At 43.3% G+C, this 117,964-nt stretch overlaps 2 protein-coding genes across 2 annotated transcripts; one reads left to right on the top strand and one right to left on the bottom strand.

Annotated features, from left to right (window-relative positions):
* Nucleotides 1-2,436: 2,436 nt before the first annotated feature.
* On the top strand, nucleotides 2,437-53,503 carry LOC138756853 (PDZ domain-containing protein GIPC3-like). The gene is made up of 7 exons (XM_069923244.1): nucleotides 2,437-2,730; nucleotides 10,278-10,463; nucleotides 22,692-22,872; nucleotides 36,605-36,717; nucleotides 39,460-39,541; nucleotides 48,253-48,437; nucleotides 48,668-53,503. The coding sequence occupies exons 1-6, from the start codon at nucleotides 2,437-2,439 to the stop codon at nucleotides 48,402-48,404; spliced, it is 1,008 nt and encodes a 335-aa protein (XP_069779345.1). The 3' UTR covers nucleotides 48,405-48,437; nucleotides 48,668-53,503.
* A 17,886-nt stretch (nucleotides 53,504-71,389) lies between these two features.
* tbxa2r (thromboxane A2 receptor) lies at nucleotides 71,390-107,461 on the bottom strand. Its single transcript, XM_069922991.1, has 3 exons — nucleotides 107,057-107,461; nucleotides 79,613-80,470; nucleotides 71,390-72,279 (listed from the first exon to the last, which is right to left on the bottom strand). The coding sequence occupies exons 2-3, from the start codon at nucleotides 80,441-80,443 to the stop codon at nucleotides 72,028-72,030; spliced, it is 1,083 nt and encodes a 360-aa protein (XP_069779092.1). The 5' UTR covers nucleotides 80,444-80,470; nucleotides 107,057-107,461; the 3' UTR covers nucleotides 71,390-72,027.
* Nucleotides 107,462-117,964: the final 10,503 nt, after the last annotated feature.

Genomic DNA, 117,964 nt, shown 5'->3' with positions numbered 1-117,964 from the left:
ATGAACAGTCGTTGAGATTCTGAGAGCGTTCTGCTGCCATCATTTGTAGAATGAGATGTGCCTTTTCCGGTAAATTTCACATTTCATAGAAATATTTCTTCAGAGCTGCCCAGATGTACATTTCAAAAGTTCTCCAATGGTGTTTTACTTCAATACCAACTTGACTTTGGATTTCAATATTCTACTTGCACCTGTAAAAAGTTATATCAAATGATATTAAAACCACAAAAGACTGAAATGTATGTATTGCAGGGGTACCATCCGTTTCCAAAGCCTGATACATTCTGTACAATTCACATTCAAACCCCATTAATAAATAAACAAAATGTCTTGTTTAAGGTATGATAGGCATTGTTTCTCTCTAAATACATGCCAGAAGGGTTGCGCCTTGTGCATAGATATTAAAACAAGACTCAAATCGGGGTGTAGTGGTGACTATGACATACAGTCAAGGCATAAATTCAGATTTATTGTCAGAGTACATCCATGACATCTCTCACAACAACCCTGAGATTCTTTTTCCCATGGGCACGGCAGAATTACTATTTATCAGTAGTGCAAAAAAAAAACTATACTCAAGAAAAGATATGTATGCAAAAGAGAAAAATCCACTTAAAGAAAAGAAATGTAAACAAACTGACTGTGCAATGCAGAAAATAAATATTCAATAATGAGTAATGTGCAAAATAAGTCTTTGAATGAATCTCTGATCGAGTTTATTGTTGAGTCCGAGGTGCAACTTTTCCTGAACCTGGTGGTACAAGTCTTTTGGTACCTGTACCTCTTTGCTGATGGCATTTAGTGAAACAGATGGTGTGGATCCTTAACATGCATTAACATACGTTAACAACAAAGCAACGGCAGGATTGAAGAATACCATCCTGGCGGTCAAATGATTTAGTGATTAGGGAATCATCGATTAATCAGTGGAATCAATATGTTAGCCATAAACTTTACATTTATTGTTGAAATTACTCTTTTAAGGGGAGCACAGTCCTCAAGACAGCAATCAAAATAACAAAGCAGGAAAAATAACAAGCCAAAGCAGAATTATCATGATGGGTCTGTGACCTTAAGCATTACCCTCTTTTTGTACGTTATACCCATGAAAATGGCAATAAACTTCATTCATTCTGAGTGCCACACTCACATGGAATATAGAAACCCACAGCACAATATAGGCCCTCTGGCCTACAGTGTTAAGCTGACCCAATATCTACTCTTACAACAGCCTAGAATTTCCCTACTGCATAACCATCATTTTTCTCATTTTCACGTACTTATCTAATAGCGTCTTATCCTATTCTACCTGCCTTCACCACCATTGCTGGCAGCGTATTCCATGCACCCACCACTCTCTGTGTGTAAAACTTGCCTCATACATTCCTCCTTGTACTTACCCCTGAGCATCTTAAAACTATGCCCCGTCACGTTAGCTATTTCAGCCCTAGGGAAAAGCCACATGAACCATGCCTCTCATCGACTTGTACACCTCTATCAGGTCACCCTCATTCTCCGTCGATCCAAAGAGAAAAGACCAAGTTCACTCAACCAGACGAGTTCACACAATCAGACCATGTAAAATTATATGCCCTTTAATCTGTTCTAACTGATCTCTCACTGTAACTCTGCCCTCTGTACTGTGTTGCTATTACTGTACTATGCATGGGTTGATGAGCTGGATTGCTCACAAAACAAATTTTCTTAGACGGACAATAAACCTGTCACCGTGTCTCTTTCCAAGGAAGCTGCTTGAGCTCCCACTTTTCAGCACACATGGTGCTTTTGTTTGATTACCATGGGGATCAGCTACCTCCCAACACTGGCACATCAGGGAATTATTCTGTTGCCTAATTTTGCCCGTCATAATTCACAGGACAAACCTGGATGTTTAAAAAAAATTTAGACAAGACACGAGCCCACGAGCCTGTGCCACCCCATTTCTCCCGATTAACCTACAAAATATGTTTTGCAAGGTGGGAGGAAACTGGGGAGAACGTACAAACTCCTTACAGACAACGCGGGATTCGAACCCAGGTCCCACTCACTGGCGCTGTAACAGAGTTGTGCTAACTATACTAACGAGCTGCCCTGTTGTGGTCAACAAAGTTATTTTTAAAGCAAGGCAGTGAAAATGGAGAAAAATCTGGTGGCCATCGCCCATTACTTGGATGAAGATGATATTTTAGACTCCATAAGTATTTGCGCTTCTTGGCAAAACTCAGTCCAGTGCTCAGAAATTGTCTCTTCATTGTCAGCCTCCAAGAGAAGAGATAAAACAGCTTCTCCTTTTACCTTAATGAGATTACCTGGTAAGTTATTTATAAGGTTTTGTGCTCAGTGCTCGAAACTGGTCTCATATTATTCATGTGAACTTCCAATGTGTGGCCAAGTCATCTTTTATTCAGAAGCAGGTATCTCTGCATCCCACACAAGATGCTGCGTGGGTCCAGGAGGAAATGTAAAAACTCGGGAAAATTGGAAGGGAGCAGGTTGATGGAGAACGGAGTTGATAGTGAGAATCAAGCGGGTGCCACAGTGGAAACGAAAGGGCAGGCCGCCGGGGCCGAGCCAAGCTCGCCTGCCCCTCCTGCTCCACGCATTCGCCCCAGGCTGATATTTCACACGCAGCTGGCTCACGGCAGCCCTACCGGCAGGATCGAGGGCTTCACCAATGTCAAGGAGCTGTATGCCAAAATCGCCGAGGTTTTCGGGATCTCGCCAAGAGAGGTGGGTGCAGTTGAGGCAGATGTCCCAGTATCTCAGATTGCCCACAAATGGGACTGTCTGTTTCATGCTCCAATCCAAAATCCCCCTCCAAACCTGGCCCCTTTTAATATACAGAACATAGTCGGCTCAAATCCAAAAGCTGCTCATGAAGGGAATTTATTCCTGAGTAACAGTCTAATTGTGTGCTTTTAGATTTCAGAACTTGAAGCAGGAGGAGTAGTTATTCTAGTGGATGTTTAATCAATATAAACGTACATTTCAAATCCTGTTGCAGGTTTAACATTTGACAACAGACAGCCTGAATCTTTTTGCTGGAAATTTTCATTTCCATCAAGTGTATGCTGTTTAGACAGCAAGGAGATAGGCTCTTCAGACCGTCGTCTGTGTGCACCACCAGTTCACACTGATCCTATGTTAATTTTGGTGGAGAAGCCTACATTTTTAGCCTGAATTGACCAAAGACTGTTAGCAGAAATAGGTTATGAATGAATTAGTTCTGAAATGTGGGTGCTGACATTTTGAGGGAGGAGGAGTTCACATATTTTGAACCCGAATCATGAAATTTACATCGTCCTGAAAAGTAGGTGGTGCTGAAGTCTAATTTTTCCAAAACATATTAATTGCCTTTGAACTTTTGCAAAGTAGGTTTTGAAAATCATGTCACTGTTGCAAAGGGCTCTTAGTGTGAGGAATGGGGATTTGGGGTGGGGGGGGGGGAGAAATTCCCCATACGTGTGAGGGATTCAGTGGCAGGAATGGATGTGACCATGGCTGAAACAACTGCAGATTTACAATATAAACGGGAAGCTCAGCATTTCGGGCAGAATCTATGGAACGAGAAGGAGTTAATGTTTCATCGAAACTCATCCACTGTGAACATCAACACACAAAAGTTCTGGAGCAACTCAGCAGATGACACAGCATCCATAGAAAGTAAAAGGTGTCCAATGTTTTGGGGTCGAACACCCTTCTTCAGAACTCTAATCAGCTGTGATCAGGCAGCTGTGGATGTATTTAAGGCAGACATTGACAGGTATTTGATTAGTCAGGGCATCAAGGGTCATGGGGAGGAAGCCACGGAGTTGGGCTGAATGGGAGGATGGATCAGCTCATGATTAGAATGGTAGAGCAGACTTGGTGGGCTGATTGGCCTACTTCTACTCCTATATCTTGTGAACACTATTTTCCCCATCCTTTTACTTTCATCTGTACCCTTGCTTCTCCCACAGTAACGTACTTCACAACTTTTCATTTCATTTGAGACCTGGCTTTGTTCAGGGCAACAACTTCTAGTTGCATCAGGGCTAATAGTCTTGATGGGAAGACCTCAAACAAACATTAACCCTGTAGTGAGTTCCGCAAACCAGTTTTGCTGTCAGCACTGTATCCCTGTTCTTCACCCGTTGATAGACAATAAACTGTTGGCTCATGATATGGCATATTTAAGTGATATTCCACGGCGTATGTATGGTCATGCATTTTGTTTGATGGTTCAGTGGTTTAAATTAACCAAAGGACTTTCTGTGCTGGCTGTTACACTCGTCCACAATTGCCCACTAGACAGAACCTGAACTTCCCTGACGTCTTTACACCGTAGAGCAATGGAAGCCAAGGTGAGACCTTATAGAGATCCATAAAATCCGAAGGAGAATGGATAAAGAGAGGACACACAGGCTTTTTCACAGGGTAGATTATTCTAGAACTACGCGATATAGGTTTAAGGTGAGAGGGAAGGAGATGTAAGAGGGGCATAGAACCTATAGCATAGTACAAGCCCTTTGGCCCACAATGTTGTGCTGACCTAGAAAAAAAAACAAAAAATCCCCCAAAATGAAGCCCTCCTTACCTCTGTTCTTCTTTCATTCATGTGCCTGTCTAAGAGTCTCTTAAATGCCCCTATTGTTCCTGCCTTCACCACCACCCCTGGCAAGGCATCCGAGGCTCTCTCTGTGTTAAAAAAAACTTACCCCTGATGTCTCCCTGAAACTTTCCTCCCTTCACTTTGGACAGATGTCCTCTGGTGTTTGCTGCTCCTGCCCTGGGAAAATAGTGTTAGCTGTTGAGTGCTAGCTTGTAGACCTCCATCAAGTCACTTCTCATCCTTCTTTGTGCCAAAGAAAAAAATCCCTAGCTCTGCTAACCTTGCTTCATAAGACTGATTTTCCAAACCAGGCCACATCCTGGTAAATCTCTGGTAAATGGACATGAGAGGAAACTTTTTCACTCAAAGGATGGTCTGTATCTGAAATGTGGAAGCAGAGGAAACTGTAGAAATGGGTACAATCTTGATGTCCAGAAGACATTTAGACCAGTATGTGGATAGGAAGGGTTGAGAACAATAGGACCACAATTCAGGCTAGTGGGTCGAGCCCAGAATGCCAACCTGGTCAGCATGGACATGTTGGGCTGAAAGGCCTATTACTTGCTGTATGACTGTGAATCTAAGATGGCTTTTGGACAACTTGCTCTCTGAAAGACTGTTTTAACTCAACGTATCTATGATAATCTGAGATGTTTAATAACATTTGAAGTATTTTTAACAGAAAAAGTAAAAAAAACATTAAATATGAAAATCTAACAAAATTGCTTAAATATTTTTGTAATGAAAATTAATCAAAATGCATTAAAATAATAAAAGATATTTTTAAAGTTATAGGTTAAATTAAAATCATTAAGGTTGAGTAAAAATGTGGGTAGAAACCAAACCATTTATCTGAACTTAGGTTTGCATTCCCGGCTGGTGATCCCATTCATTTGTGGGGTTGTGTTATGTCAATCAGATATGGTTGGTGGAAAGAGCCGAGGGGCCAGGTGCGAAATGCCATCATAGTTCAGCAAGACTAAGCTCCACCCCTGGACTCAGCACCAATCCTAGCAGATCCTTTCCATGATGCTCCCCAATGGTTTTCCATGGATTCTCTCGCTAGCAGTCAGCACAATCCAGGCCATTCAATGGGACTTGATAACCCGTCATTGAGATTTGTTTAATATTCATGGGATCAGACAGCACAGAATGGGCCCTATGAGTTTACCTTGTCCATGCCGATCCTATGCCTGTCTATGCTAATCCCATTTGCCTGCATGGTGCCATATTCCATCATGTCAATCTTATCCAAATAGCTATGCAAATGGCACTTCCACATTATGATTGTATCTGCCTCTCCGTTCTAGCCAACACCCCGGTGAAATACTTCTCCACTTTCTCACACTACCACATCCTTCCTGTAGTGTGGCTACCAAAATTGCAGACAGTCCTTCAAGTGTGGTCTAATTCAGCCATTCTCAACATGATGCCAATGTTTAGGCGGGGGCTATACTGCACCCCCATCCCCAAGGGCCTCTGCATATTTGGGGGGGGAGGCCACAGACTGAAATCATAAAATGTTTAAATATTTTTAATGTATTTGTTAGGAGAGAAGTATAGAAGAAACCAATTAAACTTGACTGCTTCATGGGGAAGGGGATCCATAAACTTTGAGCAAAGTCCTAAGGGGACTGTAGCACAAAAAAAGGCTTGAGAATGACTGATCTAATCAATGTTGAAAACAGCTACAACATAATATTGACTCCTCTACTCAAAACCTTGGCCTATGAAGGCACCATAGGCTTTCTGAGATAATCAGACAGTGGTGGGGGATAATTGCCTCTCAGAATGGAGGCCTGTGATGTGCCTCAGGGATCAGTGCGAGGTCCATTGTGGTTTGTCATCCATATCAATGATCTGAATCATAATGTGGTTAATTGGATCAGCAAGTTTGCAGATGGCACAAAGATTGGAGGGGTTGTGGACAGCGAGGAAGGTTTTCAAAGCTTGCAGAGGGATCTGGACCAGCTGGAAAAAAGGGGTGAAAAATGGCAGATGGAATTTAAGTGTGAGGTGTTGCATTTTGGAAGGATAAACCAATGCACAGGACATGCACAGTAAATGTTAGGGGACTGAAGAGTGCGGAGGAACAAAGGGATCTGGGAATATAGATACATAATTCCCAGAAAGTGGCATCACAGGTAGACAAGGTTGTAAAGAAAGCTTTTGGCATCTTGGCCTTCATAAATCAAAGAATTGAGTATAAGAGTTGGGATGTTATGGTGAGGTTGTTTAAAATATTGGTGAGGACAAATCTGGAGTATTGCGTGCATTTCTAGTCACCTAACTCCAGGAAGGAGATCAGTAAGATTGCAGAGAAGATTTACTCGGATGTGGCTGGGACTTGAGGAACTGAGTTATAGGGAAAGGATAAGCAGGTTAGGATTTCATTTCCTGTAGCGTAGAAGAATGAGAGGAGATTTGATAGAGGTATACAAAATATTGAGGGGTATAGATGGAATAAATGCAAGAAGGGTTTTTCCTCTGAGGTTGGATGAGATGCAAACCAGAGGAGATGGGTAAAGGATGAAAGGGGAAAAGTTGAAGGGAAACATTAGCGGGAACTTCTTCACACAGAGAGTGGTGGGAGTGTGGAGCAAGTTGCCAGCTGAAGTAATGAATGGAGACTCAATTTTAACATTTAAGGAAAATTTAGACAGGTACATGAATGGGAGAGGTATAAAGGGCTATGGAGTGAGTGCAGTTAAGTGGGACTAAGCAGGATAATAGCTCCACAATGATGTGATATTACACAAAATTGCCTGGTGCCCCCCTTACAGTAGGAGAGAGAGAGAAAGGTTAAAGAGAGTCCTTTCAGAGTCAGTGTGTGGATTCGCCTCCACTCCTCCCGCAGCCACACAGACTCCTGTTCAATCCATCAGCAGCCTGACATCCAGATTTAAACACAACACGACTGGGAACCCTTCATGCCCTCAGCATTCTCTCAAATCCTGGTTCTGTTCCCAGGAGCCAGTCTCATGAAACCCACAGCCTGTGTGGATCTCCTGACCACAAGTCGCCCTCAGCCTATGTGGGACTCTCAACCACTGAAAGCCAAATCAAAGACATTTAAGCCCAGAGATCCGGATCAGTACAGCAGGAGCAGGTACGATCAGCGGAAAGCCATCTCCCGGGCGAAGTGGAGATTCCAGATGAAAATGGAAACAGCAAGGGACACCCGACAGCTGTGGCTGGGCCTAAATGGCATAAACTGCTACAAAACCAAATCTGGTAAAGTAGTAGATGGCAATGATTCTCTCCCAGAGGAACTCAATGCCTTCTACACCCTATTTGATGACAGTAACATCGAAGAACCATTCCTTTGCACTCCCACTTACCCTAATGATCCCATCCTGACCATATCTGAGGATGACGTATGTGCTGCCTTCAGGAGAGTGAATCCGAGGAAATTATCTGGCCTGGATGGAGTACCCGGCCAAATATTAAAGATCCATGCTGATTAATTTACCAAGGTATTCACAGATATCTTCAATATCTCATTCCAGTAGGGATGGTACCCACCTGTTTCAAACAGGCGTCAATCAAGAAGAGTGTAGTAACCTACCTTAATGCTATCGACCAGTAGCACTTACATCAACAGTGATGAAGTGTTTTGAAAGGATGGTGATGAAGCAGATCAGCTCCTTTCTGAGCTGTGACACGGACACATTCGCCTATCGTAATAACAGGTCACAAAGCCCTGGAACACCTGGACAGCAAAGATGCATACATCAGGATGTTCTTTCTCAACTATAAGTATGCTCTCCTCTCTTCTGGGTCCACACCACCCATTACAGCAGCTCTGGCCACGCTGCTATATCTTTCATGATCCTATCTCTTTATGGTGTAATTTTCAGATTGCTATGGGCTTGCACCCCAAGATCTCTCAGCACTCCTAAGGCCCCTGCCATTTACTCATTATTCCATTCCAGACTATGACTTCTTGAAATGCATTACCTTACACTTGTCAGGAATAGCTTCCATCTGCCACCATTCCACCCACCTTCCCAGCTTATCTATGTCCTGCTATATCCTTACGCAACCTTCTTCGCTATCTATGACTCCACTACTTTTGCTGTCATCTGTAAACTTACTTATTGAATCACCTACATCCTGATTCAAGTTATCTGTACATACATTACGATCAACAAGGGTCACAGTACCGATACCAAACCTGCTTGGCCACCTGATACAGATGCCCAGTCAGAGAAACACCCACCACCACTACCCTCTGCCTCCCATCATTAGACCAATTTTGGATCCTTTGTGCCTCAACCTTCTGGACCCAGCTACCGCCCTGGACTTCATCTAATCCCTTGTATCCCACATCTGCTCTGCCGCCTTTCTTAGCGCCTGAAAAACAGATTTGTCTGGCATGATCTTCCCCACACCAAACCATCTGACTCCTAATATATTAAAGATATAATAATAATTTTAAATGACTTAGAAAAAGTTACTAATACTAAAATATGAATTCAGTTTGGAAGCCTTAAATGCTAATGCCATCAAACCATGAAAATAAAGCAACGTATGTCAAATGCTTACCTTAGTTTACATTTTTCCAGCAGGTCAACAAACCAGTGAAATGGCTCTTCTATTAATTGTTGGGTGTTAATAAAAGCAACGTTTGATTGCAAACCCTTGTGTCTAGACTAATCTCTCACGGAACTGACACTTTCTCAGCTCAACAATGACCAGTACGGAGATCGCCAGCATTACTGTCGACGTTACTCACCATTATCACCCTAATTTCAACCTCGCATTTAAGACCAGGGGAATATTTTTGAGCCATTTTTTGGGGAAAAATGTAGGGTCTAATATGCCATCAAATAGAGTATGTAATAGGTGACACTAAACGCCAACACCGACCGTTGAGTTACATGTCTCTTTTACTTGTGGACTACCTGCTTGCTGGGTAAAATGACACACTCACCCGGCATTAGGCTGGCTTTGCTCGGTTCAGTGTCAATGACCAAAGCTAGCCTAATGCCGAGTCTTCCTTATGGAAATATAGCAGAAATTCTGTGTAAAGAACATGAAGGGGGGGGGGATAGAAAGAGAGTGAGTGAGTGAGAGAGTGTGTGTGTGTGGGGGGGGGGAGGAGAGGGGGAGAGAGAGTGGGAAAGAAAGAGAGAGGGAGAAGGGTGAGAGAAAGAAGGCGAGAGAGAGAGAGAGATGGGATTGAGGAGGAAATTCACCCACAGCAGATCTTTATTTCTGGTTGGTTTAAAACTCAGGATATCTGATTAAAGGAATGTTTATTGATTTATGGTACGATTCAAAAAGTAATTAAAAACTGTAGAACTTTGTGACAATAAATATTTGAACCTAAAATTACTCTATGAGCAAAGTTTTGATCTTCAAACCATGATCTGCCTCCTATATTCTCTCCATTGCAACAACAAGCACAGTTCAAAAACTGTTGGTGGTATTTAATACAATTGTGAAGGTTCCAAAAGGGATCATGCACTTAAGGTTTTCTTTCTGCTGATACTTTTATAGCTCCAGCTTAATTTCAAATGATTATTATGACAGAAGGCAGCTTAGTGGTGAATATTGATGGCTTGTGTTAATTTATTTTAGAGACATCAGCCCAATGACAAACCCATTTCTTTCCATAAACACTGACCTGACTCAGATATCCACAACTGTATTTTATGTCTTTTTCTTTTTGGTTCAGCAGATTCTGTTCTGCACTTTAAATACTCACAAGGTAGACATGCAGAAATTATTGGGAGGCCAGATTGGATTGGAGGACTTCATCTTTGCCCATGTTAAAGGACAAATGAAGGAAGTGGAGGTGACAAAGTCAGAGGATGCACTTGGCCTGACCATCACTGACAATGGAACGGGCTACGCCTTCATTAAGGTAAGCTGGCGCACATGTAGATACTGCTTCCAGTTATGAGGTCACAGAAATGCTGGAGGAACTCAACAGGCCTCACGGCGTCCATAGGAGGTGTAGAAATATCACCGACGTTTCGGGCCTCAGCCCCTCTTCACGGCATAATGCCCTGAGGATTGGCTCAGGCCCAAAACATTGGTTATCGTGACCTCTTGCGGACGCTGTGAGACTTGATGAGTTCCTCCAGCATTTCTGTGTTTTTACTGCAATCACGGGGCCTGCAGACTGTTGTGTTTTGCGGAATTGTAATGTCGGACAGCCAAGAGGCCCTTCTGCCTACTATGGCCGTGCCAATCAAAAACAGTACAGTAAAACACCTGCTATCTGGAATTCAAGCAACTAGCAACCTCAAGCAACTGGCAAAAAAAAATTGAGCAGAATAAGTAAATAGAAATTTTTAAAAAAGTTGTAAAAGAAAATGTTCACTGAAGTAGCACATAATCCATTGGTGAAGATGGGAGCAAATCTTCAGCCAGTGGAGTGCCTTGGTCACATTTTGCTCATAGCAGCCATTTGAATAAAGTTTGAATAAAGTTGTGTTTGAATAAAATGGGGTGGCCCAGGATAAAGAGCAGGCTGATGCTGCTCGCCCATTGTGGTGACCTTCTTAAAGTGCATTCCTGTTTCATTCTCCCCATGCGTCTCTCAACTACTCCCAGATTCTATACATTAGGAGGAATTTGCACTGGCTAATTAACTTACCGCCCCGGACACCTTGGGGGCATGGGAGGAAATCAGATGAAACTTGTGCAGTTACAGGGAGAAGATAAGAATTTCACGTGGGCAGTACGGGATATCAGAGCTAATCCCAGGCCAATGGGTTTGTGGCGGAAACACGAAAGTTTGCAGACGCTGCGCATGTGCTAATGGTGGAGGAACTTAGCCTGAGCCCGTCTTCAAGGAAAAAAACAGAGTAAACCAGAAGCAGGAAATCTCAGAAAGTCTCAGAATTCAGATATTACCAGCTATTCAATTTCAACAGCTCTCTGACATCTTGTTGGCCACAAGGTTCCTAAACAGGGGCTCAGGTGTGGCATGCCCCTGCTTCCCTGTCTATAGCTAAACAATGTTGATTTGGAAAAAAAAAACAGAAGGAGTTTAGTTTTAAGGAGTCTGTTGGCCATTTAAGCTCCTAAAATGGATGGCTACTTTAATAAAGATAAACATCAGCACTTAAAATATGATTTAAAAAAAAATTAAATTCAGAGAGGAGAAGCAGTTGGGTCAAAAACTTCAGTGGGTTAGTAACTTGTTGGCGTGAATTTTCTCTAAGTAAATATTGGATTGATTGGGGATAAAGCACTGGCCATTCATCACACCTTAAATGGTTTCATTGAGCAGTTGGCACTTAATTATTGTTGGAACACTGGTGATAATATCTGTCCACGTAGGAACAAAATGAAATTGGATGAGCCTTGCTTATTTATTGCAACTGCTTGTGGATTTTATTACTGCCTTGCTTTGATGTTATATCAGTATTTTCCATACTCCTTGACTGTGGGGTGGAGGCTTTCAGGCGCTGCTGTGCATTGCTGTACCACGAGTTATTGATTTATGAGAGGCCACATTGGCCAGATGATGCTTGGCAAGAGTCTTCTGAGAAATGTGTTAGGATGAAAACATATGGCAATCGGATTAAAGTAATAAGTTTTCTTTAAATTTATTGGTGAACTGACTTCATGGGACAATGTCATGGTCTTATATATTTACATCAATGAGAGATGATCAGAGTGTCACGTCAAAGTTGGAAAGTTTGGATTTCAGATTTATTTTCAGAGTTTATGCATGACATTACATACAACCCTGTGACCCATTCTCCTGTTAACTAGGCAGAATTTCTACTTGTCGATAGTGCAAGCAAAGATATGCTTACAAAAGTCAAGTTTATTGTCATCTGATTGTACAAGTACAACCCAATGGAACATTGTTCTCCAGTCCTCGGAGCAATAAAAAAAACAGATATTGAGTCAGACATTAACACATATACAGACAAATGATACATTTGCAGGACAAGTATTTCATCTATGCAAATAAATATTGTTTCATGAATATGAGAGTCTCGCATTGTAGGTGAGAGCAGTTTTTTGGCTGCTCAACATTCTCACTGCCCATGGGAAGAAGCTATTCCTCAGCCTGGTGGTGCTGGCTCTGATCCTCCCGTATCTCTTCTCTGATAGGTGCAGCTGAAAGATGCAGTGTGTAGGGTGGAAGAGGTCCTCATTGATTTTTCACTCCCTTTTTAGACAATGATCCTGGCAGATCACTTCAATGGTGGTTAGGGGAGGGGGGGGGGAGAAGAAGGGAGACTCCAGTGATCCCCTCTGCCACTGTTATGGTCCTGTGGATCAATTTCTCTACAGTAGTTGTATCGCACTGTTATACAGCCGGCCAGGATGCTCTCAATACCGCTCCTATAGAAGGTCGACATAATGGTGGCCGGTAGCCTTGCCCTCTTCAGTCTTCTCAGGAAGTGGTCACTGTAAGTGAAGCAAGAGTCCTGATTGACAAGTGAGGAGATGTTGAGTGTCCATGATAGGTGAACACTAAGAACTTGGTGCTTGCCACACTCTCTACTACAGAGTTGCTGATGTGTAGTGGAGGGTGGTCACTCCTGGTCCTAGTGAAGACCACGCTCATCTCTTTCATCTTATCCACATTGAGATTCTCATTCCATTTCATGACATTTTCCATCTCTTCTACTAATGTCATGTCATCTGCAAACTTGATGACACTATTGGAGCTGGATCTGGTGATGTGAACATGGGTCAGTCATGTTCTTTACAGTAGTAGAAAGGGTTTCCACCTCTTCTACTACTGTCATGTCATCTGCAAACTTGATGACAATATTGGAGCTGGATCTGGTGATGTGAACGTGGGTCAGTCACGTTCTTTACAGTAGTAGAAAGGGTTTCCACCTCTTCTACTACTGTCATGTCATCTGCAAACTTGATGACACTGTTGGAGCTGGATCTGGTGATGTGAACGTGGGTCAGTCACGTTCTTTACAGTAGAAGAAAGGGTTTCCACCTTTTCTACTACTGTCATGTCATCTGCAAACTTGATGACACTTTTGGAGCTGGATCTGGTGATGTGAACGTGGGTCAGTCACGTTCATTACAGTAGTAGAAAGGGTTTCCACCTGTTCTACTTCTGTCATGTCATCTGCAAACTTGATGACACTTTTGGAGCTGGATCTGGTGATGTGAACATGGGTCAGTCACGTTCTTTACAGTAGTAGAAAGGGTTTCCACCTCTTCTACTACTGTCATGTCATCTGCAAACTTGATGACACTGTTGGAGCTGGATCTGGTGATGTGAACATGGGTCAGTCACGTTCTTTAGAGTAGTAGAAAGGGTTTCCACCTCTTCTACTACTGTCATGTCATCTGCAAACTTGATGACACTGTTGGAGCTGGATATGGTGATGTGAACGTGGGTCAGTCACGTTCTTTACAGTAGTAGAAAGGGTTTCCACCTCTTCTACTACTGTCATGTCATCTGCAAACTTGATGACACTGTTGGAGCTGGATCTGGTGATGTGAACGTGGGTCAGTCACGTTCTTTAGAGTAGTAGAAAGGGTTTCCACCTCTTCTACTACTGTCATGTCATCTGCAAACTTTATGACACTGTTGGAGCTGGATCTGGTGATGTGAACATGGGTCAGTCACGTTCTTTAGAGTAGTAGAAAGGGTTTCCACCTCTTCTACTACTGTCATGTCATCTGCAAACTTGATGACACTGTTGGAGCTGGATCTGGTGATGTGACCGTGGGTCAGTCACGTTCTTTAGAGTAGTAGAAAGGGTTTCCACCTCTTCTACTACTGTCATGTCATCTGCAAACTTGATGACACTGTTGGAGCTGGATCTGGTGATGTGAACGTGGGTCAGTCACGTTCTTTACAGTAGTAGAAAGGGTTTCCACCTCTTCTACTACTGTCATGTCATCTGCAAACTTGATGACACTGTTGGAGCTGGATCTGGTGATGTGGACATGGGTCAGTCACGTTCTTTAGAGTAGTAGAAAGGATTTCCACCTGTTCTACTACTGTCATGTCATCTGCAAACTTGATGACACTGTTGGAGCTGGATCTGGTGATGTGAACGGGGGTCAGTCACGTTCATTACAGTAGTAGAAAGGGTTTCCACCTCTTCTACTACTGTCATGTCATCTGCAAACTTGATGACACTGTTGGAGCTGGATCTGCTGATGTGAACGTGGGTCAGTCACGTTCTTTACAGTAGTAGAAAGGGTTTCCACCTCTTCTACTACTGTCATGTCATCTGCAAACTTGATGACACTGTTGGAGCTGGATCTGGTGATGTGAACGTGGGTCAGTCACGTTCTTTACAGTAGTAGAAAGGGTTTCCACCTCTTCTACTACTGTCATGTCATCTGCAAACTTGATGACACTGTTGGAGCTGGATCTGGTGATGTGGACGTGGGTCAGTCACGTTCTTTAGAGTAGTAGAAAGGGTTTCCACCTCTTCTACTACTGTCATGTCATCTGCAAACTTGATGACACTGTTGGAGCTGGATCTGGTGATGTGGACGTGGGTCAGTCACGTTCTTTACAGTAGTAGAAAGGGTTTCCACCTCTTCTACTACTGTCATGTCATCTGAAAACTTGATGACACTGTTGGAGCTGGATCTGGTGATGTGGACGTGGGTCAGTCACGTTCTTTACGGTAGTAGAATGGGTTTCCACCTGTTCTACTACTGTCATGTCATCTGCAAACTTGATGACACTGTTGGAGCTGGATCTGGTGATGTGAACGTGGGTCAGTCACGTTCTTTACAGTAGTAGAAAGGGTTTCCACCTGTTCTACTACTGTCATGTCATCTGCAAACTTGATGACACTGTTGGAGCTGGATCTGTTGATGTGAACATGGGTCAGTCACGTTCTTTAGAGTAGTAGAAAGGGTTTCCACCTGTTCTACTACTGTCATGTCATCTGCAAACTTGATGACACTGTTGGAGCTGGATCTGGTGATGTGAACATTCGTCAGTCACGTCTTTAGAGTAGTAGATAGGGTTTCCACCTCTTCTACTACTGTCATGTCATCTGCAAACTTGATGACACTGTTGGAGCTGGATCTGGTGATGTGAACGTGGGTCAGTCACGTTCTTTACAGTAGTAGAAAGGGTTTCCACCTCTTCTACTACTGTCATGTCATCTGCAAACTTGATGACACTTTTGTAGCTGGATCTGGTGATGTGAACATGGGTCAGTCACGTTCTTTACAGTAGTAGAAAGCGTTTCCACCTCTTCTACTACTGTCATGTCATCTGCAAACTTGATGACACTGTTGGAGCTGGATCTGGTGATGTGGACATGGGTCAGTCACGTTCTTTACAGTAGTAGAAAGGGTTTCCACCTCTTCTACTACTGTCATGACATCCGCAAACTTGATGACACTTTTGGAGCTGGATCTGGTGATGTGAACATGGGTCAGTCACGTTCTTTACAGTAGTAGAAAGGGTTTCCACCTGTTCTACTATTGTCATGTCATCTGCAAACTTGATGACACTGTTGGAGCTGGATCTGGTGATGTGAACGTGGGTCAGTCACGTTCTTTACAGTAGTAGAAAGGGTTTCCACCTGTTCTACTACTGTCATGTCATCTGCAAACTTGATGACACTGTTGGAGCTGGATCTGGTGATGTGAACGTGGGTCAGTCACTTTCTTTACAGTAGTAGAAAGGGTTTCCACCTGTTCTACTACTGTCATGTCATCTGCAAACTTGATGACACTGTTTGAGCTGGATCTGGTGATGTGAACGTGGGTCAGTCACGTTCTTTACAGTAGTAGAAAGGGTTTCCACCTCTTCTACTACTGTCATGTCATCTGCAAACTTGATGACACTGTTGGAGCTGGATCTAGTGATGTGAACATGGGTCAGTCACGTTCTTTAGAGTAGTAGAAAGGGTTTCCACCTCTTCTACTACTGTCATGTCATCTGCAAACTTGATGACACTTTTGTAGCTGGATCTGGTGATGTGAACATGGGTCAGTCACTTTCTTTACAGTAGTAGAAAGGGTTTCCACCTGTTCTACTACTGTCATGTCATCTGTAAACTTGATGACACTGTTGGAGCTGGATCTGGTGATGTGAACGTGGGTCAGTCACGTTCTTTACAGTGGTAGAAAGGGTTTCCACCTCTTCTACTACTGTCATGTCATCTGCAAACCTGATGACACTGTTGGAGCTGGATCTGGTGATGTGAACGTGGGTCAGTCATGTGAACAGAAGTAAGCTGAGCACACAGTCCTGAGGTGTGCAACCAAAGGAAAAAAGAGCAAACAAACTGACTGTGCAATACTGAAAAAATATATTCTGCAATAAATAATGTGCAGCGTAAGAGTCCTGATTGAGGGGTCTGATGGTGGAGGGGGAGCAGCTGTTCCTGGTCCTGGTGGTATCCGTCTTGTGGCACCTGCACCTCGAGGATTCAATGTTTTTACAATAACTGCCAGAAAGGCTTATTTCTGATGATTTTATTTTTTTAAATGAGAATTAGTTTATTGTCATGCACATAAGTAGAATGCACTTTGTCATGATAATGAATATGTATGAGATGTGCCGGAAGTCACATGGTATGAGAGAGAGATAAGAGCACAAGCAGGAGAACAAAGGAAACTGGAAAATAAAGACACTGAGAAGTTTACCTGATAAAACTTGTGTTTGATGTTTTATTAACTTCACATTTCGGGCCACAAATGTGACATTGGCGACGAGGATGAAAGAAGCTTGAAGAAAATTAAAGACTAAAGAAGATTACAGAGGATTACAGACAACTTCAAGGTGATAAGAATTTTCTCTTTGACTCGGTACTTTTGGGGCTGGAATATTTCCTCATGGCTGGGGCAGACGGTGATTTTCTAACACATAGTGGAATTGCTCATTTTGACCCAACGGGTGATGCAAGCACTGTAAGTGTGAAGTGGAAGGCATGGCTGGAAGAATTTGAATCCTACGCCGACAGTCGTGGCCTATTTCTAGATACCGGTACAGTTGAACAAAAAGCGCAGAGGAGGGCGTTACTTCTTTTCACTGCGGGACCTGCAGTTCGGGAAACATTTAAGACACTTTTGAATACTGGAAGAAAGGATGAGTACCGGAATGCGGTAGATGCATTAAATCCACACTATGTAGTGACATCGAATTTGTTTCAGAGAACGAGACAAGAAGATGGCCAGACAATTGCTCAGTACGTGATGAGACTACGCCAGCTAGCTGTTGGATGCAATTACATGCCAGCTGATTTGGACAACCAATTACTGGATCAAGTTGTACAGCACTGCAGATCAGATAAACTCAGAAGACGTCTACTGGAAAGAGGGATTGAGTTGGAACTCACCGATGCTTTAACCATTGCTGCTGCATTAGAGGCTGTTGAAGGGCAATTTCATACCATGACCCTGAAAGACAACTCAAGCCAGCAAATTAAGAGGCTCTCACATCGCCATAACCAGCCAAGATATACGTCGACATAGAACGTGGAGTGTTATAGATGTGGAAACCGAGGTTACTTTGGAAAAGACCCATATTGCCCGGCCAAAGGCAAAGTTTGCAGAAAGTGTGGAGGTAAGGACCACTTTGCAAAGAAGTGCAAAAGCAAGTCCAATGCAGACCAGAAGAGGAAGAGTACAACTTCCAAAGGCAAGCCTGGGGGAAAGGAAAGGAAAGTATTCAAGGTTGGTTGGTTTAGGAGTCGTGTTGGTCCAGATGCATGATGGAGGACCAAGAATCATTGCCTATGCCAGCAGATCGTTATCAGATGTGGAGAGAAGATACTCTCAGACAGAGAAAGAAGCACTCGGACTTGTATGGGCCTGTGAGAGGTTCCATGCATATTTATACGGCATTGAATTTGAACTCATCACAGATCTTAAGCCATTAGAGGTGATCTATGCACCTAGATCCAAACCATGTGCCAGAATAGAGAGATGGGTACTCAGACTATAACCCTATAAATATAAAGTAATCCACATTTCAGGGAAAACAAACATTGCAGATCCGCTGTCCAGGTTGGTGAAGGATGGTGGTCCACAATCCAAGTCAGAATTTGGAACAGAAACAGAGAGCTTTGTACGCTTCGTAGCTATTCAGTCGACACCGAAAACTGTGACTACGAAGGAAGTCGAGAGAGAATCCGAACGTGATCCAGAACTCATGGAAGTAAGAGAATGCATACAGAGTGAACAATGGGACAAGTGTACTCACAAGGCTTACATTCCCATTAGAGACGAACTTTGTTGCATTGGACAGTGTGTATTAAGAGGTTGCAGATTGGTGATACCGCAAAGATTGAGACCAAAGATCGTATCCTTAGCGCATGAAGGACACCTAGGTATTGTTGGTACCAAGCAAATCCTCAGGACCAAGGTATGGTGGCCAGGTTGTGATAAAGACGCAGAGAAATTTGTAAAAACTTGTCACGGATGTCAAATCACAAGTAGGAGTAATCCGCCAGAACTGATCTGGAGTACGCAACTCCCGACAGGACCATGGATCGACGTAGCTGTTGATTTTCTTGGACCTTTACCGACGGGTGAATCAATTATGGTAGTGATAGATTACTACAGCAGATACTATGAGTACGTGGTGTTGAAGTCCACAACCACTGAAAAAACAATACAAGCGTTAGCAGAGATATTCGCAAGATATGGATTACCTGTTACATTATACTCTGACAATGGTCCACAATTCATTTCAGAGACATTTGCGGAATACTTGAGGACCACAGGTATCCACCATCATAAAGTAACTCTGAAATGGCCGCAAGCCAACGGAGAAGTAGAGAGACAAAATCAATCCATTGAAAAACGATTGACGATTGCACACGCTGAAGGACAAAATTGGCGAGAAGCATTGCTATCTTATGTGGCTGTCTATTGAGCAACGCCTCATGCAACCACTGGAAAAAGTCCTGCAGAAGCACAAAAATGCCAGAAATAAAGGAAATCCGAGACGACCAGGAGATGAGGGACCACGATGCTGAAAAGAAAGGTGCAGCAAAGCTGTACACAGATTCGAAATGTGGAGCCAAGTACTCAGACATCATGCTAGGAGATAATGTTCTAGTGAGGCATGAAACTGGTGGTAAGCTAGACACACCTTATTACCATCAACCCTATACTGTCGTATCCAGAAGTGGCAGTATGGTGACAGTCAAGTCTCCGACTGGAGTCCTGTATAAGAGAAATGTATCAGGTGTAAAAAGGTACCAGTCCAGAGATACATCGAGCGAAGAGGTTGAAAGGCCAATCCGAGATGCTGAAACTGAGAGACCTGATGATGTTCCAGAGGCAGTTACCAGCACTCCTGACGAAGTGACTAGAGCGCCAGAAACACCCGAAGCTGTGACGAGCAGTATTGCCGACGCTGAGAGTGAACAACCGAGAAGCGACGACAATATCGCAGGCAGGCTGAAACGAAACCGGGAAGTGCCCAAATGATACGAAGACTTTGTGCCATAGTTTTAATAAGAACTTTGGGACAGTATTTTAATCTTATATCATAAAGTGCATGTATGAGTGCTGTAGGAAGTAAGTTTTATGTAGTTGAGTTATAGTATTACCATTAGTTACGATGTTTGTATGTTTCCGAGGGATATTGGTAAGTGAAGGTAAAGTTTATTTCTGATTAAAGGAGGGATGTCATGATAATGAATATGTATGAGATGTACCGGAAGTCACGTGGTATGAGAGAGAGATAAGAGCACAAGCAGGAGAACAAAGGAAACTGGAAAATAAAGACACTGAGAAGTTTACCTGATAAAACTTGTGTTTGATGTTTTATTAACTTCACATTTCGGGCCACAAATGTGACACACTTATGTACTTAAATTCTTACTTGCTGCAACCAAACAGGTACATAAGATTCGTCAACTACCAGAGAATACAGTAAATGATCTCAGTCCAGAAAGAGATGATAAATACAAAGGATATAAATATTTACAGTTAAAGTGAATGTAAGAAAAAACAGTGGGGTCTTAAAAATGCAGACAAGACTTTTTGGTGGTCCCAAAGTACTCTCTGACGAGGGTAATGAGGAGTGGTTCAAGAGCCTGATAACTGTTGGATGGAAAAAAACTGTTCTTGAACCCGAGATGTGCTGATCTTGAGGTTCTGTACCTTTTGCCTGAAGAGAGCAGTGAGAAATGGCTGCGACCAAGGTGATGGGGGTCCTTTGTGATGTTGGCTGCCTTCTTGAGGCAAGGCCTCACATAGATGTCTTCAATGGAGCCCGTGATGGACCTGGCTATGTTTGCTACCTTGTGCAGCCATCTGCATCCCTGGTCATTTGAATGACCGGTCCAGACCATGATGCAACTGGTCAGAATTCTTTCCACAGTAGGTCTGTAGAAGTTTGTTGGAATATTCAGTGACTTGCCGAATCTCCTCAGACTTCTCATATTTCTGTAAATCATTGTTCCATATAATAGATTATTTTGGGGACCAACTAAAGGCAACCTCTTTGGAAGGTCTGAAGTCACATATGGACCTCAGTCCTTCTTGAGCGGTCAGCAGAGGAAAGGGTTAAAACTCCAAATCCCTGGGTGTCAACATCTCTGAAGATCTTCCCTGGGGCCTCCATTTCGATGCAATCATGAATCAAGACTCACCAGCGGCTGTATTTCACGAGGAGTTTGAAGAGATTTGGTATGTCACCAAAGACACTTGCAAATTTCTACAGGTGTACTGTGGAGAGCATTCTGACTGGTTGCATCACTGTCCGGTACGGAGGTGCCAAAGCACAGGGCAAGAAAAAGAGACAGAGTGTGAACTCAGCCAGCACCATCATGGATATCAGTCTCTACTCCATCAAGGATATCTACAAGAGGCAGTGTTTTAAGAAAGCTGCCTCTATCCTCAAAGCCCATGACCACCCAGGCCATACCCTCTTCACAATGCTACCCTCGGGAAGGAGGTACCGGAGGCTGAAGATGAACATCTATCATCACAAAATCAGCTTCTTCCCCTTTGCCATCAGACGAACTACAGACAGACACTATACCACTTTATCTTATTTTTTGCACTAATTCATTTATTTTTAAATGTAAGTTTATAGCAATACAACAAAAAAAATAGTGACTTGTTCATGACAATAAATTCTAATTCTGGTTCTGACCAGGTTGAATAAAGAGGATTAATAACAAACTGGATGTATCTTTGTGGCAATCGAATGGTCTCATATCCAACATTATTAATGTCAACTTGCTACTCCATTTTGTTTTATTTGTTTGGTTTGAAATCTTTCAACAACCGGGTCAAATTCACAGTGCAAACTTAGGTGACCAAAGGACACCTGTTTCCATATTTTTATGAATCAATGTATGAGATTCTAATTGATAAGAACATCAGAAAACAAGAGCCGAAGTTGTTCCCTCAAGCCGGCCTTCCTATTCAATATAATCATGATTATTCTGGCCCAGACTGTGACATTTCTCTTATTGTACTAAAGAAACTTGGGTTCTTTTATAACAACTATACTTCATCAGAATTTATTGTCATGGACGAGCCATGAAATTCAATGTTCTGTGGCAGCACCATACTGCAAACATTCATATTATAACCATTTTACAACATTACTATAAAACAAATAAAGATAGTAGAGCATGAAAAGTAAGGCAGGGTCTTTTGTTCATTGATTATTCAGGAATCTGATGGCAGAGGGGAAGAAGCTGTCCTTGTGCCGTTGAGTGCTCATCTTTAGGCTCCTGTACTTTTCCCCGATGGGAGCAGAGTGAAGAGCTATTATTAGCTACAGTATACACACGACCTCGTCGAGCCATCTGTTTTGAATCTACTCCTAGCTGCAACAACTTGTCTCTGACTCCCCCTAGTCGTCAGGATTATTACTGGCACTCTATCATTACACAGTCCTCTTCTCCTCTTCTGCACCAAGGTCCCCCATCCTGGTCTTTTGAATATTGATCCACTTTCTCTTTCTGGGGCAGAGAATTCTTCAGATTTACCACACTCTGTGAGAAGATACTTCCAGGACAACAACCAGATTCCCTGACACCACTCCAGTAACAAAAGTGATATTTCTATAGCTTTGTCATCCAAACTGAACTTTTCATGATGAACTTTGCAAACTAATTATGATGAAAATAAAAAGATTTTATTCGTAGTGCTGAATCTGATTGTTTTTACTGAACAATAATCTGTGACTTCACAGAGGATAAAGGAAGGGAGCACGATCGACCGGATCAAGACCGTGTGCGTGGGAGACCACATAGAAGGGATAAACAATCAAACTATAGTCGGCTGTCGACACTATGAAGTTGCCAAGATGTTGAAAGATTTGCCTAAAGGTCAACCATTTGTACTTGCACTAGTGGAACCAAGGAAGGCATTTGGTGAGTTAATTAATAAACTAGGTCAACAGTCTAAACATTCATCATTCACATTGCAAAACATCTTGCTGGTGAAAGTGACGTTATTGACAAATCCTTTAGAACTATTAATCTTGTACCCTCCTATGTTTTCTGCTTTCGTACTTGGTTTCAGATGTGGCCAGTACACATTGGATGAATTCCAGATTCTGTTCCCTCCAATCCATTGTTTTTCTCCAATCAGTTTTGGATTTCAGTGGAGGCGAGATTTGTGCTTGCTGCCCTTGTTAAGCTTTACCAACTGCACCCTCCATTGGAATCAGCCCCGTTCCCTCAGGACCTTCGCCTCTTTTCTCATCGTCAGCTTTTTTCAGATGCACCGTAGAAAGTATCCTGTCCAGTTGCATCACTGTCTCGTACGCAGACTACTCCGCCCTGAACTGAATGAAACTGCAGAGAGTTGCGAATGTAGCTCAGGCCATCATGCCCCCTCCCTTCTGTCGACTGCACCTATACCAACTGTAGAGCGCGTCGAAAGAACCAAAGACTTGTTGATCCAAACCAAGGCTTTTATTAGAAAAAGACAGGAGCTCTTCACAGGTGGCCGACCAGTCCGGAATGATCCAACCTGGCTAGGGACACAACCCTTTAAGGTCCAGACAGTAGGCGTGGCTAAGATCTCAGTCAATCGCTGTAAGCACAGTCATTACATTCTAGATACATTGGTGATAGGTCTGTACTATCAAACCAACCCTCCCTCTCCCCCCATTTCGGGAAAGCTGCTAGCGCATTAAACGACCTTCTCATCCCCGTCACACCCCCTTCTTCCATCAGGCAGAAGATACATGTGCTTGAAAATGCAAACCTCCAGGTTCAAGTTTCTTTCCTGCTAATTATCAGACTCTTGAATGAACCTCTCACTGGCAAAAAAAAAATCCCCTTGTATTTCTCTGCACTATTTGACTTACATTAACGCTATCCCTATGCTGTCGATCTATTTATTTATTTATTTGTTACTTGGAGTTATTTATTGCTGGATGCAAATACAATTGGTGCATTAAAAAGCTTCTAGATAGACACATGAATATGCATCGAATGGATGGATATTAATTAGATGCAAGCATCTGAGTTATACATTAACTTGGGAATCATGTTCAGCTCAGGGGGCCGAAAGGCCTTTTCCTTTGTTGTACTGTTACTCGTTCTGCGCACTAGGCTATGATTACAATACCTGCTCCATAAGTTGACTGCCTGGATAGCACACAAAACGGAACGATCTCCTGTATCTCAGTACAAGTGACAATAGCAATGATAGCTAATCTCTTTCTGTTGGATGCGGTGGACGCAGTTGCCTCCCCCTGGGTGTGTTTTACTGCATTGCTCTACTCAGACACTCCCATCTACACTATTCCTGGTTACTAAAAAGATGCAGTACTTGCCTGTTTTAAAACTATTACATTTTTTTCAGTGGGAACTGAAATTCCAGTTTGGAGATCTCTAATTCACCCCCCCCCCCACCTTCCTCTCATCCTCGAGTGTTAAAAACGGTATGGGGAGGCCTTCACCTGAGGAGGGGGGGTGTCCTTGTTAAAGTGCGGGGTTGCATGCCAGTGAGTGTTCAAACTCCAGGCCTCTGGGGGCAGCATTTGGGTACCAATGTATATCATTATTGAGTTGCAGTGGTCACTGTGCAACTTGATGAATTAAGTCCATGCATTTTATTTTGTCAGCAAGATAAAACAAGACAGTGAGTGCAATCATTGATTGGAGTCCAGCAGAGTGCCACAAACTAGGAGATGAAAGGAAAAGAAAGAATGGGAGAATTGTATTGATTTAAAGTGCTTCTAGAACTGGCTGTAATGTTTCTCTGCAGTTTTCTAACCCATTAGAAATCCTAGAACATTGTCCTTGCTGAAAGAATGGGGTAATCCCTGTAGTGTTGGGTCAGTTAGAAGTATCTTTGAATTTAAATCAGATTTTTTAAAAAAACTATCTGTTCTCGTGTTTTTGTGGATTCAGATTTGTTTCCTGAGGGTTCCCCCCCCCCACCCTTTGGCTGAAAATATGTCGAAGAATTAATCCTGTAGTAATGTATCCATCTACATCTGTTATACATTATTTGCATAAATGAGTTTCTCAGTCATGTCTGCGTTGGTTCCTGTGGCCGAATGCAGCCATCCTCAATCTTTGTTTTTCACTACAGCCCCCTTAGGTCACTGCTCGAAGCTTATGGGCCCCCTTCCCTGTGAAGCAGTCAAGCTCATTGGTTTCTTCTATACTTCTCTCCTACTGACGACATGAAGAACTTAAAATATGTTATGATTTTAGACTGTGACATTCCCCCCCCCCCCACCACCCCCACCACCACCACCACCTGCCCCCCGTGGAGAATGGCTGCTCTAATGCAAGACGTTGGTTAAAAACAAATATTTCCCCCCCCCCCAATTCTTCAAGAACCATGTCAACCTAAACATTAGTATTACCATTTGCAGAGTTTTAAAAGAAAATGCAGTTTCGTGCAAAAATGCTGATTGATGTCATGGTTTGTCATTGACGAAGGGCTCAAGTCTGGAACATTGGTTAAGTATCTTTCTCTTTGCTATATCAAGCACACTGCCTGACCTGCTGAGTTTCCCCAGCTTTGAGTTTCAACTTCATTCACAGCATCTGCAGACTTCTGTGTTTTACTTAATGATTTATGATTGAACCTTGGAGTTAATCGTCAAGCTGATGAATAAAATATTCTTTCATTGCCTCAAGTTTGCATGTAATTGCTTTACTCCTCAGAATTACATCACCAAATACAATCTCTTGTCATCTTATAGTGGGTGGTTAGCATTCTAATTGTGACCTCATTCGTTCTATTTAAACTGTGGCCATGATATCTTCAAAGGCAGTTGCTAAGGCAACTATATTTTTAATTCAGGGTGGTAAAATAGAGCAAAAGAAGATTTTGCAGCTGATTGATAAAAGCTAAATACTGAAGTTAGATTATTTCATACGTCTCACAGATGTACTTTTGATTGGATGATGGTTCAAATATATTCAGACTTAAAAGTACATTTGGCAACAAAAAAGGATGCAAACTTTATCTGTTATTCATTACGTATCAATGGCCTTTTATTTATTCAGGAAATGCTGAAATTGATGTGGAAGCTTCTCTGTCTCAATAACCTTCTCAAAGCTGCTGCTGGTGTTGTGAGCGTAGAACAATTCCGCTCCACTCACTCTCAATTATTTCCTTCATCTACTTACATTTTTACGATGTTAATCGGGAAGTAGCAAAAAAAAACAGTTGAAATGAATCTGTCAAACATAATCACAACACCATTTTGTCTCTGACAATGAAGAGCATTTTATCAAATGTTATGGGTTTTTCCTCTTCTGTTAAATGTAAGCATTGGAGTGTAGTTCCAACTTAAAAAGAGGGTAATGTGTTCAATGTACCAAAGGACATGCTCGTAAAGGGAGCGTGGGAAAGTTTAAAGATGCGTGTGAGAGTGGTAAGGGCCTAGATGGTGGAAGCAAATGCAAAAAAGTGTACACATGAATATTTTAAATGTTTTAAAATATTTTGTTTACAGCACGGTAGGAGCCGATTCCAGCTGTTTAAACCCATGCTTCCCAATTAATCTACAATCCCCATACATTTTGGAGGGTGGGAGAGAACTGGAGCACCCAGGGAAAATCCACGCTGGTCACGGGGAGAACATGCAAACTCCTTACAGATTTGAAGCCGGGTGGCTGGCGCAGTAATAGCGTTGTGCCAACTGCTACACTAACTGTGCCGTGGAGATAATAGATGGATATCTATCATGTGCAAGCAGCAAAGCTTTCATTTTAATTTAAGCATCATGTCTGGCACATAATTCATGGGCCAAATGGCCTGTTCCTGTGCTATACTGTTTTATTTTCTCTGATCTGTCGTCTATGCTCTATGTTCGATGAGGCTTCTGGAGAGAAATGATGAAGTAGAGGATGGAGGGTGTGGATGATATACAGGGAAAAGAAGTTTAGTCTAATTTGGTATCATGTTCAGCACAGATATCATGGGCTGAAGGGCCTGTTCCTGTACTGTTCTGTGTTTTATGTTCTATACTGTTTATCCCTGTAATGTGAAGCAAGATGCTGTTTGGATGGTGGGCCATCATTTGGTGTTGAGTTCTGTTCGGTCAGGTGTCACCTTCTCAGGGAGCAAATTACCATATTTGATGGCATGTAAGACTCATTTCCCTCCCCCTCCCCCCAAAATGGCTAAAAATAATCCACCAGATCTTATATGTGAAACTAAAATTAGGATGATAATGGTGAGTGGCTTACTAGCATCACCGCCATCTATTGTTGGGGGCTGGTGGTGGGCTGTCGGGAGGGGGGAGCGGGGCAGTGAGATCAGAATAGGGGTTGGTGGCGGGCTATAGGGAGACTCTCACAGTGGCCCACTATCGGTCCCTGCACTGCTCCCACCGTCCCACCCCCGGGAGAGAGTGGGGCAGTGGGACCAGTGCAGGGACCAACAGCAGCTATCTGTTTTTATAAAATGTTTTCTGCTTATAGTTCAGCTGCTTTTGTTTTGTCTTGTAAATTTTGGCAGTATTGTTATTAAAAAGATTTTTCCTATTGTCCTTGTTGCATTTTGTCCAATTTTTCTCTGCTATACTGTAGCTACATATTTCAATAACATTAAATGTTTATCTGTAAAAACACTAAAAAATTCTTAATATTCCCTGCTGAAATGGGGCGGGAAGGGGGGAGGGAGTCTTGTATGCCCATGGGTCTTATATGCCATCAAATACGATAACCAGTGTGGAAATAAATCTTTCCATATTACCAAATGAAAATAAGATCAACTACATAAGTTCTATACATAATCTAACCCTTCAGGCCTCTAACAATCTGATGAAAAATGTACTGTACTTCTTCTAATGCCAATATATCCTTTCTAAATGACAGACCCCTCCTCCTGAGGTAGTGTGAACAAGGTCTTTTAAACGCATGAAAGGGAGAATCTCAGCAGGTCAAACAGGGTACTTCATATTGGCAAGGTAAAGAACCTCGGGTGCCTGTCTACATTTTGGTCGTACCTTGATGAAGGGCTCAAGCCAGAAACATTGGTTATGGCGCCTGCCTACAGTTTGCTCCTTCCATCCTGCGCACAGCATCTTTTAGCTACTCTTGTCGGGAAAGAGATACAGGAGTATCAGAACCAACAGGCTGAGGAACAGCTTCTTCCCGCGGGCAGTGAGAATGCTGAATGACCAAAGGAACCATCTGAGACTCCCATATTTATAAAACAATATTTATTTACTTATTTGTATGTCTGTATGAACACTTGTCCTGCATATGTATTGTTTGGCTGCATGTGTGTTATGTCTGGTTGTGTGTTTCTTCGTGCTTTGTACTGAGGACCGGAGAACGCTATTTTGTTGGGTTGTATTTGTGCAATCAGATGACAATCAACTTGACGACTTGCTAGCTCTCTGCCCTATACCCCATCTATTCTATGCTCCCATCTATATCCACCTATGACCTCTTACCCGTTAACCTATGGTTCTCCCCCTTCCTTTTCCTCCCTCTCTTCCTTCCTCCTCCATCCCTACCCTTACCTTTTAACCATGCATCCACCTATTTCACCTTATTCCTGATGGAGGGCTCAGCCCTGAAACATTGGTTACGTGTGGATCAGTGGTTTTCCCCCTAAACTCGCATTCCACCTGAAGCAGTCCCTATGCCAGAGGTTCTCTGTGATTAGTAAGGGATTGCTTCAGGTGGTATGTGAGTAGGAAGAGAAGGTTGAGACCCAATTGTAACTGAAATATTTTGCTTCAGAAAAATTATTATTGGCCCATTTCCTTTGAAGTCAGGAAATGGTGCACATAACAAGTCAATTAGGTACTATTAAAACAGTGGTTTTCAAATTTCTTTCTTTCTACTCACATTTCTTTTTCTTTGGCTTGGCTTCGCGGACGAAGATTTATGGAGGGGGTAAAAGTCCACGTCAGCTGCAGGCTCGTTTGTGGCTGACAAGTCCGATGCAGGACAGGCAGACACGGTTGCAGCGGATGCAGGGGAAAAATGGTTGGTTGGGGTTGGGTGTTGGGTTTTTCCTCCTTTGCCTTTTGTCAGCGAGGTGGGCTCTGCGGTCTTCTTCAAAGGAGGTTGCTGCCCGCCGAACTGTGAGGCGCCAAGATGCACGGTTTGAGGCGATATCAGCCCACTGACGGTGGTCAATGTGGCAGGCACCAAGAGATTTCTTTAGGCAGTCCTTGTACCTTTTCTTTGGTGCACCTCTGTCACGGTGGCCAGTGGAGAGCTCGCCATATATATACACTTTAAGCAATCCCTTACTAATCACAGAGCACAGGGAATACTTAAGGTGGAATGTGAGTTTAGCGGGGCAGTTTGAAAAGCACTGGTATAGATGCTGTGTAATCTGCTGAATTTCTCCAGCACTTTTGTGTATTGAATCATGGCTGAACTATTTTTCTTCCCAGCCCCCACATTCTCCTACCTCCTCCCCATGCAATTGACACTCATACAAATCAAGAACCACTCCACCTCTGCTTTAAATCTACCCATTCACTTGGCCTCCACAGCCGTCTGTGACAACGAATCCCACCGATCCATCCCCCCTGGCTGAAGAAACTTCTCCACATCTTTGTTCTAAAGGAATGTCCTTCTATGCCCTCAAGATGCTGCAGCTTTTAAGGAGGTCAACTGAGAGTTCGAACTGAATTGGTGTTTTGTGCGGCTGCAGGATCTACGGACACTCAGTGACTCTGAGGAGACTCTCTTTTGCTCCTCTTTCTCTGACTGTAAGGGGTGCTGGGCAATGTTAATGCTAGTGGCAAATCTTTGTCTGCCTTAAAGGAAACTAAAGGCAATTTTGTATAATATTATCTAATCAGCCATTGTTAACATACGTTCCCTCTGGGGCTACAGCACAGTTAAGAGGGGGCTATAGACTGAAATATATTTTTTTATGTAGTCGGTAGAAAAGAAGTATGGAAGGAACCAAATAATCTTCACTGCTGTAGAAGGAAAGGGGCCCATAAACTTCGAGCAGGGTTCTAAGGGGGCCATAGCTGTAAAAAAGTTTGGAAATAACGGTTTGTCCTCTCGTCTCAAAGGTAAACTAATTCTGAGGTTGTTTTCTTTCCTATTCCTGACTATAATTTTCTGTTTGTAGCCCTGGAAGGGTTTCTCAGTTATCAACTGCAGACCACTGTGCTTACTCTTCAATGCAAGGGATTTTTACAGTGACCACAGGGAACACCTGATGCAAAGTGGTCTAACATTATAGTAAACAATGACCAAAAATAAGAGCATCAGAGGCTGTGAATGAATTGATAATGTTTCCAATTTCCTTGAGATATCCAAACAATTCTTGGGCACTCTGCCCGAGCTTTCCATGAGATTATAAGTCAATGTGGAGCGGAAGTTAAAAACTCCATCGCCATTCGGTGTGTCTGCAGTCTCTCTTGTTTGGGGTTAGACTTTTGTACTAAATTCAAGATCAAATAGTGCAGGGATGAAAACAGTACAGTACAATAAGAGGGTTATGGGTGTGAGGGAGGGAACAAATAGATAGTTGTGGAGTCGGTTTCCATAGGTCAGATGTTCCATAACATTGTGGGCTGAATGGCCTGTACTGCGCTGAAATATTCTATGCTCACTGCCAGAGAAAAAAAATAGAGTAAGCGACAAAAGGGTAATGGTCTCAAGGCAAAGGTGCAGCCAAAGTTCAACATGCCTCCAGCCCAGCCAAAGCTGCTGGTCTTTGTGCGGCTGCCTCTCATTAAGGGATGGACAGAAGTGGAGCAAATTCACTCAAAGGATGTCACTGTTGGCACGTAATGCCCATCCCTGACTGTACTTTAGGGGGCAGTAGCAAAATTACAGCAGGTGAGGAGGAGTTTCTGAGTTTTGATGGGAACATTGAAGGATCGGCAACATAGCTCCAAGTGTGCGACTCGGAAAGCAAATTGGAGGTGGCCGAGTTCTCTTTGCTCCAATTGCCATTGGTCATTGAGGTGGTGGTGATTGTGGGTCTGATGCTTTTGAAGCGACTTTGATGAGCCATAGTTATAAAGTCATACTTTCGGCCCAGCATAACTATGCTGACCCATTTGTGTTAATCCCTCAGCAAAGCAGGGGCAAACCCCAATACTCCTTTTTCTCTGCCATTCTGAATGAACAGAGTTTACTTAGAGAAAGTTAGGTTTCAGTGATTTCAATTTTTGTTCTGCCAAGTCCTATTATGAAGCAAAATGACCACATATGATTCTTCAGATTCTTTCCAACATGAAAAAGTCCAAAAATCAGGATGACAGAAATCCAGACAACATGAGAATCCAGCCTTTTTAAAAACTCTCAAATGTTTAAATTTAGCAGGCTTTTGTGTGTGTGCATGCTTACGCACCGCAGATGCAGAGCGGAAACCATAGATTCTATAGCATACAGATTTACAAACCCATAATAATGGATCCTAACTTTGCGATGGGAAGAGAAAGAAGACACATTGAAATTGAGTGACAAACTTAAAATAATTAAGATACTAGAATGTGCTGTGAGCAATACTGCTCTAATGGAAAAATACGACATCGGAAAGTCTACAATTTATGATATATTTTTTTAAAAAGGCTACTGCAGAAAAGTCCATGAAAACAATGATTACATTTGTGGAACAGAACCAAGACACAAGCACGTGCAATGGTGCAAGGATAAGAAGAAGCCGTCCTTGTATCATTGGGTGTTTGACTTCAGTCTGCTGTATCTCCTTCTGATGATAACAGTGAGAAAAAAAGGGCATGGCCTGGGTGGTGAGGGTCATTGAGGATAGAGGCTGATCTCTTAAGACACCTCCTCTTGTAGACGTCCTCGATGGAGTGAAGTCTGGTGGCCGTGATGTCACTGGCCGAGCTCACAACTCTCTGTAGTTCACTCTAAATGCTATTGTAGGCGGAAAAAAAGAAATCAATTTTGGTTTCAGTCGTAAATGCAAAGGGACACAAGTTGTGGTCCTGAACCAGACCCAGAGACCAGGCCCTTGAAAACATGGTTATAAAAGGAGAACTTCCTGTGAAATACTCAGCAGGTGAGCTAAAGATCGCAAACAATATAATGGTAGAAAGTCACATTATTATCAGTAACCACAACGTTCTTTGCTCATTAGGCAGATTATTAAGCAATTTGACATGAATTTTATGTTCTTTGTGTTTCTGGAGATTGAAATCAGCTGAACTCAAATGAAATATGGATCTTGAAGTTTCAGACAATGTGGCAACTCTGCAATTGCCAGAATCAATTTGATTTGATTAAGATCTGTCTTGGAGTAAAGCAAACTTAGATAAATAACCCAGAGTTTGTCTGCGTATAAAGACATGTTACCATATTCTTCAAGCTTTTGACACTTCTTTCTTCAAGCTTTTGAATACTGTGTGCAAGCTTTCTATAGCAACTTTAAAAATGCTTTGCCATTAATACTGATGATTAAGTTTACAGTGTGGTAATTAAAGAAATATTCTGTATCAATTAATATTGTGAGTTTTGGAGAAACTGGGATTTTTGGAGTTTAATGGAGTGGTTTTCTGATTAGTATTGGACAGTAGTTATAGAAAAGTCAAGTCACAAGTTTATTATCGCCTGATTGCACCCGCCAAAACAGCGTTCTCCGGTCCTCAGTGCAAAACATGCAGAAATACAATCAGACATAAGATGCATACAGGCAACAATACACATGCAGAACAAGTATTCATATAGACAAATAAATAAATTAATATCGTCTCATGAATATGAACATCTTTATTGGTTAACGTGAAAGGTTCTTCTGGTTGTTCCACCTTCTCACAACATGTGGGAGGAAGCTGCTCCTCAGCTTGGTGGTGCTGCCTCGGATACTCCTGTATCATTTTCCCAATGAGAGCAGTTGAAAGATGCTGTGTGCAGAGTGGAAAGGGTCCCCAACAGCTTTGTGCGCCTTTTTCAGTCAACGGTCCGTGGATAATGTGATGGGGTGGGGGGTGGGTAGAAGGGAGGCTCCAGTGATCCTCTCTACCACTCTTGTGGTCCTGTGGCTTGACCTCCAGTTCATTGCTCGGCAGCAACCATACCACACCGTGATGCAGCTGGCCAGGACGCTCTCAGTGGAGCTCCTGTAGAAGGTCTACATGATGGTAGCCATTATAATACGTTCACCGAGGAACAATTAGCATAGTTTTATTTCACTGATAAAGATGATGTATGTTTAGGACATTCCAGTTTCAGTCCCAGACTATCACGCACTGAGCAGCTTAAAAATAAAGTCACCACTTAGACCATTTTCAGAATGAAGTATTCTGAGGGCCTGGAGCAGAAAAAAGATTGTAGCCCTCCTGGGCAGCCTTAAACCTAATGGCATGAACATCGATTTTAGGTAATCCATCGCACCCACCCTCCCCCAACAATTGATTTTTCCCATTTTAGGTAACTGGTACAAAAAGTAATGAGGTTTGTCATTTAAATTTGATATGACAGCGGCCATCTAAATTACTTCTATCATCTATAGAAGAAACATTCCAAAAATAGCAAAAGACTAAATTGTGACTTAGTTTAGATGAAAAGTAGTTCACATTTCCAAAGTACAGAATTAGTCACCACGTGCTGGAGGGCTGAAACCAACATGTTACTATTTAACATATGCTGGCCAACAACACCTGGTTCTCTTTTAACTGGAATTGAATTGACACCCCTGCTGCCTCTTAGATTGATTATCAGATGTAAGTGAGCAGAAGTTTACTCCAGTTGAGGATTGGGAAGATTAAAACCATTCTCCCACTATCCATTTGTAACTATGAGAACACACACACACACACACACACACACACACACACACACACACACACACACACACACACACACACACACACACACACACGCTCAAACACACACACACACATGCACACACACACGCGCGCTCAAACACACACACACGCACACACACACACGCGCGCACGCACACACACGCACACACACGTACGCACACACACGCGCACGCGCGCACACACACGCACACACACGCACGCACACACACGCGCACACACACACACGCGCGCACACACACGCGCACGCGCGCACACACACACACGCTCAAACGCACACACACGCACACACACACGCACACACACACACACGCACACACACACATGCACACACGCGCGCACGCGCACACACACATGCACACACACGCACGCACACACACACGCACGCGCACACACACACACACGCACACACACCACACACACACACACACACACACACACACACACACACACACACACACACACACACACACACACACACACACAAACTCCTCCTTTGTCCAACTCATCCACTCCAGCCAAGGAGCTGGCCTCCCTATTTCCCTGGATCCCTCGAAATCTTTCCTATCCACTTACCTGTCCTAATGTCTGTTAAATGTCGCCATCGTACTTGCCTCTACCACTTCCTGTGACATTCTCTGTGTGGGGAAACTTGCTCCTCAGATCCTCTTCAAATTCCTCCCCTCTCATAAATTTCACACCAATGCCTGGAAACACAGTGAAGATGAAGTTGCAACCTTTTGCCTCTTGTTTAATCTGGTAAAAAGCTTGGGACCATCAACCACTCCATGAGTAAAACTACCTATTCCTACTCAGTGCTCGTCCCACCAATGAGGCATCTGCAAATGAAACTCTGGTGGAGATTTTGGCTATTTCCATTGCACTTCTGATCAGAATTTGTGCAAAACTGTGTTCATCCACAATAGAACCCATGGAGCCATAGAACATTACAGCACCGAAAAAGGCTCCTTTGTTCTTTATTTATACATGTGGTTTATTCCTCAGGCTGATAGGAACAGTTTATAAAGAGGTATCTCTTACAGAATACAAGGTTGTGCTTCAATGATTGGACCCTAAGCCCATTCATAATTATACGTTAATGATCTCGATCAGGGAACTCAGTGTAATATCTCCAAGTTTCTAGATTTCAAAAAGTAGTGTGTGGGTGTGAGCTCCAGAGTGACTTGGACAGGTTGACTGAGTGCGGCAAATAGATGGTAGATGCAGTACAATGTGGATAAAGGCGGGATTTGAACTCTTTGTTTCTTGCTCCCATAGATGCTGAGTAAATTTTGAGTGTTTCAGTATTTTCAGGGTTTTGTTTAGCTGAGAAACTCATTGGTAAAGCCCTTAGAGTTTAGTAAAAAGTGCAATCTACACAAACAGAGACTTGTGAAAACATGAGTTCTGTTCCCAGATCAGGCCATCGCTCTAGGGAAAGGACATGGAGAGGGGGCACAGTGGGATGGTTCCAGAACTCAGGCATTTTGCCCAGTAGGTTCGACTGGATGAGATGGCATGGTTGGAGAGGTTATTCCTTAGAGCAGGGGTGAGCAACTGGAGGTCAAATTTATCTGACCCCCTCAGTGTGACCCTCCCCGCCTTCGGTGCATGGTTTCCTCCCCTCGATGCGAGCTCCACCTCAGTGCATGGCTGCCCTGCTCTCCGCGTCTGGCTACATTGGAGACCCCCCACCCTCTTTGTAGGAGTTGTCCCCATCAACTGCGGGAACCTCCCCCCGCCCTCTGCGTGAGACCCCCCTTTGTCCTCTAGATGTAACCCCCATCCATGATGCTCTCCCCCTCCCACGGTGATGTTCTCTCCCCCCCTCACACGGTTTCATTCACAACTCTCTGGAGCTTTTTCCTGTCCTGTGCATTGGCACGTCCATACCAGATAGTGATGCAACCAGGCAGAAAGCTCTCCATGCTACAGTGAAACCCTGTTATAACACGATCGTTGGGGTCCATAAAATCTCATTGCGAAAAAAGCTGGGTCACGTTAAATCAGGGTTTACTCCCAGCTCCTGCCGGGAGCCTAACATTCCTGGTCCTGTTGGGAGTCCGACGTCCCCACTCCTGCCAGCAGCCTGAGGTCCCTGCACCTGCTGGGAGCCCAATGTCCATGTTCCTGCTGGGAGCCCGGCGTCCCCACTGCTGCCGGGAGGCCAATGCCCAAGCCCAATGACTCATCTTGTTATATCTGAATTTGCTTTAAATAGGGGATTCACTATACAGCTGTAGAACTTTTGAAGAATCTTTGGTGACATACCAGATCAAAAGTTGATGATTTCTTCAGAGTTTTTTATATAATAACTGAGACTTCCTATTTTTACTGAACATTAATGAAAACAAGAGTGCCAAGTGGAACCAAAACTAAAACAGTCAAGCCCTCATGATAATGTGCAAGCTCTTCATCACTCCCTTGTTTTTGGATTCAGTGCACCCATGATCACCTATCATCTGCCAGCCTTGCCTCAAATCTCCCTCTCACCTTCCAACATTGGCTATCTCCCCTCTACACTCTCAGCCTGATGCTGGGCCTCTGCCTTCACAGATGCTGCCTGACTGGCTGAGTAGTCCAGTAGTTCGCTTTTTACAATTTCTTGTGTTCTAATAATCCTGTTGTTCTTTATCATTCCTTATACTGTAACCCTCCTTTTAAGTGTCTTGAATATAAGTTTGGCTTTATTTGACAGTGTAAAGTGTATGCTTTATCCACTCATGTTGCTTTCAGTTGACTCCGCAGAGATATCGTAGGATGGGTAGCTTCCTCTATGCCGTGCCTTCTACCATTTTGGCTGAAAAGGAACCCTAAAGCATTGTCAGATCTTGGTACTGAATCAGTGCCACTAATTCTCAGTTTATTTTTGCAATAACATTTTCACCTGAATTTTTCAGATATGATTGCTCAAAGGACAAAGTGTGTGAAGTCTACAGCTGAGGGCAAAGTTGGAAGTGGACGGGAAACTTTGCGATTGAGGTCAAAAGGTTCTGCGACTGTGGAAGGGGCTGTAAGTAATATGATGGTTGCTTTGAACTCTTTTAAGAGCAAAGATACCTGTTCATGTGAGATCTCCGAAAGAACAATACAGAGAAATGGGTGTGTCTGTATGAAACAGGACTTCTAGCTGAATTAAATTCATTCTCTGAGGATTTTTTCCGTTCCTAAATCTAGTCAAACCATCCAACAATGGGAATTTCCCATCCATTTTTACCCTCTCTAGATCAAAAAATAATCTTCAAGTGAAATATGAAACTATGCAGAGCTGTGATTGTAATCAAAAATGCAGAAAAGCAGGAGAAACTCAGTCAATCTTGCAGTGTCCATAAGAGGTATTGCTGACATTTTGGGCCAGACTGGCTGAGTTCTGAAATGTTTTGACCAAAAATAATCTTGAGCACTTTGAGTAACCCTCTAAAGGAACAACACCAGCTCATCCAGTCGAACCTGATGGGAAAATTCCTCAGTTCTGTCGACCTTCTCCAGGACCTCCTCATCCTTTCTCAATAACTAAATTGCATTTCATCTGTATAGCCTGGGAATATACTCATTGGCATTTAGAAGAATGATTTAAGGATATGACAGAGGCATGTAAAATTATGAATGGAATTGTTAGGATAGAAGCAGGGAGGATGTTTCGGGGCAAGATTAAAACTAGGAGAAATGGATTCAGGGAGCAGATTTGAGACAGAGCTGAGGAGGAACTGCTCCACCCAGAGGGTTGTGAATACATGGAAATTTCTGCCCAAGGAAGCAGTATTTTGGAGACAGATAGACTTTTGAAGAATGGGGCTGTGGGGAATGGCTGGGTAAGTGGAGCTGAATCCACCCATGACTGATGATGTCTTAAAGAAGAGTTCCAACGCAAAACAGTGACCACTCTGTTTCTCCATCTGCTGAGTTCCTCCAACAATTTGTTTAAAGTCTTCCAACGTTACCGTATTAACTCTATGGCCACCCCAAAAAATTGCAACAAATATTTGGAGGTCCCTTCATAACCTTTCCTGGTGTTTTCTTCCCTGAAAATTAAAAAAAATTGAAAGTTACAGCACGGTAACAGGCCCTCTGACCCACGAGCCATACTGCCCAAATACCCCAATTAACCTAGAACCCCCATACATTTTGAAAGGTAGGAGGAAACCATAGCGCCCAGAGGAAACCCATGTGGTCAGTGGGAGGTTGTATACATTCCTTACGGAGAGGGCTGGATTGCTGATGCCACTTGGCTAATCGTGCCACCCTTAGCTTTCGTAACTTGATTCTAATCCATTAAGTTAGGCTGTTCCTCAGAACCACACTAATCTCCACCTTGTCACAGTGCTACAAGACCCAGGAGTATTTAGCTCCCAGCTTTGGGAACCCAACAGTTATATTTCAATAATGCATTAGATCATTCCCATTTATGTGTTGGTGCCATTAATTCATTCACCATATGAGGCCTGAGATATAGTGGACTTGTCAGCCACAAACGAGCCTGCAGCTGACGTGGACCCATCCATAAATCTTCATCTGCAAAGCCAGGCCAAAGAATATGGAACAGTAAAGCAAAGGAACTTCAGCCCAAACACAACACCCAAATTAAACCAAAGCTCTGCTCTTGCACCGATATTCCTTCGATATTCATGTGTCTTATCCAGAAACCTCTTATGCACTACCTCTTTACCACTACTCCTGGCAGCTCGTGCCAGGCACCCACCACCCTCTGTAGAAATTTTGCCCCACACATCTCTTTTAAATGTTACCCCCTCACTTTAAATTGTGTGTGACATTTATTACATTTTTACTCTGGGAATAAGATTCTGACAGTGTTCCCCATCAAGGTTTCCCCTTTGCCTTTGACAATCCAGAGAAAATATCCCAGGGTTGATCCAGCCTCTGCTTGTAGCTCATGCCCTCTAATCCAGGCAACATCCTGCAAAGTCACTTCTATCCCCTTCCCAAAGACTGCACATCCTTCCTGTGATGGGGCGTCCAGAATTGCACACAATATTCCAAGTACTGCAACGTGACTTCCTCACTTTTCTACTCAATGCCTGGCCCGATGAACGCAAGCATGCCTTATACCTTCTTTACCACCCTATTGACTTGTGTGGCCCCTTTCACAGAGCTGTACACTTGAATGCCGGACCTTCCTGCTCATCCATATCTTGAGAATTCTTCCATTAATTGCATATGATCCCTTTGCTGCTTGGCATTGCCTTCACTGTCTATTTAATTGTTTTCCTTTTTTTTAACCCTTCCATGAGCTTTATCTTTGTCTTTGAGGTTGCAATTCTGCCTGCTGCAATAATTTAAGCACTTTCCAATAACACTGCAAGCTTCCCACCCCTCAACCCCTGCAAGCATACCGGCTCTGTTGACCCATTCAATTTATACAGGAACAGTTCCAATGCCTCAGAAATCTAAAGCCCTCATTCCATTATTAAACCTCCGGTTACACATTCATCTGTTCGCTTCCATGTTAGAACATGTTACCACTTGGCACTGGGCATAATCTTGAAATGGTACCCTTTGAGGTACCACTTTTTACCTCTCTTTTTCACTCCATTATCTGTGCCTGCTGGAACCTCATCTTTTTCCCGATCGATGGTCTATGTTTTCATGGAACATTGTGATTCTGCTCATGTTTACTCATGTTCCCAACTGCAAACAGAATGGAAAGGTTAACTCTTGGTGTGCCTAGTGATTTCAAAGAGGATACGCTTAGTTCTTTCATGTTCAGAGAATCAGCATTTCCATTATTTTTTAACAGCCAACAGAGTTTGAGGAACGAGCAACCAAGAAAGTGGATGATCTTTTGGAAAGTTACATGGGCATCAGAGACGTGGAGTTAGGTAAGCCTGGAATCTGACCTGTTTTGATGTTGTTCACTGCAATAAAAAAACTTACAAAAAATTTATAATGATGTTGAATCAAATGGTGTTCTTGATCCATTCTGCATTACGTTATTTCTTCTCCATTTCCCCATCTAAATTGTTGGCATGCATAATTAGCTTCATTCATCAAATCTAACCCAAACAAATGTAGTTATATTGATGTAATTAGCTGCTCTCGATTAATTTGTTGGTCAAGCACTTCCATTTTGTGTGATCTGATGGTTCCATGATAGAAAAGTGCCCTGATAAATCTGATGTACAGAGCCATTGGTCAGTTTACTGGAAGGAATGCAAATTGACTATTTTTTCATCTTGTTAAAATTAATCATCTCATATTTTTACAAATGTCTGATTAATCGTTTAGAAGGTTTACACTTGCCTGCTTTCCAATTCTTAAAAAAAACTAGGTATATTCTTTTAGTGTAATGTCTGAAATTGTAGAATGGTACTTCGCAAGGTGTTCCCTTGTAAGTCAGCTCTATAAAAATATGTACAGAGCATGAGAATTAATTTTTTAATTAAAAATATTAGATATACATCATGGTAACAGGCCCTTCTGAGTTACAAGCCCATGTTGCCCAATTACACTTAATTGACCTACAACCTTCATACATTTTGAACGAGTCGAAATAAGAAGAACATCTGTATATGTACTTGCCATTTTTGTCTTCAAAATGGGGGAGCGGAGAGACTCAAATGTTCAGTCAAGTCAGAGAAAACAGGTCTCTCCCTTGCAAAGATTCTACACTGAAAGCAGTTGGGAATACACCTTTAATACACAATCCGAGCGTAATTTAACAAATCATGGAAAGAGATTTTATAATCCCTCATGCAATATAATAGGTGGTCCATTAACTCCTGATCACCCTGATTCTGCAATATCGATAGAATTCTCAATTTAACCCAGACCCTCCTTGCTTAGTTATTCTGAATCACAGGTCTTCTTAAAACTTATGCATTTTATACTCCAGCTCTGTTTAATTCAATTCATTGATCATGGGAAAATAAAGGAAACATGAAAATAAAGACAAAAAACTTCATTGCTACAGATTGAAATAGCAAATTAATCTTGATGAACAAGTAGACCAATATTTTTCACCACAGGGACTATGCAGAGTATAGAGTGTACATAGTTGTAAGGTAGTACAGGTACTTGAATGATAGAGAGATGCTGCAAAGACTGGGACTTTTCTCTCCGGAGTGTACGAGGCTAAAGGGCAACCTTACAGAGGTTTATAAAGTCCTCTTGCTTTGTTCTCCTCTGATATGGAGAAAAGATCCTAATAAACAGAGCACGGCTTCTCAGCTGGGGAAAGATCCACCTGTGCTAAGCAGGAGTATAAACATGGGCCAATGGAGCCTTGCCCTTCGCTCCAAGGACGGGTTTGGTAGTTAGCCATGACAGAAGCTAGAATCAAATAATTAAATAAAGTCCATAAGGCCATAAGATATCAGAGCAGGAGTAGGCCATTTGGGCCATCGAGTCCACTCTGCCATTCCATCATGAGCTGATCCATTCTCCTACTCAGCCCCACTCCCCTGAATTCTCCCCATAACCTTTAATACCATGCCTTAATAACACTCAGCAGTCTGGCCTCCACAGCCACCCATGGCAGCAAATTGCAAAGGTTGACCACTCTCTGGCTAAAGAAATTCCTCCAATCTCTGTTTTAAATGGGCGCCCTTCACTCCTGAAGTTGTCCCCCCTTTGTCCTTGACTCCTCTATAGTGCGAAACAACTTTGCCACATTTGCTCTGTTCAGGCCTTTCAAAATCAGAATAAAAATACTGGTATCAATAATGACAATGAAGGAAGAATGACATTCTCTAAAAAATCAACCAGATTTAATGACTTCCTTCAGCGAATGAAATTGGTTCTTCCTTACCTTGTTATTGAACCTACTGTAGCCGACCCCTACAAAGAAACACACACACACAGAGTGTGGCAGGTTAAGCTCACTCACTTTATTAGGGCTGGAAAGGCTACTTTTATACTGTTCAAGTTCCCGCCGTTTTTGCTGAGTGACTAAGTCAACCGTATGAATAACAATAGCGGGCGGGAACGCTCATGCATATGAATGGCCTTCTTCCCCAGCCTATCTCTGCTGAGTTAGCTGGGCAGCTTGACCAACGCCACTCTAGGACTGTTGGTCTGATGCTGCCCACCCCCCACCGGTTCGTTGTCCTGGGTGTCGCTTCAGCGATCTCTGTTCGCGTCTGCTGCCGCGCGATGTGCCGGCCTAATCTCCATGATTGCGGGCTGCCACACAACCATAATTTTACAAAACGACTTTTAATAAAGGCTGCCGCACATCTAATGGGATTCTTGGCTTCTTTCTATTGTGTTATTTTATTCTTAACTATACTGTTAGAAAAATATCACAGAAGCAATACCAAGAGTGCTTGCTGACGTTCCTTGCCATGTTCATTCCCAGCTGAATCATGGAGAACCATACAGTTAGATTCCCTACAACCTTTAACATCTGATCCACACTTTTACCATGTTAGGTATCATCATGTTTCAAACCCCTTCAGTTCCTGCCTTATTTGCTGCCACTTAACGTGTCTGAAAGCTAATTTTATTACTGGAAACTGCTTTATACAGTGGAATGATTGCAATTAATGATTAATGGTGAGGGGATGCAGTGTGGTAAACAAATTATTTCCTGAAATATTATCATCAAACGATTGTTTAAAATTAGCTAGTCCAGCAATGCATATTTCCATGCACTTATTCTGCTTATCTCTGGTTCGAGCTCCTCAGCTAGGGAAAGACACTTTTGAGATATTCCGGAATATAAGCACTGGCCTACAAAGGCTTGCACTCTAGAGCAAGGGACTGGTCCAATACCTGCTCCACAGATTGTTAAAACCAAGTAAGCCAATAAATGTAGAAAAGCATGCCCAGTATCGGTAATGATGACGATGAAACTTTTGCAGTGAAACACGAAAGTCTGCAGATGCTGTGATTGTAGTAAAAACACAGAAATGCTGGAGTAACTCGGCTGGTCTCACAGCGTCCATAGGAGGTAAAGATACGGATGCTGCGAGACGCTGAGCTCCTCCAGCTTTTTTTGTGAAAAAAATGATTGCTCAGGCAGAACAGACCAGTGGACTTGTCTATTGAGGCTGTATGGGTGGAGGTGAGGAAGAGGAAAGGTATGACCACACTCATGGGGTTGTATTATAGACCACCCAATAGTCAACAAGAATTGGAGGAGCAAATCTGTAGAGAGACAACAGACAACTACGGGAAACACAAGGGGATTTCAATTTTCCACATATTAACTGGGACTGTAATACTGTTAAAAGGCTGGATAGTTTGGAGTTTGTCAAATTTGTTCAAGAAAGTTTTCTAGATCAATATATAGAGGTACCAACTGGATCTCCTTTTTTTGGAATGAGACAGGACAGGTGGCAGAAGTATGTGTTGGGAAACATTTTGGGTCCAGTGATCATAATGCCATTAGTTTCAGGTTAATTATTGGAGAAGGACAGGTCTGGGCCTAGAGTTGAGATTCTGAACTGAAGGAAGGCTAATTTTGAGGAAATGAGAAAGGATCTGGAATGCGTGGATCGGGATAAGTTGTTTTCAGGCAAGGTAAGTGGAGGACCTTCAGAGGTGACATTTTGAGAGCACAGAACTTGTATGTTCCTGTCAGGAGTAAAGGCAAGGTGAGCAGGCACAGGGAATCTTGGTTTTCAAGCGATATTGGGGATCTGGTTCGGAAGAAGAGAGAGGTGTACAGCAGGAATGAGGTAATTTATGACTATAAAAAAGCAAGAAAAATCTCAAGAAAGAAATCAGGAAGGCAAAAAAACAAGACATTAGGTTGCTTTGGCAGACAATGTGAAGGAAAATCCTAACTGTATCTACAGATATATTAAAGGATAGTAAAGGACAAAATTGGTCCCCTTGAAGATCAGGGTGGTTGGCTTTGCATGGGTGCAGGCAAAAAAAATGGTTCAGCACAGACAGCTTCTCTGCCATCAGATTCCTTGAATGGACCTTGAGCCACAGACGCCACCTCCCTTTCTCTTCTTTGGACTAATTTAATTATTTTTTTAAAAGTAATTCACAGTAATATTGCACTTGTGATGCAGCCACAAAAGAGGTCTGAAGAGGCCTGCTTCTGTGCTGTAGTGTTCATGGTTCCAGACCCAATAAAATGGTTAATGGCTGTCGAGGAATTGGCAACAAATGCTGTCAGCATCCCTGGATAAAAGTTTATAAAGTTGCAGTCCTGGAACCACCTCACACTTCCTCTCCAGTCTGGTTATATTTTCAATCACTGGAAAAATTACCCTCTTTACAAATCCTCTCATGAAGGCGAATGGGTCAAAGGTGAGGTCATGCTGTTTCTTCTGAATTCTCACTGATTACATCCAGCCGACTTGAAATTGGCCTTGTCAATTCAGCTCAGGCGTCTTCTGCACATAGACCAAAGGGCGGCTAATGGGTACTTCACTGCCTCCCAGGGTCCAGAGTTCAATCCCCTTCTGTGTGGAGGGTGCATTTTCTCTCCGTAATCCCGTTAATCTCCTCTAGGTCGTCTGGCTTCTTTCCACACCCCTAACGAGATGCTGGGCGTTGTGCGTGTTGATGCGGAAAGAAATGAAAGAGAGCTGATGAGCATAGTGTGGGCCATAGAGATCACGCACCTCCAGATTTAAGGACAGTTTCTTTCCTGCCATTATCAGACTCTTGAATGAACCGTAAAATAGGAAGATGATGCTGCCTTTGTTCCGCACCAGCTGATCTCTCTTTGTAACCCTACTTTTGTGCTGTGTCTGACTCGTACTATATACGAGATGTCTATTGGTTCGCTCACAAAATGAGTACTATCACTGCATCTTGGTGGATTTGAGAATAAACTTAATCTAGATTCATGCAACACAAAGAATAGATTGCATGGAAACAAGGAGAGGGGAAAGGAGAGCTGATGTGACCATAATGGGTTGAGTGGTCTCATTCTGTCATTTATAAGATTAAAATACTGAGTCCACTCAGTTCCAAAATAATGTTCGTGGGTCCCACTAATTTTCTCCTATATGTTTTTGCATGGCACTTTACCAGGATCAGAATTTATTGTTGTTAAAATGTCATGCAATTCATTGTTTTGTGGTTGCATCACAAGTGCAATATTACTGCGAATTACTTTTTTAAAAATAATTAAATTAGTCCAAAGAAGAGAAAGGGAGGTGGCGTCTGTGGTTCAAGGTCCATTCAAGGAATCTGATGGCAGAGAAGCTGTCCTTGAGCAGCTGGGTGATCGTCTTCAGGCTCCTGTACCTCGCTACTGATGGTAGCAAGGCCCGGCCGGTGGGGGTCCTTGAGGGCAGAGGCTGCTTTCTTGAGACACCGCCTCTTGTAGATGTCCTCAGTGAAGTGGATTAATGCCCATGAAACAGGTATTCTGAACAATCCTAACTTTGACCATTTTATTTTTTTTTAAATTCAGATATCCAAGTTTAAACTAAGCTCTTACATCATAGTGATTTCTGTAGAATGAGACATCCTTACTTAATTCCAATCTGAAAATCTCAGCGCCCAAACAAAATTCTTCTGAAATTTCAAGTTTGCCTGTGTTAGTAATAATGATTTAAAATGGAAATGGTAGCCAAAGGAGAATGATTTATAGACTTGAGGTCCCGAACAACCTCTCTTTGTATTTCCTTCTGCAATCTTAGTATGCTAAAGCTTTTTTTTTGGTGATTTAGTAGCCAAGGATTTCTGTCTGTGATGTATTTGTACCTGTGCCTTTTGGCTCCCTGGGAGTAATCAGTTGGTCTGAGCGATGAACTAATAACAAATTAATGAATTTGACTTCCTGTATGAATGATTTACTTTTCATTGAATCGTCAGCTGGCAGTCATTTTACGATCATCTGCTGGGTCGAGATGATATCTGGAGCAAAACGCCATACTTGAGAGCGTTCCAAAAAATGTATGATTACAAAACTCTAAATTACCAAACCAGATGTCTCAAATAAGGAAAGAAATTCAAGTGAAAGTCATAACCATTTCAGGGAAACACTTGTATTTGGCGGAATCACAATTAAGCATTGAGCTAGGGAAATCTATATAAGGATTTTACAACATGCTCTGTGTGTCTGAAGGTGCTTATTTTTCCATCGCCGATACTGTACAATTCCTATTAACCGAATTCAAGCAACCGGCAACCAAAAAAAAATCAAGGATATAACTAAATAAATAGAATTTAAAATGAATTAAAATTTAAATGTTTAAAATTTTAAATGTTCTCTGAAGTTGGTGAAGATGGCAGCAAATATTCAGCTACCAGTTGTGTGAATAAAGTCGTGTGAAACAGCAATGCATTGCCCGGGATGAAGAGCTGGTTGTTTACTGCTCAACTTTGGGGTGACTTACTTAACATGTCTCTTTATCCTTGCTGAGTAAGATTCTTTATCATTATTAGTTTATGAAAGGGAGTTCTGTGGGATTCTCTCTCACTGCTCCCCATCTGTAAACTCTGCTGCTCTCAAGCTCTATTTCGTGTTTTCACTTCAACCACGGTGCCAACAGAAATTTTGTGTTTTACTACTTGGTATATTATTAAGTATATTAGGGAGACTTTATCTGTAAATGTTGGGGGCAGGGGTTAATTATGATGGCAGCATGGCTAGCATAATGGTTGGCCTAACACTAATACGTTGCCAGCGACTGAGGTTCGAATTTAAATTTAAATTTTGTATGTTATGGGAATTACCTGATTAAAGTGAACTACAACAGCACTTTTCCGATTATCTGAAAACCACTTTACCGAAATTCTCACTATCCGAAAAAAATGTCAGCAATGACATGACGTCACGAGTTTAAATTTGTTTTACTCGCCGTGCTCAAGTGGGACTTTGGCGTGCTGTTGGCACCATTTTGAATCCAATGGAGCACTCGTGTGCTCAAGGGGGGGCTCTGATGCGCTGTTAGCACCATTTTGAATCTAACAGAGCTCTCGTGTACTCAAATGAGCGTGAGCAGTTGGAGGTGGATTGACAGCGAGAGAGAGAAGGGGAGAGTGAGAGAGAGAACATGCACAATAACAGCAAAGTGAGCGTAGCAGTTACCTGGGTTCTAATCCGGCACTGTAACCTGCCAGTATCCGGCCAGTAACCTGGGTTCTAATCCGGCATTGTCTGTGAGGAGTTTGTACATTCTTCCCATGTCTGTGTGGGTTTCCTCTGGGTGCTTCAGTTTCCTCCCACCCTTCAAAATGTACGGGGGTTGTAGATTAATTTGGGGTGGGACAGGCTCGTGGGCTGGAAGGACCTGTTACCATGCTGTATGTCTGAATTACTGATAAATTAAAAGATATGAAAAGTTGATCCGTAGAAAATGCCCAGTTGACCAGGCTATTGTTATTAACATTCTCACCAGTAAATCCAGTTCAGAATTCAGAAGAAAACGTCTTTATCCAAAATGTGATGACAGTAGTGGAATTTGTCAAAAATAAGCATACTTTTCAGGAAAGGATGGACGTAGGGAGAAGCAAAAGAAGGATGCACTGCTAGATGTAAATGAGGATAAAGGAAGAAATTAACATTGGTTCAGGCTGGCGGGGCGGGGCAGGTCCATTCTTTCTCGGCCACTTATCCTAGGTTATCCTGTGTATCCTATCTCTTCAAGACAGCACATCCAATGGTACAGTATTCCCTCAACATATGTTGCAATATCACCCAACATGTTGCACCCATGGCTTTGAATCAACCATCAGCCCTCAGCCCCTTGTGCATGTATGATGGTGTATGACTCACCAAGAGAAAAAAATTTCACGAGTCTACTGTTCACTTACTTCCATGTAACATAAGGAAAATAATTTTTAACTGGGAAAAAAAAACTCTTGACCATGTTCAGAAAAGGCAGAATCATCCTCGGTTTAGCTTCCTGGTATCTTGTCTTAATTCTCAAGATTTAAGAATCAATATTAATTTATTATCGTAATGAAACAAGTTTAATATTACATGAAATTTGCTTTAGTCTGCCATAAACCAGAGAGATTTGCCATCATCAGAAATTGCCAGGCGCCCCTTACAGTCAGAGAAAGAGAAGTAAAAGAGAGATCCCCTCCCCACCACCCCTCGCCCCGAGCCTCCTCCACAGCCACACAGACTCCAGTACATTTCTAATTTCCATATTCAGTTCTAACTTTTCATATGTCTCTATGGTATAACCAGTTTAAGACTGAATAATTTAATTTTTCATATTTAGAGACCTAACACGGTAACAGGCCTTTCCAGTCCACGAGTCCATGCCATCCAAATACACCCTGGTGACAATCTAACCTAGTAACCCCGTACGTCTTTGGAACATGAAAGGAAGCTGGAGCATCCGGTACAAGCCCCTTCCAGACAACACTGGATTTGAACACTGTAACATTTGAGCACTGGTGATAGCGTTTGCTAACCGCTACGCCCACCGTGCCACCCAATTAATTAGTATGAAAATGAGATCATATTTATAATTTCCATAACTGCTCCACTCTTCTAAATATAATTTAATAAAATAAGGCTTAAATTGTATTGTTGGACTGTGCAGTCTTCGTAATGGTTGCCTCTCCAACATGTCTGAGCCTTGAGTTATCCAGAGAAGGCCCATCAAAGCCTTGGTATGTGCATTCAGTAATTATCAGTCTCACCTTTCCTTCACTGCAGCTGCAACAATGGTGGAAACTGGAAAGGACAAAAAGAACCCTGACGAATTTGCAGAAGCATTGGACTTGGTTCTTGGCGATTTCGCTTTTCCGGATGAATTTGTTTTTGATGTTTGGGGAGCAATAGGAGATGCCAAAAATGGTCGAATTTAGCATGAATAATCTGTGCTATTCTTCTAACCGTGGGTATGTTCTAACTCCCTGACTATTCTTTTTTTTTTCGTAATAAGGCACTTTAAATTAATATTGGATGTTCTAAACCATTATTACAATATTTAATTAGATTTTATTTTAAGTCAGTATACATTAAGAAAAGTTAACGTAAGCGTAACAGGTTATTTTTGAATCACTATGAATTATATATACAGTACTTCTTAAGAATAAATTTCTTATAACTTTATATTTTTGGATCATAGGGTCTTTCAGAAACCAGGTGGAAAATTAATTTTTGAATATGAAATGTAGGGTTAAACCAGGTCCTTCACTTTTCAATGAATTTAATTATTAAATGGATGCAAATCAGCGAAACATTTTTCGTATAAATTTACTGAACGAGGAACTCTTCGTGGACTGAATCACAAAAAAAACCAGATAGTATTCCAAGGACCTCTTGCGCACTCTTTCCGATATTCAGCTGCACTGAAATCAATATTATTGATCACCTGATGGTGTATGTAACAAGAGGCTGATGTGATTTTGCTGGTCTGGTTGGTATCCTAATGATCAATATGAACTTCTACTCCACTGAGTCGATTTTATAGGATAACGTGGCAATATTTGAAACTAACTTCATTTCCTTCTTCTCTGATTTTGAAAGAAACGTTTAAAAGATTTTGTACAATAGTGTCCTACAACTGCGTCTTCATAGAATCCTTCAAAGAAAGAAAGACTTTTTCATTTGTGTGTGAATTAAGAAAAAGAATTCTAAAATCGTGAGAGCCTTGGATAAAGTGTACTCTTTTCCCCAGAGTACACGATCCCAGAACTACATGGTCTGGGTTTTAGGTGAGAGAAGAAGTGATTTACGAGGAACCTGAATCATAACTTTATCACTCAGAGGGTAGTCCGTATCTGGAACTAGCAAACAGAGGAAGCTTTACAAAGAGATGCAATTATGAGGATCAAACAAATTTGGACAGGTATAGAGGGAGGAAAGGTTTAGGAGGATTATGGATTACATGCAGGGAGTTCAAAGTTCAAGGTTTTGTTTATTGTCACGTCGTAATACATTAAAAATGTAACATACACCATATGATATACTTTAACTGTTGTCTGTCGGAAGGCAAACAAAGAGTCGCCACGAGGCTGACACCCCTAACAATAGGAGAAAGAGAAGCAAAAGAGGGTCCCTTGAGTGTCTGTGGTTTTGCCTCCAGTGGTCCCGCAGCCTGGACAGACTCCTGTCCTATCCATCGGCCGCCCGCAGTCCAGATCCAAACCTCTGACATGACCAGGAAACCTTCAGCACCCAAGGACCTTTGGGAGCTCTCCTTGCCCTCATCACCCTCTCAAATCCTGGTTCTGTTACCTGGTCTTTGTGAACCAGTCTCCAGCAGCCTGTCCCTCGACCACAGATCACCCGCAGCCTCTGTAGGTTCCTCAGCCACTGAGCCCCTCACTGGTCTGCTGAGTTGGACCAGAGGGCCAGTTCTCTGCTGTATGATTCCAGGCACTGACCCTTTCAAAACAACTAAACAATTAGACTCAGACCTCTGCTCTTTCCTCAGTTCTCTGCAAATCGTTGCTCTTCATTTTTCAAATATTCATTATTTAGGATCTGGATGACTTTGGCACAAGCAGAATTTATTGACTATCTCAAATTCCACACGAGCTTCTAACTTGGGTGAAGTTTCAGGCCTTTTCAGAAGAATTGAAGATCAACCATTGGTGGCCCAGTGGTGCAGTCGGTAGAGCATCTACCTCACTGCTCCAGTGACCTGGGTTTGAACCTCACCTCCGGCCCTGTCTAAGCAAAGTTCGCCTGTTCACCCTGTGACTGAGTGGGTTTGTTGTGGGTCCTCTGGTTTCCTCCTACATCCCAAAAGGTGGCTGGCTAATTGACCACTGTAATTTGTTCCAATGTGAAGCCAAGTGGTAGATTGTGGAGGTAGTTGTGGGGAATGTGGAGAGAATAAAATGGATCAGGGGTAAAAAATAGGGGCTGGATGGTCAGTGTGGAGTCTATGGGCCAAAGGGCAGGACCCATGCTGTTACTGTCCATGGCGCACAGATAGGCCCCACAGCCCTCCTGGAGGCCGCGTCACATTTAAGTAAAAGCCCTGCTTTCTTTTCACCTCACTTAACATAAATAGCGTTTTTATGTAGTCGGAAGAACTATGGAAAAAACCAATTGAACTTGACTGCTTCACAGGGAAGGGGGCCCATAAACTTTAAGCATGGTCCTCAGGGGTGGGCATGGGAGGGAGGGAGAGGGGCCACAGCTGAGAAAAGGTTGAGAATGGCTGATTTTCAAAGCCCACAATTTGAATTCGTCTAAGTAAATAAATCTTATGTGTAAAAAAAAGCTATTATCTTCAATCATGATAAATGAAACAAGAATCTTTTTCATTTTTAAAAATAATTTAGACATGCAGAACGGTAACAGGCCCTTTTGGCCCATGAACTCATGCCACCCAATTACACCCAAATGACCTACAATCCTGGTGTGTTTTGAAACCGGAGCACCCGGAGGAAACCCATGCTGAAACGGGGAGAACAGACAGTGCCAGATTCGTACCCTGGTACCTGGCACTCTTACAGCAATGCACTAACTGCTACACTAACCATGCCGCCCTTCAGCCTGGCAAATACGTGGCTCAGCCCCAATCATTGGCTGAACAGGCTCTGAGAAAGCCTCTCTGTTCAGAGGAAGTCCTTGGAAAATGCTGTCGGTATTCAGACAAAAGCTCAAAAAGGTTGCAGTCTCTTGAATCTTCTCACCCAGTCTCTCCCATCTTATTACTTATAAAATGATACCTCCAGCTCTCAAGCTGAGGAGAGAATGTGGATGGTAAATCCCAGAGTTCCAAGCGTTGACCGCGATAGCATCCCACTAATTATAACCGACTCACCTAGACTTGGCCTTTTTGTTTCCAATGGGTGGCATGGGGAAATATTAATGAAAAGATGCCACACCTGATCTTGGGAAGAGCACAGATGTTGGAGTCGAGGGTTAAGTTCAGTGGGAATGTTCATTCAAGGTTAAATAGCTCTCCAAAACTCACCATGAAGCATCGCAAATTAATGACAGTCAGTGCCTATAGATTCACATACAAAATGTGTTCACAAGGAGAAAAAAAAGACCATAAAATGTATATGTTTTTCCAACAGTGAATTGAAACAACTTTTGTTGTTGCATTAAACTTTGATTTTCTTTCGTTGTTAATCCTGCAGACAATTTTTTTTGTTTGGATTTAAGAGCTCCTTGCATTTTACAATGACTTCCAAGCAAACATTTTCTTAATTTACAACATGGAAGAGAGTCAGTGAAGAAGTTGGCCTCAAAAGCATGATGGGTTCAAAGTTTTCTGCTTAGATTGTATACAGAATCATGGCTCCAAAAGAGGGAATTTCATCGCCTGAGGGAGATTTTGTTCCAACGTTTTTTACATTAGTAACATTATCACCATTGTGTGAAAATATAATGAAAGAGAAGTTAAAATAATGTGGGAAATGCCCTTATTACAAAACCATGAATCAGAAGGGTGAAGACATCCGATTTACTTTTGCACTTTGAAAATGAAAATGAGCTGATAGTTACAACATAGAAAGCAATGTAGGTCAGTTTAAGTTTATTGTAACGTGTACTGAAGAGCAGCGAAAAAATTTGCACGTTATCCAGAAAGTACACATGACTAATTTTGTTTGAACCCAATTGTACATTAGGCTGACATTAACTCTTTGATTGCAAGCGCTAAATTAAATGATCGGTCAACTATGTTCACTTTTACATTATGCATGTCGCCTGACTAATGGCCTGGTCCTTATTATAGAGTTTGTAACATTAATAATATCAAATGAGATTAACCATGTGCAGAACTTATCAAATAATTTCCATTATTTTTAAGAGAAGTTATATTCCAGGAGCGTTTCAAGTAGCCATTTTCAATCTTTTTTTTGGCTATGACCCCCTTAGGACTCTGCTCAAAGTTCATGACTCCCCTTCCCTGTGAAGCAGCCAAATTTAGTTGTTTCTTCCATACTTCTCTCCTACCAACTATGTGCCCCCCCCAATGTGTGGCGGCCCCCAGAGGGAGGCCATATGCACCCCCTCCCACCCCACCCCCCCTCTTTGAGAATAGCTGGTTTAAAGTAAGCATCATTCAGTTGGTGTAGCAATAAACAAAAGTATTTAGAGAGGATGTACAGATTTCAGTCAAAGTCAGACATCAGTCAGGCAACGACATAATGCAGGTGAAGAGCAAGCTACAGCTGATTTGATTTGAAGCATGATATTATTTACCTGGGAGCCTAGGTCTTGTATTAATTTTTAAAATGTAAGCTTTTACTAGACTTGGGGAAATTTTCTTTCATCCAGAGAGTGAATGGACTGCCAGGTGGAGGCAGGCACTCTTACCATGTTTGAAAAACATCTGGATGAGCATTTGGATTGCCAGAGCCTAGTAGGAGAGGGATGGAGGAATGGTAAATGGGATGAGGAACCTGATGTCCAGCAGTGAGGGGAGTGGGTGGAAGGGCCTGGTTCTGTGCTGAATCAATGACAATCAGATGGTGAACTCTCAAAGCTTGAGTTAGCTATTGCTCTGTCATAATGATTAATGTTGCTGGTGATGTCCTGCAGAAGAAATAAAAGCATACGAGGTTCTGCAGGATCAGTAGCATTTATTTATTATTCATTAAACTCAGTGATGTCTTCCCCCTCCCTACCTCCTATTCTACCCACCCCCCAGTATATTTCTCCTTTCTGATGGGAAGGATGTCTGCTCAAAGCCATTATACTCTTACTGTGGAATTTCAAGTGCCACTAAAAGTAATTTTCTGGACTGAAGTGAAATCCCAATTGTGTTGTTAGTAATTTTTGATAATCCTTGAATTTAGATGGAGTTTTTTTTTTGACAAACCCTTTGTTAATGCTGAATTCAATTATGGGACCTGATTTTGAACCGTCTTTCCCTGAGATCAGCGGGTATAAATTGCAGTCTTGCTGTCTTTCTTGGATTACATTTTTCATAAATATTTGCTACATAAAAGACAAGTTTTTTTGCACAGTGCAAACATCATTTCTTCTGTATTTGGGTTGTATTTATGTTGTAATGCTTGTTTAATTCTTTGTGTATCTTAGTTTAAGTGTAAACTGTAACAAGGTTACATTAAAATCATGTTTGATTCTTTATTGAAAAAATATTGAAATGAAGATCTTGTCCTTCAAAGCATTAATATTGACAAAAGCAAAAGATCGGTGTCACAAAATGGAGCAAATTGGTGAATAACACCAGCTGATATGCATGAAGTCATTTTTTTTTAATGAATCATTTTGCTTTTTAGTCATCCAGCGCACTGTACTTGCTTAGAGGTGCTGTTACTATTTAGTCTGAGGCTCTCAACAAAGTGTCCGTTGATGCAAACGAACATTTTCTGTTCTCACACTGGTCAGCCTGAGATTGATAGCTTCCCCAAAATAGAAGCTGCTCTGTGCCTCTGGCTATTTCCCTGCTAGGAATTTCCCACATTACTCATGCCACAATGCCAGTTCCTACCAGATGGAGTTCGTCCATAACCCACTCGTTGCCAAGGCTGAATCCTTCTTTGAACCTCTAACGATCACTTAACTGGCTCACAAGCAAGATCCCACACCTCCCTCAAAGTGGATAGAAGTGTCCAACAACCAGTCGTGTGGCCACCCATCTAAATCAACCCTTTAAAATGTTTGTCCTATTCCAGGCGTTCCATTTGGTGAAATTAGCGAGGAATGTCCAGTATGTCTACATTACTGTCTCAACTAGAAATCATTAATTTTAAATCAATTCTTAATTTTAAAATGTACGTATCTTGTAGGTTAATTGGGTGTAATTAGATGGCATGGCCTCATGGGCTGGAAGGACCTGTTTCCATGCTGTATGTCTAAATTAAAAAAAAATAGATTATGAACTTCATTAAGAATGAAGACAAATGGAGATGCTTCACACTTTTGTGCTGTAATTGACGATAAATGCACTAATTCTCATGAACCCATTTCTGATCTCCAGCTCCTATGCTCCACCCCGTGGGCCCCCCATCCATCCCCACCATTTTATTCAGGCGCCTGCCCACATTTTGCTCATATCTCAGGCCCGAAACGTTGGTTATGTATCTTTATCTTTGCCTCATAAATAACTCTGTTTGATCTACTGATTCTCTCCAGCATTGTGCTTTTAGTTCAATCATGGCATCTGCAGACTTTTGCATTTTACTCTGATCTCTCGGCACGGTTTTCCTTCTGGGGTAGGGGAATATAATAGAGTCCCCTATACATAGACTTGGGGCATTTGCTACACTGCAAAATTTCTTTGTAACTAAAGAAGAATTGAGAATTGATTCCATTTTAATGTGTGTTCATGATCACTGCCTCCCTTTTGCATTCTCAGTTGCAAAGCAGGGACTTGACCCAAAACGTCAGTGCCCATATTGCCTCCACAGATGGTGCCTGACTCCCCCCCCCCCCCCACCATTTTAACTTCTGATTCGAGCACCTGCAATCTCTTCTGTCTCCATGTTTTAGGTGTGTTTTAAATTAAGTTTGGACCAAGGGGAACAGAACCTTGGAAAAGCCACTGAGCAAATGAGTGTTTTAAAGCATATAGAGTTGGAGGGACTTCCTGCATTGGAGGTGCGGCAGGTAGTGCTGCTACCCCACAGCTCCATCAACCCAGATTCAACTTCCGCCTCAGGTCCATAATTTACAGCATGGGAACAGTCCCTTTTGGCCCACGAGCCCGTGCTGCCCAGTTACACCCAATTAACCTACAACACCTGTACATTTTAAACGGTGGGAGGGAACCGGAGCACCTGGAGGAATGCCGAGCGGACGCAGGGAGAACGTACAAACTCCTTACAGACAGCGCTGGATTCGAACCTGCCTCACTGACACTGTAAAAACTAACTGTGGTGCTGCCTGCATGGAGTTCATATCTTCTCCCTGCGAGGTGTTGATTTCCTCAGGGTACTCCAGTTTTCTCCCATTTCCCAAAGACGTGCACGTTGGTTGGCTAACAGTCCTCTGTAAGTTGTGCCTTGTGTGGAGAGGGAGTGGTAGAAAATGGGGAGAATGAAACGGGATTTGGCTGGTACTTGCGGCTCAGGCTGGACCCAGTGGTCTCTATGTGTGGGATAAACCAGCTCACATGGGCGCTGGTTTTGTGCATGAAATTAGGTTGATTTCTAGAGTGGTGCAGGCATACTGAGCTCTATCCCATTCCTGTCTAGAGTAGGGGGTGGGAGCAAGTGGAGTTGGAAAATAGATGTCAAATTCAACAGCTGAGTCTTTACAGAGTTCACAATGAGGGAGGTTTAGTGAAAAATTGAGCTTGTCTCGTGCAGATTTATAGTTATATTTCTATAGAAAGAAAATGCAAGAGGAAATAGGAAACAGGAATCGAGGTTCAGATTAGCTATGATCTCTAGTCCTGTTGTTACATTTCTATCTCTGTAATTAGGCCCAGCTCTTCAAATAAAACACAGTTAATATGAGCAGAATGTGTTTTGTATTTGTGGGCGGAACCCTTTGATCCATTGCAACCATACATCCATCTTATAGAAGTATGTTGCCAGGACAATGGAGAACGATCACTGGTTTTATTATGCATATATGGCATAAAGGATTCTGATGCCAGACCGTTTAAATAATTGCCCTCAGACACGCACAGAAATCCACGTGCAATCCAGAAATAAGCACCAGATCACCGGCTAGAGAGGGAATCATTCGTGCCACTTTGTCTTCTCAACCTCCAGGCTCTGAGATTGAACTGGAGGCCTGTCACAAATACTGCAACACAACTGCCACCATCATGTTTTCTGAATGCCCACCAAATGAAAACTAAATCTGAATGTTCTTTGGAAGTGGTGAATAATCGACACCACACTTGTTGGCAGAATCACAAATGGCAATGAGGAAGCGTATAGGAGGGAGAGAGATCAGCTGTGGTGATACAACTGCTACACTGGCCGCACTCCTACCAGCCTACTGCAGGGGGCGACCACTGGGAGGCTGGCCCCACCTGCCTGCTGTCAATCACCAGCCCGTATAAAGACTTGAGCCAGCCCCTTCAGGGACAGTCAGACAGTGACTGAGTCCTGGGGCGTCCAAGTTTAAGCTAATCAAAGCCTGTGGACTTGGCGCCAGAATTATTTGCATCAGCTCGTTGAGCAGTGTCACGCCAACAACCTTGTGCACAATTGAACAAAACCAAGGAGATGATTGTAGACTTCAGGAGGAGGTCAGGGGAGCACGACCCAGTCCTCATCGAGGGCTCAGTAGTGGAGAGGGTCAAAAACTTCAAATTCCTGGGTGTCAACATCTTCGAGGATCTGTCCTGGAGCCTCCATGTCAATGCAATCATGAAGAAGGCTCGCCAGCGGCTATACCTTGTGAGGAGTTTGAGTAAATTTGGTATATCACTCTCAAAAACTTGTACTGTGGGAGCATTCAGGCTGGTTGCATCATTGACTGTTATGAAGATGCCAACTCTCAGGACAAGAAAAAGCTCCAGAGGGTTGTTAACTCGGCCTGCAACATCACAGGTACCAGACTTCCCTCCATTGAGGACATCTACATGAGGTGATGTCGTAAAGAAGCAGCCTCTTTCCTTGAAGAACATCATAACTCAAGCCATGCCCTCTTCACTCTGCTACCATCGGGAATAAAGTACAGGAGCCTAAAGACAAGCATTCAGTGGTACAAGGACAGCTTCTTCCCCTCTGCCATCAGATTCCTGAATAATCGATGAACCAAAGACACTGCCTTACTTTTTGTGCACTTTTTTTTTCCAATTTATTGTGGTGTAGCTGCAAGCTATGGCTCTGTGGAGCCTATAGCACAGGAGAAGTTATAGCTGCCTGCAGGTTAGCTTAGAAAAAACGGTACTGTTCGCAGAAAGAACGACACGAACCCCAGTTTGAGTGTAGTTAACACTGAGCTTTATTGGGCTCACAGCCCTGCTTTTATTCTCAAGCTGAGGGGCGTGGTCAAAGCCCCCCTCAGCGCTGATTGGTGCATTTGCGATTCGCTTTCCTTGATAGGCCAGTTTGGTTGTGGCCAATTGGAGGGCAGAACTGCAGGCCTCGTGCAGCCTGCTGGATCGTCGCGTTCGACCTTCATTTTGTGAGGCACCCTGAGAGGGCTGCGGGGTGGGCGCCACTGTGGCAAGGTGGCTTATATGAATATTTGCACTATGACTTGTTCATGACCATAAATTCTGATTCGGAATATGGCAAACAATCCAGAGGGTCATGGGTGCAGGCTCAAGGTCCTTCTTATCTCCTTTAGATGCAGAGTGCTCAAACCTTAGCTCAGGAGCACAGGAGCACAAGATGGGCCGTTGCTTCTACAAAACAGCTCGGGAGTTGGGGTTTTCTGCGTGATCACTAGGAACGGTGTTAGGACTGAGCACATCAGAGCCTAAACCATAAGTAAATGCACCCAATGTGAATGAGCAGAAGCCAGGGAAGTGTACACTTTCCTTTATTCAATGTAGAGTATGTGCAATCATGAATACAATTCTCTGGGAATAAATCATACAGAACATTGGCAGAAAATTACCAAGACACACTCAACAATTTTTAAAATTAATCACCTGGCTTCACAAATGTCAAATATATGGTTTTCCAAAGCTCTTCATCCTGTTATTCAAACACAACATTATCAAAACAGCTGCTACAAGTAATACATGAGTAAGGCACTCCGCTGACTGAGCATTTGCTCCCATTTTCACCAAAGGTGATGTGTTACTTCAGTTTTTTATGATTTTAAAGTTATATCCATTTCTTATTGATTCTTATTTATTTCAATTTTTATTTATTTTCCTCAAAATTTTCCCATTTGCCAGCTGCTTGAATTCTGGGTTTTACTGCCAATGCAGTCTTTCCAGAGAAAAGTGCATAAGACTTAATTTCATTGATTATAGTAGAACCGTCCCAGATAATCATTTTTATTCACTTCAGAAAACATTGAACAACAGACCCGACCTTCAGATAAAGTTTTCCTCATTTCTTTAACAGCAGCTGTTTAATGATGGCTGTGGGATACTGATACCACTGTGCGTTGATCCACCACCATTCACCAAGCTCCATTTCATTCTATCGGGGAACAAGGAAGCAGCAGGTTAAGGTTTCTAATAGATTTAGGATTAAATGCCCTCTCTTCAGCCTCTCTATTTTTCGACATTTAGTTTGCAAACTGCTGCCGTGCCTCTGACCTTCTGAATATTCCTCCAGGGGGTCATCCCACTGTAAATCTCCTTGAACTGGCAGCCTTCTGCACGCTGAGATCTAACTCTGAGGTGAGCATTTAACCCACTCACAAGGATGATGTGGCCGCTGATGTGAAAACTGACTTATGGACTTAGCTCCACATTATCCACAGCTAAAGTCAGCCAATAAAACAAACAGCCAAACACAGCAGAACCATTTAAGCGTATAACAGTTTCTTTATTCAACCTTGATAATGCTAGTGGGAGTGAGGGGTTGCAAGAAAGAGTTCAGTTACTCATTCTCTACACTGAACCCCACTCAAAGCATACAGAGTGTTCACGCACTTTTATACACCTCTCTCTGCGGGAGACCCTACAAGTTTCACATGAGTTTCAGACAGCTGGTGTTTTCTTGTTTTTTGACACACACATTCCTTTGTGGTGTCTATAGATGACTGGGAAATGTCAGGGTGTACTTTATTCAAGGTGTATTGACATTCTTGTGGCGTTTGTTACTATCTCACTACAGCACAGAGAAGGTCGCGCTAAAAGGCAATTATATTCCCACCATCTTACTGACTGTAATTTCTCACCTAATTCATTAACCCTTTGTTAAGCATATTCATTAAACTTATTCTTTCACACCACCTTTGCACCAGCTCACATCACCGAATATTCAACTGTTGTATCTGTATTAATATCTGGGGAGAATTTATAAGATTTAGAGTAGGTCACATACATACACACATTTTAAAACAGATCTTATTTGAAAGACTGAAGAATTCACATTGCAAGATCTCTGGAGAATGTAAACACCTTTCACAAGTAGGTGTTCATTGAACTGCCGGCATAAAATGCTTGACCATTCTCTTGCTGGAGTCATGCTATCAGTACCCTTTCTGCAAAGTGCTCATAGAAAGGTCACTCCTGGATTTTGTTTATCTAACAACAGGTGGGAGCAGAAGAAAGAACTCCTGTTGTTTTGCTCAGGAAGGTGGGGAGTTTTGCAAGACATGAGTCACATGCTCTTTTTGGAGTTTCAGTTGGAAAAGAGAGAGAGTTGAGTTAACAGCTCAGTCAGTCAGTCAGTGTGTGGGACACTGACAAGTAACTGAAAAGTGCAATCCAGGGAAAACTGTTTGAAACTGATGAAAGCAAGTTCCAGAGCAGTAGATGGCTGGAAGTGCTATCAGTCTGATGTTTCTCTTGAAATAGAGGAAGGAATGGAACTCTGTGGTACCTTGAACAAAGAGGTTACCATCTAGAAGACCCTGATGGGGAAAGCTTCATCAGCGAGACTCTGAGGTGACCAGTGGTGGTACCTCAGTTGTGGAAATCCTGGAGCAACAAATATCTCTCTGCAAACCCTACAAGAACCTTCCTGAGCGGCAAATATTTACCTTTCAAGCACCATGCCTGGTGAACTTCATACATGTTAAATTCTATGCACAGTATGGTGATTGCCTGCAACCAGAGAACTTGGAAGAAGGAGAAATGAGATTGAACTGTGAACCAAAGAACTTTTCTTGAATTTACACACACATTACATACACGTGCGAAGTAGAAGGGGTTAATTTGAGTTAGTATAGAGTATAGTATAAGTATAGAGTTAAGTTAATGTTTGATTCTATTTTCATGTTTGAAGTTCATTAAAAATAACTTTTGTTTAGAAAGCCACTTGTCTTGGTGAATGTCTATTGCTGCTGGGTTTTGGGGTCCTTTGGGCTCATAACACTGTTATCTCACATGTTTTACTAACATAATCACTTGAGATAGTTTTTTTCTGTGGTCTCCAACTACATGGTCTCTTAGTACCAGGCAGCTTGCTTCTTACCCTGCTGTAAGGTTGACAAGCAAGTGGCCCCATTGTTTCCACCTCCTCTTTTCCTGCTCAACATTATAACCATATAGCAATTATAGCACGGAAACAGGCCAATTTGGCCCTCCTAGTCCGCACTGATCCAAGTACCCTCCTCTAATATCACTTACCAGCACTCTGCCCATATCCCTCCATCCCCCTCCCATCCATATACTTATCCAACTCTTTCTTAAATGACAAAATTGACCCTGCCTCCACCACCTTTCCTGGAAGCCCATTCCACACAGTAACCACTCTCTGAGTAAAGAAGTTCCCCCTCATCTTACTCCTAAATCTTTGCCCGTCAACTCTCAACCCATGACCTCTTGTATCCACCTCTCCTACTCTCAATGGGAAAAGCCTTTCCACATCAACTCTATCTATTCCCTCTCATTATCTTAAACACCTCTATCAAATCCCCTCTCAGCCTTCTATGTTCCAAGGAATAAAGACCTAATTTGCTCAATCTTTCCTTGTATTCTAGATGTTGAAACCCAGGCAACATTTTTGTAAATCTTCTCTGCACTCTCTCTCTATCTTGTTAATATCTTTCCTATAAATCGGTGACCAGAACTGCACACAGTACTCTAAATTATGACCCTGCTCTGCTTCTTCTCCAATGTCATCTGTAAATTAAGTTTCCACTTTCTTTGCCATCACCTTCTAATTTCTTCACATTTGTCTAACCCATCTATATCTCCATCCCCATCCAGGATAGGCCGAAGGGTGAACTTCTTTTCCTTGTGTGTCAGCCAAACCAGTCTCTGCTTTCTACAGTTAGGCTATTGATGCACTGATTCCATTAATCTCCTCGAAGTGAAAAGGTGTCGACAAGGGAGAGGAGGCATGATTTGTGTGGATCCTTCTCAATTCCAGCCCCATTGTTCTCCCTTCCCTCATCAAGGGCTGAACAGGCCCTTCAGCCCAAATCATCCATGCTAGTCAAGTCCCATTTGGCCCATAACCTTCTTAATCCTTTCTGTCCATCTATCTGTCTAATGTTGTAATTGTACCCACTTCCTTAGTTTCCTCCAGAAGCTTCTTTCAGGAACGAGTAACCCTCTGAATTAAAGTTTCTACTCATGGACTAGATGGGCCGAAGAGCCTGTTACTGTGCGGTAATTATGGGTCCAGCTGATTCCTTCTCAGCATGACCCTTTGGTTCTACAATGGTCTACCCGAGGGGAAAAAAGCTATATTTTTTCTGATATATTCATGAATTCCTGAATTTCTCCCTTCACCCTGAGCAGCAAAATGACAGCAACTTTGCTTCTGATTTACATCTTTCCCTCTCCTATACACGACCCTTCTCCAAATCTTCTCTTCCCATTCCTCGACTTTGCTGTCGCTATTTCTGAAGATATGATATGGGCAAAATCTGCTAGTAGTGCGGTGATTCTCATAGTGGCTTCTATCTTGCTTAATGTTAGATCAAGTTCCATGTTCCCAGATTCTCCATCTCTGGGGCATCTGGTTAGATGCAACTGCCCTCTCTATCAGGGCCATGGAGTCCAATGTCCATCCGGTACTGGGTCTGTGCCCACTATCAAGCAGCTAACCCTACACCAGTGATCCTCAACCTTTTTCTTTCCACTCACATACTGTACGAACAACAGAATGCCTATGGCACTGCAGTTGACACGTGGCCCTGTCCTTTCAACTTCCAGCACTTCTGTTATCTTTTACCCACCCTTGCTGAGTCTCCCAGGAGCTCACCACCCACCCTTCCATGCTCAAAACATCACCTGGGTGCCATGTCTAATTTCTTTCTCATGAAGCCACCACCATCATTGCAAAGTAACCTTCCACACACCTTGGCCCAATCGCCTCTAAACCCCTATCACTCTCTTCCAGTCCGCCACATCTTATTAAGTTAGTAGCAGGCAATGCCATTACATCCTTCTGCCGTCCCACTCTCCAGGGTCTTTTGAGATAATAAGGTTTTACTTTTATCTTGTACAGTTCAGTGCATTTTTCTCATCACTCACAGACCATCTCCTCTAGCAAAGACTCCTAGAGGTGGTCAGCACAGAAATACGCTCTTCAACCCAACTCTTCTTTGATTATATTAGTCCCATTTGCCTGAATCTTGCCCTTATCTGTCCAAATCAATTTTACATATCACTTTAAGTAATTCATTACTAACCACAGAGCATTTATGGCATAAGATTAGCACAGGATGCCATAGGTGCTCTGTGCACAGTTAGTAAAGGATAACTTAAGGTGATATGTGGGTGGAATAAAAAAGGTTGAGAACCACAAGTCTAAATCCTTCTTATTGATATACCCGTCAAATGCTTTCTAAATTTCATTATCTTACTGTGATGTGGACGGTCCAAGAAGTGACGAGGATGAACGCAGTTTAACAACAAACATCTTTATTTACTTGCGGGGAGGCGGGGAGGCAGGAAGGTGCAATAGGGATAGCACTCACCCAAACAAACAAGGAGATCACACACAGTTCAGAAGCATTGGATGCAGCTAAGCAATCAATACTCGCCACAACCAACAAATCACTATTTCTCACAGTTCCCGTGGTTAAACGCGCAGATCCCTGCTAATAGCGATTCCCACAGTTAAACATGCAAATGAAACAAACAGTACCTGCCACCCCTCTCTAACTAGCAGACACAGTATCCCACTTAACTACAGAATCTAATCACACTGGTGCTTTCTAAGTATGCGCCACTATTGCCCCCCCCATCCTGTACTGACTCTCCAGTGTTGGCTAACCTGGAGTGGAGCTAGGGTTCATTCCAGGGGAAAAAGGACCAGAGCTACTCCTTGTGGTGATTTTTAAACTGCAACTGGCTGGAGGGGCCGGCTCAGGTGTGCCCAAATGAGACAAGGTGTCAGAATGAGAATCAGAATTTATTGTCATGAACGAGTCATGAAATTTGGTGTTTTTGCAGCATCGTCACAGTGAAAACATTCATATTATAAACCATCTTACAACAATAATATAAAAAAAATTAAAAGGTAGTGCACGAAAGGTAAGGCAGTGTCTGTGGTTCATTGATTATTCAGGAATCTGATGGGAGAGGGGAAGAAACTGTCCTTGTGCTGTTGAGTGCTCGTCTTTAGGCTCCGATGGTAGCAGAGTGAAGAGGGCATGGCTTGAATGATGATGTTCTTCAAGGAAAGAGGCTGCTTCTTTACGACACCACCTCATGTAGATGTCCTCAATGGAGGGAAGTCCGGTACCTGTGATGTTGCAGGCCGAGTTAACAACCCTCTGGAGTTTATTCTCATTCTGAGATTTGACACCCCCATATCAGACGGTGATGCAACCAGCCAGAATGCTCTTCACAGTGCACCTGTGGAAGTTTACGAGAGTCTTTGATGGTATAGCTGATTTCATTTGTTCAAGAGAGACAATCGTAAGGTGGCTAACCGTGATTGACATGGGGAAATGACTTTTGACCTACCTCAGGAAGCAAGCACATGGATTAGTCGGAGCAGTTTCCTGTTTGATAATCTTCTAGATGGCACATACCCACCTCCACCACCTCAAGCTTATGACAGCTTGCTCCTTGAATCCATCAGCAACTGTGAGGAAACGTTGCCCCTCAGGCAGTTAAAGATGCAGATTGGATGCTTGTAACACAGACCACTTCAGTTCACAAGCAAAGCCTGCAATGACTCCGACTCATTCTTTGATATTCCGTTGAGTTTAACACCAGATCTTCACTGTTTTAATGAAGCCCAAGAACAACATTCCATTCAACTATTTCATGTAACAATTCTGCTGTTTTCTTGCACAACTTCCTTGGACCAAATCTTTTGTTTGTCTACTTCTTCAGTCTTCTTAAATGCCATATAAATTATTTCCTCCTGGCAATCAGGGCTAGTGCCAGACTATTTTGAGCTCCGAGGCTGAGCGCGGGGGCTGCTGACAAGGCTGAACTGGGTGGGTGGAGGGGTGGTGCTGGGGCATAGCCAGGTTTTAACATTGGGGGAGAGAGAGCCCATTAAAAAGGTGCCACAATCACAGCTGTGCGCATGTACACACACACTCTCAAATTAGCAGCCACAACCCTGATGCACTGGATTCAAACACTGAACATTTTTTTTTACAAAACTGGCTTGACTCTAATGTAGTTGATTTCACTTCAAACACATCCTGTACATTCTGTATAAAACGAGCTTGCCTCTGACATGGTGGATTTCACTTTAAAGGCTGCCTGCAGATTTTTCCAAAACTGGATCATCTCCAGTGTGCAGCATTTCAGTTCCAACACTGCCCGCTTCATTTACTGAAACCGGCTTACCTCTGATGTGCTGGAGTTCACTTCAAACACTACCTGCACATCTTTACAAAACTCACATGCCTCTGAGGAACTGGATTTCACTTGAAACACTACCCGCTATGTATTTTTACAAAAATGGTTAGCCTCAGAATGGCTGGATTTTGTTTCAAACGCTTCCTGCATGGTTTACAAAGCTGGATTGCATCTGATCTTCCAGATTTCACTCATGACTGCCCAGTGGCTTGCCCCTGATGCACCGGATTTTACTTCAAACCCAGCCCGAACTAGCTTGCCTCTAGCATGATGGATTTCACTTTGTGGTGTGCTGAGGTAGAAGCAAGCAAGCAAGCACAAAACTCGAAAGATTGTCCAACAGGCTTGATTCCAGTAAAAGTCTGAACACCATTTCATGCCTTGGTGGATCCCCATGTGACTGGCTCAGGAGGGGCCGGCTCAGGTCTATATTCAGGTCGGCTGATTGACAGCTGGCCAGCTGGAGTCAGTCCCTTAGGTGATCTTCCTGCAGGTACAGAGATGCCCCCCCCCCCCCTCCAGTAGGCTGGTGGTCGTAACACCAGACACTTCAAACCCAGCGGCTGCTGCGTGCCTCCACTCGCTGGCTGCCTCCTATCCAAGCCTGAGCGGTTTTGCCAAAGAGCTTCCGATTGGTGAGAGGGTGCATCCGCAACCCGAGGGGGGTGGAATCGCCACATCGTACATCTAGCCTACAGCAACTTTTACAATGTTTTTTTTTCCCAATTGGAATCTCTCTTCAATACCCTTCTGAAGTCTGCGCCCGAGGTGGCTGTCTAGTTGGACTAGTGGTTCTGCTGGCCCTGCCTGCAATGCAAGTACAAATTAATTTTTAAAATGTTTAAAATTCAGTCATTCAGTACAGTAACAGACCCTTCTGGCCCATGAGTCCATGCTACCCAATTACACCCAATTGAGCTACAACTCCCGTATGTTTTTTGAATGGTGGGAGGTAACTGGAGCACCCAGAGGAAACCAATGCAGACATAGGGAGAACTCCTTACAGACAGCTCCAGATCTGAACCCAGGTTATGTTAGCCATGCTGAAATTCACATTTCAGAAGGGCATTGAGAACCTTTGGATTAATATTTTCCAATGGATCCATCAGGGATTTGGCACCCGCTGGAACAGAGGGTTTGTTGCTTTAAGTGACCTGCGAGCCACGGAGTCATTCTCCACCCCTAGTCAGGGCCTCCTTCACCGTTGAGCTGGAGCCCGCCTCGCCTCCCTCACAAGGGGCCAGTTGGTTCGAGCGAGGAGTCGGCCTAGGAGGTCAGAGTTCGGCGGCGTTCAGAGGAGGAGGGGCGAGGAGCAAGGTAAAGACTTAAATACAGGGACTTACTGGGGCTCGGGCTGAGTGGTTCAAGTGAGGAGTCGGCATAGGAGAGTCAGAGTTTGTCAGCATTCAGTGGAGGAGGTGTGAGGAGAGAGTGACAGGATTAGTTGGTTGAGGATAAGGTAAAAGAGCAGCCAGCAAGGAGCGTCCCAGCAAGAAGTGTCCCAGCGAGTGAGTGGCACAGCAAAAGAGTGGGGGTTTGATGCCTTGGCTCGAGAGGCTTCGGCGAGCTGAGGAGAGCAACTGCTGCAACCAAGGTAAAGGGAGAAGGTAAATCTAGTCAAGGGTATTATTCTACAAGCTAATGGAGTCATCTATGGCTGTGGATTATTCCAGCTGTGGGATGTGGGAAATCTGGGATGGTATACTTGTCCCAGACAACCACACCTGCTGGTATGGGTCAGATCGACGATCGCGCCAAAACTGCCCAGCTAGGAACCAGTAATGTTCCCGATGCAGCAAGAAAGGCCACTTTGCAAAAGTGTGCCTCTCTAAACCTGCCGGCAGCTCAGCGGGCCTCTATGACCTCCCTACCTTCCCTGTGGACCCCCATGTGCGTGTGCCGGGGAGCGCCATTGTCCCCGCGACGACTTTCCCCTTCCCCAACTTTAACCATGCAACATCCGGCCCTGCCAGTGACTGTCACAGCATGTCCCACGAGCATCTGCACCAGCCCCACTGAGAACTACAGTGACGTCACATCTGGCTCACAGCTGTGATGACGTCACTTCCCCCAGCACAGCAGACATGGCTAGGAAAGGTGGCCAGCCATGCGGTGGCTCCCCACGTGCCGCAGCCATCTTAGGACAGGCAGCGCCCAATACAGAGGGCCCCCAGTGATGTTGAGAACAACGTGGTCAACATGGGCCACCCCACCGACGCTCCCCATGCCTCTGGAGGCCATCAGCTACCGCACGCTGCACCTCACGACTGATGTCGATATGGTCAACACTGGCGATGACCAGGCCGCCCTATCGACGCTCCCCATCCCTCTGGATAGCGACAACTCCAACTCCAAGACGGTTGTGGCCACCACCACACTGACCAGGGACATCCACCACAATCTCGAGTGCTTGATGATGGACGTGCGAGTCTACGGGCAGGTAACAAAGTGCCGGTTGGACAGTGGCAGCACCGAGAGCTTCATTCACCCAAGCGTGGCCCACTCCCTAAGGTTAAAGGTCCACCCCATCATCTGCTCGATCGCCCTCGCCACCAAGGATAAGACTGTTGATACCCTCGGGCACTGCTCGTTCGATATAACAGTGGGAGGGGAGACTTACACAGGATTCAGGCTCTTGGTCATACCCAAACTCTGCACACCACTCCCCCTGGGCCTGGATTTCCAGTGCCACCTGCAGAGTGTCACCCTTGCCTTCGGGGGGCCCCTACCTCCATTCGCATTGCACAGCACACCAACCTACCAGCCCCGGCCAACCTGCGGCCTCTCCACACTGCGCATCCCCCACCAGCACTCTTTCCACATCTTGCGCTAGGCAGCAATCCGATTTACGCCAGAAGTAGGCGCTATTGCACTGCAGACAAGGATTTCATCAAGGTGGAGGTGCGGCCACTCCTGGCGGAAGGCATTATAGAGCCCGGTAACAGCCCTTGGAGAGCCCAAGTCCTGGTAGTCAAAGGGGGAAGTAAGCCAAGGATGGTCATGGATTACAGCCAGACCATTAATCAGTACACCCAGCTGGATGCCGACCCCCTGCCAAGGATCACTGACATGGTCAATGAGATAGCCCGCTACCGGGTTTTCTCCATGAGTGACCTGAAGTTGGTGTATCACCAAATCCCTATCCACCTGAAGGACAAGCCCTACACCGACTTTGAGACGGACAGCCGCCTGTACAAGTTCCGCCGGGTTCCCTTTGGGGTCACGAACGGGGTCTCCGTCTTCCAGGAGATAGATCGCATGGTAGACCGGCACAAGCTGAAGGCAACATTCCCATATCTGGATAATGTCACTATCTGCACTCGTGACCAACAGGGCCACGATGCTAACCTGGAAAAATTCCTCCAGACATCCACGGAGCTGAACCTCATTTACAACAAGGAGAAGTGTGTGTTCAGCACCACTCACCTTGCCATCCTGGGGTACATTGTGGCCCATGGAATCGTCGGCCCAGATCCAGAAAGGATGTGCCCATTAATGGCGTTACCCCTCCCCCCCATGCTAAAGGCCCTCCGCAGGTGCCTGGGCCCGTTCTCTTATTACTCGCAGTGGGTCCCTCGCTTCTCGGACAAGGTCTGCCCACTGGCCCAAGCCACAACATTTTTCCCTCCCACCTGAGGCGCAGGCAGCCTTCACCCGCATCAGGCAAGACATCGTGGATGCCACAATGCAGGCTGTGGATGGGGACTCCCCCTTCCAGGTGGAGAGCGATGTCTCCGAGGTGGCCCTCACAGCTACCCTCAAACAAGGGGGGGTACCCCATCGCCTTCTTCTCCAGGAACCTCCATGGCTCCGAGCTAGGGCACTCCGCCATTGAAAAGGAGGCCCAGGCGATCGTGGAAGCAGTGCACTGGCGCCACTACCTGGCCGGCAGGAGATTCATGATCCTCAAGGACGAGTGGGCCATGGCGTTCATGTTTAACACTTCCCACAAGAGCAAAATCAAGAATGACAAGATCCTGCGCTGGAGAGTCGAGCTGGCAACCTACACCTACGACATTCAGTACCGCCCCAGGAAGTTTAATGACTCCCCTGTTGCCATCTCTCGCACCTGCGCATCTATGCATGATGACAGGTTGCAGGTATTGCATGAGTCCCTTTGCCATCCGGGCGTCACCCGGTTGTACCATTTCGTTAAGTCCCAAAATCTGCCGTAAACCATCAGGGACGTCAGGGTCATGACCGAGGCCTGTCGGGTCTGTGCGGAGTGTAAATCCTGCTTCTTCTGTCCCCCCTAGGCCCACCTTGTAAAGGCTACTCAGCATTTCGAGCATCTCGGCGTGGACTTCAAAGGGCCCCTGCCTTCCACGAACCGAAATGTTTACTTCCTCACGGTAGTGGATGAGTACTCACGCTTTCCTTTTGCCATCCCTTGTCTGGACACCTCCATGGACACCATCATCAGGGCCTTGGGGCAGATTTTCACCATGTTTGGCTACCCCGCCTTCATCCACAGCGACCGGGGGTCTAGTTTCATGAGCGATGAGCTGCGCCAGTACCTGATGACGAGGGGCATCGCGACCAGTCGCATGACAAGATATTACCCAAGAGGCAACAGGCAAGTGGAACGCAAGAATGGGGTGGTCTGGAAGGCAGTCCTCCTGGCTCTCAGGTCAAAAGGGTGGGCTGTTGAGTACTGTCAGGACGCCCTGCCCGAGGTGCTTCATGCCATTTAGTCACTGCTGTGCACGGCTACCAACGAGACCCCTCACGAACATCTGTTCTCATACCCCAGGAGGTCGGTGACTGGAATGTCACTCCCAGCATGGCTCACATCCTCAGAACCAGTGCTTCTGCGTAAGCATGTATGGACACACAAGGCCGAAGCCCTGGTAGAGCAGGTTTTCCTCCTTCATCCAAACCATAACTATGCCTACGTTAGGTTCGGCAGTGGCAGGGAGGACACCATCTCAACCAGGGACCTGGCACCAGCAAGAGCACCCACCACACCACACCACCCTCCACCCCTGGACGACGCTGACCAGGCATACACCCCCATCCCCATGCAGCTATGGGGCACGCAGGGCCTCCTTGACCACCAGGGTCCCGCTTCAGCCTTAGGAGATTAACCCACCCCCCCCAACCATCCAATACGAACTGCATACGTCGACCCCGGCCTCGCTGGCCACCCCTCCACTTGACACCGCTACCGCCAGTCCCCCCACTTCCCCTCTGACCAGTGACCAGGAGCCAGTCCTACAAAGGTCACAGAGACCCCGCTGAATGTACATAATGGATGCGATTCCTTGTAACTGCCCCGCCCCCCCCACCTCCGAGACAATTTTAAAGAAGGGGGTGAATATGGTGGTACACCACCGGCCTACTTCAGGGGGCACCTCTGTACCTGGAGGAGTGTAAGGGGGCAGAACAACACCTGGCCGGCTGCCAATCAGTCGGCCTGAAGGGATCAAGCCCCACCCGGTCGGGTGTCAATCATCCTCCGGGATATAAGCCTGCGCCGGCCTCCCGAGGCCTCACTCAGAGTTGCTGCAGCCACAGCCAGCCTGGCTCTGTGGAAGTCTTTGTGGATTAAAGCCTGTTGCACAGTCTTTACCTTGTGTGTGTCTGATTCTGTCTAACAACGCACCTCTGTCTAACATGACCCTCTTAGGCCTCTTCTCAAAATTTATGAGCCCCCTTCCCTGTGAAGCAGTCAAGTTTAGTTAATTTCTTGCATACTTCTCTCCTACTGAACTAGCAACATAAAAAATTATAACAAATATTTTATGATTTCAGTCTGTAACCCCTGGGGTAGGGGGTAGGTGGGAGTGTGGCCCCATTGAGAATGGCTGCCGATGAGGTTCTGGAGAGATCCGATTGCCCACCTGTACCATTCAGGTCCACTTCAAGATAGTATCTTGGTAAAATAGGACTGATGAACGGTTCACGGTGATAGAGGCTGCCAAGTTCAAACCAAGTTGGGAGGAGAGAGGCTGGTGAGTGTATGGCAAGAGGAGCTTTGGGGGAGAGGGATACCTACATGCTGGGATTGTCTACAGGGCACTGAGTTATTCTGGATCCTGTGAGAATAACTAAAATGATTCTGGTCCCATTCCAAATTGGCATAAGATTTAGGAGCACATTTTTTGAAGCCACAAAGGCACTGTTAGCACTCCATTAATCCTTATCTATCAAATTAAAATCAACTCCAGAGGCCCAAGGAATGCATTTTTATACATCGGGGGAAACAAAAGGTATTTGGGAATATTATCATGAATAGATGTGATTCAAGAAATATCCAAATTCCCATCTAATGTTATCAAAATCCAAAATCTTTAGCAAGAGCCAAAAGAATATCATGAACATCCAACTTTTGAAATGACCATGTTTTGGTGTTGTTCCAACTAAATATTGAGCTTTTGTATTCTGAGTTTCTTGGAGAGGCAAATATTTTTGACAAAACTTTGCTTTGCTTTCTGCACAAACTGACAGATGGGTAACAAGCTCAAAACCATATTTTGCTTTTGGAAGACCAGCATTTTAAATAATTTTCACTTGCCACATGGCCTAAAGTGTGAATTGTTTGTGACGGTTCAATTTCTTCCTATGTGTAATGGAGACCCAAGGTAAATCAAATTTAAATAAAACATTTTAATATATAAATAAAACCAATTTTCAACCTATGAATTTGCATGCAAGCCACCTGCTCTTTGCTTTACCAATATTTTAAAAATATATACAGCTAGTGTGTTTTTAACTGCTAACCAGTTTTACTACAGTAAGACAAAAGGTGTTCAAATAAGCTATGTATTTTTCAAGAGCCCATCATGAAACTGACTCAAATGTTTTCCATGCATACTGTTGCAATCCACAGAGCAAATTTTTTTTTAACAATATGGTAGAAGCCAATTCTGGCCATATAAACTCGTGCTGCCCAATTACAGGTATGCCCAATTGACCTGCAACCTGGAATGTTTTGAAGGGTAGAGGGAGAGCGAAGCACCCAGAGGAATCCCACGCAGACATGGGGAGAACATTACAAACTCCTTACACACAGCGCCAGGTTCGAACCCTGGTCACTGGAGCTGTAATAGCGTTGTGCTAACCATTGCCACAACAGTCATAACCTTAAAGTAACAATTATTGTTTAAAACCAACATTACTTATACTACTAAGAAGGAAGGTTTAATTGAATATAAACACATTATTTACAAGTATGTACATCTTAGTCTAGTTAGGTGGAAGTCCTTTCAGAGTTCAGCTCAATCTATGTATTAGGAAGTCATTACTGAAGCTTGTGTCAATCTTCTGCTGTATGCTGCATTCATATTGGGATATAATGACGATATTGAAGGTCTCGATCGTAGACTTGGGTTGAACTTTCTCAAAACTGATCTTCTAAATAGTATATAAACCCAGGGATCCAGGATTTGGTTCCATGTGGCAATTCGAACACAAGTAATTAGAGTTTTACTCAGTTCCACGTTGTCTGGTAATTCCATCAAGGTCTTCTTGAAGATAAATATCTGTGGGAATCAACAAGCAACTGGTGTTATTTCATTGTCATAGAATCAACATGAAAGAGTGAGAGGCCATTCAGTCCATCATGGGCCAGAAAGGGAAGAGCTACCTAACCCAAACCCATAATTCTCTCCCAAGTCAGTTGATCTTCAGGTTACCCTTCTTCACGTATACATCCACGGACTGTTTAAATTCAGGGTGGGTTTCTGTCTCTCCTGCACTTTCAGGAAATTCATGACTTCAGGAGGGTGAAATCAAGAGAGCACGAACCAGTCCTCACTGAGGGGTCAGCAGCGGAAAGGGTTAAGAACATCAAATTCCTGATGTCCATGTTGATGCAATCATGAAGAAGACTTGCCAGTGGCTACACTTTATGAGCAGTTTTTTTGAAGAGATGTGGCATGTCACCAAAGACTTCCAAATTTCTACAGGTGTATCACAGAGAGCACTCTGATCAGTTGCATCTCTGTCTGGTATGGAGGTGCACAGGACAGGAGAAGACTTCAGAGAATTGTGAACTCGGCCAGGGCCATCATGGCCATCAGTTTTCACTCTATCGAGGACATTGACAAGAAATCAACCTCTATTCTCAAGGACCCCCACCACCCAGGCCATGCCCTTCACTGCTTCTATCAGGAAGGGGGTAAGGAGCCTGAAGACGAGCACTCAGTGGGACAGACCCAGCTTCTTCCTTTTGCCCATCAGATTTCTAAATGGACAATGAACAACAAACCCCACCCCACCTCACCTCTTCTTTTGGAGTAATTTATCTATTTATTTATTTACTTACTTACTTACTTATTTGCACCCGTAATGCTGCCACAACAACAACAAATTTCGTGACCTGTTCAAGGCAGTAAATGCTAATTCTGATATTGATGACCCCCCGCCATTACCTCATCCTCCACCTAATCCTTCTGCTCATTAAATTAAACTGATGCACGTTTTGGCCCCACTGCACAACCCTTGCACAACACAAGTGCTGGAGAAACTCAGCAGGTCATCCAGCATCCAAAGGATGTCAAGCGAGTCAACATTTTGGGCCTGTGGAATATGGAAAAGCAAGTGGATGTCTGAATAAAAAGGTGTAGAGAGTGGGAGGAGAGAAGAGCTGGTGGGGGGGTGGGGGAGCGAATAGTGAAAGGGGAAGGGGGAGGAGCACAGCCTAACAGGTAATAGGATACAGTTGGGAAAGGAGAATAGAAAGAGAGAATGATGGAAGAGGTGTAACGTCAATAAAAGCTCTCACGGCCGGAAGGAGAACATACACTTTTATTAGCTTATAACTGAGGGTACGGACTTCAGAAGGGCTCAGGGTTTAGGTGGGTAGTTTGGGGGGGGGGGGCACGAAGCCAGCCACCAGCCATCAGTATAACACACCTCAGTTCACTGCAAGAGGACAGAAGGCTAACAAGGGTAGCTCCCTCATATGAGAAGGAAGGGAAGGGAGAGCTGGAGGAAAGTAAACAGGGGAATAGGCAGAAACTGGCAGAAGGGGTTAATGGACATAGGAGAAGTCTATATTGATGCTGAGACAGAATAGAAGGTCTTCCAATTTGGAAATATTTTCACATAACATAAATATTGCTTATGGTTTTTCCATAGTCAGTTGGAGAGAAGTATAGAAAAAATAAAACTTGACTGCTGCTTCACAGGGAAGGGCGTCCATAAACTCTGAGCAGAGTCCTAAGTTAGGGGGGGGGGGGCACAGCCAAAAAAGAAAAGATAAAGATGCCTCATTAGGTCTCCTCATTAGATTGTAGGAGAGATACGTCACACAGGGTTCAAAAAGATTCAAGAGTATTTTACTGGTAAACTGGAAAATTATTGTCATTGGGGTGTGGATAGGTTGGGGTTAATTTCTTTGGAGGGGGAGAGTTCATTAAGATATATTCAGGGCTGGAACATCGGCTCTATATCTTTTCCTCCTATGGACACTATGAGTCTGGCTGAGTCCCTCCAGCATTTCCACTACAATCACAGTGCCTGCAGGCTTTCATGTTTCATTCAGTTGGTATCAATGAGCTATCGACCTTCATAGATATAACATTTTCAATTACAATATTTTCAAGTAGCTGGAGTGTGCTGAATTGCAAGGTTTATGGTGCCCTGATCATCCAGATCTGCTTTCTAATAACAGAAAATTGGGCTTCCTGCTGATGAAGGTGTGAAAGAACAGAGCTTGCTGCCTGTTATCAAGGTCCAAGGCATTTCCGAGCACTGATGTGTTGTGGAGGAGTTGGATGCACTTCATATCTGACCCCTCATCTGAAGACGGGAGGGTCAACACACAAAAAAACCCCACACCTCTCCCCCAATGATTTCCATGATCACCTTCACTAGTGGTCACATTCCAGCTCTTGTGTTTCCATTAATTAGGTTTCACCAGCTGTCTCCAACATTACCCACCCCCCCCCCAACCACTTCCTGACTACACCTTCCCCCTTTTTCTCTTCTCCACCTGCTTTCACCGATCACTCACTTGCTCATGTCTCCCAATTCCACCCTTCCCCCCCTCCCCTTCCTGGCTCCGTCTGTCCATCACCCATCACTCCACCTATCATCTCCTGATCCCTGTATCACTATATACCCCTCTCCTCAGTATGCCTTCCCTCTCCACTCTCGGTTCCAATGCAGAATATTGATCCAAAACATTGACAATTTCTCCCCCTCCCCACCCCACAGACACCATTCAGCTGGCTGAGTTTCTCCAGCAGGATGCCACTGTGATCCAGCGATTATTGCTACTCTCTCCCAGCTCCTGGGCCCTGATTTAGGGTAGTGTCAGGGTTAAACCGACACCTTCTCTCCATAGGCTAGATGCTCTGGTTTCATTCCAAAGAACTCTAGGGAGCTTCATTCATAAATATTCCCTATAAGGAGGTCAAATATAGGTAATAATCAACCATATCAAAAGGATATCAATGGGTATGTTGTTGAAGCTAAAGGAAATAAGGAGAAGAGGAACAGGTTTCTTAGCTTATATGATCTTTCTATGATGTTGTAACTAAATCTATTCAGGTGTGGAAAATTTTCCAGCCCTTAGATTTATACAGTGCATTTTATGTCTTGGAGAAGAATGTTTGTCAGAGAGTGAATTATTTTGCAGCTATGAAAACACAAATCCAGAGAAACTCAGCAGGTTAAACAGCACATTTTGTATGGCAAAGATAAAGACACAGGACCAAAGTTTCGGGCTTGAGCCCTTCATCAAGCTATGAGCAAAATGTAGGCAGGTGCCCGAACAAAATGGTGGGGAAGGAGCACAGTCCCACTGTGGAGGGAAGGGGGTGGAGGGCTGGAGGAAAGAAGGCAGAGGGATGGGGGAGACAGGGAGAATGGGGAGTGGGCTAGCAGGTTTTTTAACATAATGCTGGAGAAACTCAGCAGGTCAAAGTGCATTTTTCAGCTGTGTCCATTTTCACATTGGCTTGGTGGCAGGATTGTCTTGTGATTCGGAACATAGCACAAGCAGACAGCATCCATTGTGGAATTTCCTGGTCAGATTGCTCAGGATTCTCAGCAGGATTAATTCTCTAATGCTTTGTGGTGAAACACAAAAGCCTGCGGATGCTGTGGTTGTAGTAAAAACACACACTTGCTGGAGGAACCCAGCCGGTCTCGCAGCATCCATGTGATCAATAGAAGCATAGAAGATAGGAGCAGGAGTAGGTTATTCGGCCCTTCGAGCCTGCTCCGCCATTCAATGAGATCATGGCTGATCTTAAAGTTCAGTACCCCGTCCCCGCCTTCTCTCCGTAACCCCTAATTCCCTTATACTGAAGAAACATATCTAATTCCCTCTTAAATATATTCAATGAACCTGCCTCTACTGCTCTCTGTGGCAATGAATTCCACAGATTCATCACTCTCTGGGTAAAGAAATTCCTCCTCATCTCGGTTCTAAATGGTTTGCCTATTATCCTCGAACCATGGCCCCGGGTTCTGGACTCCCCCACCATTGGAAACATCCCTTCCACATCCATTCTGTCCAGTCCTGCCAGAATTTTATGTGTCTCTATGAGATCCCCTCTCAATCTTCTAAACTCCAGCGAGTACAATCCCAAATTGCGCAATCTTTCCTCATAAGTTATTCTTGCCATTCCAGGTATCAGCTTGTTTTGGGTCTGAGCCCTTCTTCAAGGTATAAATAAAAGGTCACAGACAACACTAAAAAGTGGAATGGAAGCAATCAGGAGGACAAGGGGAAAGAAACAAGTATCCTTTGTTCGGACCAAAAACATTTGAGAGAACTCTACAGAGAGGTGGAAGGATTGGAAGTCCAGGGGGAAGGTTGCTCACACAGTTCAAACCATCTTGCCACAGTAACAATTACTTCAAAGAAACTGGCAGAAGATGCAGGTGAGAGTTTGTTTAGCGTGCTGCAATTACAGTGCCAGTGACCCAGGTTCCAGTCCAGTGCTGTCTGTACTCCCCATGTCTACATGGATTTCCTCCAGTTGCTGTGGTTTTCTCCTACCCTTCTAAAATGGACAGGGGCTAGTAAGTTAATTCGGGTGTAATTGAGCGGCATGAGTTTAAATGGCCGGAATCGGATCCTAAAGAAAATTTTAAAAATAATTTAAAATGAAACAAATTGAAACAGAAACCCAAAACCAAGTGGAGATGGAATGGAAAGGAGGTTGCTCAAAATGGTTAAATTCAGTATTGGGTCCAGTAGCTGTGCCTTGAGTCTACTTTGGGCACCATTGGAGCTAAGCAGGAGTCTGCAGATAGTCTGAGGTCAGAAGAGGAAGTGGGACAGAGGGTTAAAGTAGCAGCTTGTGCTCACCCTTGAGAATGGAATGGAGGTGTTCGGGAAGCTCCTGTGTTTGGATTCTCCATTGGAGATGGCCACAATCAGTAAGAAGCAAAAGCGGCACATTAAGTGGAAGAAATGCTGCTGCTTTACCTGGGCTGGCTGCCTGGGAATCTGGATGGTGGGAAGCAAACACATTGCAGGCAGTAAAGGAGATAGCCCCGGGAAGGGGGCTGCAGGTACACTGGAGGATGAAGGTCAAAGTTGACAAGGACAGAGTTTCTGAAGTGATAGGGTGAATAGGATCTTTCTGCACCCTCCACTTTATCACCTTTTGCTCCCAGTGGCCAACCATTTCAATTCTGCGGCCCATTCCCATGTTGACATGTCTGTCCTCATGTACTGTCAAACCAAGACCACCATAAATTGGAAGAGGGTCACCTAACATTCTGTCTGGGCACTTTTAAACCAGATGGCATTAACATTTACTTCTCCGATATCTGCTAACCCCCTCCCTCCTCTCCCTCTATTCCCATTCGCTCTGCATTTTTTCCTCCAGCGCTCTACACCCCCCCACCCCTTCCATTTCCATTCAGTGTAATCTCCCCCCTTCCCCTATTTGCTGGTGTGTACTCCCTCCCTTATCCACCTATTATCTCCTGCCTGTGGGCCTGTGCCCCACTAACCCCCACCATTTTATTCAGGCACCTGCCTACATTTTGCTCAAACTTTAATTAAGGGCTCAAGCCAAATATGTTGGCTATGTTTCTTTGCTATATAAAGGACACCTGCTTAGCCTGCTGCGTTTCTCCAGCGTTGTGTTTGTACTTCAATCACGGTATCTGCAGACTTCCGTGTTTTCCACACTTTTCTGTCTCTGACAAAGAGTTCTTGACTTGGCTTCACTCTGCAAGGATGCAGCCTGAGGTATTTTCTATCTTGTTTTAGATGATCAGAACCTGCCATTTTTGAAATTGTGTAATCCAGCTTCAATTTTCCTTGCAGTATGTTGGTCACTCCGATCAGCCCCTGAGTTTGTGGAAAGCCAAATATGAGTCAGGTTCTCACTTTCACCAGGCGAATTTATTGCCCCACCAAAGATTTCTCATCAAAATTAATGGAATGTGTCACCTAAGTGAACAGGTCAAGTACTGATCAGTAAGTAATCAGGAGTAATTGTAACAATGCAATAAACGTCCCTCTATGTGGTCAGGGTTTTAATTGAAGAGATTCTAGACGCGATTCTTCATTACCAATGGAAATTATCGAGAGGTCCTTGAACCTTTGGAGTGTGCAGCTGAGTTTTTGGAAAACTCCTCACAGTGGTTTGGAAGTAAATCATGAAATTCTGTAGACTCTGTGATTGAAGTAAAAACACAAAATGCAGGAGAAGCTCAGCAGATTAAACAATGTCTTTTATGTAGCAAAGAACTGACATTTCAGGCTTGAGCCCTTCATCAAGGTATGAGAGAATGCTAGCAGGCATCTGAATAAAAGATGGGGAAGGTGGGTGGGGGGGTGGGTGGGAGGCAAGGCAGTTGATGATAGATGGAGAAAGGAAGGATGGGACAGCAGCAATGAGGGGAGGGGGGAATGGTAGGGCTGTGTGGGTGAAAGAACTGAAAGGACAGGAAAAGGGAGGAGGGGAAGCAAAGGCGAACGTTTAATGGAAAGCAGTCAAGTCAATGTTCATGCCATGTGGCTGGAGGGTGCCCATCCAGAAAATAAGGTGTTGTTCCTCCAATCTCCGGTGGTCAGGGTGGGACAGTACACAAGGCCATGGTCAGACATGTGAGCACGGGTGACCAAGAATTGAAATGGTTTGGTAGTTGCCAAGTTACAGAATTGCTTTGAGCAAAGTTTATTGTTATCTGATTGAACAAGTACAACCTGACAAATCTGCGTTCTCCGCTCCTCGGTGTAAAACATGCAGACACACAACCAGACGAGTTCCATCCTGAAGCCAAATCAAATCAGCAACTCTTAAGAAACTCAAAATTGTCATAAAATCTGAGGACACTCAGGATGGCATTCGTTCCAAAGCCACACAGTGATGTTTCTGCTAAGTTGTGCGGCAGATGAGTGACTCCAAAATTCACATGACACAATTAGTGCAAACCACATCACAGAGGCAAGCCAGTGCAATCTGAGAAATGCCGTAACTGCAGGACGCTGAAATTCCAAACAAACCGCGAGCTGCGGGAGAGACTCAATAGGTCAGGCAGCATTCGTGGATAAAAATGGTCAGGGAACTTTTCGGGTCGGAACCCTTTATTGGGACGATTGATCCAAAACGTTGACTAACCATTTCTATCCCTGGATGCTGAGTTCTTCCAACAGCTCAAGATTGGGCCAGTGAAGACTGCTCTGAAATTCACTCTGAACTTTGAAGATGGTTTAAAATCACTGATGCAATAGTATCGGACATGTCACACTCATGATTAGGTTTTTTTTTAGCATTTACCCTGCATCTCAGTATATAAGTGAATGCGATTATTGGTTAGTATTGGAAAGGTCAATTAGCCACCTATCCAGTATTTAACAGTATTATCACAGTGACCTCATGAGTTGCTACCTACCAGTAATGGAGACCAGCAGACTGTAGCAATGATCATTATACCCAAGAGTTGGACCATCATTTCCACCTCATGATCTCGACGCCTTTCATGACTCAGTCTCCGACAGCAAACTTTGAACAGTGTTACCACGCTGATTGTATTCAGGAAAACAGACATTGAGAGAGATAACAATCCCACACTGGAAAATAATATTGAAAATGCAACATCATTTGTGCCGTTTGTCATGTTAAAGAAGCACCAGGAATTGGGCCACTGGTGTGTATAATGTCCAAGTCTGCAAATAGGCAGGAGACCAATGCAGAATGCAAACAGCCAAACAAGGAAGACCGTGCACCAAGCGCGCCGTTTGGAGGCATTGGTCGAACGTAGGAATGGCTTGTTGATGCCCAGAAACCGTTCCACTGCCATGGTGGCTCCAAGCAACAGGGGCGTGAGTCCAAAGAACACCATCGAAAATCCCAAAAACTTGCAAAGGTGGCCTTGTGGATCCACTTGGTCCCAGCTGAACTTGGTGTGGTGATACGTCAGAACAATGGATGCAGTTGTAGCAAGGCCTAAAAAATCTGTCAAAACCAGGCCACAAAGGAAAATCAAGAAGGAAGACCGTGACCTGCTCTGGGCTTTCCTGTAGGCACTCACTAATACCGCCAGGGCAATCAGATTCGACAAGAGTCCAACAGCTGAAAAGACGGTGGAAAACCAAGGCGAGGCGTGTGTACTGGAATTGGAACTGGTGCTTTGATTCAGCATCGTGAAGTTACATGTGCATCTGTTCGTTGAGGCCTCACTCGCCATTTTGGAAACTGGTTTCAGTTTGTCTGAGCTATCCATAGATCCAACAATTTACACTCAGGACTCCTGCAACAACAAACAAAAAATAGTCAACTTAGCAAACATCAGTAAGGGTGTTTTAAGTGTAGTAAATTTTAAATTTGGATCTACAGTATGGGAACAGGTCCTTCCAGCTCAGGAGTTCATGTCACCCTCCAACCCCTGTACCTTTTGAAGGATGGGAGGAAATGAAGCACCTGGAGGAAACCCCACGCAGACATGGGGAGAACATACAGACTCCTTACAGCTTTTCACTAGCCACTGTGCTAACTGAGCCACGCTATAGCTAAAGAAAAAAAAAGACCCAAGGACCTTCTTGGACAACTTAAACAAAATACACCAGAAAAATACAATGTCAGCAAACGATTTCTGTTTTAATTCATTTTATCAAAAAGTCCACCAATCAATCCCATCTACTTGAAGGTTCTGCCAGCATGAACAAGACTCAAAGCACAGGTAGGAGTGAAAATCTAAATGTCTTCACGTTTACATGAAAGAAGGTGTAAATTTTGTTGAAAGCAGGATTATGTTTCACTCAAATATCTCCATTTTTGGGACCTGATCGGTGCTTGTCCACACAAAATCCAGAGAGAAATTTCCCCCCCAATCATCTTCCTCTGAACAGGAGAACCATTATGTATAGACACCCGTGTAGATATTAGAGAACTGTCTGCAACCTTAAGTTTCCAGATGTGGGAAATGCTGTCAGCTGAAATCGCATGGTAGGTTAGTTAGCTAAAATTTCATTTTAATGAGACCAAAATGAAAATGATCTATTTTTTAAACGACAAAACAAAGGGTGGTATGGTTAACCTAGTGCCTACTGCAACACTGTTACTGTGCCAGTGACATGGGTTCAGATCTCGCACTGATTGTAAGGATTTTGTACTTTCCCATGTCGGTGTGAGTTTCCTCTGGGTGCTCCAGTTTCCTCCCAGCCTTCAAACAATATATGGGGGTTTAAGGTGAATTGGGTGTAATTGAGCAGCACGGCTCATGGACTGGAAGGGCCTCTGCTGTATGCTGTATATATTTAAATTGCAAATCAGAATTTCAGTGCACCTGTACATTGTACAATGTGTATGACAATAAGCATTATCTTTATCAAATTTACCACACACTATGCAAAAATCCCACAAAAATTCAAGAGCTAAACTCCAATAGAAAATGTATTGCAAATAATCTTTTCAAATAATGGTATTAAAATGGGCTATTTGTTAAATGGGTCAAGAATTGTATTAATCAGCTTGATCATTTTGATCATAGCATCACGTATCTTATTTTTTTGAGTCTGAATAATGGGTCTGCTTGGCCGACCATTTCTCTCCATGGATGCGGCCTGACCAGCTGAATCATTCCATCTTCTCTTGTCCAATGAGAAAAACACCAAAGTCTGCAGACGCTGTGGTTGAAGTAAAAAGACAACGCTGGAGAATCTCAGCAGGACAAACAGTGTCCTTTATATGGCAAAAATAAAGATATATAACCAACGTTTCAGGCTTGAGCCCTCCATCACGGGATGAACCAAATGTCTTGTCCGAAAGACAAAAGTTTCTCTTTGTCCAATCATGTTTTTTATATTTGATAATATCCCTGCTTGTCTGAAAAAGCCTATCATTTAAATTATTCCGACTGTCCATTCTATCTCATTTCATGAAACAGAACAAGGATTGTGCTTTATTATCTTCTGTACCAGAGGACATATGTCAGCTCACAGGAGAACTGTTCACTCAATGTTCTTTTTTCCTGACAGAGATGAGGAGGAATTTTTTCATTCATGGAATTGTGGTTCTTTGGCAATGAATCATTAGTTTGGTCTATGAGCAAATCAAGAGTTATGGGAAAAGGTAGGTTCACATCACAGTGAGTAATGAATTAGGTACGAGGGCAACAAGGTCCAGTCCCGCCTTGAAACTTGTGCTCATATGCAATATCCACTGTCGTCAATGAATTGCTTTTTAGTCATGCAACATCTCACAAACAGAAATAGTTCCTTTACCACTTTCTGCAAATGATTTTCTACAGCAAGTGTCCCATGCAAAATATAGACTAACATATAAGGAAATATGAGATGCACTTTGGCAGTTGATGTACCATAAGACCATAAGGCATAGGAGCAGAAATAGGCTATTCAGTCTGTCAAGTCTGCCCCATCACTTAATCATGAGCTGATGCATTTTCCAACTCAGCCCCACTGCCTGGCCTTCTCGCCATAACCTTTGATGCCCTGGCTAATCAAGAACCTATCCATCTCTGCCTTAAATACATCCAATGGTCTGGCCTCCACAACATCCTTTGGCAACAAATTCCACAGATTTACCACCCTCTGGCTGAAGAAATTCCTATACATTAGGGTGGCATGGTTAGTGTAGTGGTTAGCGCAACGCTGCTACAGCACCGGTGATTGGAACAGTGGTTCGAATCCCATGCTCTCCATAAGAATCTGTGTGCCTGCATGGGTTTTCTCCGGGTGCTCCAGTTTCCTCCCACCATTCAAAATGTACTGGTGTTTTGTAGGAGATTTGGGCCGAAAGAGCCTGTCTAAATTTAAATCTTTAAAAAAATCAAAATTTCAAAATTAAAAAAAATCTATTAGAAGCAGATGCCCTTCAATCCTTTTATGCCCTCTTGTCCTAGACTCTCCCACCATGGGAAACAACTTTTCTATATCTACTCCATCCATGCCTTTCATCAATCAAAATGTTTCAAAGAGATACCCCTCATTCTCCTAAATTCAATTGAATACAGGCCAAAAGCTGTCAAACACTCTTAAAATGATAACCCATTCATTCCCTGAATCATTCTTGTGAACCTCTTCTAAACCTTCCCTAACTTCAGCGCATCCTTTCTGAAATGAGGAGCCCAAAACTGCTCACAATGCTCCAAGTGAGGCCTCACCAGGGCCTTATAAAGCCTTAACATCACATCCCTGCTCATATATTCTATTCCTCTCAAAATGAATGCCAGCGCTGCATTCACCTTCTTCTTCACCACTTCTTCAACATGCAACAGGGGTCCCCAAACATTTTAGACCGTTGACCCCTTTCATGGAATCCTTGATCCCTCATAGGCATGAACAAAAAATTAAATAAATAAAGTGGACTTTTGTTACCTACTTGAAAATAAAGCTAAGGCTTTACAACAAGTAAGCAAGAGATTACAGTAACAGTGAAAAAAAAACCTTTGCTTCTGGCCGGGAAGATGCCAAGTGGAGCTGTGTCCAAGTCTTCAGAATCGGCTACAGCCGGAGTCGGCATGTGCAACTCCATTCTCAACATCGGGTTCGGTGCCATCCACATCGCAGAGGTCTCTTCGGCCTCCTGGCAGGAGCAAGAACCTCGGGCTCCCGGACAGGAGCGGGGACATTGGGCTTTATATTTAACCTCCCAGTGTTTATCGACCTCTTTTTAACCGCCCCCCCCGGCATTTTTCAAACCCTTGGATAGTCCCATTGACCCACCCCCCAGAGGTCGATATCAACCACTTTCCTTCACGCTATCCTGCATAAGGACTCCCAGGTGACTTTGCATCTGGTATTTTAAATTTTCTCCCCATTTCAGAGTCAGAACAGAATTCATCCACTCAGGTAACGTGGTAGAATTGCCCAGTTTTTAAAATCACCCTCATTTAGTTAACATTTATTATATTATTTCTCAACTGAAGTGATTTGTCCAGGCCAGTGGTCCTCAACCATATTTTTTCCACTCACATGCCACCTTAATGAATCCCTTACTGACCACAGAGCATGCAATAGATTCGAAGATGTCTTTATTGTCATGTAATAGTAGAGAACATGTACTATTAGGCAGGCAAAGAGTTGCCATTAGCGTAGCCCAGTGCCCCTTACTGTATGAGAAAAAGAGAAGCGAGAGAGAGTCCCTTCAGTGGGTTCGCCCCCCAGTTCTTCAGATTTATTGTCAGAGTGCTTACATGACATCACATAGAACCCTGAACTTTCTGTTTCCTGTGGGCATGGCAGAATTACCATTATTTGGTGGTGCAAGAAATAAACTGTACACAGCATAAACATGTAAACAAATAAAAGAAATGTAAACAGATAACTAATGTAAACAAACTGACTGTGCAATATAGAGAGAACAAAGAAAATCAATAAAGTGCACAAGTAAGAGTCCTTAAATTAGTCTCTGATCGACTTTGTCATTGAGGGGTCAGGGGCAGCAGCTCTTCCTGATCCTGATGGTGTGAGTTGTGCCACCGATACCTCTTTCCTGATGGCAGCAGCGAGAAGAAATCATGTGCTGGGTAGTGTGGGTCTTTGATGATTGCTGCTGCCCTCTAGCAACTCAAGCTCCAGATCAAGACCTTCAACACGATCAGGAAGCCTTCAGCATCCAAGGCCTTTTGGGACCCTTTCTTGCCCTCGAGTCCCAGCTCCGATACCTGCCTCCCATGAGGCAGTCTCCAGCAGCCCACAGCCCAACTGCAAGTCACCTGTTGCCTGTGAGGGTCCCTCAGTCGCTGATCCCTTCGATGGTCTACTACTATGGTCACCATCCTGTAAGGTAATCTCCTCTGCTTTTCCTTCCCAGCAGGGAGTGTTCTCCCTGTTCCTGGTGCCCTCCGCTGCTCCCCCCGGAGTCTGCAACCCCTTGTGGCTGCTGCCAAGCACAGACGCTGCCTTGTTGGCCAAAGACCCCAAGGTTGCAGGATTTTACTTACAAACATCATCGGCTCTTTTAACAGGCCATTCAAAGCTTGTACAGAACTGCTGGCATTAGGTCTGAGCAGATGACCCCTTTGGAGCAGCACCGTATCCCCGCTCTCTCAAATCTTCTACCGTTCAGCAGCAAGTCTGCAGGATTAAAAGTGAGTATGACAACTCGATATACTTCTACATGCTTCATGTCAGCAAACTCAGACAAATTTCTTCCTTTCTGCATATGCACCAGTGTTAATATCTCTATCCTTACTCTCCCTTGTTTGATTTCTGTCACTGAAAGCTAATTTCATCCTGACATCAATCTAAACCAGTCTGAAGCTCCACCAGCCTGAAATTCTGCTCCAACACTACCTTCCCTTGTCTTGCTTGTTCTACCTTACCTATTGATCCTTACTTTTTGATATCTCAAACCTTGATAGAACTGTATGGAATTTGCAAAGCTCCGACCCCATAAATTCCCCAATTTGACTTTTGCTGCAGTCCACCATTTATAACAGAATAAACTGCAAATTGTTCTCATGCACTCAGGAATATGCTTCCTGACTCTGTGCACTGCTAAATCAATTAACTCTTTAAGTCTCTTCTCAGACGTAGAATGTTGTCGTTTTCAGCTGATTATTTCTCTCTGGCCAAATGCCACATCCAGAGCCAGCCCACATTAATTGAATTCAATTGTTTACTGTTATGTACACTAAGGTATAATGAAGACCATCGTTTTGTGTGTTATTCAGGCAAGTCAACTCATACTTCATTACAGTAGATAGGGTAATAATAAAACAAATGTGCGGGGTGCAGCATTAATAGGTCAAAGTGCAGAATAAAGTAAAAGGTACAGCTTAAATAAATGGGACCCAACAGATCTGATAGATGTTTTCAATGTAAAAAAGAAATGGGAACAACAATTCATGGAATCTGGACATGTGAGAAAGTAGAAAAATTTTGGGAAGATCTAAACCAAATATTAAATAAAATTACAGAAAACAATATACCAAAGAATCCAGAGATCTTCCTCCTAAGTAACATAAAAAACAAAGAATTTGGAATTGATTTGGATGGTGCACAAAAAAGATTTGTTAAGATAGCTCTAGCCGTAGCAAAAAAATGTATTATGTCAACCTGGAAATTGGAAGATAATTTGAAAATACAACAATGGTATATAGAAATGAATAAATGTATTCCATTAGAAAAAATAACATATAATTTAAGAAATAATATTAAAATATTTGAACAAATATGGGAGCCTTACATGAAACACAATAGAGAAAACCTACCGGGGACATTCACTACCTAAATTAACGAAAGGAGAAGGAAATGGAAAGAATTGACTCAGTGGAATTTCTTGTTCATTTTTATTGAATGACAACATTGTTTGACTGGTTTAATGTATCCTAGATTTTGTACTTTAAATGGATGAGGGGGGGAGGTAGGTAGGGTGGGATGGGAGGAGGTGGGGGGGGGAGAAAATGGCACTGTATATATTTGAAAAGGAAATGTATGTATCATGGTTAATGTAGTTTATGGTGTGAAAAATAAAAATTAAAAAAAAAGTAAAAGGTACAGCTGAACATTGCAGAGGCATCATCTTATACTAATGTGAGGTTCATTCAAGAGTCAGATGACAGCAGGATAAACCTGCAAAGCCCACTCCCTTAAATGAATAAAAACAAAAGACATCAACACATAGATAACTGAGAGGAGTGAAGCAGGAAAGACGCTGTGATTGTGGCCAAAATGCTGAAGGAACTCAGCAAGTCTCGCAGCGTCCATAGGAGATAACTAATGTTTCGGGCCTGAGCCCTTCCTCAAGGTCTGAGAAAAGAGCAGGTAGGTGCCTGAATTAAAACACTGCAAAGAAGGAAAGAAAGGGACCTGACTGGCTATAGTACTAAGCTGAAATAGATTCAATTTGTTTTCCCAATTACCATAAAACACTACAACCAGATGGAGCCAAGAGAATGATGTCATCAGAGACACTTGCATGGAACATCAGGATAAGCAGGATTTAATCATAGTTTCATTCGAGGATTGCAAACGTTGGAAAGCAATTTGTTTACTTGAAACTTACTTGATCATACATTTTAGATTTATTTGTGGTTGCTTTGAATGGGAGAAAATTAATGCCTTTCAAACCAATGATGTTTTGTTAAATGCAAAACTAAAAAGCAGATTAAAAATTATAATAGATGGTTCAATTTTATCAACAAAACTTCACATTTCCAATTTTTGATGTTCTTTTGAAAAGGAAGCCACAACTGTAAGTATTGTGTTGGAATCTGCAGCTTTCCTTTCCCACAAAATCATTTCAGTCTTTGAACTCCAGCAAAATACCAAATAAGGATTTACTCCTTGAGTTTACGTTAGCGAGCAGTGAAATTATTAAATTATATCACACTGAACGTTGAAGTATCTCAATTATTTAAAGTGGTCCCTGAGAAAAAATTTTTCTGCAATTATAATAGGTTTGCTTGGAAGTTCTCTGAAGCAATATTAAAACAATTAAAATAACACATAAAAAAGGACTAATTAATTTCCTGTGAATACTTTAAATAATCATAAATTGAGACCAGTATGACGCGCTTATATTTATATTTTAAACCTGTGTGTCCTGAACCAATTTATATATTTTCTCATAGTTTCTGCCCTTCATTCAAAAATAAACAACTTTATGTTGTTAATGTATTTTTATACGAGGAAAGAGTGCAAGGAACCTCTGTGGTAGGTCTGTTTCTATGAACACTGAGAATAGATTATGTGTAAAGGATACAACCTGCCTGGAAAGGCTTCTGTGGTCAAAGTCAAAGAGTGTTGTGGGGGGGGTGGATGGTCTGGGTCTTACTTTGGAAACTGCCACAAGAAGGCACCACGATGAAATCCACCAATCAGCATGCACAATCAATCCAGAAAATCATCGAATGGTCAAGGAGGTCATTTGGCCCATCAGGTTTCTACCAATGGAGGATGCCTCACTTCCCTCTCCTTAGTCATGGACTTTTTTTTTCAAATACTCATGTAATGAGAGGGTTACAAACACATCGCTTTTGTTTAAAATTGAGTTTTCAGCTCATAGTCCTCAATTGTTAAATGGGAAGCTAATTAAGACAAGATTCCGATTCAGGGGTCCTTAAGGCCTTGAAACCTAGAGGAAGACGTAAAGGAATGGGACATAGAGAAGATAATTTGTTATTGGGGACAAGTGGTTGGATTAACAACGTAAAAACTGCCTTTCACAAAGAATGCATTAGTTTTAAGTTATAGCCAACCTAGTATGTGTGGTTTGGGACAGAATGTAGGGTCATTGATGATACAAGTATGAGTGGCGGGAGAGCACCTGGGACTTCCCTTCAGACTGAGGTCGGGTTTGTAATCGCGCCAGGAACTCCAACCAAAGTGGTCAGATTGATGCCAGGACCCCAGACTGAGGTGGTCAGGTTGGCACCGACCTGTCAGATCAGCGGCAGGACCTCTGAGGCAGTCAGAACCTCTTACCAAGGTGGTCAGATCAGCACCAGGACCTCGACCGAGGCGGTCAGATCAGCACCAGGACCTCCAAGGTAGTCAGATGGGTGCCATGACCTCTGACCGAGGCAGTCAGATTGGCTCCAGGACCTTAGACAATCGGCTCCAGGAACTCAGACTGACGCAGTCAGATTGACTCCAGGACCTCTGACCAGGGTAGTCAGATCAGAGCCAGGACCTCTGACTGAGGCGGTCGGTTCGGCGGCATGACCTCCAAGGTTCTCCGAACCACCCATGGTAAGCTTGATTCCTCAATGAGCAGGAGGGTGTCAGACTTTGCTGTTCATTGATTTTTATCTTATCTTATCTTTCACTTTTTTTACACTGTAACAAAATACCCTGTAAGCACCCTTCAAGTGTTCTTTCTCCCTCAACGATCCAAGACTTCGAAAACCTGCCTATTTAACCTCATTACAACTTACCAGCTCAGACTGAATCTGCCTCCACCATGACCCCTAGTAGTGCCTGAACCACAGTGCCATAGGATGAAAATATGTCCTTAAGTCCACCATATCCACACTGGCCATGTACATGAGACCTATTCATGTTACCCTATTCATTACCATTCACTGTGGAAAATCTGTTCTGCAGCAGATTTTCAAGTTAGGGATCTGGACTTGACTGGCAAGTCAAGTGAGCAGTTTATTGCCTATCCTTAACTCCCCTTGAAAATGTGGCAGTGATCTGTGTCGTGATTCTTATTATAGATTGAAGTGAAACAAACAAAGGCTCAACTTTGAACAACCACAATAGTCAAGGGAATTGATTAGTCAATGGTTCTGACCTGGATTTAAATTTCAATACATTTTATTTACAGCACTGTGGAAGCCGATTCCGCCATTTTAAACCCGTGCTACCAAATTCCACCTGAATTAACCACTTATGTTTTGAAGGGTGGGAGAAAACCAAGAAATCCACACAGACATGGGGAGAACAAACAAACTCCCAACTGACAGCGCCAGATTCGAACCCGGGTCGCTGGTGCTACCACTGTAATAGCGTCACACTAACCTGTTAAAAGAAAGATATCATCAAATTTTAGTTTCATTACATTTTTAAGTGTAAAAATTATGGTCTAGTAGGGGGACACCAATACCCCTGAGCAGAAAGCCCTGCAAAAGGTAGTGGACACAGCCCAGGACATCATGGAAAATAAAACCCTCCCCACCAGCGAGAACATCTACAGGGAGCAGTAGCGATCATCAAGGATCCACACCCCCAGCACGTGCTCTGTTCTAACTGTTACGATCAGGAAAGAGGTGTAGGTGCCACAAGACTCACACCATCAGGTTCAGGGACAGCTACTGCCCCTCCACTATCAGACTCCACAACAATATACTCAATCAGGGACTTTATTTCCTCTCTGTATTGCACAATTTGTTTACATTTCTTTATTTTTTTACATGTGTACATTGAGTTTTTTTTTGCACTACCTATCAGTGGCAATTCTGCATCGTCCACAGAAAAAAGAATCTCAGGGTGATATGTGATGCCGCTTATATACTCTGACAACAAATCTGAAATCTGAAGGGCTGCAATTCTGACGTTTGATCATTGGTGGGAGTGCAGCGTTTGCCTAATCGTTTCCCTAACTTATTGTAGTGCTTTTGGGTGCCGTTGTATTGGACGCTTCTGATGTTGTTCGTTACCTTGTGGGTTGGAGCAGGGATCTATATTGTGAGGTGAAAGTGGGGCAGAACAGCACTGGAGCCCGCTACCTCAATTTTCCTAAGTGGGACAGCAAGTTTTTATGGAGTGGGGGCCGAGGATTTGACCAATGTGTCAACGTGGACTCTGATAAATGTTTTGCGTGAATGGGAGGAGTGCTAGCACTTCAGGCAGTTCTGCGCTGAGTGAACCATTGTTTCTTTAACATCTTTTTTTTCTGGACTGTTGATGCAAGCGAAGTCCTTCATCGCTAGTGAATTGCTGAATCTGCCACACCTCTCCTCCACTATGCCCTCACACCAATTAAGTCCCTGATCTAAGTCCGTTTCTGTTGGATGATAAAAGTTCCAGGATGTTGATAATGACCAATAATAACAGGAAGTGGTGAGACTTCCTGTTGATTGAAGACATTGGTGTGGAATTACATTAAGTTTCCTTGCCTGAATAAAAGAAGGACTTGCTGAATATCGGCAAGTCCTTTGCCTGAGTCCTCAGCTAGACCAAAGGAGGATAAGATGAACCCAAACAACACATCCAAAGTATGGTGCTCCCCTACCCCATTACATATGTCCCTCCTCGTTCATGGATCAGTGAGCAAGGGATGCATCTCCTTGTATAAACACAGAAATGCTGGAGGAACTCAACAGATCTCGTAGTGCCTGGAGAAAGTAAAGATATATAACTGGTGTTTCAGACCCGAGGCCTTCATCAAGGTATAAGTAAGAAGCAGGCAAGTATTAAAAGGGGAGAAGGGAAGAAAGGGCAGGGGAAGCAAAAGAAAGCAAGTCCAAGCAAGTGCATGAGCTCAGATCTTGAGAGCAGCAGGGTGTGCCGATGCAGAGCAATGAGAGAGACCCTCACAGAACTCCCTTCGAAGAGAGGAGGAGAACTTCTTCAGGGTTGGCACCCCTTGAGGAGATGTCGTAAGTGAATGGAGTGAAACATGAAAGTCTGCAGATGGTGTGATTGCAGTTAAAACAAAACATTCAAATGCGAGAGGAACTCAGCAGATTTCTCAGCATCCATGGGCGTAAAGGTATATAACCACACCGGGCTTGAGCCCTTCTTCAAGTGAAAAGCAGCCAGATGCCTGAATTAAAAGGCTGGGGAAACCTTAGGTTTTATCTTTACTTCCCATGAATACTGCGAGACCTGCTGAGTTCCTCCAGCATTTCTGCATTTTTACCACAGTCACAGACTTTTGTGTTTCACTTGCATCTCCTTGTTACCAGAAGGTGAAGAACAATTTTGAAACTCAGACTCAACTGAAGTGTTCTTCAGTGTGGGTCTTGTGAACATTACAGTGCCACTTTCCTGCCGCTTCCAAAGAAAAAGGTATGGGTCCACTATCCATCTCTCTGTACTAATGAATTTTCAGGCTATAGCATTCCTTATTAACGGATAACCCTGGTTCACAATATGGAATCCCTGGCAACAAATGAAGATGGAAATGGTGTACCTGCAGAACTTCTGAGGTTAGGTTGTCTGGAAAAAAAAAACCTTTCTCCCTTTTCTTATCCGTGTCCCCCTGGGAAGAAGTCATTTGAGCTCTGTGTTCCTGCTTCAGATCTGGTGGGATGACAACTAGACCCCGTTATTGGATGAGAATTAGAAAGGTACCGTCTGAGCATCCAAAAACATTGAGAAGTCTACACTGTTGCAGGTTCAATATTTGGCTTGTCTGAGAGAAACAATCTCCATTAACTCAGTCACTGTCATCAAACTAACCTGCAAGCAACCGATCCATTAGACAGTGGATGTGTGCGGCTCCACCCAATATTCTTGCCCTGATTTCCTATATGTGGTTCAGACTTAGCATTAGTTGTGCAGGTGTGGCCTCATTTGACATTTGGGCATGAAAGATACATTATACCACAATTATTGTCCTTTCTCTCTGCTCTGTGTGATTTATGTTTAACCATTTAATTTTATAATGTCAGCACTTACTGAATTGCACAGAGATGGAGACCCACACATTAAAAATCATGCAATACCAATCTAATTTTATGGACCTGAATACATTTCCAATTATGAGCACATGTGTAGGATTTCAATCATTTTGAAACATACATGTGACGATTTATATTTTAACGCAAGAATTGTAAAAAAAAATCCCCTGTAACACAGATGTAAGTTTTGATGGGTAATTATCTGAAGAAATTGGCCCACGGGCCTCTGTATAAAGACTCTACCAATGGAATTGCTGAAAAAAAATGCTCAGCTAAGTCAGTCAGTGCCTATTTAAAGAGAAACAGAGACAAAATTTGAGATCAAAGAACTTTCATCAAGAGAAGGTTAAGTCTGTTATAAGTGATGCTTTAATTGTGGTTAATGAGTTGGACAACATCATTGGAAAGTCCTAATCCCACTTCAATTTGATGAATTAAGTTCTTGTAAATGAATGGAACTCCAGACCTTCTCTTTAATCTTCCCCAAATCTGATAGATTCAACGGAAGTATTTTGAAGGGTTGTGTTGGATGGTAACTTGAGTTCTGTAATTCATTTATTTTGCTTTAAACTGGACCATGACTCATCACCATGTCATCATTAATGATGACACCACGGTCATCAGGCAGATTCGCAGATGGCAATGAGGAAGCATGCAGGAGGGAGATAGATCAGCTCGTTGAGTGGTGTCACCACAACGACCTTGCGCTCAACGTTAGCAAAATAAAGGAACTGATTGTGGACTTCAAGAGAGGGAAATCAGGAGAATGCAAACCAGTCCTCATCGAGGGGTCAGCAGTGGAAAGGATTAAGCACTTCAAATTCCGGTGTCAACATCTCTGAAGATTGGTCCTGGGGCCTCCATGCCGATGGAATCACGAAGAAGGCTCGCCAGCGACCACACATTGTGAGGAGGTTGAGGAGATTTGGTATGTCACCAAAGGCTCTTGCAAATTTCTACAGAGAGCATTCTGACTGGTTGCATCACTGCCTGGTATGGAGGTGGCAATGCACAGGACAGTAAAAGACTGTTACAGAGTTGTGAAATCGGCGAGCACCATCGCAGGCATCAATCTTCACTCCATCGAGGACATCTACAAGAGCCGGTGTCTTAAGAAAGCAGACCCTATCCTCAAGGACCTCCACCACCCAGGCCCTGCCCCCTTCACATTACTACCACCAGGAAGGAGGTACAGGAGCCTGAAGACAAACACCTAATGGTACAAAAACAGTTTCTTCCCCTCGGCCATCAGATTTCTGAATGAACAATGAACCACAGACACAACTTCAAATTCTCTTCTTTTGCACTAATTTATTTTTAAAAAAATGCAATTTGTAACAATATTTGTACTTTAATGGTGCTGCAAAACAAATTTTGTTACATCTTCATGAAAATAAATTCTGATTCACTGAAATTACTGTAATCGTGACAAATTACATGCTTCTAGTTGTAAAGATAATTGGCAGTACATAACTTACAGCCTCATCTCTCCCACTGTCAGGTGCAAAACACTGTTGATGCTTAAACACATAACCTTGAACAACATTTCTGAACTAGATCTTCAGCTGAATTTGTAAATATTGAGAAATAAAGGGAGTGAATAAGCAAGGAAGAATGAAGTGCAATATAATGGGACAATTTTGAGTTCTGACAAAGGATCCCAGGCTAAAATGTTGACTTTATCTCTTTCCACCTGGTGAGTGTTTCCAGCATTTTCTCTTTATTTTGGATTTTCAACAATGTCAATTTTGAAAATGTTATAATTTTTTTAAAAAACATTCTTCTATTAGTTAATCCAGAAAATGAACAAACTCGCATCACATTGGACTAATGCAACCTCTAGGAAACATATTTGACCTTGGAAGTTTAATATATCTGCTAAAATAATCCATTCATACGAAGTTCTTCATGGGGATAGAAAGTGCAATATAAATTCATTTTAAAAACATTTTTAAATTTAGACATGCAGCACAGTAACGGGCCCTTTTGGCCTACGAGCCTGTGACACCCAGTTACACCCAATTCACCGACAACACCCCCCGCTATGTTTTTGAACGGTGGGAGGAAACTGGAGCCTCCGGAGGAATCCCACACAGACACAGGGAGAACGTACAAAATCCTTACAGACAGCGTGGGATTCGAACCCTGATCCCAGTCACTGGCTCTGTAACAGCATTGCGTTAACTACTACGCTAAGCATGTCACCCTTGATATAATGCTTACCACACAAGAAGTTAATTGCCAGGCTCAACTGGAACATCCTCATTGAAATACCCAAAACCCTCAAGAAATTTTTGTTTCAATAAGCTCATCACTCTAAATAGGAAAATTAACCTGTTTGTGAATAGAACATTCTTCATTCAACATAGAGTGAGATGGTTCACATAGCAGTTAGCGCAATGCTGTTACAGTACCAGTGACTGGGGTTTGAATGCTGTGATCTCTGTATAAATTTGTATGTTCTCCCCGTGTCTGAATGGGTTTCCACTGGATGCTCTGGTTTCCCCCCACCCTTCAAAACATACTGAGGGTTGTAGGTTAATTGGGTACAATTGGGTGGCACGGGGTCATGGGCCGGAAGGACCTTTTACCGTGCTATATGTCTAAATTTAAACATTCTCATCTCATAGCATTCCTTCTTTTGATTCCTGCTCAGGCAATTATTTATTTTTGAAGTAAGAAGACCGGAGCCATGCATATTATTTCTTACTATGATATAGAAGGAGACCATCTGCTTCATCCTAGGCCCCAGTAGTGTGAGCCCAGAGCCCAGCCATGTTCCCCTTCCTTTACTCCACTGTAGTCTCTAACTTTTCCCTCACATGCCCTTTTTTTCAGTCATTTACCCACTCTGAGTTAATAGCCAATTCATCTAGCAGCTTGTTTTTGTGTTGTGGGAAAAATCTCCCAGCAGAAACCCATGCAGGTACTCCACAAGTCAGGATTGAACACAGGGCATCAAGCATTAAATGTTCCTCTGTGTTTGAGGATGTATTACAACAAGTAACCGAAGAGCATGGGTTGCCGGAATCTTGCTCCAGTGCTTTAATTACTGTAATTCTGAAAAAAGATCGAGATCCGTTGCGTGTCTTTATATAGACCTCTTTCTCAACTGAATGTAGACTATAAAATTATAGCAAAAGTGTTAGCAAATCGACTTGCTAAGTATTTACCTAAATTGATACATATTGACCAAACAGGTTTTATTAAGAATAGAAATCCATCAGATAATATTTTTCGATTGATCGCTTGATGCGGAAAAAGCCTTTGATAGGTTGAATGGGAATTTTTATTTAAGGTGTTGGAGAAGTTTAAATTTGGCCCTTTTTTTATTGGTTGGGTTAAAGCTTTATATACAAACCTGATTGCCAGGGTGGTGACAAATGGTCAAATTTCATTACCATTCAAATTGACGCGTTTGACTCGACAAAGGTGTCCATTGTCACCAGCCTTGTTTGCTTTGGCTATTGAACCGTTAGCTCAAACAATAAGACAGAATGAACAGATAAGAGGGATGAGAGTTACGAATGATGAATATAAGATTAATTTATTTGCAGATGATGTTTTGATATATTTGACAGACCCAGAATGATCATTGCCGCATCTGCAGGAATGTTTTTTGCAATATGAAACATTATCTGGATATAAGATTAATTGGGATAAGAGTGAAATTTTGCCAGTTGGAGAAGGAGATTATTCAGAATATAAAGATATTATAAAATTGAAATGGTCTGAGAAAATTAAATATTTAGGAATAATTGTAAATTAATTTATCTTTATATAAGATAAATTATGTTCCTTTACTAAAAAAGATTAAAGCATATTTAATTAAATGGAAAGATTTCCCGTTAACTTTAATCGGTCGAGTTAATTGTATTAAGATGAATATTTTTTCTTGAATTCAATATTTATTTCAGTCAATATCGTGACCTCTTTTAAAGGGATTTTTTTCAGGATTTAAATAAAGCCGTGAGAGAATTTTTATGGAAAGGTAAATTATCGCAGGCAGCATTACATAAACTTACTTGGAAGTATACATTTGGTGAGCCTCAATTACCTCATTTTCAAAATTATTATGAAGAAGCCCAGTTGAAATTTATTAGTACATTGATGGATTTGGACCAACCCCCCAAGTTGGGTGAAAGTTGAGATAGCTTGCATTTCTGAAATTGAGGTGCATCAATTTATATATCGATAGAATATAAATTTGTTGTGGGAATATAATATGCCGATATTAAAGCATTTATTAAAGGTATGGACTAAAAGAAATAAGATTTTAGGATCAAAAGGTAAATTGTCAATTTTAACCCCATGATATAATAATCAGCTTATTCCTTTTTCAATATTTAATAAGTATTTAAAGAGTTGGGATTTTAAGGGTATAAAGACATTGCAGGATTGTTTTGTAGAAGGGCAGTTTCTTTCCTTTAATCAATTGAGGGAATGTTTTGATATTGCTGAAAATTATTTGTTTGTTTATTATTGTGATAGTACAGATCTATCACCAATGTAACAGTATCTAGACTGTGCTTACAGCGATTGGCTGAGAGCTAAGCCACGCCTACTGTCTGGGCCTTAAAGGGTTGTGTCCCTAGCCAGGTCGGACATTCCGGACTGGTCGGCCACCTGTGAAGAGCTCCTGTCTTTTGCTAATAAAAGCCTTGGTTTGGATCAACAAGTTTTTGATTCTTTCGACGAGCTCTACAATTATCAACTTCGAGCTCTGGTGAAAGACATGTATGGTAGAGAGATGACTTTACCTGTATTGTCGGAATTTGAATCTTTGATTTCTATATGAAAAAAAGGATATATTTCTGTTATGTATCAAGTGTTACAAGATAATATGGATAAATCGGGATGGGAGAAGTCTAAGCTTAATTTTTTTTTTCATTAGTAGGAACAGGAGTAGGCCAAAAATGGCCCATCGAGCCTGCTCTGCCATTCAGTAAGATCATGGCTGATTTAATTTATGACCTAACTCCACCTACCTGCCTTCTCCCCATATCCCCTAATTCCTCTTCATGTAAAAATTTATCTAACCAAATTTTAAATATGTTTAATGAAACAGCCTCAACCACTTCCCTGGTTAGAGAATTCCAAACATTCACTACTCTCTGGGAAAAACTATTTTTCCTCATCTCTGTCCTAAATCTACTCCCCCGAATCTTGAGACTGTGTCCTCTCATTTTAGTTTCCCCGGCCAGCTCAAAAAACCTTCCTACATCTATCCTATCCATAACCCTTCATAATCCTATATGTTTCTATAAGATCTCCTCTCATTCTTCAGAACTCGAGCGAATACAATCCTAGACGATTTAATCTTTCATCATAAGTCAACCCCTTCATCCCAGGGATCAACCTAGTAAACCTCCTCTGGACCGTCTCCAAAGCCAGTATATCCTTCCTGAAATATGGAGACCAGAACTGGACACTGTACTCCAGGTGCGGTCTCACCAGTACCTTATACAGTTGCAACATTACCTCCCTACTCCTGAATTCAATTCCTCTAGCGATGAAGGCCAACATTCCATTTGCCTTCTTCATAACCTGCTGCACCTGCAACCTAACTTTTTGCGATTCATGCACAAGCACTCCCAAGTCCCTCTGAACAACAGCATGCTGTAGTTTTTCACCCTTTAAATAATATTCAGCTCTTTTATTTTTCTTGCCAAAGTGGATAACCTCACACTTATTAACATTGTACTCCATCTGCCAGACCTTTGCCCACTCATCCAGCTTAACTATATCCCTCTGCAGACTCTCCACATCCTCATTACAATTTGCTCTTCCACTCAATTTGGTGTCATCCGCAAACTTGGCTACACCATATTTTGTCCCCTCCTCCAAGTCATCAATGTAAATGATTAACAGTTGTGGGCCTAGAACCAACCCCTGCGGCACCCCACTTACCACTCTCTGCCAACCTGAAAAACTCCCACTTATCCCGACTCTCTGCCTCCTGTCAGACAGCCAATTTTCAATCCAGGCCAATATACTTCCCCGGACTCCACTTTCCTGTAACTTACTGATAAGTCTCTTGTGCGGCACCTTATCAAACGCTTTCTGGAAATCCAAATATACAACATCAACCTGTTCCCCTCTATCCACCACACCCATTATATCCTCAAAGAATCCTAACAAGGTTGTTGAACAAGATCTTCCCTTTCTAAAACCATGCTGCGTCTGCCTGATTTAGCTTTTGTTTTTCCTGAAGATTATTGGGCAGACATGTATTACAACAGTGTAACTAAATTGACGAATTTACAGTATGGAATGGTTAATTATAATTTTTTACATCAGTTATATTTAACTCCAGAGAAATTGAAAAAATATTGTTTTAGTAACTCGGATTCTTGTTTTAGATGTGTATGTACTGGTGCTTTTTTTTACATGCTATTTGGTCTTGTGTTCATGTTCATCCATTTTGGAAAGAAATTAGGTTAATTTTGGAAAAATTATACCCACACTCCTTTTCGGCTCTGAATCATGGGTCCTCTACCGGCATCACCTACAGCTCCTAGAACGCTTCCACCAGCGTTGTCTCCGCTCCATCCTCAACATTCATTGGAGCGACTTCATCCCTAACATCGAAGTACTCGAGATGGCAGAGGCTGACAGCATCGAATCCACGCTGCTGAAGATCCAACTGCGCTGGGTAGGTCATGTCTCCAGAATGGAGGACCAAGATCGTGTTATATGGCGAGCTCTCCACTGGCCACCGTGACAGAGGTGCACCAAAGAAGAGGTACAAGGACTGCCTAAAGAAATCGCTTGGTGCCTGCCACATTGACCACCGCCAGTGGGCTGATATCGCCTCACAGTTCGGCGGGCAGCAACCTCCTTTGAAGAAGACCGCAGAGCCCACCTCACTGACAAAAGACAAAGGAGGAAAAACCCAACACCTAACCCCAACCAATCAATTTTCCCTTGCAACCATGTCTGCCTGTCCCACATCGGACTTGTCAGCCACAAACGAGCCTGCAGCTGATGTGGACATTACCCCTCCAAAAATCTTTGTCCGCGAAGCCAAGCCAAAGAAGAATATAACATTAAATTACCATTACATCCATCTATTTTTTTAATGGGTTACATGGTTCCTTTAAAGGGATTAGGGGTGGATAAATTTCAGATTGAATTTGTACGTTTAGTATTGTCTGTAGCTCGTAAATGTGTAGCAAGTACATGGAAAGATAACACAGTGATTAATATAACACGATGGCATAATGAATTGAAATCTTGTATTGTTAAGGAAAAAATTACATACAATTTGCTTGATAATTATTCTTTTTTTGTCAATGTGCTAACCGTATTTGGAATATATGCATTTAAATGTACTTTGATGTGTTATATATTTTTCCTTTTTTTTAAGCTCTCCATAAGAGAGGTGGCTGATGGGGTGGGAGGGTGGGAGGAGTATAATTTTTTTAATAATTATTTTCTTTTTCTTGCGTTTATGTTTTAAATTTTTTAAATATATATAATTATATAAAATTACTTATATTGGACTGTATATTGTTTTCCTATTAACAATTTTCTTAAATAAATAGTTTTCAAAAAATAAGCACTAAATATTGTGTTACTTTCATCAAGCCCTGAATATACCCAGTAAGATCTTTCTCCTCCTTTGCTCCAATTGCTTGATGATAAAAGCCAATGTTCAATTTGCTTCCTTCATTGCTCACTCAACATGCAAGCTAACATTCAGTGTGAAAGGATGCTCAAAGCTCTCTGAAATCAGTGATCCTGAGCTTCTCACCATTTGAAAGTACTGGCCTGGAACTGTTGCTCCTTCGCATAGAAGCTCTGGCAAACAGTATCGCAATATCAGCAGGTTCCTGTCTGCGGTGCTGATACATTTGGTGAAAAAGTTGGTAATGTCCTTCGTTTTCTTTCGAGTTCCTTCCTTTTTTGTTTAAGTGCTTTTTTTTTTGAATGGCGTTGCCATTTGATTTCTTTTAATTACAGGTCTTGATAGGGGTCGTGCACCCCACAATGATTGGGATCGAGGTAAGTTTTTTGAACGTATTCACTGTGGTGGGTGGTGAGGGTTGGGACAAATATAGACTTTGGGTATGCATATGTACATGAATGGCTTTGTTCATTGGATGTTGTAAGTCTGTGAAAACTAAGATAAAATATTAAAAAAAGAAGTCAGTAATGAACTAGAAGTTAGATGGCCTTCAACTCCTCTCTTGGACTAAGCGCTGGGTCTAGGGGTGGACAATTAACATGAGCTAAGATGTCAAACCCAGCCTTTTGGATTTACATTAGCCTTAGCTAGCATTTGGAGCACAGAGCCATTCACTTCATGGATATTATTAGCTTAAGAGTTTGGAAAGTTGGTGACAGATAAAACAAAAAAATTCTCAATGTTCCTAACAAAGCAAAAGTGGTGTCGAAGGATCATAGCCTCATCGGTCCCAACCCAAACCAGTGGGTCCAGGTTTTGCTCTAGGTGGTCCATAGAAGTAACAAAATAGTCAAGTGAAAAATGGTTGAGAGCCGTTGCATTCTTATGTCACTGCATTGGAGGTATGCGATGACCTAGCACGGCACACTTCAAACCAAAATAAATTTAACAGCAGAATGCTTGGCCAACAGTTTGTACATAATGGACACTGGAATGTTTGTTCTGTATTTCTTTCTGATGATTGACTTTAAACAACATTAAAATTGTTTTACAGATAAATAGCCAAATTTACATTCTGAACAGTGGAAAAATTAGCCCATTAATCACAGGAATTGCATTTCCTGTCCTGTGGCATTCAAATGACAAATTCATTTAAGTTAAATAACTCAGAAATTATTTAATTACAACAAAAACAATCTGCTGGGAGAGCTCAGCGGGTCGAGTGGCTTAACATGGAGAAAAAGAATTACAGCTGTTTCAGGTCAGAACCCTTGACAAGGATATTTACCACCAAATAAAATAAAGGCCATCTCCATGTGGTCAGTTGCCACCCTCAAATGTTGAGGAATTAAAAAAAGAACTAGGATGAAAAGACAAAAATCAATTATGATTTTTATCACTTACAATAACCTTGATAAAACTAAAACTATCATTGTAAAACACAGCACTCTACACTCCTTCCCTCCACTGTTTCTCTACCTTTCTCCAAACTCTACACTATTTGACTATACTAGATCCTACACTTCTTTAATCATCTGGCAATTAATTTGTTTATTTTTCATTATTGCACTACTTGGTGTATGAGTTGGATGCAAAATAAAGCTTTGGATAGTATTTCAGAGCAAGTGATGGTAATGCAATCCCTTCAAACACAGCATCAGCAAAATGCAACACTTAACTGGGTAATTTGTTCCTCACCTCCAGACCCCAATCAGTGAGGATTGGCAAGAATTTCTCCATAAGCTTCATCAGTACCTGAGCACCACAGGCCTGCTTGGTACGACAATAACAGCATCTACACATTAACTGTTCATACCATGGTAGTGTGTGCATAAAAAACCCCAATGAGTCACCATAAAGTGGGGGGGGGGGGAAGAGATTGAAAACTTGACTGAATGGTCCACCAATAATAACCTTGCACTCAATGTCACCAAAACCAAGGAGCTGTAGGAAAGGAAAATCAAAGATGTATGATCCACTGATTATTGGGGGATCAGAGGTGGAGAGATGAACACATTTAAATTTCTGGGAATCACAATCTTGGAGGATCTTTCCTGGACCCAACATATTAATGTCATTGTGAAGAAGGCACATCAGCGCCTCTACTTTGTCAGGAGTTTGCAGAGGTTTGGTATGACATCGAAAACCTTGGCAAAGTTCTATTGTGGAAAGTGGCTGTCTGGTGTGGGGGCACCAATACCTCTGGGCAGAAAACTTTGCACAAGGTAGTGTGCGTCGCCCCACCACAGAGAACATCTACATTCAACACTGCTGTTGGAGAGCAGCAGCAATCATCAAGGATCCACACCATCCAGGCGTGTTCTGTCCTTGCTGCTGTCATCAGGCAAAAGACGTACCACCAAGTTCATGAACAGCGGCTACCCCTCCACCATCAGACTCCTCAACAACAAACTCAATCAGACTCATTTCAGGACTCTTACCTTGCGCATTATTTATTATTGAATATTTTTTCTGCATTGCACAGTCAGTTCACAACTCCTCTTGTTTAAATTTCTCTCTTTTATATATGTATCTTTTTTGCACAACTGATAAGCAGAAATTCTGCCTGGCCCACAGATAAAAGAATCTCAGATTTGTATGTGATGTCATGTATGTACTCCGACAATAAATCTGAACTTTGAATAATAATCCTGAAGGCTCTGACTTATATTCTCCATAAAATTAAACAGCATTGAAGGAGATTTTTAGTTTTGACTTGTTAAATCTTAAAATTGTGAATACTCCCTGCTTGCTCAAAGCCACACGAATGTATCGTTGATCAAGACCATTTATTGTTTACTCTGTCTGTGGTAGCTCTTCACCATTTCACCTCCCAGTCTCCATAATGTTATTCAGTGCAGTAGCACACAGGCAAGTTGTGCTTGTACCAACAAACTATCATCACCAGGCAAATTAACTTAATTTTCAATTTAGAGATCCAGCACAGTAATGGGCCCTTCCGACCCATGATTCTCCACTGCCCAACAACATCCATGTGACCAATTAACCTTCTAACCCTGCATGTCTTTGGAATGTGGGAGGAAACTGGAGCATCTGGAGGAAACCCATGTAAGTACAGGGAGAATATACAGACTCCTTACAGAATCCAGGTTCCTGGTGCTGTCATAGCATTGCATTAAGTGCTATGCTAACAATCCCACCCAATATTAATATGATGCATCACATGTCTTCCATGCAGTGTATGGAAAAGAATGATTCTTGGTATTCAGTGTGAGGAAAGGACGACCTTTCCATTCATCAGCTCTCTGGCTCTCCACCTTAGACCTTAAAGTTCTGTTTCAATGCACCAGACCTATGTGGGGAAAATTGTTGGACTTGTGTGCAGGACTATCTGCACGTGCAAGCACACACACACAAATGTGTACAAACAGACACACACACACATATGTGTACACACACACATGTACACATGTGTACATGCACATATACTTATGCATGTGCATGAGTACATATATATATATACATAAACACACCCACACATGCATATATGCACACATACAAATGTATACTCCGAGACACACACATGTACACATGTATACACATAAACATGTATACATATGTATGTCTATATATATATATATATATATGCACATACACATGTACATACAAACACACATACAAATGTGTATATGTATATAAACACACAAACATGTACATATGTATACATATGCACCAAGTACATACACACAAAAACACATACATACATATATACAATCTATATATATCTATATATAGATATATATATATCCATATATATATATCTACACAATCTGAGGCGCCTGCAAGCTCACACCAAGACACAAGAGCAACTTGTCCGTGAACTACTCTTTGCAGACGATGCCGCTTTAGTTGCCCATTCAAAGCCAGCTCTTCAGCGCTTGACGTCCTGTTTTGCGGAAACGGCCAAAATGTTTGGCCTGGAAGTCAGCCTGAAGAAGACTGAGGTCCTCCATCAGCCAGCTCCCCACCATGACTACCAGGCCCCCACATCTCCATCAGGCACACAAAACTCAAAACGGTCAACCGGTTTACCTAACTCGGCTGCACCATTTCATCGGATGCAAGGATCGACAACGAGATAGACAACAGACTCGCCAAGGCAAATAGCGCCTTTGGAAGACTACACAAAAGAGTCTGGAAAAACGACCAATTGAAAAACCTCACAAAGATTAGCGTATACAGAGCCGTTGTCACAACCACACTCCTGTTCGGCTCCGAATCATGGGTCTTCTACCAGCATCACCTACGGCTCCTAGAACGCTTCCACCAGCATTGTCTCTGCTCCATCCTCAACATTCATTGGAGCGACTTCATCTCCAACATCGAAGTACTCGAGATGGCAGAGGCCGACAGCATCGAATCCACACTGCTGAAGATCCAACTGCACTGGGTAGGTCATGTCTCCAGAATGGAGGACCATCACCTTCCCAAGATCGTGTTATATGGCGAGCTCTCCACTGGCCACCGAGACAGAGGTGCACCAAAGAAGAGGTACAAGGACTGCCTAAAAAAATCTCTTGGTGCCTGCCACATTGACCACCGCCAGTGGGCTGATATCGCCTCAAACCGTGCATCTTGGCGCCTCACAGTTCAGCGGGCAGCAACCTCCTTTGAAGAAGACCGCAGAGCCCACCTCGCTGACAAAAGACAAAGGAGGAAAAACCCAGCACCCAACCCCAACCCACCAATTTTCCTTTGCAACCGCTGCAACCATGTCTGCCTGTCCCGCATCGGACTTGTCAGCCACAAACGAGCTTGCAGCTGACGTGGACATTACCCCCTCCATAAATCTTCGTCCGCGAAGCCAAGCCAAAGAAGAATATACACACACGTGCATATATATTTATATACATGAACACACAGACAATAACGTACACATGAATATATATACACACACAAACACAGAAATCCAGTTCTTTTGGGATTTCGGAATGAGTGCGTGCAAAGGTTAAAATCCTGAGCGCTGAGAACAGCAGACAGCTTGTTTCCCCAATGTGGCCTTCCTCATAAGAGAGTATGAATTGGCATTCCACAGGCTGTACTTCATCATTCATTTCAATGGAAAATATTGACGATGGGTAAAGTTCTTCAGTGGAAATTTTTTAAAAATGTGTAGATGCTGGAAATCTGAAATTCAATGCAAAATATACTAGAAATGTTCAAATGGCCAGGCTGCATCTGAAAATAGGGTAATAGAATTTATCTACACAACAACCCTTATTTCGCACACTCCATTTACTCCCTCATTAGGGAGTTAAATTGCTCTTCTCTCGTTCTATATTCTAACCAAGGACATTTGACCAGAAACATCAATTCTTCTTTTCTTTCCACAGATGCTGTCTGGCCATTCAATGAACTTTGTTTTTATTTTAAGCTTTGTTAATTTTTGGGGGGGAAAAAAGTACTTTTCATGGTTTAAAATTTTTAATGTTTTCAGTAACATTAACTCAGTAGCTTTTAAGAATGTAATGAAACAAGAAAGATTGAAGTATAAAACACAGCAATGCTGTTTCATAACCAACGTTTCAAGACCACAGCTGTGGGCCTGGATGAAAGGCTCGGGACAAAAACATCAGTTATATATCTCTTTACCTCCTTTGGATGCTGTGAGACCTGCTGAGCACCTCCAGCATTCTTGTTATTTTGCTTTTAAAAATATAATTGTTTTTGAATGTTCCAGCTGGTTTTCATCCATTTAAACTGCGGTGCAGAATAACTGCCAGATGTCGTGCTCTCACTAAAAGCACAATGAGGTAAATTCAACCCAGACCCAGAGTTCTGGATACTGGAAGTTTGTTTAATTGGAAACCTATTGATCTCCTCAGTAGAAAGAGTCCTGGAATCTCTCATATTCCTATTACTGCATACTTGGATGGGGAAAAGGATTATAAACAACAACTAACAAGCTCATTAAAAGAGTTCAGGTCCATTGACCTGTTAGTCACTGATCTAGCCCAATGTCTCACCCTTTGGTCAAAAATATTTGTTTAAAGGCAAGCTTTTTTTTGGACATTACTCTTGTTACATCAGCCACCAGCAGAAATTTCCCAGCACCCCTTAGAGTCAGAGAAAGGGAAGCAAAGGAGGGTCCAAGTGTCCTTTGGTTTTTCCTCCGGTGCTCCCGCAGCCTCCAGTCCAAACCAATTGCAACCAGCACTCCAGATCCGAAGCTCAGCCAACCCAGATGAGGCAGTGTCATTGGGTCAGACAACAGGAAGCAGGCCCCTCAGCCCAACTCATTCATGCTGACCCAATTGGCATTCTGGACTAGTCCCATTGGCCTGAATTTGGTCCATATCCTCCTAAACCTGCCCTGTTTTCTTCTTGAATGTCTGAAATGGTCTCCCTGTTCATTTGCCAAGGAAATGAACATGAACTTGCTTGGGACCCAGGTCCCAAGCAAGTTTGGCCAACTCATTTGAGCATATTTCAGGCAAGAGATTGATCGGTTGTTGATTAGCCAGGGCATCAAAGAGTTATGGGGAGAAGGCCGGGCAGTGGGGCTGAGTGGGAGAATAGATCAGCTCATGATGGGCTGAGTAAACTCTTTATGCTCCTATGTCTTATGGTTAGACATCGTTGACCGACTGAACTGTCAAACGATTTGATACTTTGAGGAGAGAATTTCACATGCATTGAAGCAACGGCTATGTTGACAGGGCAAGGGAAAGAATGCATTGAGACCACGCTGTAACATTGGAGCTCATGCACTTTCTGAGCCAGGTAGCGAACACACTTGGCATTGGTTCAGCCGCTGCCCCCTCGTTTACCGGTGCTATTTTCTTTGCGTGCCCAAATCCGGTGAACGTCCAGCCGTGCTGACTCCAGCTCCTCGGGACTGAGCGTTGACCAACAGGGAGAACTCAGTGCCCCACAAGGGAGTGCCATCCATCTCCCACCACCCCGGGAAGGGAGCCCCACCACCCCGGGAAGGGAGCCCCACCACCCCGGGAAGGGAGCCCCACCACCCCGGGAAGGGAGCCCCACCACCCCGGGAAGGGAGCCCCACCACCCCGGGAAGGGAGCCCCACCAGAGCCCTGGCTCCACACGCCAGGGTTCGGCAGCGCCCGCTCGTGCTCTGGACTCTCGCTGTGCGCCCGGAGCGAGTGCGGAGGACACTCAGCCCGGCTCCTGCGCGCAGACTTACCCACTTTCCCGCTTGCACCCGGCTGGCTGGGCAAATCTTCCTGTTCCAGCTTCTGCTCTCCGCCTGCCCGGAAGGTTTCATTTCCCCATCTGTCACCAGTGTCTTATAAAACGTCGGTTTGCCATCCCACGTCTCCCCACTCAAGACCTGTCCTTTCAAGGAAGCAGGGCTCGCCCATCCCACGCCCACTTTAGAGAGACTCAGCTGGGGGTGGGGGCGGGGGGAGGGGCAGAGAGAGGGAGAAGGGCTGTGTGGAGTCTGAGGACGGGACGGAGGACGCCGCACCCCCTCTTCCCCCCTACCCCAGTGCGCCCAGGCTTTGATCTTGAGACGCTGTGCCGACCCTGATTAGCAGCGGGGACGGATCTGGACGCTGCCCAAGCCGTTGGCTTGGATCTTTTGGTCTGCCTGAGGCTTTAGTCTTCCAGCACACCGAGATGTCGGCGAGGGAACGCTGCTGACTGGGGCACGACTCCTGGAGCAGGTGCATGCAACGGGAGGGCTCTTGTAGGGGGACAGATGCTTCCGCTCAGGACACTGAGAGGCTGAGATTGGGAGGGAAGCCCCCTCAACCAGCCAAAGGGGGAAGCCACCCGGAATTACTCCCATCAACCAGTCATTGCAGTTAACGTCAACGCTGTGAATTATATTGGACTTTTCTTCCAATAACTGCGGTGGTGGGGGGGGGGGGGTGGTGGGTGCTTTGAAATGCGCGTCTATCACGTGTGTGTCAAGGCTGGACTGGATGCGCACGGATGAAAAGGGGCTGTGAGTCCCTGTGCGAAGGCAGGATGTACATCTGCACTGAAATATATTTGGGAATTGCATTGGGAGAGCTGGTGAAATAAATCTGCAACTCAGTTCTCAGAGAAAGGGGAGAACACTCAAAAAAAATCTCAACGTTGTATGTGATTTCATGTATGTACTCTGACAATAAATCTGAATTCTGAATCCTGTGCTCATAAAAATAGTGAAGTCTCTAAATTTGAAATGGGGAACAATTTTTTTTGTAACTTGCTATGCTTTTTAAAAAAATCAAATCAATTGGATGTGTTGGAGAGTTGTCAAGTTATCCGATTGCACATGTACAACCTGACGAAACAGAGTTTTCCAGTCCTTGATGAGAAACACGCAGACACACAACCAGACATTACACACATACAGACAAATAATACATATCCAGTTCATAGAAATATTGTTTTGTACAAATGAGAGTCTCGGACGGTTAGCGCGAGCTGTTCCTTTGGTCATTCAGCATTCTCATCAGCCTGTGAGAAGAAGTTGTTCCTCAGCCTGGTGGTGCTGGCTCGCATTCTCCTGTATCTCTTCCCCAACTGGAGCAGCTGAACGATGCGGTGTGTGGGGTGGAAGGGGTCCTCAATGATTTTGCGCACCCTCTTCAGATAACGATCCTGGTAGATCACGTCGATGGGGGGTGGGGGGGAGGGAGACTCTAGTGATCCTCTCTGCCCCTCTTATTATCCTGAGGACTGCTTTCTGATCAATTACTCTGCAGCAACCATACCACACTGTGATGTAGTCAATCAGGTCACTCTCAATAGAGCTCCTATAGAAGGTTGACATGATGGTGGCTGGTAGCCTTGCCCGCTTCTGTCTTCTCAAGAAGTGCAGTTACTGTTACGCCTTCCTGACAAGTGAGGAGATGTTGAGTGTCCATGATAGGTCACTAGTCAAGGAACTTGGTTCTCTCCAATCTTTCTACTACAGAGTTGTTGATGAGTAGTGGAGAGTGGTCGTTCCTGGTCCTCCTGAAGTCTCCTTCATCTTGCCCATCTTGTTGAGACTCGGGTTGTTATTCTTGCACCATTTCATGAGATCGCACTATTGAGAAGAGGTGAGATCTTCCACCTCTTCTCAATAGTGCGACTCATCATTGTTGCTGACGAGGCCAACGACTGTTGTATCATCTGCAAACTTGAGGACACTGTTGGAGCTGGAGCTGGCATTGCAGACGTGGGTCAGGACCATGAACAGGAGCGGGCTGAGCACAAAGCCATGAGGTGAGCCAGTACTCAGCACGATGGTGCTTATTATCCTGTTGCCAACCCGGACAGACTGTGGTCTTTCTGTTAGGAAATCCAGGGTGCAATTACAGAGAGGGGAGTTGAGTCCCAGTGAGGACAGCCTCTCCACCAGTTTCTGGGGAATGATCATATTAAAGTACTATGCTGAAGTCAATGAAGAGCAGCCTGGCTTATGAGGCATCTTTCTCCAGATGGGCCATGATGGAGTGAAGCAACAAGCCTATAGCATTTTCTGTCGAACAATCTCTTCTATAGGCAAATTGAAATGGATCCAGTGTCTCTGGGAAGTGTACTTTGATGCATTCCATCACCAGACGCTTGAAGCATTTCATAATGGTGGAGGTCAGTGCCACAGGGTGGTAGTCATTGAGGCCTGTCATTGTCGCTCTCTTGGATGATGGTGCCTTGAACCCTGCTGCAGTGAGGTATTGAAGATGTCAATTGGTCTGCGCAGACTTTCAGTACATGACCAATTATGCTGTCTGGTCCCACTGCCTTGTGTGGGTTCACTTTGGACAGGGTTTTCCTCACCTCAGCCGTGGCTATACAAGGGGTCAATTTATCAGGGGGACAAGGAGCTTTCTTTGGCATCATCCTGTTCTTCTCATCAAACCGTGGACTGAAGGTTTTCTGTCCAGAAGGGAGGGATCATTGACCTTAATTCGCAAGGTTGACTTTTGATCTGTAATAGTCTTTATCCCTTGCCACATATGCCTCATATCACTGGTATCGCACATCTGTCTGTGGATCTTCTGTTTGTACCCATGCTTTGCCCTCCAAATGGCATTGGAGAGTTCAGCCCTGGCTGATCTTAGTGCTCTGAGAAGGGCTTGGACCTCTGCAACCAATCATGGTTCCTGGTCAGCCCTGGTTGTGAAGCATTTGATCTCGGTGACATCCTCAATGCACTTGCTGATGTAGCCAGTCACTGAACTCACATAATCTTCTATATTTACATGACTGTTGTAGGTGGCTACTTCCCTGAAACAGTTCCAGTCTGTTGTCTCAAAGCAGTCTTGCAGTACTGCTGTTGACCCCCCTCCCCCCAACCCCCAGCCACGTCCTGATATCCCTGCAAAGTGACCTAGTTTGCTTTGCCAGCAGTCTGTACGCAAGGGTTAGCAGGACAGCTATATGATCTGAGTAACCATGATGGGGGCAAGGTACAGCCTTGTATGCACCAGGGACATTGGTGTACACCCGATCCAGGGTGTTGTCTCCTCTGGTGGGAAAGTTCACATGATGTTGAAATGATGGTAAGACCGTTTTCAGGTTGGCGTGATTGAAGTCACCAGCAACATCGTGGCAACGTCAGGATAGGAAGTTGCATGTTAGACTTCCTGGTGAGTTAAGAGTTAAGAATGTAGAACGGTACTGGATGGGGACAGGCCCTTCGGCCCATGTATCTAGTGCTGAACATAATGTCCTCATCAGATCAAAACTGAGGGATCAGATTCAGAATTTATTGTCACAAAATTTGTTGTTTCTCATCAGCATTACAGTGAAAATATTGTACAAATTACATTTTTAAAAATAAATAAATTAGTGCTAAAGAAGAAAAGGTGAGGTAGTGTCTATGGTTCATTATCCATTCAGAGGGGAAGAAGCTGTTTTTCCAACATTGGGTGTTCATCTTCAGTCTCCTGAACCTCCTTCCTGATGGTAGCAGTGTGAAGAGGGCATGGCCTGGGTGGTGGAGGTCCTTGAGGATAGAGGCTGCTTTGTTAAGACACCATCTCTTGTAGATGTTCTCGATGGAGTGAAGTTGGTTCCCCTGATGGTGCAGGGTGAGTTCACAACACTTGGAACCTCCATACCAGGCAGTGATGCAGAGTCAGAATGCTCTCCAGGGTACACCTGAAGCAATTTGCAAGAGTCTTTGGTGACATATCAAATCTCCTCAAACTCCTCATGATGTAGGAGCCTTCTTCATGATTGCATTGACGTGGAGCTCCAGGACAGATCTTCAGAGAGGTTGATATCATGGAACTTCAAGTTCTTAACCCTTTCCACTGCTGACCCCTTAATGCTAGATATCCCTCCATTTCCTTCATCTTTAAGTTGAATCTTGTATTTTAGGGAAACAAAGACTTTTTGAGATAAATAGAATGTCTTTGAAGAACTGTGAATGGAGAACAGAGTCTTCTGCCTTTAAAGTCTGATGTGTTAAATACAGGAAAATGCTTGAGCAATGGAATATGCATGAGGAATAAACTCAGGGAATAAAGTGATAGCCATTGTCACAGGATTCAAAGCTATAATATGCAAAGTTAATGGCCAATTATCTGCTCTCTAAACTTGAGCAGTAAATTTTAATTCAAGGCAAGTAGATTTGGAGTAAAAATCGAGTGAAACACAAAATTCTGCAGATGCTGTGATAGTTGTAGCCATAGCTCTTCTGTACAGATGGACTCCTGAGACAAGCTGTTGCATCTTGGATAGATTCAAAATTGATGCCTCCACACTGTCCTGAGTGAATTCTGCTCTAGCTAGTAAATTCTTCTTTCTTCTTTGGCTTGGCTTCGCGGACGAAGATTTATGGAGGGGTAATGTCCACGTCAGCTGAAGGCTCGTTTGTGGCTGACAAGTCCGATGCGGGACAGGCAGACACGGTTGCAGCGGTTACAAGGGAAAATTGGTGGGTTGGGGTTGGGTGTTGGGTTTTTCCTCCTTTGTCTTTTGTCAGTGAGGTGGGCTCTGCGGTCTTCTTCAAAGGAGATTGCTGCCCGCTGAACTGTGAGGCGCCAAGATGCACAGTTTGAGGCGATATCAGCCCACTGGCGGTGGTCAATGTGGCAGGCACCAAGAGATTTCTTTAGGCAGTCCTTGTACCTCTTCTTTGGTGCACCTCTGTCACGGTGGCCAGTGGAGAGCTCGCCATATAACACGATCTTGGGAAGGCGATGGTCCTCCATTCTGGAGATGTGACCTACCCAGCGCAGTTGGATTTTCAGCAGCGTGGATTCGATGCTGTCGGCCTCTGCCATCTCGAGTACTTCGATGTTGGAGATGAAGTCGCTCCAATGAATGTTGAGGATGGAGCGGAGACAATGCTTGTGGAAGCATTCTAGGAGCCGTAGGTGATGCCGGTAGAGGACCCATGATTTGGAGCCGAACAGGAGTGTGGGTATGACAACGGCTCTGTATACGCTAATCTTTGTGAGGTTTTTCAGTTGGTTGTTTTTCCAGACTCTTTTGTGTAGACTTCCAAAGGCGCTATTTGCCTTGGCGAGTCTGTTGTCTATCTCGTTGTCGATCCTTGCATCCGATGAAATGGTGCAGCCGAGATAGGTAAACTAGTTGACCGTTTTCAGTTTTGTGTGCCCGATGGAGATGTGGGGGAGGGGGGCTGGTAGTCATGGTGGGGAGCTGGCTGATGGAGGACCTCAGTTTTCTTCAGGCTGACTTCCAGGCCAAACATTTTGGCAGTTTCCGCAAAACAGAACGTCAAGCGCTGAAGAGCTGGCTCTGAATGGGCAACTAAAGTGGCATCGTCTGCAAAGAGTAGTTCACGGTCAAGTTGCTCTTGTGTCTTGGTGTGAGCTTGCAGGCGCCTCAGATTGAAGAGACTGCCATCTGTGTGGTATCGGATGTAAACAGCGTCTTCATTGTTGAGGTCTTTCATGGCTTGTTTCAGCATCATGCTGAAGAAGATTGAAAAGAGGGCTGGTGCGAGAACACAGCTTTGCTTCACGCCATTATTAATGGAGAAGGGTTCAGAGAGCTCATTGCTGTATCTGACCTGACCTTGTTGGTTTTCGTGCAGTTGGATAACCATGTTGAGGAACTTTGGGGGGCATCCGATGTGCTCTAGTATTTGCCAAAGCCCTTTCCTGCTCACGGTGTCGAAGGCTTTGGTGAGGTCAACAAAGGTGATGTAGAGTCCTTTGTTTTGTTCTCTGCACTTTTCTTGGAGCTGTCTGAGGGCAAAGACCATGTCAGTACTTCCTCTGTTTGCGCGAAAGCCGCATTGTGATTCTGGGAGAACATTTTCGGCGACACTAGGTATTATTCTATTTAGGCGAATCCTAGCGAAGATTTTGCCTGCAATGGAGAGCAGCGTGATTCCTCTGTAGTTTGAGCAGTCTGATTTCTCGCCTTTGTTTTTGTACAGGGTGATGATGATGGCATCACGAATGTCCTGAGGCAGCTCAGGGGCTTTTGCGAGGCATCATGGGTCCTCTACCGTCACCACCTACGGCTCCTAGAACGCTTCCACCAGCGTTGTCTCCGCTCCATCCTCAACATCCATTGGAGCGCTTTCATCCCTAACGTCGAAGTACTCGAGATGGCAGAGGTCGACAGCATCGAGTCCACGCTGCTGAAGATCCAGCTGCGCTGGATGGGTCACGTCTCCAGAATGGAGGACCATCGCCTTCCCAAGATCGTGTTATATGGCGAGCTCTCCACTGGCCACTGTGACAGAGGTGCACCAAAGAAAAGGTACAAGGACTGCCTAAAGAAATCTCTTGGTGCCTGCCACATTGACCACCGCCAGTGGGCTGATAACGCCTCAAACCGTGCATCTTGGCGCCTCACAGTTTGGCGGGCAGCAACCTCCTTTGAAGAAGACCGCAGAGCCCACCTCACTGACAAAAGGCAAAGGAGGAAAAACCCAACACCCAACCCCAACCAACCAATTTTCCCCTGCAACCGCTGCAACCGTGTCTGCCTGTCCCGCATCGGACTTGTCAGCCACAAACGAGCCTGCAGCTGACGTGGACTTTTTACCCCCTCCATAAATCTTCGTCCGCCAAGCCAAAGAGAAGAGAGAAGAGAAAGAGAAAGGCTGTGTACGGCCCCTCACCCTAAGTCCAAAGCCCACTGCGCAGCTCAGACGGCAAAGTCCTCCTCAGCGACAAGATCTCCATTCTCAACCGATGGTCAGAACACTTCCAATCTCTTTTCAGTGCCAACCGCTCAGTCCAAGAATCCGCCCTGCTTCAGCTCCCTCAACAGCCCTTAAGGCTAGAACTGGTCCTCACCTGGGAAGAGACATATAAGGCAATTGAACAACTGAAAAGTGGGAAAGCAGCAGGTATGGATGGAATCCCCCCAGAGGTCTGGAAGGCTGGCAGCAAAACTCTGCATGCCAAACTGCATGAGTTTTTCAAGCTCTGCTGGGACCAAGGAAAGCTAGTAAATACAGTTGTTTTAAAAGAACCCAGGTGTCTTATTGCAATAAAAGAAACATCACACCCTTCTTTAAGCACAGAGAATAAGCAGAATGACAATAAAAAGCAAGAAATCTCTGAATAGAGATAGTGCTGGTTGGGGAGGTTTTCAGACCACAACAGCCATTAATTGGATATATAAGGGGAGAGGTGAAACTTGATTATGTCTGTGCAAAAGGAAACAGAGAGAGAGAGAGAGAGAGAGAGAGCTGGGGGAAGGTGACCTAGGTGGGTGGGGAGAAGAAATGAGGAGAGGCGGGTGGGGGGGGAATTAACTGAAAGCCAGAGAAGTGAATATTAATGCCATCTGTTTGGAGGGTGCCCAGTTGTTCTTCCAATTTGCGGGCGGTCTCAGTCTGGCAGTGTTGGATTGACATGTTGGCAAGGGAATGGGACGGGGAATAGAAATGGGTGACCAAAATGAGTGAAATGGGTGGATTAAAAACATTTGTTGTTCAAATGAGTAGGTGAACCTTCAAAGAGTTTAGAAAAGGATATAACAAGTGGCATGTGGTTTTGATATGGGTTGAGTAGTAATGTCAATGAAAGGCTTTCAGAGAACTACCAAGATAGGGATGTTGATTTTTGCTCAAATCAGCTTTTATAGGTTTATTCAATATATTGCAATTTCAGATGTTTGCTGCCTTCAGGAAGGAGATACAAACAAACACCCAACGGCACAAAAACAGCTCCTTACCTCTCTGCCGTCAGATTTCTGATCAGACAATGACCCACAGAAATTACCTCACTTTCACTTCTTTTCCCACTAATTTATTTATTTAACAAAATGTATTTGCACCAGTAATGTTGCCGCTAAACAACAAATATCGTGACATGTTCTTGACAATAAATTTTGATTCTGTTTCTCCTAAAAAAAACCCAAAGATGAATGACATTTTCAAAATCTCCAAATTGCATCCTTTATAATATCTCTAATTTCTGGAACTTCACCTCGTATGGGTCAAAGTAAATTTAAATAGCTATTTATATTCAAGAATGGTTTCGTCTGACCTTTCTTCCATTTTTGAGTAATGGTGCAATGTGATTTGTAGCACCTGCTGTTTTCATTTGATGAAGTGAAACCAACATCAACCTGTTGCAGGAGTATGAGTCATGTGATGGAGTAGTGGCCGGTAGGAGAATACCAGCCCTCTCCAGAAAAGAAGAAAAACGCACATCACAACAAATAAAAAATAAAGGTGTGGAGAAAATGGCACCTAAGAAAGAAAAACCAAAATAACGAGAAGAAAAGAAAAATGAAAGACGCCGGAAGAGAAAAATGAAAGCAGGGACCTGCCGTGGAAAGAGGATCCCGCTCCCCAAGGTTAGTGGAGACCCTGCAGGGTCGCGACCCACCGACCGCGGAACTTCAAAAATGGCTCACTGAGCCAAACAGAGATGCACAACTGCGGGAGGGAGGACCAGCTGTGGAGTGAAACTCCACAGCACGAACAGCTGAGAGATCCCAACAGCAGGGCTCCCAGCTGGAAGATAAAGAAAGCAATGGGAAAGGGAGGGGTGAGAAAGAAAAACAGAAGCAGGAGGCCCAACAGATAACCAGCCCAGAAGAAGAGGACCAACATCAAGAAACCAACAAACTGAGACAAGCAGCTCAACAAGAAAGTCAGAAGAGACACAGATACAAGGAAGAGAAATAGAAGACACAAACCCAAGAGCAGACACAGAAGAAGAAGAAGAAGAAGACCAAGCTCTGCACAGAGGAATAGGAGGTAAAATGAATGGACAGTACATAGAAAAAAAAAATTTTCAAGAACAAATGAAAGCATTAAAAAAATGGTTCACACTAGAATTTAGTGAAATAAAAAGATAAATGAAAAGTGCAGAAGAAAAAGTGAGTAGAATAGAGCTGGCCATAGCAGATGTAGGGAAAGGATTAGAAAATGTGGAAGAACGTGTCATGGCGGTAGAAATAGAAGTGAACGACTTAAAAAGAAAATTGGAAGAAAGTTATAAAAAAGTTAAAGAAACACAGGAGTTGTTAGCTCAGAAGATGGATATAATGGAAAACTATAGTAGGCAAAACAATATAAAGATAGTGGGCCTTAAGGAAGATGAAGAAGGCAAAGATATGAAAGAATTTATAAAAAAATGGATCCCAAAAGTCCTGGGAATGCCAGAAATGCAGGAAGGAATGGAAATAGAAAGGGCACACAGAATATTAACCCCGAAACCACAGTCACAACAAAAACCAAGATCCGTTTTAGTAAAATTTCTGAGATACACAACAAGAAAAAATATATTGGAGAAGGCAATGAATAAAATTAGAGACAAAAAACCACTGGAATACAAAGGTCAAAATTTTTTTTCTACCCAGACATAAGTTTTGAGCTCATAAAGAAGAGGAAGGAGTTTAACGCAGCAAAATTGATCCTATGGAAAAAAGGCTATAAATTTATGTTAAGATATCCAGTGGTGCTTAAAATAGTTATCCTGGGGCAGCAAAACAGACTGTTCTCGGATCTGGAGAAAGCACGAGAATTTGCAGAATGCCTGCAAGGCAGAAAGAGAGATGAAGAGATGTAACAAGAACAAAGAACGATAACAAACTACATATAAAGAAGTAAAAATAATGTATAAGTAAGAACTAAAGGAGGGAAGAAAAGGGAAGTAAGGGAAAAGGGGGGAGGAGCGGGACTTTCACCTTAATTTGGATTCAAAGATGGATAAAACTGGACAAAAGACTAGCAGAAAGAACAAAGTAGCCAAATTTATGGTTTAATCAATGCAGGAAATGCAACTTTTGGATATATGGAGGAGATAACACCTAAAGGAGAAGGAATACTCATATTATTCGAGTAGACATAAAACATACTCAAGGATTGACCTGTTATTGTTGTCAGCCCACATCCAAGGGAGAGTTAGGAAAATGGAATATAAAGCTAGATTGTTCTCTGATCACTCGCCCCTGTTATTAGCAATAGAACTGGAGGACATCCCGCTGAGAACATATAGATGGAGATTAAACTCCATGCTACTTAAAAGACAGGATTTTAGTGAATTTATTGAGCGCCAAATTAAAATGTACTTTGAAATAAATACGGAATCAGTGGAAGACAAAGTTATATTATGGGATGCAATGAAAGCCTTCATCAGAGGGCAGATAATAAGTTATGTAACTAAGATGAAAAAGAGCTACAATCGGGAAATAGAACAGCTGGAAAAGGAAATAGTAAGTACAGAAAAAGAACTAGCAACAAGGGAAATACAACAAAAAGAAGAGAATTGGTGGACAAATAAATAAAATACAAACATATAAGGTGGAGAAAAACATAATGAAAATAAAGCAGAAGTATTACGAGCTAGGAGAAAAAACGCACAAAACACTAGCCTGGCAACTTAAAACAGAACAAGCTAAAAGAACTGTATTGGCATCAAGGAAAAAGGAAAAACAAATTATATATAATCCAATGGAGATTAATGAGAACTTTAAGGAATTTTCTGAACAATTATATCAAACTGAGAACGAGGGGAAAGATGATAAAATAGAAGAGTTTTTAGTTAAAATTGAACTGCCGAAATTGCAAGAAGAGGAACAAAACAAATTGATAAAGCCATTTGAAATAGAGGAAATACAAGATATATTAAAAAAGCTACTGAACAATAAAACGCCTGGAGAGGACGGACTCCCAATAGAATTCTATAAAACATTTAAAGAGTTACTAATTCCT

Source organism: Narcine bancroftii, chromosome 3, assembly GCF_036971445.1.
Source record: "Narcine bancroftii isolate sNarBan1 chromosome 3, sNarBan1.hap1, whole genome shotgun sequence".
Lineage (NCBI taxonomy): Eukaryota > Metazoa > Chordata > Chondrichthyes > Torpediniformes > Narcinidae > Narcine > Narcine bancroftii.
Note: the sequence above shows the minus strand (reverse complement) of the source record. Positions and strands in the feature narration are given on the sequence as shown.

Bases quoted from the DNA above. Each gene is read 5' to 3' on its own strand.
- LOC138756853 (XM_069923244.1), top strand. From the start codon at position 2,437: ATGCTGCGTGGGTCCAGGAGGAAATGTAAAAACTCGGGAAAATTGGAA. The intron at 22,873-36,604 runs GTGAGTTAATTA...TGAATTTTTCAG, and splicing joins GGAACCAAGGAAGGCATTTG to ATATGATTGCTCAAAGGACA. The intron at 39,542-48,252 runs GTAAGCCTGGAA...CCTTCACTGCAG, and splicing joins CATCAGAGACGTGGAGTTAG to CTGCAACAATGGTGGAAACT.
- tbxa2r (XM_069922991.1), bottom strand. From the start codon at position 80,443: ATGGATAGCTCAGACAAACTGAAACCAGTTTCCAAAATGGCGAGTGAG. The intron at 72,280-79,612 runs GTAGGTAGCAAC...TGATTCCCACAG, and splicing joins TCTGCTGGTCTCCATTACTG to ATATTTATCTTCAAGAAGAC.